The sequence below is a fragment of the Dama dama genome, chromosome 29 (genome assembly GCF_033118175.1).
Source record: "Dama dama isolate Ldn47 chromosome 29, ASM3311817v1, whole genome shotgun sequence".
NCBI lineage: Eukaryota > Metazoa > Chordata > Mammalia > Artiodactyla > Cervidae > Dama > Dama dama.
In genome coordinates, this window is record NC_083709.1 from 40,006,249 (window position 1) to 40,150,427 (window position 144,179).

Consider the following 144,179-nt stretch of genomic DNA (forward strand, 5'->3'; position numbering starts at 1 on the left):
AACTTTTCTGTGGATGTCTTTTCTGTATTTGCATGTGTAGATTCCTAATTATAGAAATTTGCTGGTTTTCTTTTTAATTTTTATTTCAGGAGAATTGATTTAAGCATTGTTGTTGAATTGGTATCTACATTTGAGAAAGGAGAGTCTGGTACTTCCTATTCTTCATCTCCCTCATGTCACGGTTTAACGGTTTAACATTATTCTTTTCAATGTCTTTGGGTTCAGAGAACACAACACTTTGAACTCATTTTGTCTGAATTTGAATCCAACTTTTCTATGTTCAGGGCTTCCCTGGTGGCTCAGAGAGCAAAGAATCTGTCTGGAGTGCAGGAGATCAAGGTTCAGTCCTTGGGTCGGAAAGATCCCCTAGAGAAGGGAATGACTACCCAATTCAATATTCTGGAGAATTCTGTGGACAGAGGAGCCTGGTGGACTACAGTCCACAGGGTTGCAAAGAGTCAGACACGGCTGAGCAGCTGACACTTTCACACTTTTGTTATGTTCAGCCTATAAGCAAGTAACCTGACTTTTCTGAGTTCTGGTGTCCTCCTTTGTAAAATGGAGATGATGTCAAGTCACTCCTGGAACTGTTGTTAGGAAAGTCCCTCGTAGAGAAGTTGTCCTTTTTTTATCCTCCTCCCTAAACAAATGTCTAGAAGGATGTAGTTCAAAACCTTAATAAATAGGTAACTCTGAAGGTAGTCAAAGTGTGTTTATTGTATATGGTTTTATGTTTCTTTCTGTATATTCTAATTTTCCTACAGTAACTATAAATTATATGTATTATTAGAAGTTTTAAAGTTTTTCTGTGTTGTTTTTTTATTCTTTGATTTGAAAAATCCTTTCTGGCCTTATCCAAACCATATACTGATTCCCCACAATTATTTTACACATATTTCTAAAATGCATAAAACTTGTTCAACCCCATTCTAATACCAGTTAAAGAGATTTTGTTTTTGTTTTTGTTTTTTTTAAAATTAAGAGATAACTCACCTTCACAGTAAAGGATTTGTGGCTCTTTGTTTTGTGTAAAAGGACTCATTTTCATCACTGATGAGGACAATAGACATATTTATTTTTAGCAGCAAGTATATTACCAAGACACATCTATGTCAGCATTTCACTGAGTGATCATATCAGAGAATGTTGAAACAGGTCACATTGAAAAGAATATTGATTTTAGCCCCAGAACTTAGAGTATATTGAAAGTGAAAACAACTGACTGCCGCAAAATAACCAATGTTATTTCCTTTTGTCTCCCTGACACTATTTACTGTGTGTATACATATTTTTTTTTAATTTATAAAACCCTTGTAAGCTGCTTGTTCCATAAAGTTAGGTTTCTGCTAGGCACAGTATTTGTCCAGGTGGTTTTAGCCATCATATGATCCTACTTTTCCCCCTGAAGTGTCTGGGTTTTTCAAGTCGTTGTAGCTTTTCTTATCCCATCGCTCCTTGCTGTGAACAACTAAGGTACTCAGGCCCCATTTTAGAAGTGAAAAAATATTATAATTTCACAATAATTCACAATGAAAAGAAGTAGGAATCAAATCTAGTTTTCTTTCATTTTCACTCATGCCAAGCCTAGTGTCCCTCTTTACTGGTGTCCTGACTGCCTCCCAGACCATTTACCATTTTACTACCACCGTGTCAATAATGATCACCCTCACCAGACCAGTGTGAATGACCAAATCACGGAGGCCAGGCCAAAATCCTACCCATTCACATACCTAGTCCTTATCCTCTCCCTTCTAGTAAAGATTCTATTGTGTCTCTTACCCAGAGATGCTGTGAGCTGGGTGGTGGCTTTGTTGTTTAGTTGCTCAGTCATGTCTGACCCTTTGTGACCCCATGGTCACACACACCGGCAGCACACCAGGCTTCCCTGTCCTTCACCATCTCCCAGAGTTTGCTCAAACTCATGTCCATTGAGTCGGTGATGCCATCTAACCTTCTCATCCTCTGCCGTCCCCTTCTTCTCCTGACTTCAATCTTGCCCAGCATCAGAGTCTTTTCTAATGAGTCAGCTCTTCATATCAGGTTGCTGAGATATTGGAACTTGAGCTTCAGCATTAGTCCTTCTAATGAGTATTCAGGATTGATTTCCTTTAGAATTGACTGGTTTGATTCCCTGCAGTCCAAGGGACTCTCAAGAGTCTTCACCAACACCACAGGTCAAAAGCATCAATCTCATTCTAACAATATCCAAGTTTGATGTAAAAACAGTCACCATACTTAACCTTATTTTACCTCATTTTCTGTCTTTGAGGTTCAAATTATACTTACTTCAACTGTCAAGGGAGCAGGCGTTATAGGGAAACATCATGACTCCTGCTGAAGCTCAACCTGTTATTACTCCGAATGTAACAGAGGTGGTGAAACTTCCAGAACTGAGAGACCCTCCAGTCTGTGAAAGATCTAGAAGTTTCTCAGATCTCTAGTCTCTATCATGCCAGAAAGGAACCTTGCAAAGAAGGATACAAAGGCTGACTTCCTAACTCTTCCTGCTCTTCCTCTTATCCATTTTGATGCCTGATGAACAGAATGCTCTGGAGTTCTGAGAATATTCCCACAATCACATTTTTGTCCATTTCACTTAATTCCAAATAAAATAGAGTGTTTGTATAATAGTTGTCTAGGGTAACTTTTGGGGGCTTCCCTGGTGGCTCGGATGATAAAGAATCTGCTTGCTATGCAGAAGACTCAGGTTCCATCCCTGGGTTGGGAATATTCCCTGAAGAAGGGATTGGCTACCCATTCCAGTGTTCTTCCATGGAGAATTCCATGAACAGAGGAGCCTAGTCCATGAGGTCACCAAGAGTCAGACATGACTGCATGACCAACATTCACTTTTTTTAACAGGGTAATTTATTTGCAAACAGTTTTATTTTCCATAATTACATTTCTTTAATTTCTACTTTATTTCTTTTGGAAACTAGAGTTATAGACTTTTTTTTAATACACTTTTTTTTAACATGAAATATATATCTGAAATGTATAATGGTATTATTATCAATATACCATTATTGCATCAGCTGACAATAACAGTTTATATTTAGTAGACACAAATTTAGCTTCCTGGCCTTTTATCTACAGATTCTAATCCACACACTACCATTTCTTATTCATGTTATTGCCCACCACTAAAAAATGAGGAAGTTTTTTTTTAAATGTATCAGATGTAAATATTCATTATGGTGAAGGACTTTTACATACAATATTGCATTTGCTTTCACAGTGTAGACCACAGTCCATTGGCTAGAAGGTAATCAATGACCCCACATAACTGTGGAGGCAGAAAATGACAATCTAGCTGTGTGCCATGCAGAAAATGAAAATTGATTTATGGATCACATGCCATTGTGACTGCCTGTGCTAAAGAAATAATTTCAATATATGAGAAGACAGAAAAAGACAGAAATATTCTCCCCTTGCAACTTATTTTTTAGAGTTAACCTACAAAATTCTAATACCAAAATAACTAATGAGAATATCATTAAGAAAAAGTTCAAATTTGCTAATGAACATAAATGCAAAATACCTAACTGAAATGTATAGATCATCTAATATAGGCTCCTCAAAGCCTTTCATGTTCTATAATTCAACATTCTTTCATACACAAAAATATTCAATAGTAAGTAACCAAAATTCTTCACTTTAATATCTGAAAAAGGCAAAGATATTTTCTATTACTATATCTATTCAATATTACATTGGAGGTCTGAGCCAGTTGTATAAAGCAAGGTAAATAAATGCTGTAAAAATCTGACCAGAAGAAACAAAGCTGTCATTTATTGCAGATAATACATAGAACATACAAAAGAATAAAAATCCCCAAAGAGTAAATTGTTAGAAATAAGAGTATGGTAAGCGTATAGATAGAAAATTAATGTACAATAATCTGTTGCACTTCAAAAATAGTAGCAAAAAGTGTCCAAATGAGTCTTTTTAAAAAGTGTATCACTTATATTAACATCAAAACCTAAAGTAACTAGAAATAAATCCAAAAACATTGGTCCAAAATCTTTATGGAATGACTTGCAGAACTCTATGGAAATACATTTTTCAAAAAGCAAATACACAGATATATTCATGGCACAGAGGGCTCAATACTGTGTCACTTTTCCCTTAATTCATCTGTAAAGCTAATGCTTTTAAATTTTTTAATTTTTTTAATGGAATTTTTCAAAGTGAATGAAAAATTTATATGAAAATGCAAAGGGCCTGAACCATCAAGATACTCTTGAAAAGCAAGCTGGGCATACTTTTCCTATCAGACATGAAGACTTAAAAAGCTCTATTGATGAGAGGACTGTCTATTGGTGCAGGGATATAAAAATTGTCAGATGAGTAGAACACTGAATACAGTAAAAATTACATGCAAAAAAGGCATCTTACTGAGGAAGACCTGGACTTTTCAGTATATGAATGTGGAACAATTGATTATACATGGAGGGAAAAATGAAATTGGATCATTACCTTATAAAAAATCCATTCCAGGTGACTCAGTTATAAATGTGAAAAGCAAAATTATAATGATTCTAAAATTAATGTGAATACTTTTATATCCTCAGACTTTCTTAAACAAAATACAAACTATAAATTGTAAGATTGAAGGCAGGAGCAGAAGGGGATGACAGAGGACGAGGTGGTTAGATGGCATCACCAACTCAATGGACATGAGTTTGAGCAAGCTCCAGGAAACGGTGAAGGACGAGGGAAGCCTGGCATACTGCAGTCCATGGTGTCACAAAGAGTCAGGCACTACTGAGCGACGGAACAACATAAGCTATAAATTATAGAAAAGACTGGTAAATTTAGTTATGTTGGAATTAACTTCTTTTCACCAAGAGATACCATATATGGAAATGAAAAATAGAAGTTGTAATTGTTATAACCACATATAACTGGCTGAGTGAATTACTACAACATATTAAAAAAAAAAAAAAAAAACTCATACAAAAGGATAAGAAACAAACAGCCTTAGGGAAAACTAAGTAAAGATGTAGTCAGAAAAACATGGACTTTATTATTATTTTTTTTTTTTTACTCATGGACTTTAAGATAACCTGACAGAAGATGCTCAATTCTATTAGTATCCAAGGAAATGCAAATTAAAACCATTATAGCGTACAACTCGTGACCATAAAGCTAGCAACATTTAAATGTATAACAACTGGATCAGATAAAGCATAGCCTTCTGGTTTAGACTAAGGATTTGAGACTTTATTTTGATAGTAAGAGGATCCTTTGAAGAGCTGAAAATAAAGATGTGATCAGATTAAAGTTCTGGAAAAATTCCTGTGCTGTATGGAGCCTGGAAAAAAATTGTTGACCGTATCAAATATTGGTGAGAGTGTGGAACAAGGGGAAATCTCATCTCCTGTGGAGCAGAGAGTCAATTGATAGAACTGATTTGGAAAATAGTTTGACATTTTCCTGCATATTTGAAGATACGCATTTATTCTCACCCTGAATTCCACTCTTGATCCATACTTTAGAGAAATTCTTTTTCATGTTTACCTGGAACTTATACAAAATAATTTAGAGCAACTTTAAATGAAAACAACACAAATGTTCATCTAATATAGATTGGATAAGTAAATCATGATATGTGCACATATGCTCCTTTTGTCCATGGAATTCTCCAAGCAAGAATACTGGAGTGGGTAGCCATTCCATCTCCTGGGGATCTTCCCAACCCAGGGATCAAACATGGGTCTCCTGCATTGCATGCAGATTCTTTACCTTCTAAGCCACCAGAGAAGCTTTTATCATATTTTGCTACAAGGAAAATGAACATACTGCAGCTGCACACAACAACATAGAAAAATTCTATCAACACAATGTTGAGTGAAAGAAATGGATATGGAATTTATAGAATGTGATTCTGTTTTAACAAAGTCCCAATTGGGCCAAGCTAAATAGTGTATTGTTTAATTCTTCATGCATAGAAGGAAGGAAAGAAATTAGTTATCACATGGATGATTATGATTACATCTGTGGGGAGGAAAGGAAATTCATTTGGGAGGGGTACACAGGAAGCTGCTAAGACATTACTAGCAGTATTCTGTTACTTAATTTGGATGATGGCTCTATGGGTGATTGCTTTATTTTTATTCTTCAAATTATATATCATTGTTTAGACTTCAATGTGCATGATATATTTCACAAGAAAAAAAAGGAAGCTTTGTAGGTCTATTTTTGATGGATTGTGTGTGTGTGAAAGCTACTCGGTCATGTTCGACTCTTTGCAACCCCATGGACCATACAATCCATGGAACTCTCTAGGCCAGAATACTGGAGTGGGTAGCCTATCCCTTCTCCAGGGGATCTTCCCAATCCAGGGATCGAACCCAGGTCTCCCGCATTGCAGGTGGATTCTTTACCAGCTAAACCACAAGGGAAGCCCTTTGAGGGATTATGGCAATGTTTTTTATCTTTCCTGTCTGAACCCCCCCCCCCCAACAAATATTATCTTATTTAGATCTAGTTTTATTCTCAGTGAAAATTTAAAAATAAGTTTCTTTTGTTGAAATTCATAATAATGTATCCCACAAAGATCTAATAGCTTAACATTTATCTGCATGTAAAAGAATTATGACATTTAAAATAATGTCTTCTATATCCTGGAAGTGATTAATTTATTTGAAACTCGTATTTGATTTAATATTTATAATTTTTTATTTGAGTATCATATAGCAAACAACAGTAAAAGCAAACCAAAAGCTTCTTCCATCTGTATAGTAAATTGTTTTGTGCAAGGTATTCTAATGATACGTAAAAACAAATATTTATAGAGGAAGTAGGTTGTCCATATATGATATTGTTTAAGACTCACAGCACAGTAGTAGGGATATACAATTAGTATCCTTATGTTTCAATGTGGAAATACAATGCTAACATTTGTGGGAAATCAAGACAAAGAAATGAAGTAACTTCCCAGGTAAGAAAAGGAAAAATACTGTATAATATAATTGACATGAAGAAACTAAAAAAGACAAACTCAGAGAAGCAGAGAGCAGAATAGTATTTACCAAGGGCTGGTGAGTTGAGAAGGAGTAGTGAGAATGAGCTGAAGCTCCAATACTTTGGCCACTTGATGCAAAGAACTGACTCACTAGAAAAGACCTGATGCTAGAAAAGATCGAAGGCAGGAAGAGAAGGGGATGACAGAGGATGGGATGGTTGGATGGCATCACTGACTCAGTGGATATGCATTTGAGCAAGCTCTGGCAGTTGGTGATGGACAGGGAAGCCTGGTATGCTGCAGTCCATGGGTTCACAAAGAGTCAGACACAACTGAATGACTGAACTGAACTGAAGTGAGAATGAGTGATGTTGGTCAAAGGGTGCAATCCAGTTATAAGATTAACAAATTTGGGTCTAATGTGTAGCAATGATAGCTAATAATAGTGTAGCTTATACTTGAAAGCCGCTAAGACAGTAGATCTTAAATGACCTCAGTACAAAAAAGAAATGGTAAATATGTGATGGGATGCAAGTGGTAGCTAAGGCTTTAATGATAATCATTTTGTACTTTGTAAGTGTTCCAAGTCAACACATTTGTGCATCTTAAATTTACATGTTATGTGCAGTAGAACTACCAGGAGCAGGGTGGAGGGTAGAAATTAAGTAAATTTCCTAAATCAGTTGACAACCAAAGTACTTGGAGGTGATCTCTAACTCTCAAACTGTCCTAAACCAGAGTCCATCCTTTCTATTACTACAGGGGCGGCAAACCATTATTTGGGGGCAAAGAGTTGTGGATTCGTTTTTTTCTGTTTCTTTTTGTCTGGCACAAGGTTAATCTTTTTTTAAGGAATGAAATGCTTTTGTGAGAATACTTGCTCATTCCCAAACCTATAGAGCCCACCCTCCTCACACCTTGGTGATCATATTTCAATGACACCCCCCCCCACCCCGCCCCAAACTCCTGTAAATGTTTCTATTTTTGACCAGTTTTCTCCCAACAGCTGAACTTTATAAGTACTCAGTGAGTTAGGTAAAGAAAGCCACATTTCACAAGTGAGGAAACCAATTCTCAGTGATTATGTGATGGACCAGACAGACAATTAAACAAGTATTTTTTGAAATTGCTTTATTTCTCAGTGTAATACATAGGAGGAGGAGTGGTGAGAAGGAGTGATGTTGGGTGTGGGGGGGGAATTAAATAAAATAAATTAAATTTCTCAGTCAGAAAATGAAATCTGACACACCCTCCAATGAGAATTAATTTGTTGGATTTCTTTCTCTGCCTCAGGAAAAAATAAGTTAACTTCACTGCTGTCACAGGCATCCTGGCGTTGCTTTCATCTTACTGGACCTTTTGCCTTCTCTGGAAAAAGAAACAACACCATTCCACAAGAAAGGATTTTTTCCTTCTTAGATTTCCTGATGTGAAACCCATTCCCCTAATGTTTTCCATTGTCTTAAGAGTATGATATATCTAAATAGCATTTGTTCTCCTGCCACTCAGAAACAAAGAAAAAGGAGTGATGAGTTTTGTCTTAGTTCATTGAAAATTATGGCTTTTATTACTATTAGCTTTTTACCTCAGATAATGAAAATAATATTCCTCTGTCTGTGGAAAACAACAGTTATTTTCTGTGTATCTTTAAGGTAGAGTGTGGGAGGAGGGATTGAGTGGGAAGGAAAGAGGATTTGGTGGAGAAAAGTAATGGAAAAGGGCAAATTACTGGCATTTCCGAGGATCAAAAAGAGCCTAACATAATTTTAGTTAAAATATCGAGTCATTCTCTGTTTCTGCAACCTGTAGGTCATGATTTCAGCTTTTAAGCTTTATGTAAGACATACAGATATCCAGCGCTGGCATAAAGCTTTGCCTAGCTGCACAAGCATAAAGTGTCTGTGTGCTTAGAACTCGAGGTAGTACAGCCCTCGGTCAGCATGATCAAAGACCTGCTCTCTATCAGCCTGAGAAAATGCAGGAAAAATTACTGATAGGTCATTTTCCCAGGGGATACATTTGAAAACACTTGGCAAACTTACAAAGAAACTGGCAATAGTGTATGAAGGCAAACGTACTATGCAGGTGCCATTGAGTATTTTAATATTAACAGCGTCTCTTAGAGAAGATAGCTGAATGACTCCAACTGATTTATCTGCAGTTGATTGCTATGAACCAGGTACTGGATTTCAGTTTGAGCCAGTGACTTAGAATTGTTAATACAGATTTACAGGCTGGTGAAACCAAATATTTCCTTTAAGGGAATGACATTCTCATGCAATTTGATTAACGCAACTACCAGAAGTTCATCACAATATGGTAACAATTTTAATAATGGCAACCTGCCAACTTTAGCAGTTGTGAAAGGATTCAGCATCACTGAATTTTCCCAAAGAAACTTTAAACAGAAATGAGCCAAGATCTTTTGAAAAGTGTGTCAAGTCACCATCATCAATAAAGAAGAAAGGAATTTATTAATCTGAGTCACTAGAGTCTTTACTAACATGAATTCATGGTGAGCTGGTTGATGAATGCAAGCTTTATAAGGCACTGTATTGGGAAAACAGATAGAGGCCCTGAGCTTTCCGTCCCCTCTCCAAAAGTGCACTACTATTCTAAAGTTGATGGATGGCCCCCTTGGTCTGATTGTGATATTTTTATTACATGAAATATAATGTATTAAATTGTAGGTTTTCAAAATACCCACGAATGTTCTCATTTTGGAATTTGACTTTTTCCTCTCATTCAAACCATATATCTATGCTAGTAAGGATATTTAATGGCTAGTTGTATACTGTTCACTGTATGATTTTTCCATGTTCTTGGAAACAAATTACTTCATGATATTTACTATTGCTGTCAGTACTATACTAAACATTCTTATACTTAACATCATCTACAAGTGTCAGCATTAATCTCTTCCTCTTGTATATGCACAACAGATACAGCCAAACTGTTCTCCAAAGGGTCTATACCAATTTTTACTTCCACCAGGATAAGAGATACCATTTCTTCATGTCGTCTCCAACACCCGGAGTTTCTAGGCTTTTTTAAAGTTTCCTAAAACAGAAGAGTAGGAAATTTTCTTTCATTATTTTGTTATTAATACTTGTGTCCCCCTTCACTACCGGTGAAGTTGAACATCCATTTCACAAATTTATTGCCCATCTTGATTTCCTCTTCCGACACATGGCTGTTCACATCCTGTGACCATTTTTCTTATCTATTGCTTGTCTACTTCAACATGATTAGTCAGAATTCTGATTGTGATTCTTTCTCTGTGTATTTAGGTAAATCTTGACCCACCCTGTTGTTTGACTTTTGACTTTGGTTACAGGTCTTTTGAAGTTTGAAATGTGATTTTATTGAGTGCATCAGTCTTTAAATTTATGATCACTGCTTTTTTGTTCTTATGGAAGAAATTTCCAAATGCCATTTTTCGTATATTATGTTTCCATTTGTATTTGTCTTTCACACTGCCCACAAGTAAAGACAAGTTTTATTTCTGTTCAACTTTTAAAACTCTTCTTTCTTTTATTTTTATGTTTTTAATTTATATTTTAAGGAGAGAGTAGGATGATTTGAGAGAATAGCATTGAAATGTATACTTTTATTTTTTAACTTTTCTATTTAAGGTCTATAAATGATAAAGTAGAAGTGAGAGTTCCTATTTTGATCCTGACTTCAGCAGGATATGGTGCATTATATTAATGGATTTTAAAAAATACTTAAAAATATCATTTTACTTATGTGGCAGTCTGTACTTATTCATGATACATTTTTGTGGTTTGTAATAACACTTATTTAAAAAGTGAATATGAAATTCAAAAGCTATGAGGACTACTTTCTAAATACCTAAATTTTATTAACCAAATGTCTTACCTCAATATCTCATTTGCTTTCATCATACGATGTATCCCAGTTTGCAGTTATTTTGCTTTGCTTGTTTGTCTTGGGTCTGTTTTGTTCTGAGGCTGTTAGCTCCCTGAGGACAGTTTAACCCTTCTAACTTACCCATCTGTGTCTGACTGCCCAGTGTCAACCCAGCGCACAATACAGAGCTCGTGCCTGTTAAACCTGCTTGAGGAGTGAGCACTCTCGTGTGTGCTGTGGGACCCACAAACACACAAATGCACGTGCACACACACACACATGACAGGCTGGCTTCTCCTTCTGTTTTACCACAGTCTCTGCAGCCTGTGTTCCTTAGCCTGCTGACTTCATTGCCCCAAAGCGAAAAGTCAGTATTCTGTCTGCATGGACTTTACACTATGCCGTAAGTCTGAATTAGGCTTTAGTTTCTGTATTTTCAGGGTACATATTTTTGTCAAGCCACAAAATCTGTACCAGGAATATTCTGAAATCAGGTGCAGTGAGGAGTGATTGCAGAGAGGAGACACATATGACTTCAGACACAACCTGGCTGGATCATTTCAAGCAATTTGCTACATGCTTCTCTCACTGAGTACTATCTTCGCTGTGCTGTGGGAATTATAATACTTACCTTATCAGATATTGCCTTCTATGTGCTGATTAAGTGATAAATTCATAGCCAATATTACTCAGTGCTTACTCTGTGCCTGGAATTATTATTAGGACTTTGTCTGTATGGACTCATTTAACCAATGAAATCATGTGAATGTGCTGCCTGCCTGGCTCAGTGTTTGGCACAAAATAAATGATAAATAAAAATGGATTTAAAAAAATCTCTCAATGGGGAAATAGGCTAGAGCGGAAACTTAATCATAGAGAGGAAACTAGTAGACAGGAAGCTAATGTGTATCAGACACATTGAAAATAGAATTACAGTAGTCTAAATATGAATGACATAGTTCTTGCTTTTCAAGAGCTCCTGGTCTATCTGTGATTATATGTAGTGGGTTTCATCAAAGAAATGATGAAAAGATTGTAATTTTTATACAGAGTCTACCAGTATTTATGACTTTTTTTTTACATGTGAGAGGCAAAAAATACTAATTTACAAAATAAATATTTTAAATTACACTATGTTCACTTAGAGACAGCAAGATTAGACGGTTAAAACAGGAAATTCTCTTTTAGGTGATTATAAAGTATAAAAGTGCAAACAATAATTTAAGTGAGGTTCCAATTTTCTTTTCCTTTTGGTTGCAAGGACTGGAGTCACTCTTTCAGAAAATTGACTCTGTGGGTGGGGCAGTCCTATAGTGGAGACAATGGAGTCACAGAAAAGAAAGGGGGAGGGAGTCCTCAGTTCCTCACCACAGTGAGTCTTTGTTAATTAAGCCTTAACATTCCTATCCAAGTCAAACAGTTCTGCAGAGTGACTTAAGAATTAGGCAATAAAAGCTCTCTGTCTTGGTCAGTGGTCAGGCTTGCTTAGACTGAAAGAAAATAAAAGAGAAGCATTTCTCCTCAAGCCTTAATTGCTCATAAGCAATGCTTGATAGTTTACTCAAAGGTCTGTGGAATTACTAGGGCTGAGCTGGTTTCTATAAAGGATGATCCATTGCTTAGAACTGCATTACATAAGTGTAGGGCAATACAGCTTTTTTTAAACAGTGGATGGACTTCCTTAATGTATGGCTTGTGAAAAAGTGCTGGTCTCTGAGGATTGGGATTCTGAATAGGAGTGGTTTAAGCTGTTTCAGACCTTGATGGTTAATAAGTGGTGCCTTTTTCCCACTATAAAGCCTATCTGATGGCTCAGATGGTAAAGAATTCACCTGCAAATCAAGAGATGCAGGTTTGACCCCTGGGTCGGGATGATCTCCTGGAGAAGGGAATGGCCACCTACTCCAGTATTCTTGCCTGGAGAATCCCATGGCAAGAAAAACCTGACAGGCTACTGTCCATGGGGTCGCAAAGAGTCAGACACGACTGAGTGACTAACATTTTTCCCACTGTATCCTGATTCTATTTCCACATCTATTTTTTATTGACTACAATCAACTTACTCTTTGAAGAGTTAATTTTTTCTTGATTCTATTGGCTTAGAGCTTTTCAAAGTTTAGTGCTATCCTAGAACATATCTTTTTTTTTTTTCTTTCATTCATTCAGCCTGTAAGTATTTATTGAGCATCTACTATGTGTCACTCACTGCCCTAGGTAGTCAGGTAAAGTTCTGGGGCTTTTAGGCCTCATATAAAGTGCTTCCCAGGTGGTGTAGCGGTGAGGAATTCACTACCAATGCAGGAGACATGAGTTTGATCCCTGGCTCAGGAATATCCCTGGAGTAGGAAATGGCAACCCACTCCAGTATTCTTGTCTGGCAAAATTCCATGGACAGAGGAGCCTGGCGGGCTATATTCGAGGAGGTCACAAATAGGCATGACTTGAGTATTATGCATGTAATTGCTACAGTAGCTCTGTACCCAAAATACTTCCATAATTCCTTCACCCCAGACCTGGCCGACTTCTACACATGCAGACCTCAATTTAAATATTACTTCTTCAAGAAGGCTCTCAAATTCCCTTTCTCATCCTAGATTAAGCCTCCAGTGTATAAATTTTTATAACTCCTTATGTTTTCTTCAAAGCACTGATTACAATGTTGATAATGAAGTTATAGAAGGAGGCTCACTAAGCTACAAGCTCTCTTAAGACAAGATTCATGCCCTTTCTGATGTACCATCAGATTTCCAGTGTCTCAAAGAGTGCCTGTGACAGACAAAATGCTATCATATAATTCTACTTGTTAGGAAACTTTCAGTGAGGTAGATTGACTTGAGGTTGGATTTTTGACCCTTAAATATATCAGCATTATATGGTATAAAGGCACTTCAATTTATCGTATGCCTGGCCCTCCTCTCTACTCTTCTAAGTCACTGATCCCAATGTCCCACAAATGCCCCAGTCTCATCCTTTGAAGGACAAACCCCTGAATACTCCCCTGCCCTCAACCTTTATACATGCATGTGTACTTGGTCAGCTTCATTGTTTACATTTATTCTTCTTAGCACATTTGTGTATTTGTTTAGCTCTTTCTCTATGCCTGCAGGTCTAGAGAAACTGAGAGGATGCCCAGATAAGCTTCTTTGAGCACTTAATGACAATCAAACAGCATCAGATATCTTGCATGACCCAGTTTTTCCCCATCCCATTCAACTCAACATCGTGCCATCTTGACCAAGTACCTGCCCTGGAAAGCCTGTTTTGCCTCTGAGTTCTTTTCTTTTATCTAGAGTAAAATAATTTCTATGTTTCTTTACTTCCATTTCAACTTTTCTTCCTTTATACCTTTGCCTCAGAGCCAGCTATATAACTTGTACAAAGTAAAAATTAAGAATTTCAAAACCCGGAAAAAAGGGCCTTCAACCACACTGGGAATCTTAATACAGGGCCTTGTGCACTTGCAAGAAGCTGGCCTAGTCCCTCTTTAATTTCACCCCCTTCTTTTCCTCAGTCTCATTCTCTCTACCCTCTATTTTCTTCTCTCTGAAGAGCACCATCACATGTCTTTTCTTTCCCTAAGAACATTTCCTCCTCCTGGATCGGCCAAATCGGAATCAATCATTGAAAGTTACAAGTGAAACATGAAGTTTTGTGGTCCTATCCTATTTTGTGGGCAAAATCAACATTAACGTCACCAAATGCTTGTTATTTTATTTTAAAACTGTATTCTTTGAAGGAATTTCCAAGTTATAATGACTTGCCTAACCCCATTTACAGGGTCTAGCGTTATTTTTTAAATAAATCACTGCAGGAATTTCTTCCAGGATGACTATTGTACATTTCTGTTCTTACTTTGAAAATTGGGCAGAGAGGGTGACAGGTACCAGGAAGTCACTTAGGGTGCACCCTCTTCTCTGGTATCTAGTTTCCTTGTCTTGCCCCCTGACCATCAACTCAAACTGTGCTTCTTCATCCTGACCCCCACGTAATACAAATGTACATTGGCTGACATGACATCTCACTGTCCTGAGTTCTGCAACCAGCACCCACCCCCCAAGAAGTCCATGCACCCAGGGATCTGGTCTGCTTGTCCTTGGCCCCAGTCCTCATTCTGCAACATCCCACAGCCCATGTTAGATCTCTGCACTTTATCCTTCTGTACTTCTACAGAGATGGTTGAGCACCATCTCTGCTTTGCAACAAACTGAGCTTGTTCGTGGATTTACAGGAAATCCATTCCCACCCAGCATTCCGGGCTCTAGAGCCATAGCTGGTAGGTAGGTCACGTCATACTCCCTGTCTTAACTAACCCTCCTTCTCATTCATTCTCTTCTTATCTCTGCTCCCTAACATCCCGTATATCCCTCCTCTTTCCTGTAATCAAGAAGAGCATTCCTTCTCTTCTCATGCCAAACAAGAATTGTTTTACTCACCTACTAGCCCCTTGTGGTTTTGTATTCTATCCTCAAGTCCTCATAAATTTGCTTAAATACAGTCCACTTCCTAAGATATATTTCTTTTACCTGTTAATATAATCATGTGTTTTATCTAGTCATACCTATATTATCTTGTTACTGGAGTTAGCTACCTCTGTATTCCATAACTTCAGAGACCAGGAAGTCTAGAATTTTTTCAAATGTCAAACATTTCCACCCAGACTTCATTAGCATTCTCTACTTACACTTTCAGATGTTGTCTAGTTTTTAACTGGAAAATATATTTCTCACGGGATACCTCTGTTAGGTATTGATGGTAGGTTTTCTATGTTGTTGTTGTTTAGTTTCTCTGTTGTGTCTGACTCTTTGGCGACCCCATGAACTGTAGCCTGCCAGGCTCCTCTGTCCATGGGATTTCCCAGGCAAGAATACTGGAGGGGATTGCCATTTTCTTTTTCAAGGTTTTCTATAACAGATATGTATCAGAAGAGATCCCAGTCCTCAAATAAGACCATGATAAACTATTCAGGACTGAAGTGCTTATCTTCCCTTGACCCTTCATTAGCTTCTGACATTTTCCTTGGCATTTGCTTGATTTTGAGTTGCATACTTGTTTCCCATGAAATATGGTTTACTTTATATCTGTCTTATACCATGACCGTGCCCTTAGACTGCTTTCTATTACAGAAACCTACTGACAGTTTTTCACATAGAACATTTTTTTCTGGGTTTGAAGATAATGTATGTTCAATGTATTAAACTTGGAGACTATAGAATATAAAATAAATAGCCATTTCCAGTCTTGCTCCCAAGAAATAGCACCTGTTAACACTGTTAATATATATTCTTAACATTTTTTCTAGATATTACTTTGTACAAAGCAAGTCACTCAGATATATAATTTTGTATTCTTTGTTCATATAACTTTATATCATAATGATTTTTGTTCGTGTGTCTTAACCTAGTTTTCAAGAAATCAGAACCTAGGGCTTTATTTTAGAGTATAAACTTGGGATCAGAACAGGGGAGGGCAAATGAAGTAGAGACAGGATGGGGAAAAGCTAGTATAAAGATATAATAGTGACTTCCCTGGTGGTCTAATGGTTAAGAATCTGCCTTCCAATGCAGGGGACACAAGTTCAATCCCTGGTCAGAGAACTAAGATCCCACATGCCGAGGGTAACTAAACCTGTGTGCTGCAACTAGAAATGCCTGCAGGCTGCAATGAAGACCCAACAGAACCAAAAAAAAGAAAAATATGATAGCAAAGTGACTGATAAATGCACCGCTTACGTGACCTTGGAGTCCATTCCCAGTTTCCTAGGGCCGCCTGGCGTGGGTCTCAGTGTGGCAGCAACCCACAGTCTGTTTTCCCATTGTGTCATCTCACCTGTGAACCAGGCTCACGTTCATTTCTTCTCCACTGACTGTAAAGGAAAATCCCCCTATGGCCCTTGATGGGAGTTGGAGCCAAGATGTCAGAACAATAGGGGCGACTGACATGGAGTCTGATTCCCTGCTACTCTGATGGAACTCCTGAGACCCACTCCCCAAAATATAATCAGATGGAACTGCTACCCTGCATTATGGCACATGTCTGATAACTCGGAGTTCAAGATGGGCTGTTCCTAAACCAATTAGTCACTTCCTAAACACAGTTACTCGGCCTCTTTGAGGGCTTGGGTACCCTGGGAACTGTTTATCAAACAGTAATTTTTGTCCATGAAGGCATAGTTTTGCTGCGTAATTCTAGGGGTTTGTGATGTGCATTTTCTGTTGAGGTTTTCTAGGGGCTCCACAGAGCACCCTATTCCACTATGGACACTTCTGACACCACGAGTGAAATAACTGGCCAGAGGGTCCAGGTGACATAGGAGCATAACCTCCGCCTGTGTGTATGTCAGATTCCTCTCTTATTCTAAGTGCCAGTCAAGGGCCTCCAAATACAGGGGCTTGAGCAAAGGTATCGTATGTGCTTGTTCCAGAATTCTGAGTGCAAGTGTTTGGCCTCTTTTTTCTTGATGTAAGGTGCAGATGGAAACACCTCCTTTGCCTTAATAGCTCCAGGCCACCAGGTTCAGACAGTGTTAGTCACTCAGTCATGTTTGACTCTTGGTGACCCCATGGCCTGTAGCCCACCAGGCTCCTCTGTCCATGGAATTCTCCAGGCAAGAATCCTTGAGTGGGTAGCCATTCCCTTCTTCAGGAGATCTTCCTGACCCAGGGATCAAACACGGGTCTCCTGCATTACAGGCAGATTCTTTACCATCTTAGCCGCCAGGGAAGCCACTTGGTCCAGAAGAACTTCACTAATGTGGCAGTAGTGAGGATTCGTGGATCTTGTTTCTACCTCTCTGACATACATGTGTCTTACTAGGGCATTTAGCAAACTTGCTGCTTCTTACTCACAGGATGATATTAGCAAGGTATCGTCAAATTACTGGACCAGTTTGTTCACTCGGATGTCAAGATGATCAAAGACTCTATAGACTATAATATAATAGGGAGAAAGAGGATAGCAGATCTCTGCAGAAAGATCTTGAAAGTATATTGCTATCCCCACCATATGAAGCCAAAATGCTGTTGCCATCTAACAACTTGATATTCCAACTCCAAAATGCTGGCCTAAAAGTCTTCTTTCTAGGACATTTTAAATGTCTTACTTGGTTTCTTCAGAATGCAGAGCTTGAGGCAAAACCTTATGTGCTTTTGCTTTATTAGAAAGTGCAGCTCCAGGGAATAGGACTAAGGAGAAAAGAAGTGAAACAGGTAGAACCAATATGAAGTTTTCATCTCAGTCCTGTGGAAACATTTTCCAAGAGAAGCTTATGAGCTACAGCATGAGTTGTCAGTCATGGGGGAGAACAGGGAAATAAATTTATCTACTAGCTACTCTTTCTTCCAGGTCCATAGTCTGTCCATAATCTGCCCCATAGCATGTGAACTCCCTCACATGAGTGTGGGTGTGAGCAGGTTTCCTGGTAAGCCACACCTCACGGTCAACAGGAAAACCTTGCAATAAAAGGCAAGAGGCCCTATATTAGACATGAACCAAATTGTGTTAACTTGAGTTAGTGGGAATCACTTAGAACTTAGGCCAAGTTGGTTGCTGCAGCAGAGTTAGAGATTTAATAAAAGGCAAGGCTAATAGGTGAATAGGATCTGAATTATGGTATGAGTAATGTGATAAATCATGCTATTGAGGATGCTTTAAAGCTAGTATTTCCATAGATATACAATATACTTCATTTCATTGTTCCACTGATGTGCCCTGATCTGTTGTAACATTCCCTAATTGTTAGATTATTTCCCTTCAATTATTAATATATTCCCAGTAATTTTCATATGAAAATAGGTATTCATTATAGAACAATTTTTTAAAATTAGTTACAGGCTTTAAACAAAAAATACATAATTCCTCACACTGACACTGACTTGGTAGCATGGAAACACTTCAGCCCAAAGTGAAGTGAATTTGTCTTTGATGAATTTATGTATAATAAATTCTCCTGACATGATTCCAAAATATATGTATGAACTGATGTGGCATGATTATAAACATGAGGTAAATTTAAACACTGGTATTACTTTACATGATTTCAATTTTAGGTCAATGACTGGAGAGTTGTAATTTTTGAAAAATCTGAGATAAAAAAAAATCGGAGATAAAATATTCTTTAAGAAGCTACTATGTACCTATGTACAATTGAAGATCAAGTGTTAAAATTCCACTCTTGATGAACACATTAAGCAAAGGATACAACCTTCATCACACATCTGTTCCAAAACAGCATGTTTCCAAAAGTATACATTCCTCTACAAAATAAACATTGCAACAGTAATAAATATAGAGAAATCAACAGAATGAGTTCCAAAATATAATCACAGTAATCAAGCTTAGTTTTGAACGCCTTATCAATAATTGATTCATATTTAACCCAAGCTTAACTCTTGGGGCTTTGGCATTAGGTACCCTTACAAGTGAGATATTTTCTGGTGATTTTGATTTGTGGCTGAAATAGAAGTACCCAAACTGAATTCAAGCTGGACTTTCTAAGTGGCGTCACTGCGTAATAGAGAAATGGAGGTGCTTCTTCTTTTTCCATTTGATGCCTTTGAAGTCAGTTTTTTTCCTTCCATATTTGTTGAGCCCTTAGTTTGTGCCAAGTGCTGAGCTAGAAGTTGGAGATACAAAAATAAATAAGACATAACCCTCTGTCACAAAGAATCCTGATCCAGTGCAGAAACAGGGTTACTATGAACGTAGTTGTCTAAGAACCATTTCTCAACATTTCCCATCTACATAATAATTTGCATGTGAATGAATATAGCATATTATTTGCAACTGAAATGCCTGGATAGTCCATAACAGGGATTCTATTAATAGTTCTAAAAAAAAAAAAAAACAGGTCAGGTAGGAAGATTATACGGCCTTTGTGGCAGAATGTTTTTCAGAGTTTGGGAACATCAGATCCAATATGATCTCCCAGCAGTAATAACACCACATGGAAAGATAAAATGTTATTGTTCAAACCTCTCATTTCACCTTCATTTCACTGAGAGTTAATTCTCTCTGCCAGGATGGAGCTGAGTGTGGTCTCTTCTCTGTGGTCCTGGAGTGAGCTTGTTGGGGTGTGGGGGAAGGAAATTAGCTTCTTCGTGGTGAGTATTTCAATATTTCAATGTTGTCCTTAATGTGAATTTGAAAATCCCGTGAGCAGAAAAATCAGAATCTTATACCTCAGTGGTTACAGTGACATAGTTTGAGGATGAAGGACGTGAGTAAATTGTAATCTGAATCAGGTAGGTATCCTAATTTGGGTCTTCACATATTAAACATACTAATTGCCAAAGCACATATTAAACGGTATTCCTTGTGTGGGTTAGCACCTTGATACTGCCTCATGCAATGTAAGTGCTGGTTATAATAAGCAAAGACACACATGAGCTCTCTTCAGTGGCTACTTTTCATAAAGTAGTCATAATCTCTATTCTAAAATCCTGACAGGGATCTCCTAGGAATTACTGGAGTCTATGTATTTAGAAAATCACACTGCTCCTTTATTGCACTTCCTTCCCTAAAGTGATTAAAACCATAAAATCTTATAAAATGGGACAGAGTAAAGGGAGAAGCAGCCAAGTTGATATTGGTTGTGGGACTTCTCAAAACAATAATGTGAGGTTCTCACTGTTTTTCCTCTCCCAATTTCTCCCTCCATTTCTTTTTCCCTTTCCCCTTATTCTCTCTCTTTAAAGTATTATAGTACTATGACCTTTTTCCCCATTAGTAAAATTTCAGTTCTTTCGGTTTTGTCCTATTGCCATCCACTCCCCATCTCTTACATGATGTTATAAGAAAGAAAATTCTCTGCTGAAAAATGTATTATAATTTTGGAATCATAGCAAAGATGACAACTTTCTTAAATTTATCCTATTGCTCATGACATAAAATGTAATCCCATCAAATATATTTGTTTTGTTAAATATGCACCAGCGTGTTTCAGCAATACTTTCAAAACTGAGCTTTTTCAGTGGGAGTACTTGGCTGTACTGACAATACCACTTCATCTTTCTGCATCTTCTGCCACTGAGCTGTAGATTTTCTAAAAGTCAGAACCAAAAGGCCAAGAGGATAATATTCCTGCTTCTCATTTTCTGTCATGTAGGTCTTATCCATCTCTCTTCTACTAAGTAAATTTGTCTCTGACTTTCTTTCTCTTTGTTTTGCCTAACTGCGCAAATACCTTCTTGTCTTTTGAACTCCAAAGATACCCTCTGACATTTCCAATCAGATCATCTGAGACTGATGGGATGTATGTTCTCTCTCTTGGTTGCTTTGTGAGAAAGTTCTGCTGAAAAAGCCTTGTGTTTCTAAAACAGTGGCACCTGTCCAGCACTCTGCCCAGTTTCTCAAGAGGGTCTGACTGAAGCCCTTCATTATTGTCTGCTGGTGAAATAATTTGCCTGAAGGGGAAATGGCTCCTTAATGAGAGGAATGAATGGGGCATTGTTTTTGCCTAATACTCACAGAGCTTCTTCCTTGTAACTTCCGTTCCTGGCCTTTGCTTTAACGTGTCTACCTGCTTAGCAAGCTTCTGTGTGAGAATTTAGGCGGTGGCCTTGAATAACACGTTGTGGATGCCAGTTACCTGAGGGAACCGAATCACAGAGTAGAGCAGAAAGCCTTTTGTGTTTTCTCTAAAAGGAACTAATTATTACAAAACACTTGTGTTTAGGTTCTTAGGCCTTTTTTCAGACCCTGAACCTCAATTCAAAGTGAGGCCAAAGGTAGTGCTAACGTTGCAGACAGATATTTCAAGAAACAAAGGCTAGTTTTGGGTAGGACAGCTTAGAATAGACATATGTAAAATATTTGACCTTGTTGACAAAACCATTTTACGTACCTGTCTAAAGGTTGGATTTCCAGTAGCTGGATTTGTTTTTGACTCCCTGTGATGAGGAATGTTTAACACCATGGTGGGATTGAGGCAACCTCTTTCCCTGTCTTGACAATTGAGAAGAGACCAACAAACAATGACTGGATCCTGTGTGTGTTGAGAAGTCTAACTTAACTCAGGAACATGGGACATTCATATTTTCCTATGTGCACTTCAAAGCAGGGAAAGCCAATTTTCATAGGGGAATGTACATAAGGGAAGTTGAGAGAATTCCACCCAGGTTCTTGATATCTTTTCTGTCCTGAGAGGACTGTCTGAATTCCTTCTATTCCCCTTGAGTATTGGCAGCTTGAGTAACTGCCAATTATTTGCAGTTAAGAGCCTTGGATAATAGTAATACATAAATAAATACAGGTAGATACTCCTTTATACTCCCAGAAATAAAAATGGACAATTTTGCTCGAAAAACAACCAGATGGAAACACTGTATTTTAATAGTATGACACAGTTGAGAGTTGACAGTTCCCTTGGATGGCACACTGGCTCATGCAACAGGCAAGGAAACAAACATAGAAACAAGACATGTCAAAAAACTCAAGTTTCTAAGCAGCACAAATCATTAGCAGTTTCAGTGGGAGTAACTTGGGAAAAGTTGGATTGACACAAATATTTAGAAGAAAACATAGTCATGCAGTGTTATTATAATCATTATTTATGAAAACATGTATCATTGCAAATCATAGTTTCTGGAGGGATAATTTATAACCAAAGTTGTTTTAGTTGCTTTGTACCACCCTCTTTTATAATTGTTTTATTAGGAAGATACTAAAACAAAATCTCTGAGAACATGGCTCTTCATTTCTTTAAATAAAAAATTATTCATTTAGCTAAACTATAAACATCCAACACTTTAAAATAGTACTCATGTTTGTTTGTTTTTACTATGGAGACTGTTCATTCTTAAGGGAAAGGAAAATGTTATGTATGTGTCATCACAACTAATGAAGGGAAAAACTTTAGACATTAGAAATTACTCTTGAATTTCTCTCACTTCTTGTCATAAAGTTACACTACCACGGTATATTTCAAAGATTATTTTTGTTAAATGTCTGGGAAAATAGGATTTAGTTTCTCCTAAAAATGAAGATAGACTTAAAAAAATTAATCTATACTTGATAATTCCAACATATATTTATTCAGTTTTTCCATCCCTTCTAGAAATAGTGATTTTAATATTTTTAGCATAAAATAGCAAAGAAATAAAGCATTACTTCTTTACATATATGACGGTTGTTTTTCACTCCTATTATTTACTGAACAATGAATATCATTTCTATTTTTAAGTTGAAAATGGAGATGCAAATCCATCATGAAACTTGTCCCCATTTCTTATAGCCAGGCTTTTGGGGAGGATCCTAAGCCCACATTATCTGCAGAGCAGCCTAGATAACAGAGACAGGCACACAGACCTTGGAAAGGCAAACTATACTCAGCACCAGATTCCAAGGGGCAGTAAAGGTGTCCTGCTAGGCCGATGGAACAGAGGCAGGGAACCTGAATTGTATAGTTGTAACCTGAAAGACTAGATCGCTTTATGGTTGTGTCTGGAACAGGAGCTAACAAAGCAACATACACGGGGACAAAAGCAGAACTTTAGTGTCAGAGACCAAAATGAATACGCACTGATGGATTTCAACTTCATGGTGTTGAAAAGTAGACACAGTAAACTGCTCTCGGTCCTGGAAAAGAAGGAAATTGCTGAAGTTTTTTCCAACCTTGCTGGGTCTACATCCCAATGATTCAGGGTGTTGGGACGATAACTGATTTTACAGATGGAGCACAGGGAAAGCAAAGGAATAATCTAGAGCTGTTAGAAAATACCAACACCTGAATCCTATCATTGTACCAATTTGCTTAGTGCTGAGGGGTTTCTTCTGCTGATAATGTTCTAACTTAATTCTCTTATTTCTCCTTCATACACTCATCAGTACAGCCAAACTTATCTATCTGATGCCCTAGTTCTTTCCTTTTGCCCACACAATTTCATATCTTTGGATATTCCTTTCATCTCATCTTTACCTGTGTCAGTTCTATCTTCAAGTCCCAACTCAGGTTTTATTTTATGCCAATCCTCCAGAGTTTGAAAAACATTAGTTGTTCACAATTCCTTTAAAATATTATTGTAAAATACATCACATCAGGTATAAAAGTACAAAACCAATTAATTTTAAAGAATCATCTGTGTAACCACTACCCAGGTGAAAAAACAAGACTCTTTTAACATCTCTAAAAGTCCTTTATATGATTCACCTCCATGGTGATGTCCTCTTTGTTCTTCTTTGGAGGTAATCTCTGTCTTGACTTTGTACTAATCATGCCCTTTTGTTTAAAAAAACTTATATTATTTTATTTGGACTTATATTGCCTATGCACAGTGCTTTAAGTACTGTTGTTTAACTTGATATAATTGCATCTTACAATGCATATTTTGTTCTTCTTTTGGTCAGCATTTATGTTTCATCTTTTATTGCTTGTGGCTAAAGTTCAATTACATTTTTTATAGGATTCCCTTGTCTAAATATTACACTATTTATTCTTTGTACTATTCATCAACATTTGGGCTGTTTCTAGTTTAGGGCTATGATGAACACTCTTATGTAAGTATCCTGGTGCATGTGTTCTTAAATCATTTAAATTGTTTAACTTTATGAGGGAATATTTATCCTATATTTTAAAATATCATAAAAAATTCCAGTTGTTATATCGTATTCTAGCTTGTGTTCTTAGCACAATGTATAGAATTGTTACTCTGTTTTAGGCTTCTTGGTATCTGTTATAGATAACATTCCAATGAATGCTCTACGAATATTGTTGTTCAGTCACTCAGTCGTGTCCAACTCTTTGTGACCCCATGAACTACACAGCACACCAGGTCCCTGTCCTTCTGGAGTTTGCTCTAACTCACGTCCTTTGAGTCGGTGATGCCATCCAACCATCTCATCCTCTGTCGCCTCCTTCCCCTCCTGCCCTCAGTCTTTCCCAGCATCAGGGTCTTTTCCAATGAATCAGGACTATAGCCCACCAGGCTCTTCTGCCCATAGAATTCTCTAGGCAAGGATACTGGACTGGGTAGTCATTCCCTTCTCTTGGGAACCTTCCTGACTCAGGGATTGAACCTGAGTCTCCTGAATTGCTGGCAGATTCTTTACCATCTGAACCATCAGGGAAGCCCACTCTAGGAATATATTTTCTCCCCATATGAGGTTACTTCTATAGCAAACATCTGCTTGTTGGAATTGTCAGGTCAAAGGGTATGAATATTTAAAGACTCTTGATTTAATAAAGACAAATGACTTGTCGTGGTTGTAACACACATTTATATTGACTGCTTGTTTTTGGTAAGGAATTGTTTTTGGAAGAGACCAAATATGCTAATTGGTTTTAGGACCAACTGATCTTCATATTGTAACCATTGAGCCATGCATTCTCTCTTATGTAAGTTAGGAAACAGGAAACCTGTTCTTCTTCTTGATTACTCGGAACTAATTCTCTATCTCTGACTGAAAATTTGGCACACTGTCCTCAATATTTTGTCACAGTCAACTTTTTGATGGAAAGTAAGACTATTAGACTGATTTGAAATAGTAGCCATCTAATAATCAACTGGGTGAGGAAGAAGTACTCTAGAATAAGATGTGATAATTGTCTGTTAAACAATTAAATATCTTTTACTTTTGTAACATCTCCAGACCATAATTTTTGCAAGAGATTGGTACACACACACAAACACACAAGATGTACATAAAGAAAGAGAACAAATGCTTGAAAATTAATATTAAGGTGGAGTCTTTTCTTGTCCATTTTACCACCTGATTACATCTTTCCCAAATCCATTTGCCAGTTGGTGCATATGTGTGCTCAGTCATGTTGTCAGACTTTTTGTGACCCCCATGGACTGTAGCCTGCCAGGCTCCTCAGTCCATAGAATTTTCTAGACAAGAATATTGAAGTGGGTTGCCATTTCCTATTCCACAGGATCTTCCCTACCCAAAGATCCAACCCGCATCTCTCAAGTCTTCTGCATTTACATCATAATACATTTGCCACTCTTCTCAGGCTGACTGTGATGGTACGTCTTGTTTACTCCCCTCAGTGATAGGAACCATGGTCAGAAACATGGGAAAATACAAGATGGTGAACTGAATTGCCTGTTCTCCAAGTGTAAACGATTGCAAGTATCAGGAGTTTGTGCCATTGTGATTTTGTGGAAAAGAGCAATGAGACAATGATTATAAAATAAGGGCCAAGTCCTCGGCCAGGAAGACAAACTAGTTGAGTTCAGAGGTTCTGCCTTTAAGTGTTCTGTAGGATCCACACAGGGAGAATCCATTTATCTTACTTTTGTGCCTCCCAATTAAACATGACGTACTTTCTGTATCAATCTGTAACTCTCTTGGTTGTTATGGCAAAGGGACAATAGATATATCAACAATGTTTAGTAATATTAGGTTCGATTCACCATGTTAAAAACTGAAAATGATCTTTTGTGTATTTTGACCGTAACAGCATGCATGTGACCTTCTTAAACTCATAAATTAATGTTAAAAACACAGGCTCCCAGTTTTAGATTTAGTCTTCTTAAAAGTAATTCTTTCTTACAAATGAGACACTCGGTGTTAATCTGCAGGTCTTCATGTCTCAGGTAAATGGCATGGTTCTTTTTTGTGAAAAATATAGCTTGCTTATTGACATAGGGGCCTTCTGGTAAAGGGTTCATAAGGCTGCAGACAGGGATTCTAAGTTGTTGTAAAATCAGGAGCTATTATCTTGACACTAATCTTTTCCTAGTAGAAGCTATCTATGAATGATTTGTTTAATTTTTTCCTCTCTTCTGCAAGAAACACCTAGATCCTTTCTGACTTTTAATAGTTTTCTTCCATAAATTAAAGCTTACCTAAGGACCAACCTGGATAGCATATTTAAAAGCAGAGACATTACTTTGCCAACAAAGGTCCGTCTAGTCAAGGCTATGGTTTTTCCAGTGGTCATGTATGGATGTGAGAGTTGGACTATAAAGAAAGCTGAGCGCAGAAGAATTGATGCTTTTGAACTGTGGTGTTGGAGAAGACTCTTGAGAGTCCCTTGGACTGCAAGGAGATCCAACCAGTCCATCCTAAAGGAACTCAGTCCTGGGTGTTCATTGGAAGGACTGATGCTGAAGCTGAAACTCCAATACTTTGGCCACCTCATGCGAAGAGTTGACTCATTGGAAAAGACCCTGATGCTGGGAGGGATTGGGGTCAGGAGGAGAAGGGGACGACAGAGGATGAGATGGCTGGATGGCATCACCAACTCAATGGACATGGGTTTGGGTGGACTCCGGGAGTTGGTGATGGACAGGGAGGCCTGGCGTGCTGCGATTCACGGGGTTGCAAAGAGTCGGACACGACTGAGTGACTGAACTGAACGGCACTGAACTGAAGGACACAAATCAGAGGAATTGCGGGTGCAGAAAGTAAGTATATTAGATAGACTTAAAGTCACTTGGTGGGTGAGAAGCCTGTGAAAGTCACATGTTAAATATGGATTACCTCTTTGATTACTCCAGTACTCTCTTTAATATGTGTGTGTGTGCTCAGTTACTCAGTTGTGTCTGACTCTGTAACCCCATGGACTATAGCCCACCAGACTCCTCTGTCCATGGGGTTCTCCAGGCAAGAATACTGGAGTGGGCTGCCATTTCCTACTCCAGGCGGGGTCTTCCTAACTCCAGGATTGAACCTGTGTCTCTTGCATCTCTTGCATTGGCAAACTGATTCTTTACCACTGTGCTACCTGGGAAGACCCACTCTTTTTAATATTGCCCCTAACCTGTTAGCAGTGGTATTTTTGGCTAAAGATTGCATGAATCCTCTGTCTTCATTACATAAGTCAATCTGAAAATTATATGGACAATAAGATTCTAAAATTGTTTTACTATTTTATTATAATTTCTCCATTTCAAATCTTTGATGCTTATGAACCCTTGCTAAGTTATAAGGCTTTTCATAATCTTGTCCCAGTCAAACTCTGTAACCTTACTTTGCATCATTTGTACCTCATTATGAGACCTAAACATATTGAATGCCTCTCATTTCACTAAAATTGACATAATCCTGCTTAATGTCATTCTTACAAGCCCTGTCACCCATTCCTAATCAGACAAGAGTTAATTGCCTTATTCCCCATTTATAATCATGTGACAATCATGTCAGGGGTAGCTTCCTGCCTAGATGGTATCCCTAATATCCTTAACTATATTATGTTATCATACAGTTCTTGTGTTTGCTGTTCATATAGCTGTTGATATGGTATTATTGTCACAATACACTTGCCTTCTATCCTTTTCTGCTGTTACTCAAATATTATGTTAATTTTAAGAGTGTCTGGCATTTCAGAGCAGGTATTGAAAATTATTAAATAAGTGAGAAAGTAAATAAAGTGAGCAACCACAATATAATAAAAAGTGCATCTCTAACCTCATAATTCAAGGTATAGCTTCAGACAGTTTGAAAGTAAAGAACCAACACATTTGTTTTCCTGTTGTTAATTAAGTAAATGCTAAAATCCAATAGCTAAATAATATTGATTTGATCTACCTATATAGCTTTGCTGTAAACATGGGCTGATTCTTTCAAATGTTAAAATGAAAAGGAATAGTCTTGTTTAGGGAGAGTAAAATGAATCATATGTATAATCTTTGAGAGAAACACTAAATCCACTCCTTCCATTCTGGTGAATCAGATTAAGCATAATGTATTCAAGGCCAGAAGTCAGCCAATGAGCTTAAATTTCATTACCATTATGTCATAATGTGCATAAAGGAGGTTTTCACATCTTTTTATGAAGGAACACAGGAGGAGACTGGAGTGCAGAATCCAAATTCTGTGATTATTTCCATACCTACACTTAAAACAGATATGAATACAAACATAGATGTTCTGGCATTCATATTATCAAAATACAGAAATATTGCTGTCTTGGAGGCAATTATACTCCTTTTCTTTGATTTAAACTTTCAGTGAAATTTGTTAATTGAAAGTGTTTTGGCAGCGGGATCAAGATGGTGCAGTCAAAAGACCCTGATCCCACCACCTCCCATGGGTACAGTCAAGGACAGTTATCTATGAGAAAGACCTGAAAACTAACAGGAAATATTTTCTGCAGCTGAAGCTGTAAAGAAGGAACCACAGGGCGATGTATAGGAGGGATGGAGACGTCACACAGTTAGGATCCATACCTCCCATTTAGTGACTCACAAACAGTGAGACTATCACAACCATAGAAGTCCTCCCTGAGAAGTGAGGGATCTGAAGCCCACAAGGAGCTCTCAGGCATAGGGTTCTGCACCAGGAAGACAACCTTCAGAGAGTGTGTTTGTGAAAATCAGAAGAGCTTACATTCAGGAGACCCAGAGGGCTGTCAGAGACTACTGAACTCTGTCTGAAAGGATGCATGAAATCTCATATTCCCTGAGTCCTGCAACCATAGATGTAGTAGTGGGAAAATGCCTGAGTCAGAACCACATGCTGTTCTTGGAGAGTTCCTCAGAGAAGCAGAAGGCTGCTAGAACTCACCTGGGAAATGGAGTTACTGGCAGCAGTTATTTTTGAGATCTTGTTCTTTCACACTGGCACCAGTGCTGGGAAGCACCATTTCAGAATCCTTTGTCTAGCCTGTTGATTCCAGGGGCTTGCTTCACCCTCCAGCAGGCTTGCAATTGACATAAAGGGCTGAGCCACACAGCCAGCCACATGGGTAAAATGCTCCATCTACCAACACGTCTGCAGCTGTCATAAACCACTAGGCTGCAGAGCTAGCCTCTCGGGTAGACTGCCCTGCCTACCAGTGGATCTACTCCAGGTGTGGACTGTCTGGAGTTAAAACCAGCAAAGCCAGATTTCCTGCTCCACCTACCAGCAAACCCATAACAACCACACAAGGTAGGTCCTCACAGGCTGCTGAGCCAGGGGCCTGCTCGCCTATAAATACCTAGTTATTGGCTTTGCCACAATAGAAGGGCGTGTGCAGCTCACTCTGGAGGTACCTCTGGAACGTCTAGCTCTGATGGCCAGAGGGGAGCATGCTGATGGATCCTGGATCTAGTAGGATATCCCTTAAGGCCACTTTTTCAAGATCAAAGCACATAGTGGACTTGCCCAGTGCATATAAATAAACACGGGAAATTAGGCAAATTTAGAATACAGAGAGATATGTTCCAAACAAAGGAATAAGACAAAATACCGGAAAAAGAACTAAATGAAATAGAGATAAGTAGTCTGCCCTGTAAAAAGTTTGAGATAAGGATGTTCACTGAACTTAGGAGAAGCTGGATGAACACAATAAGAATTTTAACAAAGAGAAAATATAATCAATCAGAGCTGAAGGTTATAATAACTAGAAATGAAAATATACAGTAGAATATATCAACAGAATATGTAGATGTAGAAGAATGAATTAGTAATCTGGAAGACAGAGTAATGGAATCACCCAAGATAACAGAAAAAAACTGAGGGTAGGTTGAGAGCTCTGGGACAATGTCAAGTGTACTAACATTGACTTTATAGGGGTCAAGAAAGAAAAATTGGCAGAAAACTTTTTTGAAGAAATAATAGCTTAATAATTTCCTAACCTGGGGAGGAAATAGACATCTAGAGCAAGGAAACAGACATCCAGATCTAGGAAGCACAGAGAGTCCCCAATAAGGTGAACCCAAAGAAGTCTACATCAAAACATCTACATTACACTGAGAAAGTAAAAAAATAAAAAATAAATAATCAATATTAAGAAATAATCTCTTAAACAGCAAGAGAAAAGCAACTAGTTAACATACAGAAGAATTTCCATAAGGCTATCAGCTGACTTTTCAGTGGAAATGTTTCATATGAGAGAGAGTGGCACAATATATTCAGAGTGCTAAGAAGACTTATCTTCCATGAAGCCCCGCAGTGGAAACTCTGCAATTAGGGTGCTAGATTGGTAAATGTAAAAAGCTAGCTTATACTGTGAGGGCAGGTTCAGTTCCGTTCAGTTCAGTCGCTCAGTCGTGTCCGACTCTTTGCGACCCCATGAATTGCAGGTTAGACATACAGTAAACCTTCCTTTAAGACACATATTGTTGAGAATTGGCTTCATCTCTAAAGATAGCTAGCTTTAAGAAAGGCTATAACCCCAAATTTCTAATTTGCAAAACAGACAAATTCAGGGGTAGTACTTCTGTTTTTCAGAATACTGACATTGCAGAATACACTTCTTCTGCGTATAGTTACTTAAAAATCCATCTCTCTTTAACGTCTGAACTATGAATCAGTTTTATCTGCCTTGATGCCGTAACCCACTAATGGGGGAGGTGAATCATATAAAATTCATAATATATGAATAATCATGCAGCTAGTAGGATGGATAATTGAAGAGGATATGCTGCTGCTTTGGATGACAATAATGAACTTGATACACAGATGCTGGATCTGTGTCAGTGAGGAAGACTTCCAGCTAGCAGTGCAGGCAATGTTAGAATAGTATTATATCTTGGATGGCAGCATAGTGTTATTGTAATGGACAGAGAAGGCTTTCATGCTAGAGTGAACAGATCCCCCTTTCTAGCTCTGTTCCTGTTGCTCTACTGGCCATATGACCTTGATTATACATCGATAGAGTTTCCCTTGCCCCGTAATTTCCTCATCTGTAAAATGAGACAATGTCATTTAAGTTGTAAACACATGCCACAAAATAAATAAATATACCTCATGTGGTTTCTAATATGAAATTAGTGTATACTAACGGTAGCATTTTAAAATTATTATTCTTATTTTTTTTATATATGATGGGAGTATAAAACAGATGCATGTCATATAGAGAAAGTGTAGAAACATGGGATAACAATAATGTATGTTGTAATGAGTCTGTAGTTACTGACTATATGTCAAGTAAATGTCCTCCGAATTTTATGTGTGTGTGATAGATGTATTTCATTCTGTGTATCTACAACCTATTTTTTTTAAAGCTGTGCTTCTTTTCAGAGATAAACCACTTTTAATTATTCATTCACTTATTTTTAATATTAATGCCAAATCTTATTTTAAGGAAAAGTTAGTGAGAAAAAAGAACAACATTCATTTAATTTTTTAAAATCCTTAGCCATTTGTGGAATGGCTGTTTTGTGGGAGAATGTTTGCTGCCCACTTTTGCTATAGTAAATCCAAAGCTAGCTTGAGAAAGCCATACTTGTACTATCTCAGTAGCATTTAGTTTTCTTTTTTAAAAAGAGCAAAATTTCTTTCTAATAAATGGCACTTTATCTTCAAATTCATTATTGACAGGTTCATTGTGTTAGGGGTACATTTTTTTCTCTGTGCTGGCTTAAAAATATAAACATGCATCATGAAGAAGTAACCCTTTTTTACAAAAATTTGCACATTTATTTGAATATAAATTTCACTCTATTTTATTGAGGTATAATTGACGTGCAACATTATATTAGTTTTAGCTATACAATATAATGGATCACAGCTTTGAGGTTAAGATGCAATAGCCGTGTAATCAGGCCTTGCTTACAAATGATACCCCTTAGAAGGAGTGGAGAGAAAGACAAATACTTGTATTTTTATTATTGTGATTTCTGCCATGTTCTTATAGCACTTACTATACTTTGTCATTGTTCTTATGTTGAAATATTCAACATCAAATTAAGCCTTTCCCTTTTTAGCTTAACCTCCAGCATAGCACCCACCTCAGTTAGAGCAGTTTGTTGAGTGAATGATCCCTTGAAAGATTATATCTGTTTTCATAAATCTGTTTCTCATCTTCCCAGTTCTCTTGCTTTTCTTCCAAAAGTATGAGTGTTGACCTGGAATAGATTAGTTGTATGTTTTATATTTTGTTAGAAATCTTAAAATAGGGTAATATTTTCTTTCATAAAACCACACAGAGATCAGCTTCCTACTGTTTCCTTTATTTGTAGGTAAACATATTTTTTCTCTTTACAAATTTAAGAAACTCTAGTAAACTCTTGGGATTAAAAGGAGGTTCTCAGTTCTCTTGTGAGAATTTGACTTCGACTAAAATGGCGGTTAATTTGTAAGTTTCGGAGAAGAAAGAAAGTTAGCTTACACAGCTGGAAATAGACACTCAGTGAGGTTTCAATGAAAGCCGCTTTAACTCTGAGTTTAATTCTGAAATCAAGCAGAGCCACATGTGAATACGTACAAATCAAAATGGTAACTGTGCCAGTCTAAGAAGTAAACAGCATTATTATTGCAAAATTATATTACACCAATTCAAATTATAAACTTGTTTTTAAGCTAACCAAATAACAACAAAAGGCTTTCTGGAAAATTCCTTGTAAGCGGTATAATTTTATGTTATAATTCATGTAATATGTACTTACTCTCTGCTATGTGTTTGGCACTAAGTTAAATAATTCAATCATTCTTTGGAAAGAAAAACAATTCTTAGTGATACTAGCTTTTGACTACTGTTGTAAAAGTTTTTTCGTGGCTAGAGATCAGATATTCTTTTGTGACCATTTCACAGCATGAAATCAAAATATATAAACCTTAGATTTCAATAATAGCTTGGTTCTTCAGTTCAGTTCAGTTCTGTCTCTCGGTCGTGTCCGACTCTTTGCTACCCCATGAATTGCAGCAAGCCAGGCCTCCCTGTCCATCACAAACTCCCGGAGTTTACTCAAATTCATGTCCATTGAGTCAGTGATGCCATCCAGCCATCTCATCCTCTGTTGTCCCCTTCTCCTCCTGCCCCCAATCCCTCCCAGCATCAGGGTCTTTTCCAATGAGTCAGTTCTTCGCATGAGGTGGCCAAAGTATTGGAGTTTCAGCTTCAGCATCAGTCCTTCCAATGAACACCCAGGACTGATCTCCTTTAGGATGGACTGGTTGGATCTCTGTGCAGTCCAAGGGACTCTCGAGTCTTCTCCAACACCACAGTTCAAAAGCATCAATTCTTTGGCACTCTACTTTCTTTATAGTCTAACTTTCACATCCATACATGACCACTGGAAAAACCGTAGCCTTGACTAGACAGACCTTTGTTGGCAAAGTAATGTCTCTGCTTTTTAATATGCCGTCTAGGATGGTCATAACTTTCCTTCCAAGGAGTAAGCGTCTTTTAATTTCATGGCTGCAGTCACCATCTGCAGTGATTTTTGGAGCCCCCCAAAATAAAGTCAGCCACTGTTTCCACTGTTTCCCCATCTATTTCCCATGAAGTGATGGGACCAGATGCCGTGATCTTAGTTTTCTGGATGTTGAGCTTTAAGTAAACTTTTTCACTCTCCTCTTTCACTTTTAGAACTATGGAATTATCAATGAATCTTGTTTTATAGACATTTCACTTGAAATAATTTCAAATGAATCATAAATGAACATCACAAGCACCAAACAATAGTAAATTATTGATAAAAGCTTTCCAGCCAAGCTACTTTCTGTAATTACATTCTTTTTACTCTATTTGCTGCAATTGTTTTTTTCTGAATCTGTTTATCTTTTTTCTAAATTTCAGAGCTGTAACTTTTAAATACACATTTTTTTATCATATTAATTCCTGATTTTTATCCCAATGTTTGAAATTTAAAATGTTTTCTTCTTTAACTCTCTTATGGTAATTTTTAAAACTAACAGTATAATGTACATGGGATTAATTTGATTTATGTTGTAAGTTGTAGCTCTTAAAACAAATTATTGTCTTCAAATTTCTAACATTTTATCTGTGTTACTGATTAAATAAGCTGTTTTCCCATTATTTTCAGATGCTTCTTTTGTAAATATTAAATCTTTTTGTACAATTTTATCTATTTCCTTCTGGAAGGTTTTTTCCTTTTTTGGTACTATAATTATTATAGGTCCAAAAAAGTTGATTATCTGGTAGGAAATTTCTTCCTTGCTGAATATATTCTCTCATGTTTTTACCCATTCTTCCCTACTTGATTTAGAGCTTATTCTTTTTTTTTTTCACTTCTGCAGCAGTGTGTATCACCTGCTTATATATATACTTCCATAAACACAAATAAACTGGAAAAAAAATGCACATTTATAATATCTTTCCATCCTTTCAACTTTTATATTATCTTTCTGGAAAGTTCACCATTTTTTCAGTAGGGCAAATAATTTCTCATTAAAATTACTGTTAATTATTTTATATATTCTTATTGTCAATTAAATCTTCTGGTACATCTCTCAAATGACTCCGGTATATAGCAAAATGATATATTTTTTAAATTATTGGCTTATTGATTTAATTTAGTTACTAATTAAAATTTTTATTTGGTAGTTTTGGCTTTGCTAATCACAATATTATATAACTTCCTCATTGTTTCTTTCTTTGGTAACTTTTATATCTGTTTTCACATTTCTTCCCAGTTTTATTGAAATATACCTGACATAAAGCACTGTATAAGTTTAACATGTATAGTCTGACATATCAATGTCATGAAATGATTATCACAGTAAGTTTAGTGCATATATATTATCTCATATAGATACAAAGTTAAAGAAATAAAAACTTTTTTTTCATATAGTGAGAACTTGTAGGGTTTACCATCTGTTTTAATAGCCTTCTGGAGTAGTTAATGGCAACCCACTCCAGTATTCTTGCCTGGATAATCCCATGGACAGAGGAGCCTAGCGGGCTACTACAGTCCATGGGGTTGGAAAGAGTCAGACATGACTGAGCAGCCAACACGTAACAGCCTTCATATATAACATACAGCAGTTTTAATTATATTTATCATGTTGTATATTACATCCCTGGTACTTATTAATCATATAACTGAAAGTTTGTGCCTTTTGACTTCCCTCATCTGATTCCCCCTCACCCCCACCGCTGGCCCTGGTACCACAAATCTGACCGACCTCTTTTTCTGTGAGTTTGATTTTGAAATATAATTGACCTACAACACTATGTCAGTTCCTATTACAAAACACTGTAAATTTTTATTTCTATACATTTCAAAATGATCACTATGATGTTTACTTACTGTATGCCACCACACAAAGATATGATATAATTACTGACTATATTCTCCACACTGTACATTTCATAGACATGACTCATTTATTTTGCAACTTGAAAGTTTGTACCTTTTAATTTCCTACACCTATTTTTCCCCTCCCTCTGCTCCCTTCTCCTCTGGCAATTACCTATTTGATCTCTGTCTAAAATGCTGTTTCTGTTTTGTTGTGTTTGTTCATTTGTTTGTTTGTTTGTTTTAGATTCCATGTATAAGTAAAATCACACAGTATTTGTCTTTTTCTCACTTATCTCACTTATTCCATAATGCCCTCTAGGTCTATCCATGTTGTCAGAAATGGTTAAGATTTCATTTTTTTTTATGGCTATTTTTCCATGGTATAAATATGTGGCATCTTCTTTATCCATTCATTTATTGATTGATGAATAGCACTTGGGTTGCTTCCTTATCTTGGCTATTATAAACAATGCTGCAATGAACATAGGATGCATATGTCTTTTCTAATTAACTTTTTGTTTTCTTTGATTAAATACCCAGAATTTAAAATTGCTCACCATATGATAGTTCTGTTTTTATTTGAGGAATCTCCATATTATTTTCTGTAGTGACTGCACAAATTTACCTTTCCAAAAATAGTGCAGGAGGGTGCCGTTTTCTCCACATCTGTGTCAACAATTGTAATTTGTCATTTTTTTGATAATAGTCATTCTGACAAATATGGCATGATATCTCAATTGTGGTTTCAGTTTGCATTTCCCTGATGCTTAGTAATGTTGAGTGTTTTTTTGTATGCCTACTGGCCATCTGCATGTCTCCTTTGGGAAAATTTCTCTTTGGATCCGCTTCCATTTTTAAATAGTGTTATTTTTTTTATGTTGAGTTGTATGCATTTTTTGTGTATTTTGGATATTAACCCTTTATGAGATATATAGTTTGCAAATACTTATCTCATCAAGTGGTGACTGCTTGATTTTACTAATAGTTTTCTTTGCTGTGTAAAAGCTTTTTAGTTTGATATAGTCCTATTTGTTTATTTTTGCTTTTGTTTCCCTTGCCTGGTGAAATATAGCCAAAATTTTTTTAGTAAGACAGAGGTTAAAGAACTTACTTCCTATGTTTTCTTCAAGAAGTTTTATGGTTTCAGGCCTTAAATTTAAGCCTTTAATACTTTTTGAATTTTGAATGTATTTTAAATTTAGTATTTATAAAATTTCCCATTGTTTCTTTGATGTCTTTTGTTTCTCTTCTCATATTTTTAAGCCATCTATTAAAGATAATGCCATCTATTAAAGACATTCAGAAAACTAAGATCATGGCATCTGGTCCCATCACTTCATGACAAATAGATGGGGAAACAGAGGAAATGGTGACAGACTTTATTTTTTTGGGCTCCAAAATCACTGCAGATGGTGACTGCAGCCATGAAATTAAAGGATGCTTACTGCTTGGAAGAAAAGTTATGACCACCTAAACAGCATATTAAAAAGCAGAGACATTACTTTGCCAACAAAGGTCCATCTAGTCAAAGCTATGGTTTTTCCAGTAGTCATGTATAGATGTGAGAGTTGGACTATAAGGAAAGCTGAGCATAGAAGAATTCAGGCTTTTGCTCTGTGGTGTTGGAGAACACTCTTGAGAATCCCTTGGATTGCAAGGAGATCCAACCAGTCCATCCTAAAGGAAATCAGTCTTGAATATTCATTGGAAGGACTGACGGTGAAGCTGAAACTCCAATCCTTTGGTCACCTGATGCAAAGAACTGACTCATTGGAAAAGAACCTGATGCTGGGAAAGATTGAAGGCAGGAGAAAAAGGGGACAACAGAGGATGAGACGGTTGGATGGCATCACTAACTCAATGGGCATGAATTTGAGTAAACTCCAGGAGTTGGTGATGGACAGGGAGGCCTGGCATGCTGTAGTCCATGGGGTCACAAAGAGTTGGACACAACTGAGCGAATTAACTGAAAGTTTAAATAATGGTTATATGTTGATGGTATGAATAATTTTTCTGCTTATTTTAATGATTGTGAAATTTTATTTGATAGTGCTTACAAATAAACTCAACTAAGTTACTTCTAGAAATATCTGTTGAATATATACTAAGAATGAATATTATGAAATATGTAACATTAAGGCAGTAAGGAGCTAAAGTTTAGGAGTCTATCATCAAATTACTTACACATATATATATATATATTCACATACACATACACTTACATCATATTATGGAAAATTCTTAAGTTCCAAAGCTCACGGTACAGTCAGCAAATACTGCAGGTTTGCAGTAAAGTTGTCTGCACCTCGAGGAGATCTTCAAAGATAAATGGGTTTGGATAGATAGAGATCAGGCAAAAAGGAATTCTTGAGCATGGGGAAGGAAGAGCGAAGACATGGATACAGTGTTCTCAAGGTATACTCATAGAATAGTCAGACCTTTTCAAGGTGAGAATAGTGGGCATGTTCTATCCATGGTTCATTTATCTAGCTTGTCTCTCTCATGAGCCACACTTTTGCTGTTCTCTAGAACTGCCCCGTGTTTTGGATAGTGGGTGAGAGTTTACTCCTTTTCCCTGTTTGAACCCTAACCTCTTTCCCTGGTGTCCTTTGTCAAGATTAAACGCTTTTAGCTTTGTATCCAGATTTACTCTCTAATGTGGTCTTTTTGTGATGATCTCCCTGGTCCTTTGACTTTGGTTGTTGAGCATGATTTGTGGCTTTGCAACTGTGTGTTATTGGCTTCAATACTGATTTTGATTATGAAGAAAATCTTCATTATTTGGTTTTTCCCTTAGATCTTTATGACAATTCTAGTCATTTTACTCCTCCCATCGGAAAGGAAGAGTACTCTTATTTTGCAGAGCTAACATGGGCAGATAAAATTGCAGGTGTGAATACTAAGGTATGGGAATTATTTAGCAACAGAAAGGTCTCAAAGGGAATATGTTACAGTATATAACTATAGAATAACTATGACTAAAGGGAAGTTATACATAAAAATGTTTTATAGTTACTTCTTCAAAAGGAATTTAAGTATAATGTGACATAGCATAGGCTTTCATTCTTAGGAACACAAGCCTCTGCAAAAATATGGAAGTATTTGCATTACTAACAGAAAGAATGTATCACAGTATTTATTTAAAAGTGAATTGTTTAACTTAAAATTAAATAATTCCCCATTACCAAATAACAGTGATCCCAGTAACTAGTAATTCAGATTTCCCTAAAGAACTCTTAAGATACAATCTTGTGGTGAAAACTGTATATTGTTTATTTTCTGTTCTTCATGCCTGAGCAAAATTTTGACATTGATATTTGAAGGCCTTCAAAGTCTGTGAGTTCATATGTATTTCTCATCAAATGTAAGGATCTCAAATTAAAAAAAAAACCAAACATTTTCTGGTGATATTTTTCCAAAAGCATTAAAAAAATCTCAATTTGTCTAATTTTGCAAATTCATCAAGAGTCTCAGGGTTTTAACATTTCCTAATTATTTATCATAGAATACACTACATGAAATTTTAACCATTTTCTTAGATCTGCCCATCTTTTAGAATTCGGGCATACTTGTATTGTGCCTCTTATTAATTCAAGAGCAAGCCTCTAATCGTCAATTTGATAACTTCTTGTCCTAACTACTGGCAGATATTTAAGCCTAGATCCATATTAAAGATCTAGATATTTAAGCTAGTGAAAATCCAGAATTTTAATGTTCCAAAGTTCTATAGGTAGTAAACATTTGAAAAAAGATACAGTTTAGATAGGGTTTCAAAAAATAAATCATTGAACTCCTACTGAATTAAATGTACTCTATGACAAGTGGTACTTGTGACTATAAATGATATCATTGGCTATCATTTTGTCACCTATTGTTTTCCCACTGATAGGACGAACCTAGTGGGAAAAGTGGGTATGATATAGTTATATGTTAAATTTTGTTCATGTTTATACTGGTTTTGTTTTTCATTCTGTAATAAATCTACTAAAATAACAGTGAGTTTTCTGTTACTGTATGTATATGGGAGCTAAAGCAAAAAAGTTAAATATAGATATTCCTTTTCCATTTTTTTTTAAACATAGCTCCACATGAAATTTGAGATAGCAGATTAACAGTGTTTCAGAAAATATTGATGTCTAAAGAATTCTCTATGTAGGTGATTGGTTTCCAAAAGCTAAATTTGAAAAAAACTAGAATCTGAATTCAGCATTTTCTTGTCATTCTAAAGACTTGACTGTTGCTCTAAAGCATGTACTGTAAAAACAAAAGCTTGTTTGGCTTAAAAAAAAGACTTATTAGCAGTATTATCATGACCCTGAGGGCAAAAGAAAAACAACTGTGTTCAGTTTGTCTAATTCAGTGCTGGCATTGAGTGTTAACAGTCCTAAAATGCAAGTTGTACTTTTAATGCCTTTTCTTGCTAGAGTTTTACAACTGCCATAGGAAATAAGAATGTGAGAAGCTCAAAACATTCTGAGTTCAGGAATGGTTTATATAAACAACTCAAAGTCAGCAAAAGGGTTTCCAGAAACTTGTCAGATTTCTGCTTACAACTTATTGGACAAAGCTTTGTCCCACGACCATGGCTAGCTCCAGGACAGCTATTTAACTTCTGTTAGGAAGGGGGAGTTTATCAACACAGAATTTAGTTGCAAATAATATTGGATCATACAGCAGTATATGTACCCAAACTATATGCCCCACAATAGGCCATCCTTAATTTCTCCCTTCTTTAATTTAAACAGATTCCTTTACTAAACTAGTTATTGTAATACTAGTAACATAATTTATCAAGCATTTCTGTGTGCTCAGTCATATTTCAAGCACTTTCCAAACAATTCTGGGGCAGGCTGTATTAAGCCCATTTTACAGATGAGAAAACTGAGGCACAAAGAAATAAAGTTAGTTATTTCAAAGTTAATATATCTAGTAATTAGCAGAAGGAAACACTCTGAAACCAGTGTCTTTGTACTTTTGTACCACCCCTTAATTGTAGGTTAATGACTATGCCATTTCATTTCTTCAATGTCTTTCTTTTCCCTTTTTGTATTATGTTATTAATATTTTAAGTAGAATTCATTACTTTTGTTTGTTTTGCCTAAAAAAAAAACCTTGAGCCTTATTCTTTGCAGCAAGACATTTTCTAAAGATCAGATCTAAGATCAGATAATTTTCTAAATCATAATTCAGAAAGACTTGTCCACATTGTCTTTCATATGTTACAAGCTGCCCAAGAATGCTTCGTTTTGCATATTTGCAAAATGATAGATTATTCTCCATGCCCTCTAACAGCCCTTCAAGATCCATCATCATATAATCTCTGATTTTTAAAAAAATCAGATCTTTGAGGGTCCAGCAAAATAAGTGACCTCAGTTCATTTTTTATGAGGGACAAAATTGTTAGATGGTTTGAGAGAGTCATCCCTAGTAAGTTTGCAAAGAATCATCAATAAAAAAAGACAAAACTAATGCTTTGAGGTGAGAGCCAAGTGACAAGGAACTGGAATGCATCAGTTATAAAGGAGTAGGAGGTCTTCTGACTTCTCACATATATCCCTTTGCATAGGAGGGAAAAAATGCAGAGTTAATAGCTAAAATGGTATTTGATTTATAGGTGGATTTGGCTGATGTAAAAATAATTATAAATCACTCTGAGAATAATCTAAAAACATCAAGAATGCAACATATCCCTATTGGTACATGATCCCTTATTAGTAAAGAATGAAATAATGCAGGCTCTGATAATTCTTTCTCCCACGTTGGACAAACAGGCAGGATATTAATGACTAGAAAGAATGCCAATGTGAGGCAATGTTTGGAATTTAACTAGTGCTCATAAATACAGGTAGATGTCATATGATCCTAGCACTGGCTCTGGTTTGGTTTGACCAGGCCTTCTGTGAAGCATGCTATGCAATAATCCAGAATAATAGGTGAGAAGCTTTGAAAGAGTGTGGTTTAACATTTATGGGAACGCTCTACTAAACATTTAAACAATGGTAACTGTGGTTACATAGAGACAGTGTGAGATGTACCAGTCAACAAAATCCAAGCAGAAACTGTATCCTGTGCAGGAATTAAAACCCTGGGCAAATCAATTCTAACTCCTCTCTACTTCCTTCATACCACTCTTATATTTTCATACCTATTCTGAGAAATCCTTCTTTGCAAAACTGGATTTAAGTCTTCCAGGCTTAAACAGATAGCATGATAATGGACTATAATAAAAATGTTAGCTGTAAATATAACTGTATGCAGACAAGTATATGTCAGGCCAAGAAAAGATATTTTGAGTTAAGCATAATATTTCTTTGCTATACTCTGCATACTTTAAGTTTTGGAGTCTGTAATGCTTAAATTAGAATCTTCGATCTGACCATTATTATTTGAATGAACTTGAGTAATTTGTTTAAAGATTTACTTGGGTTGAAAATAGCATGGGTTTGCTATTGTACCCATGGTCATTAGACAACTCCCAGCAGAAAAACATTCTCGATTCCATGAGATGCAGTTTCTGGTATTCAGTATCTGGTAGTAATCATTGAAATAGGTATTCTCATTCTCTTTTATTTTTATTCTGATTCTGTTCAATAAATCCATCCCCTTGGAACAGGTAACAGATGAATGCTATATTAGCAAGAAATCTATTGACAAACTCTAAGCCACCAATTTATTAGCATTATCTTAAGTTTTATTGAAAAATTGTCCAAGATTAAACAGAATTTAAAAGTGGAAAGATTTATGCAGAAATAGTTGGATTATGCTATGTCTCTCTCAGTAATGAGAAAACAAATAATAAATCAGGGTCCCTAAGTTATGTTTTTGGTATTTACCAAGGGTGTATTTTACAGATTTTGCATTAAATCAGCAGTACCACTTTTCATGTTAGACCATACTTCTTAGTCAGCAACTGTCATACTGTATTGTAATTGTCTTCATTCCTCCTTAGATTATAAGCTCTTATATAAGCAGGACAAATAACTAAAAATATTTTAGCAGCTTTTAAAATTTGGGGGCTGTGGTTCAGGTGGTATTTAAAATATGAAGAAATGGAGGCAATGTTATTGGCTACAAATGCATTTTATTGAAATAATAGTACTGTCATAATATCCATTTTGACAGTATAGAAAATGTGTTTGAAGCTCAACAACTCTTCAGAACAAATGGCCATCAAATGGTAAACACAAGATGAAGGGTAACTCTGAATGAGTCATAAGAATCACTGAGGAAATAAGAAAATGAAAATTATATTGTTGAAATTAAAAACCTGGTTTTAAAAGGTGGCTTATCTCTTGATTAACCAGGGTGCTAGGAGGGATACCATAGAGTACACAGCTGACTGGTTCATGTAATATGGTTCAAGTCACCCTCCTAAGTGTCCTAAGTGCTTCTTAGAAAGATATGACTTTCAGAACATTTTCCCAGAATGGAGGTTACTACTGGTATCACTTCACCTGTTAGGAGCCCAGGCATATTTATATTTGTCATGTTTATTCATGAAATTAGAAGGAATAGGAATTTTTGGTTATCTTGAAGCATGATTTGTGAAAATTGTGTGTACCTCAGTTCAGTTCAGTTCAGTCGCTCAGTCGTGTCCGACTCTTTGCGACCCCATGAATCGCAGCACGCCAGGCCTCCCTGTCCATCACCAACTACCGGAGTTTGCTCAAACTCATGTCCATTGAGTCAGTGATGCCATCCAGCCATCTCATCCTCTGTTGTCCCCTTCTCCTCCTGCCCCCAATCCCTCCCAGCATCAGGGTCTTTTCCAATGAGTCAACCTTTCGCATGAGGTGGCCAAAGTACTGGAGTTTCAGCTTCAGCATCAGTCCTTCCAATGAACACCCAGGACTGATCTCCTTTAGGATGGACTGGTTGGATCGCCTTGCAGTCCAAGGGACTCTCAAGAGTCTTCTCCAACACCACAGTACAAAAGCATCAATTTTTCAGTGCTCAGCTTTCTTCACAGTCCAATTCTCACATCCATACATGACCTAGCTTCATCCTATTGTATCCTCTCTTATAATATAGCCCAGAACTCTTTCTTGTTGAGTATCTACCATATTCTTTGGTAATAATAATTTTTAAAAAAGCACAGAACTACAACAGAGAAAGACACTTGGGTAGAGGCACTATTTTAGTAAGGTAATATTAGGCAACATAATCAGTTTTTTAAAAATTGGGAGGTAGATATCTTTGGGGGTTCATTATATTTCATAACAAGGTCTGCTGTCTGGACCTCACAATGTATATCCATCTCACATGTAAAATGCATTCACTCCATCTCAGCATTCCCAAATGTCTCAATTCAACATAGCATCTCATCACCTCAAAATCCCACATTTATTCAGCTAAATTATCTAAATCAGGTGTGTGTGTGGCTTGGGTATAACCCATTCCCAAAGCACAATTCTTCTCTATGTTCAAACCTGTGAAACTCAAAAAATAAATTATATGCTCCCAAAATACAGTGGTGGGGCATTTATAGGATAGCCATAATTTTGATATCTCTATTGCTTTCAGTCCAAGCTAACAAAAGATTTGCTGGTATAAGATTATCAAGAACGTTATGTCTCCTGTGTATGTCACAGAAATTCATTCCATTAGATAAGAAGCCCTTCCAGAGGACTTTCTTAGAAAATTCCATCTCTATTTTTGGCTTTCGCTCACATAGTTGAGGGAATCCATTAGTCAGTCACATGTCTGATCTCTTCAAAAAGATATCACTGTGCTTGAATACTCAGAACTTTGGATTTTTCTAAAGCATTAGAAAAAGGTTGTCCAGATACAATCTTGGTTTTCCCTCCAGAACATTCTTTCTCTACAGACACTCCTAACAGTAGTGTCTTTTGCAGTCTAGATGGCTAAGAACTCTCTCTTTCATCAAGTCCTGACTTCCTTTTGACTAAACTCTTTCCTCTTCCTTATCTTTTTCCTCTTGCATTTTACTCTCAGAAGCAGTAAGAAACCAAGCCATATCTTCAACATCTTCAACACTTTCCTGGGTTCAGAAAAAATATCCAAGTTCATCATTTAAAAGTTCTGCTTCCCATGTAACTGTAGGACACAATTCTGCTAAACTTTCCGCCTCCATATAACCAGAATATTTTTCTGCCAATTTCTGGTAATGTTTTTCTCATTTCCTTTTGAGCCTTTACCAACCATGCTTTTACATTCCTTTCAAGAGCCAGCTTATGATAACTAAGTATTCTCTAAGAAAATACAGCTTTTCTCTACTTTTCTTCTCACTTCCAAGTCTTTACTAGCAGAGTCATTCAAATCCATATTTTTACCAATAGTCTATTCAGAGCAATCTGGGCTTTTTCTATCATGTTCCTCAAAATTCATCCAGTATCTATCCAAAACCATTTTTAGATACTTCTTTCAGCAGCATCTCACTTTTTGTTACAAAAGTCTTAATAGTTTCCTATTGCTACTTTAACAAATTACTACAAACTTCGTGACTTTAGTGACTTAAAACAACACTAATGTATTGTTTTATAATTATGGAGGCCAGAAGACCAAAATACATCTTCCGGGGCTAAAATCAAGGTGTGAGTAGAGTTCTAGGTGGTATTTTTTCCTTTGTCTTTTGAAGCTTCTAGAAGCTTTGCCTATGTGGACAATCCAGGGACATCTTCCCATCTCAAGATTCTTACCTTAGTCACATTTGTGAAGTTTCTTTTTTCCATGTAAGGCATTCACAGGTTCCAGGCATTAGGACTTGACATCTTTGGGTGGTGGGAGTGAGTATGATTATTTCCTACCATGAAAACATTTCCTACCAGAAAAACATCTGTTTCTGCTTTATTGACTATGCCAAAGCCTTTGACTGTGTGGATCACAATAAACTGTGGAAAATTCTGAAAGAGATGGGATTACCAGACCATCTGACCTGCCTCTTGAGAAACCTGTATGCAGGTCAGGAAGCAACAGCTAGAACTGGACATGGAACAACAGACTGGTTCCAAATAGGAAAAGGAGTACATCAAGGATGTATATTGTCACCCTGCTCATTTAACTTATGTGCAGAGTACATCATGAGAAATGCTGGGCTGGAAGAAGCACAAGCTGCAATCAAGATTGCCAGGAGAAATATCAATAACCTCAGATATGCAGATGACACCACCCTTATGGCAGAAAGTGAAGAAGAATTAAAGAACCTCTTGATGAAAGTGAAAGAGGAGAGTGAAAATGTTGACTTAAAGCTCAAAATTCAGAAAACTAAGATCATGGCATCCAGTCCTATCACTTCATGGCAAATAGATGGGGTAACAGTGGAAACAGTGGCTGACTTTATTTTTTGGGGCTCCAAAATCACTGCAGATGGTGATTGCAGCCATGAAATGAAAAGACGCTTACTCCTTGGAAGGAGAGTTATGACCAACCTAGACAGCATATTAAAAAGCAGAGACATTACTTTGTCAACCAAGGTCCATCCAGTCAAGGCTATGGTTTTCCCAGCAGTCATGTGTGGATGTGAGAGTTGGACTATAAAGAAAGCTGAGCGCTGAAGAATTGATGCTTTGAACTATGGTGTTGGAGAAGACTCTTGAGAGTCCCTTGGACTGCAAGCAGATCCAACCAGTCCATCCTAAAGGAAATCAGTCCTGGGTGTTCATTGGTAGGACTGATGTTGATGCTGAAACTCCAATACTTTGGCCACCTAATGTGAAGAATTGACTCATTTGAAAAGACCCTGATGCTGGGAAAGATGAGAGTGGGAAGAGAAGGGGACAACAGAAGATGAGATGGTTGGATGGCATCACCAACTCAATGGACATGGGTTTGGGTGGACTGTGGGAGTTGGTGATGGACAGGGAGGCCTGGCGTGCTGTGGTTCATGGAGTCTCAGAGTTGGACACGACTGAGCAACTGAACTGAACCATGAAAACATACTACACAAAAATTTCTTGAGATCAGGGTTTGTACCTTCCTTTTTCCATCACAAATCCCTAGACCAGTTAGTGCCTGTTACCTAGAAGGCACTCAGCAAATTAATAATTGCTTCAGTAAAAATAAAAATGTATTTGGTATCTATTATAAGACACAGATTTTCTAACTGATGGGGGATGTAGTAGATGAAACACTGTTCTTGTTTTCCTAGAACTTATATTCTAGGGTGAGAAAGCACAAGATCTACACAAAAAATAGATATCAGATGGTAATATGAAGAAAAATAAACCAGAGTAAGAACAAAATGTTCTAAGTGTGCTTTGTAAGAAATCCCTTGCCATTTGATTGGAGATTGGAAAGAACTGGGTAATCAAGACTTATGAACATTTTGGCACATGAACATTTCAGAAAGAGGATATAAGAAGTGCAAGATTCTAAGGTAGGAACTTGTGTAGATTTTGAAATTTTTAAAGAGTTGTAAGGATGTAAATAAGGCTTACAATGAAAGAGGGTGGAGAATGGTATAAGGTGAGTTCAGACACTAGAAAAGTGAAAGACTGCATAGGATTTTGTAGTCTATGGTAAAGAGTTGACTTGTATACAGATACGAAGTATAAAAACATTATAGCATTGGAATTCAGTTCAGTCGCTCAGTCATGTCCAACTCTTTGTGACCCCATGAACTGCAGTACACCAGGCCTCCCTGTCCATCACCAACTCCTGGAGTTTACTCGAACTCGTGTCCATTGAGTCAGTAATGTCATCCAACCATCTCATCCTCTGTTGTCCCCTTGTCTTCCCACCTTCAATCTTTTCCCAGCATCAAGGTCTTTTCCAATGAGTCAGTTCTTCCCATCAGGTGGCCAAAGTATTGGAGTTTCAGCTTCAGCATCAGTCCTTCCAATGAATATTCAGGACTGATTTCCTTTAGGATGGACTGGTTGGATCTCCATGCTGTCCAAGGGACTCTTAAGAGGCTTCTCCACCACCACAGTTCAAAAGGAATAGAGGCTGGCAAAAATCCAACTTGTTTCTTAATAGATTACTCTTGTTGCTGTGTGAAAATTAACTGTGGGGAGGTAAGGGTAGAAGCAGTAAGACAAGACTGGGCTATTTAAATAATCCCAGGAATAAATGACACTGACTTGATTAGAGTCATAACAGGGGTAAGGGACACAGATGTAGAGAACAAACATATGGACACCAGGGTGGGGAAGAGGGGGTGCAATAAATTGGGAGATTCGCATTGACATTTACACTGCTGCTGCTGCTAATTCGCTTCAGTCGTGTCCGACTCTGTGTGAACCCATAGACGGTAGCCCACCAGGCTCCCCCATCCCTGGGATTCTCCAGGCAAGAACACTGGAGTGGGCTGCCATTTCCTTCTCCAATGCATGAAAGTGAAAAGTGAAAGTGAAGTTGCTCAGTTGTGTCTGACTCGTCGCGACCCCATGGACTGCAGCCTACCAGGCTCCTCCGTCCATGGGATTTTCTAGGCAAGAGAACTGGAGTGGGGTGCTATTGCCTTCTCCAGTATTTACACTACTATGTATAAAATAGATAATCAATGAGAACCTACTCTATACCACAGAGAACTCTATTCAGTGGTCTGTGATGACCTAAATGGGAAGGAAATCCATAAAAAGAAAGGGATTTGTAGTTGTTTAGACGCTAAGTCGTGTCCAACTCTTTGCAAACGCATGGACTGTAGCCTGCCAGGCTCCTCAGTTCAATATAATTTCTGAGGCAAGAATAGCGAAGTGGGTTGCCGTTTTCTTGTCCAAGGGATCTTTCTGACCCAGGGATCAAACCCATGTCTCCTGCTTGGCAGGTCTTCACCACTGAGCCACCTGGAAATTCTACCTAAAATGAAGGGGTATATAATATATAATATAATAATACAACTGCTTCACTTTGCTGTACAATGGAAATTAATTCAACATTGTAAAATAACTGTACTCGGTAAAAATTTTTAAAAATCTACAGCTCATTCTGGATATACTTCTAAGGTGGTTCTTTTATGATTTACATGACAGATTGCATGTGGTAGACGTGGTGTGAGAGAAAGAGAGCACTTTAAGAAATGACTTCAAGAATCTGGGCTGAGCATTTGGTAATTAGAGGCAGCATTTACTGAACTGGGGAAGATTACAGAACAAGAGCACAATTTCAATGTTGGTTATGTTTTGACTGAGATGCTTATCAGAGGTCAAGCAGAGATGCTGTGGGATCAGATGGATGCAGGAGACTGGAGTTCAGAAGGGAGACTGGGGCTAGAGGTAGACTTGGAGGAATCTCAGCATGTAGATGACATTTAAAGCTATAAAACTACATGAAATGCCAAGGGAAACAATTTCAGAAAATAAATATTACCAGAACTGAGCCAAAAGACAGTCTTATGTGTGGAGGTCAGGAGAATGAAGAAAATCTAGCAACAGAGTATTCCAAAAAGCAGGCAGCAGGAATGAGGGAATGCATGAGATAGGGATGTTCTAGATGTCAGATGAAGACAGTCTTTCAAGAAAGGAGTGATCAAATTTGTCAGTTATTGCTGAGATGTCAATGAGATGAGAACCTCAAAATAACTATTCATTTTGGCATCATGGAGACAATGGTGTTTTGATGGACTCAGGAATGAGAATACACATTGACAACATTGATCGTGGAGCCCCAAGTACCTTTACAATTCACTCAGCAACAAAGAATCATATTGCATTTCTTGTTGTTCAGTTGCTAAGTCATGTCTGACTCTTTAGTGACCCCATTGACTGTAGCCCACCAGGCTTCTTGGTCCATGGAATTATCTAGGCTAGAATACTGAGTGGGTTGCCATTTCCTTCTTCAGGGTATCTTCCTAACTCAGGCATCGAACCCAAGTGTCCTGCCTTGGAAAGCAGATTCTTTACCACTCAGCTATCTGGAAAGCCCACATTGCATTTCTCATGGTTGGCAAATACCTAGAACTAATCGATGCTGTGTACGCAGTTTGGGACTGACATAGTATAAATACTGGAGTTTCTTTGAAATTAAGACTTCTAAGTTGATTATCTTGAGTTTCTTTATCTGCAAAACTCCAAATATGTACCAGCTTTAAATTGCCTAAATTCCTTACCTCCAATTGTCTTCTTCCCAATATAAGACAGACAAATCCATAAAATGTAGAGGCTACTGTAACTGAGGAAAATTCCATTTTTCTGGGAGAACACAACTCAATGCAGGTGGAATAGTTTGAAGGCATTAACTTTTTACCCCATTTCCTCATGTTGCTGACGGAGATCAAGTATCAAGTGTTATAGCTCATAGATTGGCTATGGGAGTTATTTATTTGAAAATGCATATCCATTCTCTTGAGACCAATGAATATGTCAATAATTAGTGTTTAGCTGCATATTCCCATCTTCTTAGTAAAATCAACTATCAAAACATTGTTGGCTTATATGTGACTCCATATGTCTCAGTCATAGACTCTATATTTGGTATCTTCTACAAAAAATATGAATTACAGTAAAGTATATAAAACAGTATATAAATAAGTATATAAAATAGTATATAAAAAAGTATATAAAATGAAACATATAGCCAAAACATTTTCAAGTTTTCTGCCAGTGTTCATTATAGATCCCTTAAAATAAGATGCATAAATGAAAACTGTTCTACACATTTCATTCATATTGTATTCAGGATTTTTCATTTCCTTTCTATAGAGAGGAAATTTATAGAGGGCCTGGGATGGACAGATAGCAGGGGAAGATGATTGGAAAAAGGAGCATGCTAAAGAAATTGGTCAGATTGAATTTACAAGTGAAACAGTGATCCAAGGACAGAATTCACCTTTCCTGTGCCTGGCTTATTCTAGACAAATCTCAGGTTTTGAAGAAGTTAGAATTTAGCCTTGATGCCTCTTACAGTTTTGCTGTCTCCTCATTTCCCTCTTGTTGAACATGTTCTTGCAGTGCTGTAGACGTATAGTTACAAATGTCATTACTCTCCGTTTGAAATTCGTTAGTCTTAGTTTTATCTACTTGATCATAATGCGTGTTCTTGGATTTTAATCTGGTAAAAAAAAAAAATCTGTGCTAAAAATTGCTTGGTTTAATTCCACATTAAAACCAAACAAAATAGCCAACCCACTAGCCTTTACTAAGTTTAAAATGAAAGCAAGTAGAAAGGGGTGAAAAGATGGGGAATAGCTGGTGTGTGGCCAACTCCCTGGTTTACCTATAAACACAACACTGACTGTGATTTCAGGAATGGACTCAAAAACCTCAGGATTTGAGCATGTAGGTCCTACTAATTTAGAAGAAAAATGACAGGTCACTTTTTGTCACAGGTTAAGTTAGCTTTCTCATCTCCACTTTATTTGACTTCCATAGGTACCAAGTTTTATTACCAAGTTTTATTCTTAGAATAATATAGGCTCAAGTTTAAATCCCAATTTTGACACTTACAGGGAGATTTGACCCAGTTACTTACCTTCTTTGTGTTTCATTTTCTTCAAACACAGAAGGGAGACAATCCTGACATCCTGAGATTGTTGTTGATGAGGATTTTATCTACTATTTATGAAAAAAGGACCAGTGTGAAATATAGACCCTGTAGATCTTAATTGGAAATTGAATAATATATAACTTGGAATTAATAGATTTGACATGTGTAATACGTATAATAACAAAGGAAATTTGGGGGAAATATTTCTGGAGTATGGCCATTTTTCAGTTACAAGTAGAGTTTTTGGTTCACACTGTCAAGTGTTTAGTGCAGAAACATATATCATTACAGAGAACAGTTTGAAATCTCAGTTAGATTTACTCACAAGGAATCATCAAGGTAAAAGAAATGTAGAAGATTAATATCACATTGAAAGTTTCAGTACGTGAATGCTATTTTCAGACATCATTCCAGAAAACAAAGAAATTATTTATTCTTCTCAGAATGAAAGGATCTATTAGGTTTTGTAAGTAAATAGTGATTCTACTTCCCACTCCATCCATCCATCATCCATCCATTGTATGAATCTATGTTTTTATATATCCTATAATTGTAAAATGCTTATAGTAAACATCAACAAAATCTCAGAATACAATAAGTCTAGGACACCTTAACCTTTAATCACCTTCTTACTTAATTTCAGTTATTCTTTGAAATTTGGGAGAATCATATATTTAATTACACAAATTTGTCTACAGCTTGAGTTAGAATCACTGGTGACAAAATGGTCATCTACAGTATGAACACAAAGTTGAACTGAATACATTGCATAGAGTTGGGGCTTCCTACTGGTTGTCATGAGAATTGTGTGGCTAACGGTATTACTGACTTCACATTAGGAACTTGTGGCCTCAAAATAATGCCTAGCTTAGCCCCAGGCATGTTGTCCAACCTAATATAAAAACAGTAATAAACCTCAGTGTCTTCTGGAAAACAAACCTTTGAATCATTTAAGAACACAGACAACAAAATCAGCTATTATCAGACTTTGGTTTATTGTAAAATTTAGCGAAGTTTATCTTGTAATCCCTGACCCCTTGCTCTGAAAACAAAAGCAAAGATATAATTATTGCTTATTCTTTTCCCCCTACTTTATTTGTGCCACTGTGAAAGAAGGGAGAAAAATCATCGTAATAAATAGAGAGACTTAAGAGAGAGAGAGAAATCAGTCCAGATGAGAAATACTAGGAGCAACAGAAATACCATCAAGCCATTCAAAATAAGCTTCCTTTTAAAAGGTTGTCGTACTAAAAACACACACACACACACACACACACACACACACACCAAAAATATAGCAGCGGAGAAGGAGGATAAATACAAGTTAATTGCACACCAATCCCATGCAAAAAACTGGGGCATTAGCCAAAGCAGTAGTATTCGGAATCCAATTTGGGACGCTTGTACAGTGCGTGCGAGTCCCCTATGACTGAACTGTCACTGAACTGGTCCAAGTCTGAGGGGGTCTGGTGGCCTGGGACGTCATCTGCCAAAGTGTCCAGGTAGCTCCCCACAGAGATGCCATCTAGCCCGTCACTGCCGTCATGGAGGCTGTTGTAGCTGCCATGTAAGGAGGTGCTCTGGCTCTCCAGTAAGCTGCACAGGCTGCCACTCAGGCTGCTGCCTCGGCTGGTGATGGTGGCTTTCTCTTCAATCATCCACTTGATGGACTCGATGCTCTCATTGATGAGGAGCAACTGGCGCATGAGCTTCCCGTCTGTGGCTCTGAGGTTAACCTGTGGAGGGCAGGGAGAGGGGAGAGACCTGCCAGTTATTCTGTGTTCTTGAAAGACCCCAGAGTCATTTAAATTCTGTCTCCTGCAGTCCATCATTTTACATTCAGAGAATAAAATACAAATTTAATTGAGCCAGGATCTTTTTGAAAACTGGTGACAAAGGGTAGGAGTCATAATCAAAGAACTCACTTCCTGCCAGCCCTCACAGGCTCTGAAAGGGACTATAAACTCTCACTGCATCTCTGACCCTCACCAAGCTGCCTGGAAATATCCTATTGAATGACGGATTCTGTCAAGAGACTTGTTCTCTCTATGGCCAGATTGTTTGTTGTTGTTGTTGTTGTTTTAGTTGCTTAGTTGTGTCTGACTCTTTTGTGACCCCATGGACTGTAGTCCTCTATCCATGTGATTTCCCAGGCAAGAATACTGGAGTGGGTTGCCATTTCCTTCTCCAGGGGATCTGCCTGACCCAGGGATTGAACCTGTGTCCCCTGCATTGGCAGGCAGAATTCTTTACCACTGAGCCACCAGGGAAGCTCAGATTTAATAGTTTATCCTTGTTAATTGACAGTATGTGTGTGGATATTGAAAGAAGCGGGGGATGGCAAGCTGTAGAAATTAAGGAATCATCATCATCATTGTAGCAGCTCCTATTTTTTGAATGATTATATGACAAACACCATTTATAAAAGCTCAACACACATTATATTGGGTTGGCCAAAAAGTTCATTCAGATTTTTCGATGTTACAGAAAAACCCAAGCAAACATTTGGTCAACTCAATAATAGCCCTGTGCCTTAAGTATTATTATTTTTATCCCTCTTTTATAGATGAAGAAGCTGAAATCTGCAAATAAAAAAGAGTACAGAAAAGGTCTCCACCTTTTATGACTATACTGACAAATACATAGTGCTGAGTTTAACAAGAACTTTCATGTTTAACAAGAACCAAGTTGTTTCAATATTCCCTGAATCCGAAAGGCTAATAAATCAGACTGATCCACTTTACACAATCAAATGTACAAGTATTTTCTGTAGATTTAATTATTTCCTTCAGATGTGTCAAGAGCAGCTCCAATCAAAACTGGGATATGAGACTCTGGGAAGGTTCCCTTAAATGACTTTTAGGTATATAGTCTTTCTCATGGTTTTAAATTACTTCAGAGAAATCTGTCTCCCTAGTTACAAAGCAGAATTTCTCTGTAGGCCCTACAGTTTAACAGGAATAGCTGTTAACATCAAGGGTATTTCTGAAGGAAGTAGGGGGAGAGACGCTGCAAGACAGCCCTTGTTCTGGATGGAATTGAAGAGATAGGGCTCCTACAGAGATTCCAGTGGACTGGACTGTGAGGCAAGGACAGATTTAGCCACCAGAGGTCCTAGTCACATTCATCAGGGTTTAAATGAAATTCCAGTTTTTTTTCACCTGAGGTCTTTTAACCCAGGAGACTGGGCCTTGCTTATGCTCTCTTGAATACCCAGGACTAATTCAGATTTGCAGGTTTCTAGAATTACCCAAGGCACTCAGTTGTGAGTGACTCAAGTCAGAAGAGAGAAAGAAGCTTATATATGCATTCATATTGTAAACGTATTTCTAGGAATCAATCCATCTCTGAGGGGTAACTTTGGGTTGAGTGAATGTGACACACAGCTATTAGGAGAAATGAAATTTCTAGGATAAATTCAGAGATTTAAGATCGCAGGTAAACTCCATGTGTATATGTACAAAAATGCTTACGTTTGTATGTATAAAGTATGAAGTATAATTTAAAAACTGTTAACCTGCCTAGGATATTAAATAAAGTGACTTAGGAGACTACCTTATCTTCTCTGAGAAATGTACCAAAAATTCTTAGGGAGTCAGCAAGGAAAATCAATTTTCTCTGAGATATTCATGAACAGAACTTAGTAAGTCTTAAGATGGTTTTCTACTTGTGGTGATGTCTCAGTGACCCTGCTTTAAGGTTGTGTGGGGGAAGGAGCTTTTGTGGCAATTTTTTATATTTGAATTTACCCCCACACCCCATGAGTCATCAAGATACTGTTCAAATTACAAGTAATACACCAAACATTTACAAATCATCAACAATTTGCTTATGTCCACAGAGGAGCCAGGAAAATCAATAGGAGTCAAAGTCTTCCAAAATTGTTCAGTTAAGCATCTGTAGCCAATAAAACACGCTGTGCCCATTGGAGGCACAGTGCAACGTAAGTGTGACCATTTCCCAACAGCTCCCCAAATGAACCACAGCTGCATTTGTTCACATCCCCACCCTGTCCTGGCAGAATGCTCCTGCGCATGCCCAGATCTGGACGTATTCCCCGCTACTCCCTTCACTTGAAATACTTGACTGTTTGTTTTCCCCTCCAAACCCTCCCCATTCTTGAAGTCCTAATTCTTCCATGAAGTGTCTCTTCTGCTGGCTTGTTTACCCTCTACTGAGTAGTTTGTATCTGACAGTCTACCTTAATTTTGTACACTTATGTTGCTACCTATTATTGTGTCTTTTAGCTGTTTCTTCAGCTAAGCCTTCAGTTCCTTAAAAAAGCCATGCCTTTAAGTTTCGTGCATCTCTTGTGGTCTGTTTCAAGGATGGATTGATTTTGCAGAGGGGAAATAGTCGTAATTTTAGGATCTGAGAAAGTCCAGCTCTTCAGACAATAATAATGCCCATTCCCAGCGATTGTGTCACTGGAGGGTTAAAACATACTTATACTTTTTTCCAGCAGTTTTTGTCTGAGCTACACAGTGGCTGCATCACATAGGAAGTGTTCAGTTTTGTTGAGCAATATGAATGAGAGGGGAGTAGACTCTGAAAGGAACAAAAGCTTCCTTTGACCATGAAATGATTTATTTAAATAAAAAAATTCTTTTCTTCTGAAAGCAAACATTCACAGGCCATTGAACCACTGTAGGGGAAAATATGACGAAAGCAAGTCACTAAGAACATGTTGGTCAGGCTGATAATGATTACACATGTAACTACATCTAACCCTGTGTCCTCCGGGGAAGAGAGTAAACAGCTTCCCACCGTGGGAGCCCTGGGCCGTTCGGTTCACACGGCTGCCTGCCTGTTACCTGGCACCCCACCTACCAGTGCTTTCTCCTGAAGTTAAGGTGCAGTTACGCCACTCCTGGTGAACCTTCAAAGTAGGAAGGATCCACCGCCAGGACTAAATCACCATGTGGCTTCTGTCTCCAGCAGCTGCCCTGCCCTCCCTCACTGGTATGCACATCAGTCCTCAGGAAGTCTGCCCATTCATTCAGAAGAGTCTTGCCCAGTGGGCAGGAACCTGTGTGGTTTTCTCACTTGAGATCTTACAAGATCCCAGGACGTTTCTCTGAGGACAGTGGTTGTTGGGAGGACTTCCTCATGGTCTGAGTTTAAGTGATCCCTCCGTGGAGAGCCCCTTCCTGATCAATCATAGTATCTAATTCCTATGCTTAGTTGTACCCAGCATGTCTATGTTTTTATATTCCCTTCATAATACTTATGACTAATGGAAATCATCCTACTTATTACCTGTTTACTTTTTATTTCCCATCTCCCATATGAGCATGTGAGCCATCACAGAGGGCAGGGGATTTGGTCTATCCTGTTCGCCACTGTGCCCAAGACCTCCAAGACTGCTTAACGCACAGTGGATGTACAAGTCTTATTTGTCCAAGGCCTGAATGATTGCTGTAAGTTGAAGCATCTGTCAAGAATGCCCCTTCCTTGAGTTTTGCTGTAAGTTAGTAATACAGTAGGGCTGCCCTAGTGGCTTAGATGATTAAGAATCTGCCTGCAATGTGGGAGACCCAGGTTCAATCCCTGGGTGGGGAAGATCCCCTGGAGAAGGGAAGGGCAACCCACTCCAGTGTTCTTGCCTGAAGAATCCCATGGGAAGAGGAGTCCATGGGGTCACCAAGAGTCGGACACAAATGACCGACTAACACTTGCTAGCGATACAGTGCTTGAAGGTAAAGAACAAGGTAGCAAGAAAGAGCTCTTCAGTATTGAAGAATTCCAAGCATGAAATCCCACTCCCACTGATTCACAGAGTTAAAACACTGAGTAACTAGGGCAAGGTTATTCCCAGTTTAAATGTACAGGTTACAAGATAGTATCTCTGAAAGGAAGTGGACTTCACCATGTAAATCACACTCTCAGCATTATTCTGTTTGTTCTGAGGTGATAACTCGTACTAATATAGCACCATTGTTCTGTAAACACTTGGTGAAAGAAATCAAACAAAGGGAACAAACAAATAGGATGTTACCCAAAAAAAAAGATTTTTTTTAAGGTTTGCATTCATTGATCCAAAGAGATGTCAATGTCCTTTCCTCTTTTCCTCTTCACTTGTCACTCTGGCCCTTACAATTATTGCCATGCAGCCCATTTTCATACTTAATAAGCTTCTCATGCTTCAATATTGCTGCATAATAGGTCTCTCAACTCTAGACAGAATGAAGACTGCAATTTCATGTCAATTATGATCAATGAACTGGTCTATAGAAGAACTTAATGGTGGTGTCTTGAAAAAGCAAATATTCTTAATAATAAACTTTTCCAGATCTATGTTTTTGTCCAATCTATTATTTTTTAATACTACAAAAATACAAACGTTATGAATTGTCTCACTGGAATCCAAGAAAGAGAGAATATGGTCATGCTTTCACTTCATCACAAAGCTGCCAAATAAATTGACTTCTTTGGTGGTGGTGTGTAAGGAACACAGACAGAGCACTGGCCTGTCACTATCACAGTCTACCTTTGGGCAAGGTGGCTTCGCATATACAATCTTTTTATACAAGAATAATCCTGGGGATTAATTTTCAGCTCCGGTGAGCCCCTGGACTCAATAGACATAGTAAAGCAGTCTGTGAACAAAGTCTAATTTCTGCCCAATATTGAAAATTTAATTCAGTAGAGAAATCCATGTATCACTTTTCTCTGCTCTTTGTATTGAGATTTCATTGAAAATGTTATAAGAAGATTCTGTAGATCAGATAGTCTCAGGATTTCCCTTCATTCTAACACAGTTTCTGATTGTCATTCCTGTGGCCGCTTGATTACTAAATTGTTTCTGCTATGAGAGAATCATTCAAGCTATACAGGAGACAGAGCAATTAATTTACTGCTCCATCTCTGGCAAATTACTTAGCTAGTAAAAGCTCATGGCTAGAGTTTGAGCTCTATGTGAATTTTAATCACCTTATCAGATATTCTGTGGCGATAGTAATTTTAGCTCTTGCCATTTGGGTTTCACTAAAAGTAATATTTGTGTTCTGTGCCAAGATAAACATACATACCATGTTTAATGGGTCTATATATTAACTGAAATGTGCACATGATCTGCTGAATATATCTGCCAGATAGGGACATTGCTCACTCCATCTTGTCATCCTGCAGGCTGACATAGCACCAGTGTTCATATCTCTCACAAAGCTCTCCTGTACCATTCTTATCTTTTTATTTATGGGAATTGACTAATCAGACAAAAGCAGGCCATCTCCCAGTTATGCAACCTACTGTAAAATCCACAGTAACCATGACCCAAATCTCAAATGTCCAGCAAGCTGTTATAGGAAGAAGACTACTTTGCAAGCAAGTTTGTGATCATGAACATGAAGGAAGGAGAATAAATTAGATTTGCCTTTTAATGTGATGCCCTAATCCTAGTGTCTAAGGTGAAGAACCCAATCAGCATTTTTTTTTCAAATTTGTAATTGGTAGAAGGCCTTTTTTCTAGCCATATTTATTTCTAAATATCTAAAAAAAAAAAAAAATCAAAAGCATCTAATGTACTAAATTAAAGCGCTGTTGTAAAAATACTTAGAATATTGTTTCTCCAATAGTTTATCCCAGTTTATCTGCATGTTCCCTGTGTATAACCTCCTCTTGTCTAAATGTACTCCCTCCTCAAATTCACCACATCCTCAATTTGAAGAATATAGATTTCCTGTCTACTAATCCTTAAAATTTCCAGCAGTTTTACTAATAGCTGTCTTTCTAAAACACTCCTGTTTTGTCCAGAGGACCCATAAGGATAGCACCATCTTACTGCAGTCTGAGAAGACACAGTACAATACTTGCATCCTATGCTTTGGGTTTAGAATGCTTCAGAAGAGCATGCAGCATTTGCAAGTCAGAGCTACTTTGTAAAAGTTTTGCTCTGCTTTCTTAGCCAGTTCAAAATTTACAACAGAATTTGTTTTGAATTGGGCAACAGAGGATTCCATTTTTATATCAGTCAACTTTGTCTTCCTCCATTTGAATTGTTTTTATGTGGAACTGAACAGTAACTAAAACAGTTCACTGTTTTCCCAAAACCTCATGGAGGAGTAATTTCCCCAAAGACTAAATTACATACATAAAAACACTATCATCAGCACAGCTGACCAATTGATATTGTTTTGATAAATTAGATAGCTGCATCTGGTTTATTTGAAAGGGGCACATGTGACTCTCCTGAACCTTGAACATAAATTCCTGCCATCAGGCCTGCTCATGAGATCTGTGTAGTGTCTGCTGATGAGTCCTCTGATTACCAAAGTAAGACAGAGAACTCTACCGCCTTATTCGGTCAGGTTTTAGCTCCAGTTGATACTTAGATGCCTCTGATGAAAACTCCTTTACCATAACCTAATACAGTGAAAATTTTTTTCTTGAGAGATTTCAATATGTATAAGCAAAGTATAATTCTGGCTAATGTATGAGACTATAAATCAACTGAGCTGAAATTCATTTCGAATGATGTCACTGAGACACGGACTCCCCATATTTGTAATAGAAGAGCTCCCACACAGAACACAGACCAAGAAGAGTTTCTGCTAACTCATAATAAATGTTCTTTCTGCATGTTCATTTTTCTCATTTAGAATTTAGAGTGGGATGTTTACATGGAAGGCTCGGATTTGGTAACGTGCCCCTCTGTGATTTGTAGTGCCTGTGTCTCCAATGGGAGGGAAACAGGAGGCAGGGTGGTGTGCTGGGAAATGCTGAACGGTTGGCTCCCTGGAAAACTACACACACACAAACACGCATACATGCACGTAATAGAAACTGTGCCGATACAAATAATACTAAAATATTTATATAAAATAATATATATAATTTATATAAAATGTTTCATAAGTATACAGTACCTTTTATTGTAAATTTCATTACTGTAAACTGATTCTCAGAGACTCCTTTTGTTTATTTTTGTTGAATTATTGTACGTACAGCAACTTCTAGTTTCAGTCCAACAATAATTGAACAAATAGAATTGATCCCAGTCCTCTCTTTTCTAAATAATTTTTCTTCCTTAAGTCTGATATGTGATCTGTTGTTTAACCATTTTCCACCCTAGTGCAAATTATATTCATTAAACTGAAACCTGTTTCAGCCTCAGCATGAGTTACATCTGAGCTTTATGGATTTGTCAGTGATGGGAGCAATTTGGCTGAGTTGGATGAGTTTTTGACTGCATAGACAGTTATTTCCCAGTAATTTTTTTGTGTTATGGATAATGTAATAGCTAAGAACATGACACAGTTTTAAGTTGAATCTGTAGTATCAGCATTTTCCCCATTAGATCATTTTCCCCTTAAGATCATTGTCTTAATCAACAAAGTTAAGTCAAGTTCTGATTTATGAAGTTTTACAGTTTCTATGCTGTAAATACTCCTACAATGGCCAGTGTCAAGCTGCCAACATGATGTCACTAAACATACAGTTGGTATGGAATGGAGTTTTATCTTTTCCCCTAAGTAGAATTTGAGGGAGATGTAAAATATTTATACCAAAGTTATTAGTGGTCTTTTATGGAAAGAGTTCAAATACTGCATATAGATTATTCTTTAAGCATCATTGAGATATAAAATCTATTTGGAAAAGGAATAATCAAGATACTTAGAACCCACTTAGTATTTAAACTTTTATGTTATAATTTTTCATGGATTTATTTCTAAAATATGCTGTGTACTTCTCCATCTCTGTAAATATAACAAAGTAGTAGAACCAAACAGAATCAAGTAGTAGTAAGAGGCCACCACCATGAACAGAGTATTTCTAATTCAGAGTTATTCAACAATGCACTTAGGGGTTATTGAGGTAATAGCTTGTTAGTCCTTTTTTCATATGGTCCCTTCTTATAAAAGTGCTCAATTTCCTCTTTCGGTAACTACTAGATATTGATATTAGATCTCTTTGCCACAGTTCTTATGCCCCCTTTTCTTCCTCAGTCCCTCATTTCTTTCTAATCTGCTATCTGCAGCTGAGCAGTACTTCAGTAATACTACAGTATTTGTTGAGTATGAGAGAATTGAGTTGCAAGGAAAATTAACCTTTGCAATTCTTAGAAAGTGACTTTAAGCAGTGAGTAAAATTAGGTGAAGAAGCAGCCTTTGCAAAGAGTAAAGCACGTGGGCCTTGCTCCCTGGAGCAGTACTTCTTGACATACACATTATCTTGGAGTCTTGTTAAAATTCAGATTCTCTTCACTAATTCTGTGATCCTGCATTTCTAACAAATTCTCAGCAGATGCCAGTACAGGTAGGCAGCCTCTAAGAAGTCTCCCAATAAAACCCCCTCTTTCCTGGTATCTACATCCTTGTGTAATTCCCTGCCTGAGTGTAGACTGGACCTTTTGGCTGCCTTCTTAGGAATACAATATGGCAAAAATGATGGGATGTCAGTTCTGAGGACAGATTACAAAAAGACTGTTTACTGTCTTGGGTACATTCTTCTACTTGCTGAGAGGAGAGGCATCTGCCAGGCTGTGAGGTGTACTATTGTGAGATCTCCATGATAAGGAACTGATATCTCTGGACAATAGTTAGCAAGGGGGGAGGCCTGCCCACTACTACCGCCTATGTGAGTGAGCATGAAGCAGTGAGGGGGCTGTGAAATGACTGCAGCTCCATCTGATGTGCTAATTGCAGACTTCGAAGAGACTCAAGCCAGAGACACTCAGTTTACCTGTGCCAGATTCTGACTCACAGAAACTGAGATAACATATTTGTTGTTTGCCTTGCTAAACTTTGGAGTATTTGTTACACAGCATGGATAAACATACATCAATGCCATTGGTATATGGGCTACACTTTGAGTAGCAAGGACCTAATATATCTTTTCTATTTGTGGGTAATTTGGGGTGATAGATGCTGGACCACCATGTCTGTGGAATGCTAGTCTATTGGCATATTGTTTTATAGCTTGAAAAAAGTAAAAAATTGAGTAAATAATGAAATATACATTGATGGAGACAAGAAATGTTAGAGGGAAGTCACGGTCTTCTTTGAAGGGCCATCTGCATCACCCACAGGACAAATGCATGGTTTATTATCCTAAAAGAGAAATAACAAATGATATCTCTGATATTTAGTGACACAGGTGATGCTTTAAATAGAGATCACTTATAAATAATACTCCTATAATTTAAGGGCCATAAAAAGTAGGATATACAATGATAAGATAATAAGCTTAGATGTTAACATTCAGATAGCTTAAGAACTTAGAATACACTAAGACTAGTGACATCTTTGAATTTTCAATACTGACAAATTGACTACATTTTAATCCTGCTTTTCTGGATTCACTTAATTTGAAGAATTCACTTTAATGTGTCCCCACTAGGGGAAAGAAAGGAGATAAGGAAAGCGACACATGTGTTTATTGTCTCCCACGAACCAGACTTTGTGTTTCACATATTAACCCATTTTTTTAGAAAGGGCCTCTGTAGAATGGTCCTTGTGCATAGGGAATATAACTTAAGACACAAACTTTTTTTTAGAACCATTCATTTTTTAGCTAATGTTAATAATTCTATAATATTTGGAATGCTTCCTTTTATGATGAAGATTAGTTTTATTTTTCATGTGATGCCTAAACACCAACTAAATATTGGCATTTGGGAAAATTTGGGTGGGGCTCTCCAGATGACGTGAGTTGCCGTGCAGCAGTGATCTCACTCTGAAGTGTGGCCAGTGAGAAACTGCCATATTCCATCACTCACTGATAACACCCCGACTTTCTTATTTAGTGATTTTGTCTGATTAAAAAAATCTTTAAGGATATCAATAAACATATCTTCCATTTATTAGTTGCTTCCTGTATATCATGTCTTAAATATTAACTTATCTAATACATTTAATGTCATTATCATAATAAGTCTATAAAGCTGATTATGATTCTCATTGTGGTTCCAGTCTGACATATAAAGAGGTTGAAAGTTATCATTCGTGTTTCCCCAACTAGAAAAAAATGGAATAAACTGAAGATCAACAACTCTTCTTACATCCACCCAGAGACTTAAGGTCACAGGGTAAACTGCTGCCCCCAAGGAGACAAAGAACTGGATACAGAGAATCTTTGTTTACCAAGAACAGATGCCCAAAAGCAGAAGGCTCCTGCTGGAGTTAGTAGGAAGACTTAAAACTATAATTGAAGAATCGTTGGAGATTTATTGTAGACTAGCTTGAGAGTTAAAAACTCCACGTTAAAAACCTCAGGGGAAGTCCCACACTTTCATGAGTTTTACCTCCAGCAGCCCCACCAGGTCCCAGCTTTCCTTGTCTCTGATAGGGACAGGAGCAAAGAAACCATTCTAAAAATGCCCAAAGCTCTCTGTTCTCCTTCTTAGGGCCTGCTGTCAAGGAAAACTGTTTACCAGAGCCTCACTGACTGGGGTTTTACTGAAGCCTAACCAACCTTTTTTGTTGTTGTTTAGTCGCTGAGTCATATCCAATTCTTTTGTGACTTCAGGGACTGTTGCCTGCCAGGCTTCTCTGTCCATGGGATTTCCCAGGCAAGAACACTGGAGTGGGTTGCCATTTCCTTCTCCAGGGGCTCTTCCTGACCCAGGGGTCAAACCCTCATCTCCTGCATCTCGTGCATTGGCAGGTGGATTCTTTACTGAACCACCAGAGAACCAACTAGGGGTGAAGAGAAATGCCCATCTCAGGCTCACAAAAAGACTGAGACCTAACCATGGACTCTAGACCGCCTCTCCGCCCTACACCACATCAATAGGGCTCCTGAGGATACCAGGGACTGCAGCTGAAAGTCCCACAGGCCTCAGACTCTATTTAAGGAGTCTCTAGGAAAACCCAAAGGCAAAAAAAATAGACCAAAAAAGAAAAAGATACTAGAGGAAATATTAGTCTCTGACACCTACAGCTAACAGTAAACACAATTTAACTCCTATTCAGATGAATATAAAACCTCACATCTCAGGTCTCTCTCAGTTCCTTTTATATCATACACAGCTTACAACAAAAAATTACAAGACATTCTGAAAAAGCAAAAAGTCTGAAAAAAAAAAAAAAAGGCAAAAAGTCTGAAGAGACAAGTCATGCATCAGAACCAGACTCAGATATGGTACAGAGTTTTATATTATTAGACTGGGAATTTTAAGTAAATATGATTAATTTGATAAGGAATCTAATGTAGAAAGTAAACAGCATGCAAGAATAGGTGTGTCATGTGAGCAGAGAGATAACATTTGCACAAACAATCAAAAGGAAATGCTGTTAAGTCAGAAACACTGCAATATAAATGATGAATGCTTTTGATGAATGTATCAGTAGACTGGACACAGCTAAGGAAAGGATCCATGAGCTCAAAGAGTTAAAAAACCTCTTCAGCAATGTGTTGAAGCATAGCCTAAGAGGCTTACCAAAGCATAATTTAATTACAAATGGAGAGATAGGTTTGTATGACCTGTAATTTACTACTAATTTGGCTCAGACTTCTGAAGTTGTAAGTTGACGTGTAGATGTATGTTTTGAAGACCTGAAAATGATTTTGGCCCAGTGGAAAGAAAAACATCTCAAAGTTATGGTTTTATTGTCCTGTTTGATGTTAAGCAGCTTTGTCTCTAAACAGATTATTTCATATGTCTTTCCTGAGAAATTACATAAACTCTAATTCTCTTTTGGGCCAGCTGTATCATCTTGCTGCTTCTTTCATTAAATAAGCTAAATAAATCTTCAGCAAATGCTTCCTCTATGTTTGTATAAGAACCATGTTTTCAACTACTTAAAAATTACACTTTGATAGGGTTGGAGGTTGCCGTCAAGATACATAGTATGCTTGCCTGCTGGAACTAGTGAAACAGTTCCAGAGAAGTGGCCTCTGCAGTGAAATCCTGACTGTTGATTTTCTTCTGATTTGGTGCCTTTTATTCTGGTTTGCTTGCTTCGTTATTATTGTTTTGGATCCTTGGCTAATAGTTACCAGTTTTGGTTAACTCATTGTGTAGGTAATGTCCATTTTCTCAACTAGGTACTGAACCCTCCTGTATTAAAAAAAAAAAAAAAAGTATGCAAAACCAGCCAATTTCAGGAACTTGTGCACTGAATCAACAGACCAGTCAAGGTCCCATAATCTATAAGTTATTTCCTGTTTGGGGTAGCTCTAATTGGCAATCTGGTTTCATGATGTATTCACTTGGGATCTCTGTAGGATGATGGGAATCTACTCTCTGTTGGGCAAGAGATGACAGAGTATGGTCAGTTGGTCTATATTGTTTGTCTTTTGTTGTGCTCAAATCCACATAGAAAATATTATTTCCACTGACCAAGAGAAGAACACTTTTGAGAATGTGTGTTTTGTGTTTTCTAGCATCCTGTGCCTTGGGTGGTAGAACTGAAGTTTTAAGTCCTGTTGGTGGCTGTGTATTTGAGAAAAACCTTTTACTGCTCATAGATAAGAAAATGAAATATTTCCCTACTTCTAGAATAAATTAAGTTATAGTATCTTGGAAAAAAGAGAATTTTCTCACTAGAGATAATAATAAATACTTGGAAATTTTAATATACTCAGAATTTCAAGAATGTAAATTGAACTTTAATATTTTGAATGTACTGACAGTTTTAAGGGAAAAAAAAAATCCTTCACAATGTTAGCTTAAAAACATCAAAGTAAATCTTTAGACATGAATTGGTTTGGTAAATTTAGGTTATAAATAACTAAATGTCTTTTCCTTGCTTTTTTCAATATGGAGACTAGACATATCATTTAATTTTCCTTGTTTAAGATTTGGATTTATTTTCTCATGAAGAGACCATTTATTGCTAACTTCCTGAATTCCTTTAACTGGTTTACTGTTGAAATAAGCTAAGGTTCCTTCCATACATTGAGATTAAAAAAATATACAATTATGTATTCAACTATATTTTCTTGGGCTCCAAAATCAATGAGGATGGTGACTGCAGCCATGAAATTAAAAGGCGTTTGCTCCTTGGAAGAATAGCTGTGACAAACCTAGATAGTATATTAAAAAACAGAGACATCACTTTGCCGACAAAGTTCCAAATAGTCAAAACTATGGGTTTTCCGGTAGTCATGTAGGGATGTGAGGGTTGGGCCATAAAGAAGGCTGAGTGCCGAAGGATTGAGACTTTGGAACTGTGGTGCTGGAGAAGTCTCTTTGAGAGTTGCTTGGACAGCAAGGTATCAAATCAGTCAATCCTAAAGGAAATCAATCCTGAATATTCATTGGAAGGGCTGATTCTAAAGCTGAAGCTCCAACACTTTGTCCCCTGATGCGAAGAGCTGACTCATTGGAAAAGACCCAGATGCTGGGAAAAACTGAGGGCAAGAGGAGGAGAAGGGGACAACAGTGGATGGTTGGATGGCATCACCGACTCAATGGACATGAGTTTGAGCAAACTAAGGGAGATAGTGCTGGACAGAGAAGCCTGGTGTGCTACAATCCATGTGGTTGCAGAGAGTCAGAAATGACCTAGCAACTGAAGAAAAACAATATTGAGTTATAATTCTTAATCTTTTTTATTCAACTGTAATTGTGTTCTGTCAGTTCAAACATAATTTGGAAATTGTATATAAATTATACATAAATTGTAGAACTTAAACTAATATAAATCAAGTTAATAAAAATTTATGGCTATGTATAATTTCTAAGGAAAATAGAATATTGAGATGTGTCACCAGTCGTTATGTATATCATTGCTTTTTATTTAAGTAGTAACAGAGTGGCTGAATCTTTGGGTCATTTTAATAAACATATTTTTGTCTCCACAAAAGTGTTAAAGCTGTGCACTTGACTGTGAAGATCTTATAATGTAGTTGTGTAAGCTTTGCTGGTCTCCTTAATGCTTGTATATGATAGTGGTTACTCTCCAGTTTTTCTCTGAAAGGTTAGTAAGTTTGATTAAAAATTATGACTTATAGATGGGTTCAGACTATACTAGAAATAATCATGGCAAAGAACTATAACTAAAATATGTTTTTGCTTGTCAAAAAAGAAGAGTATTTTTGTTTTCAGTAAAAGTAGTTAATTCCAGAATGTGAAAGGAGATAGTAAAGCACAGAGCTTGAACTGAAATTGAAAACTGACTAAATATACCAAAAAACCCAAAATTATTTGCCTTTAAATATCATATCTACAAAGGCTTCCCTGGTGGTTCGGATAGTAAAGAATCTGCCTGCAATGCAGGAGACCCAGGTTCAGTCTCTGAGTCAGGAAGATCCCCTGGAGAAGGAAATGGCTAGCACTCCAGTATTCTTGCCTGGAGAATTCCAGGGACAGAGGAGCCTGGCAGGCATATATAGTCTATGAGGTTACAAAGAGTCAGAAATGACTGAGTGAATAACACACAAAGAATTATATGGGGAAAAAAGCAATGTAATGTGTAAAAATGTTGGTAAAATTTGCTCAGTTTTGACGGCTTTATTTAGGAGATAAAATTTTTAAATCTAAATCTTTATTAAAAGAAAAATAGGTTTAAAATAATGAATAACAAATTTCATTAAATGTTAAACAGTTTAGTTACCAAAGACATTTAGTCAATATGTTAGGAAACAATTTTTTAAAGGTGTTTATGGATAAAATACTACATTACCAATGTAAAGCTCAAAGTTGCTTTTTTGCCCTCTTCTGTTGGAATGAAAAATTGGTGTAGAAGAATTTAGTTTGCTCTTAGTAAGAGATAGTAAAAGGTTATTCTTCTGTGTTATCTGTCCAGATAGTAGAGATGCCTTATCTAACCTGAAAGTTTTCCATTCTTTATTCCATTCTTTGATTTTGGCATGTCCTTGGAAAAAAAAAAAACAAGTTACGTAAGGAATTACTTAAAATTGTGTTGCATTCTTAACGCCAAACAACGACCATTCATTATTTCAAAGCATATAATGCTAGTGTTTTAATCAAACAGCTACAGCTATGCTAATAATACTTTGGCACTTTTGATTTTACCTGCCCAAGATAAGACCCGAAATTCAGGGGGAAATTTTTTTAAATGTCTTTTACGCCCAAGCTGTTCCTTATAGTCTTTGCAAAGGTTCCCATTTGCTAGACAACAGGCACAGCAAATGACTGAACAAGCGTGTGTTCCAATAAAAGTACTTACAAAAACATGTGAACTGGATTTAGGCAGTGGCTGCCAGGGTCCTAGTCTTACAGGTATTAAAACAAACCAAAAAAAAAAAAAAAAACAACACATCCTAATGAATTAAACTCAGTATATCTTTTATCAGGGACTTATTTGACCTCTGCACCTCTATTCTTCCTTTATCCACCTTTTCCATCCTTATAGTTTCCCCTCATTAAAGGGCTAAAGAAACCTTAGCATATGCTAGCTTTAGGTTTGTATGAGTCATTTTTTTCCCCCTTTATTTATTTATTTATTTTTTGGAATAATGTGCTTTGGTAGACTCAAACAGAGCCACAGCCAGAAATCAACTTAGAAAAGGCATAAATGCAGATGTGTCCAGGAGAGTATTTGTAACACAGATGATATATGTGAAGGAACTGAAAAATGTGACTTTGCTGTGACAAAAGTTTCTGTTAAGTATGCATCACTCAGTCTTTAACTCCTTTTTATCTTTAATCACTTTTAATCTCCAATTTATTCCCCAAAAAAGTTGCCTTTATTGTATAATAGAACATGCATACTCTGAATTTAATACTTCAAGTAAGACTCCATAAGCTTTGTTTCTTCTGGGTGGGTCAAGGTAAATTCCAGGAGGAAAGAATGGATTAGCTCTTCATTTTGGTTGGCTTCCTCTCTCTCTGATTATCTGTGATTCAGCATTTACCTAGTATTGTGATGATCCAGTGCTCTTCATTTTACTGAGTGCTTTACATTTTCCACAAATAGCTCAATGATATCTCTGTCCTCAAAGATTATCAGTAACTAAATTTATATGCTTCTATCTTTAGTGTTTTAGAAACTCAAATGTTTAAACTTCCCCTTTGCATAATATGATTTTGAAAAATTGTGTTTGCTTTATTTTAAATGAAATTTGTTAGCTCTTTAACATTGCCTCAAATGCTATATTCATTTTCCCAATTTAGTACTCTCCTAGAATTTTACTCTAATAGATGATTTCACCTGGATGTGTAAGAATTTGTTGTTCTTTGAATGTGATGTAGTTTGTCATATTTATATCTATACTGATCTATTTCTGGAAGAAATAACATACGATGCTTTTAAAACAGAGGTGATGACTGAGTTGTTACTTATTGATACTGGTGATGTCCTGTGATTCAAATAGCCATTGATGGTGGAGTTCAGTGAGGATGGCTAGAAAACCTAAAACTTTGAGTCTAGTCTTGGTTCCATTATAACTTAACTTGTAACAAGTCACCTAATCTTCCCATGCCTCCATTTCCCTATTAGATAAGAATATTGGAGATCATCTTTAAGATTCCTTTCAGCCCTAAATTGCCTTGATTCTCAAATGTAACACGTTAATAGTATATGACCAGTATACACTTTGCAAAGGAAATTGGAAGTTCCTCCATTTGTCCAATAGAACACTGTCGGGATGATCCCAGAATTTGATTCTGGTAGATGAGAACATTGGTAGAAAGAGTTTACACAGGAACGAGGGGATATTTCAAGATAGAGAATTTTTCAAGACATGGCGGCAACAAACTTAGTGGTAACAATCGAATATAGAGACAAATGACAAGGAAGTATTAAGCAGGGCCTCCTCCAGTGCAGTGGGTCTGTCCTGTCCATTCATCCTAGTTTCTTACTGGGATTATTAGTACACGCCAAATCTACAAAGGTGTGTTGAATGAAGAAATGAGTGAGAATGGAAAAAACAGGTCCATATGCATATGGTAATGTAGCAGATAATAAGTACGGATTAATTTTCTTTGGGAAAAGAGGACGTATTTCAGTTGCCTAATGAAAAACATGATGGATTTGGATAGAGAGATATGAGTACGGGTGGCCAGTATCAAGAAGGACAACATAATTTGAGCCTGTAATGAGGAAAATACACAAAGGCCTCAAAATGTATAAGTTCACTTCCTGCTCAGGCAGTGGAAAGCCGACCAGAGGACCTGAGGATCAAGAATGTGGTTGCAGGTGGGAATGTAGTTTGAAAGCATATCATGAAGGGAGTCTGGAGTGCTGAGCAAGGATAAGATGCTCTAACAGTCCATGCCATAGAAGAGTTCACCACATTCTCTTAAACAGAAGCTCTCAGAATCTCACCACACTGCTGTGCTGTGGGTTACTGAATCTAAGCTGCCCTCAAGGGAGCTTCAGAGGGCTTCATTAGTATCTCAGGCCTATTTTTAGTAGAGGCAAAATTTTACTAGTTGCAGCAACAAAAGATATTACAGAAAACAATTTGGCCATGTAGGGACATTAGCTAGGACTGGAGCTTAAACTGCCACCAGAAAGCTTTATTGTGTGCATCTTTTTCTTCTTGTTCAGTTGCTCAGTCAGTCATGTCCAATTCCTTGTGACCCCGTGGGCAGCAGCATGCCAGGCTTCCCTTGTCCTTCACCATCTCCCAGATCTTGCTCAAACTCATGTCCGTTGAGTTCGTGATACCATCCAACCATCTCATCCTCTGTCATCCCCTTCTCCTCCTGCCTTCAATGTTTCCCAGAATCAGGGTCTATGAGTTGGCTCTTCGCATCAGATGGCCAAAATATTGGAGTTTCAACTTCAGCATCAGTCCTTACAGTGAATATTCAGGACTGATTTCATTTAGGATTGACTGGTTTGATCTCCTTACAGTCCAAGGGACTCTTAAGAGTCTTCTTCAATACCACAGTTTGAAAGCATTAATTCTTCGGTGCTTACCCTTCTTTATGGTCCAACTCTCACATCTATACATGACTACTGGAAAAATCATAGCTTGGCCTATACAGACCTTTGTTGGCAAAGTAATGTCTCTGCTTTTTAATATGCTGTCTAGGTTGGTCATAGCTTTTCTTCCAAGGAGCACATGTCTTTTAATTTCATGGCTGCAGCCACCCTAACCCTAACCCTGACCCTAGTTAGGATTTTTGGAGTGATTAGTGATTAGTGATTTTGGAGCCCCCCAAAATAAAGTCTGTCACTGTTTCCATTGTTTCCCCATCTATTTGCCATGAAGTGATGGGATCAGATGCCATGATCTTAATTTTTTGAATGTTGAGCTTTAAGCCAGCTTTTTCTCTCTCTTCTTTCACCTTCATCAAGAGTTTAGTTCCTCTTTGCTTTCTGACATAAGGGTGGTGGTCATCTGCATATCTGAGGTTACTGATATTTCTCCTGACAAACTTGATTCCAGCTTGAGCTTCATCCAGCTTGGCATTTCATATGATGTACTCTGTACAGAAGCTAAATAAGAAGGGTGACAATATACAGCCTTGATGTACTCCTTTCCCGATTTTGAACCACTCCCTTGTCCCGTGTCTGGTTCTAGCTATTGCTTCTTGACCTGCATACAGGTTTCTCAGGAGCCAGGTGAGGTGGTCTGGTATTCTCATCTCTTTAAGAACTTTCCACAGTTTGTTGTGATCCACACAGTCAAAGGTTTTAGCATAGTCAATGAAGCAGAAGTAGATGTTGTTATGGAACTCTCTTGCTTTTTCGATGATCCAGCAAATGTTGACAATTTGATTCCTGGTTCCTCTGCTTGTTCTAAATCCAGCTTGAACATCTGGATGTTCACGGTTCATGTAATGTTGAAACCTAGCTTGGAGAATTTAGAGCATTACTTTGCTAGCGTGTGAGATGAGTACAATTGTACGGTAGTTTGAACAATCTTTGGCATTGACTTTCTTTGGAATTGGAATGAAAACTGACCTTTTCCAGTCCTGTCACCATTGCTGAGTTTTCCAAATTTGCTGGCCTACTGAGTACAGCACTTTCACAGCATCATCCTTTAGGATTTGAAATAGCTCAGCTGGAATTCCATCACCTCCACTAGCTTTGTTCGTAATGATGCTTCCTAAGGCCCACTTGACTTTGCACTTCAGGATATCTGGCTCTACATGAGTGATCACACCATCACGGTTATCTGGGTCATTAAGATCTTTTTGTATAGTTCTGTGTATTCTTGCCACCTCGTCTTAATATCTTCTGCTTCTGTTTGATCCATACCATTTCTGTCCTTTATTGCCCCCGTCTTTGCATGAAATGTTCCTTTGGTGTCTCTAATTTTTTCTTGAAGAGATCTCTAGTCTTTCTGATACTATTGTTTTCCTGTGTTTCTTTGTATTGTTCACTTAGGAGGGCTTTTAATGTATTCTTTGGAACTCTGCATTCAGATGGGTGCATCTTTCCTTTTCTCCTTTGCCTTTCACTTCTCTTCTTTCTCAGCTATTTATAAGGCCTCCTCAGACAACTGTTTTGCCTATTTGCATTTCATTTTCTTTTTCTGGATGGATGCAAACTCATCCAGGACTAATTTGCCAAACTAAGTAACCTACTAGTTCATGCTCCTGAATGCAAAATGATAGATTCATGTTTAGGAGGAACTGGGCTAAGCATTATAAAAATAAATAAATAAAAGTCTGTACATGTGAAGCAAGGCTGTTTTCTGTTTTTCAGTCAGAAGCAAAGATGTGGGTGAAGTGACAGAGAAAGGCCCAGAGGTCTTGACTCTAAATTCTTATTCTGATCTCCGATTTCCTCCCCATAAACCCAGTCTTACTGTTCTTAAAATTCTCATAAGAAATATGCATTTCCTCTTGAGTTTTGACTTGTTCTCCCTATTTAGGGACATATTTAAGTTTCTCTGAAGTCTATGTTTATGCTGCCTTTTTTGTGTGTGACTACAAAGGAAGTTTGTTACATGCCTTTCAAATGCAATAACATTGTTTCTAACTTAATTACTAAACAAACTATGTTTTAAATTGCTAAACAAACTTTATGTTTTAAATGAGTGCATTTAAAGTGTTCTCAAGAGAACAAGCAAGATTTCCTTTTGAAATTGCATCCTTACAGCAGTTTAATGAAGTTAATGTAGTAAATATTTCTTAAAAGGAGTGATGATTGAGAATCTCACATTTCCCTTTAGAAGAAATATCTGATACTCCATCCTATAAACAAGGATATAGATTCCTCAGATATATAGTGACACCTGGTTCATTTCATTGTGAGCCATTTCTTGACAGCTTTAGCTATCTTTTACATATTTAACCACTTTTAAAATAATATCCTGAGGCTATCTTAGAGACTCTGCTAGCTGGTAGAGTTGTTAGATATTCTTGGAAAAAAGGTGCTGTGTGGAATAGCAATGTGATTATCATAATTAAGAAATCATATTCTTAGCTTATGCAACTCACTGGGGAAATTTTTCATACCAAGGGTAAGAATCTGATCCTTATCTCTATGTATTAATAAAAGACCTAAATAGATTCAGTTGCTTTTACACCTTAATTTTATGATTAGTCCAAATTAAGAGGTACCGGTTTCTCTTTGAGCTTCTCAAGAGAGACTGCCGCTCAGAAATAATTTCTTTTTCAATGTGAAAATTACAAAGGTACCAGACATTCAAATGATCTTAACAGATTTTTGCTCTCACATTGGCAATACCATTTTACAGAAAGACTTTACCTCTTTCCTCTAAATAAACTATGAGAAATAGACATTTTTGCTTTATTTTATCTTTTCCTTTTTGACTTAGTATATTTAGGCATTTCTTTTCTTCATGAAGTTCCAGTCTCAAACAAGTAGGAAAATGGTATCCCAGGCAGTTTGGTATCCTGGAAAGAACTAGGGTTTGGATCTTGAAAGTTCAGGTATAAAATCCAGTTATTCCATTAATTAGCTCTTAGGTTTTGTCAGTGAGACATGCTATTTAATATTTTCTCTGCACCAAAATTTTAATCCATAAAGTGGTATATGTTACCCACTAGATTACTGTATTAGTATGGTTGGAAGAACTGCATGAAATAATATATGAAATAATATATACACATAACATAGAGCCTGGCCCAATGGTGCTCAACAAAGTGTAATTAACTCCTGAAGTTTGCAGCAGTAAATGCCTACTTGAAAAAAGAAAAAAAAGTCTCAAATCAACAACCTGATGTTATATACCTCAAGGAACTATAGAAAGAACAAACAACTGAAAACTAGCAAAATGAAGGAAATTAAAAAAAATTAGAACAGAAATAAATAGAAAGAACAGTAAAATGATAAAAAAAAAAAAAAAGAAAGAAATGAAGCTAAGAGTTGTTCTTTTAAAAGATTAAAAAACATGACAAAACCTTAGCTAGACTAAAGAAAAAAGAGAGAAAAATAAGAAAAATTAGAAATAAAACAGGAGACATGAAAACTGAAGCCACGGAAACAAAAGATTTTAAGAAACTACTATAAACAATTATACTCCAACAAATTGGATACCTAGTTGAAATGGCTACATTTCTAGAAAACCTACCAAGACTGAATCATAAATAAAGAAGACAACCTAAACAGACCTATTCATGACAGGCTACCTCTAAGAAAAGGCACCTTGGTATATTGAACATTTCAAGCTGAAGGAATTTGAGAAGATAGCAGAAGCAGGAAGGTCACTCTGACCACGTTCCCACATTCTTCTCCTGATACACATGCTAAAACTCTCAGGTAAGAAGTACCTTCCCTTTCTTCAGAGGAAAGACACATCCTTTTATTTAAAGACCAAGGGTATGCTAAAAAGAATCTGAACAAATCAGTTCAGTTCAGTCACTCAGTCATGTCCAATTCTTTGCGACTTCATGAATTGTAGCATGCCAGACCTCCCTGTCCATCACCAGCTCCTGGAGTTTACTCAAACTCATGTCCATCGAGTCGGTGATGCCATCCAGCCATCTCATCCTCTGTCATCCCCTTCTCCTCCTTCCCCAATCCCTCCCAGCATCAGAGTCTTTTCCAACGAGTCAACTCTTCGCATGAGGAGGCCAAAATATTGGAGTTTCAGCTTCAGCATCAGTCCTTCCAATGAACACCCAGGACTGATCTCCTTTAGGATGGACTGGTTGGATCTCCTTGCAGTCCAAGGGACTCTCAAGAGTCTTCTCCAACACCATGGTTCAAAAACATCAATTTTTCGGCGCTCAGCTTTCTTCACAGTCCAACTCCCACATCCATACATGACCACTGGGAAAACCATAGCCTTGACTAGATGGACTTTTGTTGGCAATGTAATGTCTCTGCTTTTTAATATGCTGTCTGGTTGGTCATAACTTTCCTTCCAAGGAGTAAGCGTCTTTTCATTTCATGGCTGCAATCACCATCTCCAGTGATTTTGGAGCCCCAAAAAATAAAGTCTGACACTGTTTCCACTGTCTCCCCATCTATTTCCCATGAACTGATGGGACCAGATGCCATGATCTTAGTTTTCTGAATGTTAAGCTTTAAGCCAACTTTTTCACTCTCCTCTTTCACTTTCATCAAGAGACGTTTTAGTTCCTCTTCACTTTCTGCCATAAGGGTGGTGTCATCTGCATATCTGAGGTTATTGATATTTCTCCTGGCAATCTTGATTCCAGCTTGTGCTTCTTCCAGCCCAGCGTTTCTCATGATGTACTCTGCATATAAGTTTAATAAGCAGGGTGACAATATACAGCCTTGATGTACTCCTTTTCCTATTTGGAACCAGTCTGTTGTTCCATGTCCAGTTCTAGCTGTTGCTTCCTGACCTGCATACAGATTTCTCAAGAGGCAGTCAGGTGGTCTGGTATTCCCATCTCTTTCAGAATTTTCCACAGTGTATTGTGATCCACACAGTCGAAGGCTTTGGCATAGTCAATAAAGCAGAGATAGATTTTTTTCTGGAACTCTCTTGCTTTTTCAATGATCCAGCAGATATTGGCAATTTGATCTCTGATTCCTCTGCCTTTTCTAAATCCAGCTTGAACATCTGGAAGTTCTCGGTTCACGTATTGCTGAAGCCTTGCTTGGAGAATTTTGAGCATTACTTTACTAGCGTGTGAGATGAGTGCAATTGTGCAGTAGTTTGAGCATTCTTTGGGATTGCCTTTCTTAGGGATTGGAATGAAAACTGACATTTTCTAGTCCTGTGGCCACTGCTGAGTTTTCCAAATTTGCTGGCATATAGGCCTTGTTAAATTTCCTCCAGTTCACTATACTGAGCTCATACTCTTCAGCCTATGCTATTTCTCCATGAGTGTCCACTCTTCAGCAAACCTAACATAAACTATTCAGTTTTAATCTTTTCTTCAGATATTTGTTTCCTTATGCAGACTCCTGTGTTATATAAACTTTACATTAAATAAATTTTCATGCTTTCCTCATGTTCATTTGTCTTTGCATGTTTAATTTTCACACCCAGTTAGGGCACCTAAGAGGGTCAGGAAATTTTTTCTCTCTTACAAATTAGTAAGAAAGTTGGATTATCAGTCAAAAGCCTCTTTACAAAGAAAAGACCAGAACCAGACAGCTTCACTGGAGAATTCTACCAAACATTTAAAGAATTAAGTACAACCCTTCTCAAACTCTTCCAAAAAACTTGTTAAGGAGGAAGTACTTCCTTAGTCATTTTATGCGGCAGCATTACCCTGATACCAAAATCAAAGACACTATATAAAATGTAAAATATAGCCCTAATAGCCCTGATTAACACTGATGCAAAAATCTGCAACAAAATGCTAGCAAATAGAATTAAAATATAAATTAAAAGGGCCTATGACCAAGTAGGATTTATTCCTGGAATGCAAAGATGATTCAACATAGGAAAATCAATTAAATATGCCACAGTAGCAGACTGAAGGACAAAAGCCACATGATCATCTCAATTGATGCAGAGAAAGCATTTGACAAATCTGACATCCTGAATTGTTTCTAAAAAGGGCTGAAATTCAAGGTAATTTAGCAGGTCAATGAAACTGACTTAATTTGTTTCCAATAAAAACCTGGTTGTTCCCTTGCTCAAAAAGATTATACTGTGGTTTCAGGATAGAAAACCTGCATGATATACATGAGTTAAGTCATTTTTATTTTCATTTTTAAAGTCATTGCTATTTCAATCAAAATATCTAATATCATTGATACCTATTATACTTCAGAATTACATGTACACAATGAAAAGTTAGATGAATTGATGAATGCATGCATGATTAATTTCATGCAACCAAGAAGTATATACCTTGAAGACAGGAATAAGAATCTCAGATTGCTAGTGGTAAAAGAAACCACAGTTAATAATTAAATCAGGCTACCATATTCTGTGAGACCTGTATGTCTACATAAGATTGATGACTTGCCCCATACTGTATCACCACTTACTGGCAGAAATAGTACTGACACCTCTAGCTTCTAGTTTCAATTCATTGATATTTCCACAACACTAAAAAGTTGAGATATGTTAAATTATGGTCTGGTCTGTAGCATTAGCCCTTAATAGACCATCCACACCTTTTGATGATAGTTTAGGATTGGATAAAAAATGAATCTTTTTTTTTTTTTTTTTTAAGAAATCTACTACTTGGATTAAACAGGCACTGATTTGAATAAGGATTCATGAACTATTTGATCTTATTATATTTGATGTTATATTTCTTTGATCTAAATTTAACATGTATCTTAGAATCAAGAATCCTCTCTCACATTTTGCTGTGAAAAAGTGGAGCCATAGAGGTATTATAATTACCTAAAACTTACACACCTATTCAAAACGGTAACTGAGAATCAAAATATATTGTTGATTTCTATTTTTATCCTTGCATATTCTGTTCCACCTGAAAAATCACTGAGGCCAGCTTAAATGGTTTGCAAATAACTGTTCTCTTACAGTAGAAAAATTAGCATAAATTCAATGTTAATTTATCACTTCTAGCTTTGAAAGATCACAAATGAGGGTGATAAAAACAGATGCCTGGCATATGGCAACAGATGGGTCACCACATTTAAAAAGAGCTACTGGGAACGGGATGGTTCACTTTACTTAATTCTTATCACATAAGGTGAAAAGGATGGGAAAGAAAACAGTCAAGGCAATGCAGGCTTAATTGGGTCCAATTTTCCTATAGTTTTAAAGTGTGTTTTTAAAATACAGGACTTGTAGTTTGCCCCTATGTTTTACATCATAGTATTGTCCATGTAGTATAACCATGTAGAAAAATCAATAATAGAAAGAGTTACACAAATATGGATAGAAACCTACAATACCTATTGGCAAAAAATAAGGCTGCTGGTGGCAAGAATTATTGGAACAGATGGCACATGATGAATTCATCAGGACATGTCTAGACACCCAGATTCATAATAATATGAAGTGTTACTATTTTTACTCAGATGATGCCTGATCCTAATATTACACTGAAAATTTCATCTATGAAGCACTTATAGTTTTATAATTTTATATGCCCTTTTTTTTATAAATTTGGAATAAGAATGATGCCTGTGATAAAACTTACTTAATAACCATAAACCACTAGAGAGATACCCTAAGATGCGATGCTTGCCTAATGCACTAGCCTCTAAACTACTGTTCATTTTTAAGAAATAGTCAATGATCTATTTGGATTTGGTTCTACAAATACAACCATAAACTCAGGTGATAAAAAAGAAACAAAATATTTGCATTCACACGTGTTATATTGGCTTCCCTGGTAGCTCAGACAGTAGTCTGCCAGCAATGCGGAAGACCCAGGTTTGATCCCTGGGTCGGGAAGATCCGCCGGAGAAGGAAATGGCAACCCATTCCAGTATTCTTGCCTGGGAAATTTCATGGATGGAGGAGCCTGGTAGGCTACAGTCCATGGAGTTGCAAAGAGTCGGACATGACTGAGTGACTGCACTTTCACTTTTCATGTTATACTACATAATAGCTGGATTTTATATAAGTGTGTGCCACATAATTAGCAAAGATGATGCCAAATCATTTCTTTTCCTTTGAGTGTGAATCTTCTTAATAAAGCTCTTTATTAATGTCTATCGATATCTATTAAAGAAAATACATAATTCCAACTGAAAAAAAGTCCTTGAAGAATTTTCTGAAGTTAAAAGTCAAAAGCTTATCCTATTATTGTTGTTGTCATTGTTTAGTTGCTAAGTCTATTTGACTCTTTTGCAACCCCGTGAACTGTGTGTAGTTCACCAAGCTCCTCTCTCCATGTGATTTCCCAAGCAAGAACATGGGACTGGGTTGCCATTTCCTTCTTCCTGACCCAGGGATAGAACCTGAGTCTCCTGCATTGGCAAGTGAATTCTTTACCACTGAGCCATCAGGAAAGCCCCATTTTATATTGTTGTTGTTGAGTCGCTAAGTCGTGTCTAACTCTTTGTGACCCATGAACCACAGCACACCAGGCTTCCCTGTCCTTCAGAACAATCAGGGAAGCCCCATCCCATATTGTGCTGGTGGTGGCTTAATCGCTAAGTCATATTGATTCTTGAGACCCCATGAACTATATAGCCCGCCAGGCTCCTCTGTCCATGTGATTCTCCAGGCAATAATACTGGAGTTGGTTGCCATTTCCTTCTCCAGGGGATCTTCCTGACCCAAGGATTGAACCTGGGTCTCCTGCATTGCAGGTAGATTCTTTACCGACTGAGCTATGAGGGAAGTCCCTAGCCCTTATTTTAATACAGAATAAAAGCAAAACTACTATAATGAAAGTTCAAACTTACATTCAAATATCACTAGAATTTATAGTTATTGTCTAGAAGTTAAAATTTTGTTGGATGCAATTTAAAACATAACCAGTGTTGTGCCTAGGTTCCTCCAAAACTAGGGAATTTTATTTTCTTTTCCCATTGTCTATCTTCTGATTCGGAGATGTAATTCTTGTAATCAGCTAAAACTTGACATTAGTCCCACCTAAGAGTCTGTATATGTGGCTTCTCTAAACTTATCAGAGTGATTCCCATTACAATTCTGCAATAACAGCATCTTTCTGGGCTGGTTATACAATGTCAGAATTCACTGCTGAGATAAATAGCAGCTGGAGCTTATGTGTTGAATTCTGGGAAATAAGCATAGGTACCATAAGTAAAGCCCTGTGACCGATGTCAGAAACAGGAGGAATCCTGGTAGCAATCCTTTTTAAAGGTAGTGGAGGTTTATTTTGACGAAGTATTCACAGTTTTAATTTTTGTTGTATTGCTTATGTAATCCTACTTAGAAAATTTTAATGTTTTAATAAGTTTAATAAGTGTTACTAAGTTCAGAACTTCCAAAGTGACAACGAAGAACTCCAACAATAATCATATTGCATACAAAATAAGGGCTAGTTTTTGGTAAAGCACTAGTTCATGATGTGTGTATGTGTGTATTTCACCTAATTTTCACAAAAACTTTGATGGGTATCATCATCTTCAAATTGCAACTCAAAAGAGATCTGTAACTTGCCAGCTTCACACAATTGGAAACTGATGGAGCTGGGATTCAGACTGAGATCTATAACGTATGGTCACCCAGGTGCTTACCTGCTCTTTTCCCCTCTGCAGGAGATCAGAAAACAGTATTCATGCACCCTTTAAAGAAAAACAAAGTACTCAAATATTCAGTCTGACAAAAGAAAAAGGAATGAAGAGTTGGAAAATCATGTTGCAAGAGGAATGACAATTATTCTGCCTGCCTAGGAATTATCAAGGAAATATTATATCATTACAACAAAAATATAAGAAACAAGTTAACTATCCAGTATTAGGGAAATGCACACAAAACTGTGTATTTTTCAGGCAATACAAATTAAGTTTAGAAAAATCATATAGGAAAAGGCTTATGATACAATGTCCAGCAAAAAAAAAAAAAAGAGCTCCAAAAAGTAAAATATAAGGTGTAACTTCAACAATGCAAAGGAAAAATTATAGGAGAAAAATACTTTAAGACAAAAATGTTACACCAGTGGCCTCAGAGTAATGTAATCATTTTTTGGTCCCTCCATCTTTTCTTTGTATTTTATGTACAAAGAATGTATGTATCAGGAATGTATATTACATTTTAATCAGAAAATTACTTTAATTTCAAAATAAAATTAATAATAAATATAATAAAAATAAATCAAATAGTCATAAACAGAATTATATAATTCATAGATAAATGTCATTTGGATAATTAAAACATAATTTTTTTTCTTAGAAAATATCAGCATACTAATAAAGGCAACTTAAATTTATTGAGGGTATATATTGTAATCATATAATCTGTAATTATGAAATTATACCTAGTAGGAAGAAAACAAAAGTTTTTGACATATATGTATTTTGAATAAGTAGAATCTTTTCTCTTTCCTTGTTCCAAAAATATTTTTGTCATTTTTTTATTCCTCTGCATAGTTTCATTGCTCAGTAATAAACAGCATGCTTTCTTGTTTATGAGTATTTCAAAAGGACAGCATACTTTAAGGATCCTGTAATATAAAACACATGGAAACCATTTACTTCTCAGGAAGAGAACTTAAGAGAAAAATAATATTTTAAAAAATATAACATGGCTTTTGTTACATGGTCTTTAGTGAAAAAAGTGAAAGTGTTAGTTGCTTGGTTGTGTCCAACTCTTTGTGACCCCATGGACTATATATAGTCCACAAGGCTCCTCTGCCCATGGAATTCTCTAGGCAAGAATACTGGAGTGGGTAGACACTATTGGTCCTTACTGCCAGCCAAATCCTATTCAAACTTCTTAGATTAGTATTTTCTATTCATTTAGATAATTTTACCTTTCCAATATTCTTTTCATTGACTCCAGCATAATCTTCCCATCCACCTCAATCATCCTAAATTTGCTCAAGCTATTATTTCTACTGACAGTTACTCTCCTAATTACTTTCTAGACAGCTTTATTCATTTATTCCTCCAATACTGAGCTCTTATACTCTGCTGAATTCTAGAAATGAAATAACTGAATGAGATTCTGGCTTTGAGAGAACTTATAGTCTTATGAGGGATATAAAAAAAACACAACAAAATACAGTATTATCCATGATATGACTTGAAGGATAAAAAATCAGAGTTGACAGGATGTGGGAAGGATAAGGATGGGAGAGGAAAAAGGATTCAGACAATAGGAATGGCATGTACAAATGTCGAGACAAGAGTATACACAGAGCACGTTGAAGAACTTGAGGTGGGGTGATATATTAAGATGTAAAAGATATGTGTGTATGCACAATATTAAATAGTTAGATATAATTTGTTTCCAATAAAAATTACATTTTATTATAGATCAGAACCTTTTGGCATTAGACCAGAATTTTCAATAATGTGGAGGTTAAATATTGCTATTGTTTTAGTAACAATCTCATGCCTTATCTGATTAATTTGCAAGTTACCTGAAATTCTTGTCTCAAATTTGTTTGTATTTTTCCTGGCATTTATATGGGTATGGGATAAAGATGATGTTTAGAATGTGTTTTATTTACTTGATCTCTATTCTAGAAAACATTTCTAGAAGCAGAGATGGGGAATAGTGTCCAGGGTGGACATTTACATAGTTAAATGATTTGCAATTGGGAGTTTTTAAGGGCCAACAAAGAGTGAGGATTTGGAAAGATGTATATTTACTATAGATAGTGGAACAATTAAAATTTTTGGCTGGGGAAAAGTTAATTTCATGTATAAGGTCAAGAGAGAGAAAATAGATTCACACACTTGGAAATGAGTCTAACAAGAATCAACTTGACACTCTTAGTATATACTTATTTTATTTGTTCTCAGAGGAGTTAGTGTCCTTGAGTAGCACAGAATTCTGCTTACAAAAAGGCACTGGGTTTCATGTAGATAAATTTTTCAAGTTATTTGATCCTATTGACAAAAAATCAACTCAAAGATGTAAAAAGAAACTAAAAAGGAACAGTGTATCTCTCCTTAAGGAATATTGGGTGAAATCCAAACAGAATCATTTTGTCTTAAGACTGAAAGCAAACAAACATAACAAAACACTTAGTATTAAGAAATTTCTGAGCATTCCCATAATGATATCTGGACTTTGGGAATTAACATATAAATGGAAACGCATCTCCTCTATTTATGTTGGCTGTTCCACAGCATCCGGAACAACCATTTTGGAAATTGGGAAGTCTGGCCTGTCTCAGTCTACTGTAAATCACTCTGTCTCTCTATCTCCATTTCCGACTCAGCAATGTGAGAGTTTGATAGCGCTCCTTGGAAACTTAATTAGTGGTTCGTGGTTTTAAGTAAAAGTGTTACAGACTCTTAACAGTAATCATTTTAACCCACTTGCTTGTTAATGTCAATAAGGTAAGATAGTTGTGCTGTGATTATTTAAAAGTATCCAACACAGAAAGTAGTATCCTTTTGTGAGTTTAGCCTTGTTTTTTAATTTATTGACTGCTAATGACAATATTCTGAACTCATTTTGTTTATTAATTAAATAAAAATGCTTGAGCAATTCCATTTTGTGCTGGCACCACCCTTCAAAGCCTGTTGATTTTCCTTGTCTATTGCCAAGTAAAGTTATGGCTCACTAAAAAGATTGCTTTGTATTGTGACTGGAAGGAATACTGTTTAAAGAAATTCTTTCACTGTCTTCTTATATTCCCTTTAAAGCTATAGTACATGTTAATATTGAAGAAGGAAATGGCACCCCACTCCTGTATTCTTGCCTGGAAAATCCCATGAGCAGAGGAGCTTGACGTGCTACAGTCCATGGGATCACAAAAGAGATGGACACAACCTAACGACTAAACAACAATACTACATTAATATAATACATGACAACCATTAAGATCTCTTGATCTTAAAAATTCCTCCAAAATTCCAAATATCTCATCATGCCGGCAAATGCAGGAGACCAGGGTTTGATCCTTGGGTCAGGGACATCCCCTGGAGAAAGGAGGGCTACTCACTCCAGCATTCTTGCCTGGAGAATTCTATAGACAGAAGAGTCTGGTGGGCTATAGTCCTTGGGGTCGCAAAGAGTCGAACACGCCTGAGTGACTAACACTCACTTTTTTATCATCTATGAATCCAGATGACATTTCAGCTGCAACAGAACAGAAGTAGTCAATTGCTTCACTGAATAAGTTTCCCATCTTCTGTGAAATTGGTGTTTTTTAATCCCACTTATAAATATAAGTCATAACTTGGTTGGAATGGAGGGCCATTAAAAATTACTGCCAGTGAGCATCTGAACAAGTTCAAAAAATGCTTACCAGGACCCACAGGATATTCATCAGACTCCACTCTGAAGTACAGATCAAGGCAAAGGACAATACTATGCTGATAAAAATCAACTCAAATAATAACCTAAAGAAATTATACCAATACAGACATCTAAGAAAATAGTTTCATGATGCATTAATGATACGGAAAATTCAAATTTCATTTCCCTGTGGTACCAGATTATCTTCAAGCAGGACACATGATGGTAGACATGGCAGTTTAATTTCTGTGTAATTTCATAGACTACTGAAGGGTGGTGGTTAGAGGGAGGGGAACTGGACAGAGTGGAGGAAATTTCAAAATCCATTTCTAAGTCCTTATGTAAGCTTGGTCTCCATGAAAATCTGTGGGTTCATCATCATAGGTCCAGTGTCTACCAAAATAATCCTTGTCATATTCTAGTTCATTTTTTCCCACTGACAAAAATACACATAGAAAGAAAACTATAAATCTCAACTCTTCATTATCCCGACTTTCTTCTCACTTATTTATTCTGGCTTTTCCAAACTAACTTTTAAAAACTTCCAAATAAGGAATAATTGGAACAAGTATTACTTTATAAAGGAAACAGACATTTTAAAACTGAAGTAGTAAGCTCAAAATTAACAAGCAGAATATAAAAGTTAAAATTCTCTTTCATCAAGCTTGTCAGAGCCGTAGTTCCTGGCAAACTCTGAACATAGCCAGATTAAAGGAAAAACAAGTGGGTATTTTTCAAGACTTAATTCAATATATGGATTTTACTATTAAATATAATCCCCAAAATGAGTTTGTCTGAATTTTAAATGCTAAATTTAATGTAACACGATGGTGGTCATAGCAAAGCTTGATTTATTACTTCTTTAGCCAAGTGAGTATAACATCAGGCAGAAGGCTGTTATTATTAGTCACATTTACAAGGCAGATACTATATTCTAACAAATGAATTCTATAAACATTGTAAAACAGCATATGCTGCAAATGTTACATTCATTGTCTGATTGTTGTAACCTCATAATCCCATGATTGAGAAAAAAAGATAGCATACGTGAAAATGCTTTGTAAACTATGGTGTACAGTGCAAAATAACAACTCATAGGGGAAATATTTTCTTAGACAAAAAAATGCTAAAAGATTATTTCCTTTGCCCACATAGTCTTCTCTGCTCTTCCTCACTTAACAAAACTAGCTTCCAGCATCCTTGCCCCTACACAGCTTAAACATCAGTAGTAGAAAGTGTCTAACACTCAAAATGTATTTACTGAATACCACCTAGGGTCCAAAATCTTCCAGTTACCCTTTCATTTTTTCACATGGAGCCCAAACTCTGAAAAGACGATTTTGTAAGAACACAGTTTCTGGCATTAAGTCAATAAGAAGGTGGGAAATTGAGAGCATGTTCTTCCAATTGCCCCAAATGCGCTTCAGGTAGACACACTTGTATAATTTAACTGAGTGCTGGCCTGAGGTATGCTTCTGACTGATGTAAGGTGGCCATCTGTAGTGCTCTGTTGAAAAATATTCTAAATTCAGCAGGAAAAAGTGATGTAAGTCATTAATTATGAATATACTATATATAGGAGGGAGGAAGGACAATATTTATAACTTCTTGTGCTGAAACGTTCACTGAAGTATCTAGAGGGAAACTTTTAAGTTGAAGAATGTTTAAGGAAAAGTGTGTTTTTGTATGGGTATGGGGATATGTGTGTAGGAGGGAGAGAAAGAGGAAGGGGAGAGGGAAAGAATGAAAAGGTAAAGGTAACATGGGAGAGCCTGGGAGGGTGGTATAGCATGCTTTCAGTACTGTTTTTGTACCTTTTATGTAAAATCCAAAATTATTTTAAAATACAGTTTTTAAAAAATTCCCCACATATTTGTAAATTTTCCTGTTAGTAATATAAACAAGAAGTTGGAAGATTAAAAGCAGCAAAAGACTATGCAGTGTAGCTTCTTGGAAGGGGATAAAACCAATGCTTTTTGGAAAGTGAGTAGTATTTAAAAGTTCACATAGGGACAAAAAAAAATCCTGAAGGAAACCCATGCAGTTGCTAGTTGAGTAGTGATACTAACATATCTGATAGCCATTTTTCATCTTTGAAATCTAGTTACAAATTAAAAACAGAACACTTGGTTCATTCTTTGAAACAGCCTCCAGTTCTAGAATCTTATAATAAATACTGAAGAAACCTAACTTTTCTCATTCTGTCAATCTAATTGACCCATTTGGACATTGCTAATGATGTTCACCGTGAGTTTGCAGACTGCCTTAAACACCTCAGACACAGTGTTCCCAAGTCTGCATTGAGGATGTGCCAAGGAGAGTCACAGAAGTATGCCCAAGAAATCAATGCTTTCTGAGTACCAAGGTAGACTGCAAAATAAATGATCATTTTCAACCAAAACCACACAAACTGTGTTATATATCAATATGTATTGTACATATTATAAATGATGTCTCTCTTTCTTATAGTTCCTTTTTTTTAAACTCTGGGACTTCAGAACCTCATTCCAGAATAGGAAAAGAAGATGGCAGAAACTAAAATGTGCATTTCTTTGTGCACCTAATGGAGATGGAAAACAATCTTTCATTCCTATGTGTCCAGTATCCCTGAGAGTAACAGATTCTGAAACTGACCATAAGTGAGAATAGAACAGGTCCCAAAACCAAGAAAAATTCTTCTGTATCACTTCACAGAGGAAAAAAGGTTCTTTTCTTTTCCTTCCTTCTTGTCTTCAACCTCCTTCCCCCACCCACTTCCTCTCTCTTCTCCCCACCCTCCCTCCTGTTTTTCTCTCTCTCTCTCTCTTAAGTGTCACAGTAACAGATAATAGGAAGAAAAACATCTGTCTTTCTTAACCAAGAACTTAAGTTCCAGGTGACTGGGCATGGCTGGTGGGAAGCAGTGGAAGGATTGGGGTTCTATGTTCGAGTCCCAAAAGGCAATGTTGTTAATGCCTTCCAAAGCCAAAAATTAGAACCAGGACTAAGATGTACTTTGATTTACACATTAAACAAATTCTGAGTCCCTAAATGGTTGCTTGGGCGTTAGGGAAACATAAGCAGTGTTTAATCATAGCTTCTGCCCTCAGGATTATTATAGAGAGGGAGAAAAAGACAGTCGTTTTCTTAACCAAACTGAAATATACAACCAAAAGTTGGCCCAAATAGAAAGTGACAAATGAAGTCATGTACATATAGATGGGGAAACAGTGTAAACAGTGTCAGACTCTATTTTTTGGGGCTCCAGAATCACTGCAAATGGTGATTGCAGCCATGAAATTATAAGATGCTTACTCCTTGGAAAGTTATGACCAACTTAGACAGCATATTAAAAAGCAGAGACATTACTTTGTCAACAAAGGTCCATCTAGTCAAGGCTATGGTTTTTCCAGTAGTCATGTAAGGATGTGAGAGTTGGACTATAAAGAAAGCTGAGTGCTGAAGAATTGATGATTTTGAACTGTGGTGTTGGAGAAGACTCTTGAGAGTCCCTTGGACTGCAAGGAGATCCAAGCAGTCCATCCTAAAGGAGATCAGTACTGTGTGTTCATTGGAAGGACTGATGTTGAAGCTGAAACTCTACTACTTTGGCCACCTGATGCGAAGAGCTGACTCACTGGAAAAGACCCTGATGCTGGGAAAGATTGAGGGTGGGAGGAGAAGGAGATGACAGAAGATGAGATGGTTGGATGGCATCACTGACTCAAAGGACATGAGACTGGGTAAACTTTGGGAGTTGGTGATGGACAGGGAGGCCTGGCGTGCTGTGGTTCATGGGGTCGCAAAGAGTTGGACATGACTGAGTGACTGAACTGAACTGAACATAGGATTTTATCAGAATTTCACCTTATGGAACTCTTTAGCTCCAGAGATTAATAAATATGTCTTAAATAATCATGTGCTTTTTCTGCAGAAAAACTGTGTCAATGAACAATACTTAAAATACCATTAAATCATTAAGTTTTATAGTGTGGTTACAAAATCACTGATTTAAGTGATGAAACTGTTGGCCTTCTGGCACTACTGTTTTATCATCACCTTGTAAGATGGTAGGGCTTCCCTGGTGACTCGGAGGTTAAAGTGTCTGTCTCCAATGCGGGAGACCCGGGTTCGATCCCTGGGTCAGGAAGATCCCCTGGAGAAGGAAATGGTAACCCACTTCAGTATTCTTGCCTAGAGAATCCCATTAACGGAGGAGCCTGGTGGGCTACAGTCCATGGGATCACAGAGTTGGACGCAACTGAATGATTTCACTTTCCTTTCCTTTCCTTTCTAAGATGGTAAGAGGCTAGAATATGGTTTTCAGATGCTTATCCATGAAATCCTATAAAGGGCTTTGTCTGTCTATAATCAGTTACTTTTTGTCCTTTTCTGCATTCTGCAATGACTGCTTTTCTCACCAAAATCCTATGTCAAATCTATCAGAGTCAATATTTTCTACCCACCTATTTCTGGCAGGAGGCATGGGCTCATAGGAGGAAACTGTGGAATGCTTGGTAAATGTTCTCAAAGAATAGTTGTCCAATCCATTACCTTCCTTGTGGTAGTCTTGTCCATGATTACCATCAGCCACTGCAACTAAGATCCTAAGGAGTCAGTTGATTTGTCATTCACCTTACTCAACAGAAAGGACTTGTCAGTGTTGAAATGATCATTTCATATTTGGGCAATAATCATCTCAGATGTTGCTTTTGTGAAAGTATGTTCCAGGCCTATTTAGCAACCTGGATATAGTTCATGCAAAAAGTTATTTTGTGCGTGTGCATGCTAAGTTGCTTCAGTCATGTCTGACTCTTTGAGACCTCATGGACTGTAGCCCTCCAGGCTCCTCTGTCCATGGGATTTTCCAGGCAAGAATACTGGAGTGGGTTGCCATGCCCTCCTCCAGAGGATCTTCCTGACCCAGGGATTGAACCTGTATCTCTTATGTCTCCTGCCTTGGCAGGCAGTTTCTTTACCACTCGTGCCACCTGGGAAGCCTTTTAACATCTCACTCTTCTTATTTTTTGCTTTGCAGTCTTCCAACTGTCCATAAGATGTGCCTTCAGGGAGAGGGCAAATTGGTCAGTAATATAGTTCCACTTTTATATATCACTTTCATGTAAGAATCAGTTTGAAGGATATTAGTTATTTCTTCAAATAAAGAATCCAGTGTTGTGATTATGTCTGACCTCTGTGAGTAGAACCTGTCTTGTCCTCATGAGCCTTCCAAAGTGTGAACAAATCTAAGATGGTTTTGAGCCATGACCACAGAGGGCACTTTAGTTTCAAGGATGGCCATTCTGGTTCCTCCATGTGGCATGAATCATCTTGTGCCATGTTAGCATTCTGACCCAACTTTTAAAAGTTTTGTTGATATTATTATTAAAAAAAAACTCAACATGGAGATTATGTTAAATGGCAAATGACTGATGAAAAGTACATTCCAGTTTGAAGACTTGGTTACTTTCTTCAAAGGAGTGATGAAGTGGTCTGATTAAGTCAGATTTCTATGGGTGGAATTTGATTCTAAAAGAACTACTGAATATTTGGATAATCATTTATTATTAAAAGCAGACTAATGCCTTTTTCATTTTAATGAGTGACTAGTTGAGATTCATATAAGTGAACTGATTTTATAAGATACAAATTGACTAGATAAATGTTTCTTAAACTCTTATCAGTAATCTGTTTATATTACCTAACACCCCACAGGTCTTACCTCACAAGTAGGTTAGGAGTGAGAATGAAATGGCACTATTCATGAAACCTATTTACAGTTCCAACTGGTACATTGTACTAATCCAATAAATGCCAGGTGGCATAATAAAGTATTATTGTGTAAAATAAGAAAAATGAAATCCACACATGTTAAATTCTGTAAGTGTATATATGCCTATATACGCAGGCAAAGACATAGAGAAAGACCCAAGAGGATTCACACCAGATTACCAGCACCGGTTTCCTTTGGGGTCAGGAGTAAGAGGGAAGATGTGTTGAGGGTAGGTGAAAAGGGACTTTTGTTTTCCTTTATACTATATTTCTGAAAGTTTTATAATAAGAGAGCATACATCTAAGTTCAAAAGGAAACAATAATATTTTAAAGGGATACCAAAATATCCACTGGTAGTTGTGTGACGAAATTATTGTAAAAATGTCCATTCACAATAAATGCACACTTCATGGTACTGAGATAATAGCACTGTTTGGGAGTAATTTGGATCCAGCAGATACCCAGTGGTTCTTGTTTGAATGAATGGCTGGGAAACCACTTATGGTGACCTAGTCAAATTATTAACCCCTGTGAGCCATAGTTTCCTTATCTGTAAAATTAACATAATAAATATTGAGCACAGTATTTATTGCCTTTTTAAAATTTTTTTTTTTTTTTTATTAGTTGGAGGCTAATTACTTCACAACATTTCAGTGGGTTTTGTCATACATTGATATGAATCAGCCATGGAGTTACATGTATTCCCCATCCCGATCCCCCCTCCCACCTCCCTCTCCACCCGATTCCTCTGGGTCTTCCCAGTGCACCAGGCCCGAGCACTTGTCTCATGCATCCCACCTGGGCTGGTGATCTGTTTCACCATAGATAATGCTGTTCTTTCGAAACATCCCACCCGCCTTTTTTAAAAGGAGAGTTACTTGGGTTTTATTTTAAAGACTGAGACTTTTGAAATGTATGTTTGAAAATATAATTTTTCCTTATGAAATTCTATGACAAGTTTACATTGAGCACAGTTTGGATCAAGGTGTTTTGAGCACACATCTGTAATGTCCTGGCAGGTGTAAGGATTTCTCATTTCTACTACTTTCTAGTGAGTTATCTAGGAGCCAAGCTTAATTTCAGAGAATGTCTCAGGGAACTAAAATGAGACCAGTGGTAAGTTTTTAAAATTCCAAGTCATGGACACAATTGAGCTCCAGTATTGAACTCTGAGCCTTGAACTAGTTAAGGCAGGGCATTATTCACCAGCAGCTTTTGTAAAAAAGTATTTATGGAGATGTTGGTGATGGTGGCAAAGAAAAAGGGTACAATTGCTAGATACAAGCTGATTTTAAACATGTTTGTCCAAATCTTGGTTGTTCCTAAGACAGATGTCTTTAGTTCTTGTTCCTCCCTGGAGGGTTTATGGTAAATGACCACACAGTTTAACTCATTTTGTAAATTCTAGAAGACAATCACACATGTACATTTAAACCTGAGTATCAACATGGGCAACAGGGTTCTCTAAAGGGTGAAATGTAGCAGTACAGGTTTAAAGCTCAGATTCTGACCCCAGCCTAGCTTATCCCCACTCTCTCAGTAGTTTTGAGCATTAACCGTAAGCCTCAATGCTTTGTCTATAAAAAAAAATCTGTAAATAATATATTTAGTTATGATTATATAAGAATGGGATAGTACATATAATTGTTAAACTAACACAGTGCCATCTACATAGAAAAGTCTCACGATAAATAACCAAATACTAGTCTCAATTCCTCAGATTTCTTAAACTACCAGAAATTCAGTTCCACAATTCTTTATGCTACTATATTTTGCTTGCACTAAAGCTGGGGAAAGGTTTCACAGGTTCCTTTTTTGCTTTTTATGGAAAGGCGGTCTCTATGGAAGATTTGATGCATGAGAAGTGCTATGACAGTCAGTCTGATAGAAGAGGTACCGGCACTTTCATCAGTCCCATCAAGGGCTCTCTGTGTATGATCGACAGGACAGCCGTGTAATTGACAGAACACCTATTCCTGTCATCACTCTTACTGCTTTTGGATGTATCAATGATAGCTGATTTTTTTTTTTTATATTGTTTCACTGGATTCTTACAATGTCTTATGAGAGATGCTTTAATCACTATGTTAACAGAAAGCAGAGTCCTAGAGTAGTTATATAACTTGCAGATGCCACACAGTAGTGAGTGAAAGAGCCAAGGTTAGAATGAGGGTTGCTAAGGACTGGACAGGCCCTCCCACCAGGAAAGATGGACTAAACGTCTCTGCAAGAACAGGGTTCAGGGCCTTGGCAGGCTGGTGGGCCCTGTGGTCTGTCTGCACCCTGACTTGCTCTAGGCTTGACTGGGAATCCCAACTTGTCCGATTCCAAAATTTACGAAGGTTCCACCGAACCAGAGGTTCACCACTTGAGTAGTGACTGAACAAGCTTTAAAAGACAGTCAAAAAGGAATGTTCTTCAAAGAACTCCACCCCCCCAAAAAAAAAACAAAAATAACAACTTGTCAGGGATCCCAGAGATTCCAGCCATGAATCACAGTTTCAGAAGTAGTATCTTCAAGAACTAAAGTCTTATGTGAGCAAGTGTTTTAATTATGATTCATTACCATAAAATGGAATGTAAACGGAATGTTTTTATGCTACCAAGGAAGTAAACATAATCTTTTATGAGAAGTTAAAAAATCCTCATAAAGTTTGTGGTCTCTCAAGACTAAAGCAGTATGGTTGTACAACTTGAATGGAAGGTAATTCTTTCCATTCGTTGTACATTCCTGGGGACAGGGCAGGGCTCATCGGTTCTTTGATATGTTACTTTTTTTTAAGTTATGCATAAATCCTCTGAATTCTATGTGTTTCTAGCAAAGAAAAATTACTATCTTTGCCTACACTGCTGTCAGTTTTAAGTCACTGTGTAAGGAAACACATACCAACATAATTTACTAGATTAAATATAATAACATTCCATGTGCAAAATTACAGAAGAAGCTACTGTTTAGGAATCAGATTTTCTCATCTCTTTCATGTCTTTATCACTAATATTTAGCCCTTAATTTGCGTGGTTATCAGCACTTTTAATTCCTTGTACAAGACACATTTGCCATGAGAAATCTCCTGAGCTTTATCTTTTAATCTCAGCAGTTATGTCTGATTTCCACTATGGCATGCTGACATATTGGTTTGTAATCTTTCCCTGGCAAAATTATATCCCCATTTTATCTTTTCAGCTGTCTTGTGAACTCATCAAGGAAAATGCCTTCCATGTTATGAATTCTCAAGTATAAACCCAAGAGTTTTACATAAAGTTTTGTCCAATTAAAAAAAAACACAACTACGTGATAAAACAGTAAAAATACTACTGAAACACTATTATGGAACAAATGATAGAAATCTCCTAGCCTAATTTGAAACACGTCCAAAGCAATTGTGAAATTAATTTAATGAAATTATTATCACTTTTTGAGGAAATATAAAGTAACTTTAGTTTTTATTACAAAATAGACAAACCATTTGTTATGAGAAGGGGCGTGGAAAAGATAGATAAGAGAAAGTATTGATAAAAACCAAATACAATTCTATCCTTTGCAAAAATTTTCAATTTATGTTCTAGTATCATTATGTGCCTTGTATTTATGTGTATTTATGTCTAGCCCTGGGTATTATCTAGAAAACTGTATTAAAGCAAGAGTTGAAGAATTAGGTGGGATATTTGAATGCTTTAATAGTAAGACAAATAACTAACTTGAAATTGTTTATCCCTGACTATTACACAGCTGCAAAAGTAGTTGCAAATATGTAGTTGCTTAAATATGGGATGAGGAAACAGTATTTTCAGATTAGTCATTCTTAATGGCACAACATTAACCATTCCAGCATGACACAGAATTGACTAAAATTCCAAAAATCTGGAATGTGGCATAAGTAGTATATACTTCATTCAGCATACTTTGTTGTTCTGAACAGTAGTTATCTAGGAAAGCAAACTTGAACGGGTCTATTAGATCCCTTCTAACTCCAGACTCTGATTCTTGAGTGATTACCATTATAATCTTATACATTTCAAAATTTTTCCAGAGTAAATCAACACACATAATGTTTACTCTTAAACTAGAGGTATGGTACAGATGTTATTGAGATAACACTAAAATCCATGGAACATCTTGTTAAAGAAAATTGCAGTATAAAATTTACTACTAACTGGTAAACACAGATTTTGACAGAGATTATTTACATTTATTAGAAAAATATTTCAGATATTATGTGACATTCTCAAACTTAGAACAGTATTTGATAAGCAATATTTAAAGTCTTATTCTTAAGAAACCTTTGCAAGTGGAGTCTTCATAGGTAGTAGAATGAAAAGTCCAAATATAGGACAGGGCCTCCAAAGACTGACTTTTTAAAGTAAGCATTTTGTACTAAATCCCCAATGTCTCAAGGCAGGCCTGGTACATTGTTGGCAGTTAATAAATATTTGTTGGTTATTGAATGAACCAATATCTGAAACTACCCGTGACATGACATCATGACTTCTTTTTGTTGGTCCTTTAAGTACTGTAGGGGTTGTGACTTATCACAGATTTATAAAAATTATTCTGTATTTTGAAGAGAAATTATTGGGATGCAGACTAGAATGGGGGAAAATCATAGTACATGGGGTCAGATGATACGCGTTCAAATTGTGATTCTGTTTACTAATTAGCTGTGTGACCCTGGCCTGTTTTCTCAACCACCTCTAAGCCACAATGATCTCATTCCCAAAATGTGAAGATACTTCCTTCTCAGTTATGACCTGAGGCTCAAATAATATGACCTGAGGCTCAGATAATAAAACACTGTCAATTGAAGAGCAGTGAACAAATATTACTGGGCCAATTTTGCACAAGACATCAGACATCTATTTCCAATTTTGTTATAAATTTCCTATATCTATCCCTGAATTTACTTATTGTATTGTCAAATTTCCTTATCTCTAAATTGAAAAATATTTTACCCTTTGGGAAAATGTGCTCCCTCTCAAAAATATCCTGATGGTAACTTTGAATTGGCCTACTGTATCAAATATATGGGCTTCCTTGGTGGCTCAGCAGTAAAGAATCCACCTGCCAATGCAAGAGTCATGGGTTCCATCCCTGCATCGGGAAGATCCCCTGGAGAAGGAAATGGCACCCGCTCTAGTATTCTTGCCTAGGAGATCCCATGGACAGAGGAACCTGGTGGGCTACAGTCTATGGGGCCACAGAAGAGTCAGACATGACTTAGCGACTAAAACAAAAACAGCAGCGATCAAATATATGCCTGAAAATTTTCTTTTCCAATATTTTCCTTCCCACACCCTTCCTTCCCACGTGAACATGCACTATTCATGTTGTTAACAAGAGTTTCAAGGTTAAGAAGTTTGGCTACAGAAACAGCTCCTCCCCACTTCAATCTCTTTCATCTTCCTTTCTTTACACCTGAGTCTCACAGACCTCTAAGAGCTTTGATTGTAATATTTACAGATAAGAGTTAAGGTAATGATTCACAAAACCATAAAAGGAGATGAGAGAGAGAGACAATGAGAAAACCAGGTGTGTGTAAAGAATTTCAAGTGTTGAGATTCTATCTCACAAAAGTCTATGGTGCCTTTGGTCAATGGTTAGCACACACATTTTAATAGCAAAAGAAGGAAGTCTTAATTCCTGCAAGTGTCCAGAGTCTTGTACAAGGCTAAGGTGTTTCATAGGAAGGAGTTCTGAGGGCAGGACCCAAGCCTGATAATTCCAGATCATCCAGAAGAAAAATCTGTGAATACAAAGTAATGAGCATAAAATGTGGGTCAGGCATAAGTCCAAACAGGCTGACTCAGTGCTCACAGGAGAGGGCATAAAAGAACATACAACTCACAGAGGCCTCGCCCCAACTTCTCTCCAGGAGGATGCGAGAAGGAGATAGAAAGGACTGTACAGCTACATCTGTTCCACATTTATAACAAAACTGCCAAGTCTACATAAAAACAGATATGTTGCTTTGCAATTACGCTGACGCTGGAGGTTTTAGCACCCACAAGAGTAACATAAAATGGGGGGGAAATTGTCTCATTGGCAGGGGAATATACCTGTTTTTGATTCCTTCCCTCTAAACTCCCATGGCCAGTGGCAGTGTTATCATTTGCTCAGTGGAGACCTTTATTAGAGGACAAAGTTGAAGACAAAAACATCTGCTCTGGCATAAATTCTCCCGGATCCGAAGATAACTATGCTGCGTAGAAAATATTGTTGCTGTTTCTGTTTGTTATCTTTAAATTTATTTATTTATATAACATAGTTATATAGCAAGACCTGGCTTGGGAAAACAGATTTTTATTAATTCTATGACGTTTTCATGGAGAAAAACAAGGCTAGAAAATACCTTTCATTGAAAAATAACAATTTTCTAAAAATCTTACAAAATTCTTCAGTACACTTGGCTTGATATACTGTTAATATAAATAATAAATGGTAAGTGCAAGAGATTTGAGAGCCCTAAATGGCAACCCACTCCAATGTTCTTGCCTGGAGAATCCCAGGGACGGGGAAGCCCAGTGGGCTGCCATCCATGGGGTCACCGAGTTGGACACAACTGAAGTGACTTAGCAACAGCAGCAGCAAATAGGCTCCTTGAACTTTTATGTTGTATATTTTGAGCACCTGGTTAATTACCAGATACAGTAAATGCACTTACTGAATACTTATTGAATAATATGTATAACCTGTGGTGTGTGTATATATTTAGTGAAATATAGTAATAGGAATAATGATATCTTTGCATTACATATATATACATGCATACATAGAACTATGTGTGTATGAATCTCTACATGTTTGCTTTCAACATCTGGTGCATTCCAGTTGGGAAGAAAATGGATACTTGAGGCATAAAATGTAAAGTTCTTAAGTAGACCAGTTTAAGAGATCTTAAGAGAGGTTTTTGGAGCCCTTGTGTTGATAAGTGTGGTAAAAATTCTGAACATGGGACATGATCTCTGAAGAATGGCTTTTTGTGCTAATATGTTTGCCAAGATTACTTTATGCTGTGGAATGTATTCCCTCCCAGTGTTCCAACTGCAAAAAGAGAGGAGCTAGGGTAACACTACCGGTTACTTCTTTTTCATGCAATGCCCCTATAGATAGGATCACTTATGCAGAAGTGGCTGAGGCTCCGGTTGTTACTTTCCTCCTTTCCAAGCTGGTGGGAAATGCGGTTTTGTCGTGTGGTCATCTTTAAAAGGAGTTAGGAAGGAATCATTTCCTCCAACCAGTTCACTGTAAAAATTAACCCGAGGTCCAGAGAGGTTAAGTAATTTGTCCGAGTTCACGGCAAGTAAATAAAGTGTCTCTAAGTACATCCGGAATAACAAGTATTCTGGGACCCTCGCTAGCCCCATTGTCCTATTCTTAGGCTAACGTTTGCAAACAGCACAGAAAACAATTGCAGATTGAGGACTGAGGGGGAAGGGTAGGAAGTGAGTATTAGCAAATCCCTGGGCCTGGGGATCACCTGCTCTTTTGGATTAACAGTGAAACAAGCTATTCATAAGGACATCCAGGACGACTGAGCCATTGTTTTCAGAACCAGCAGTGGGGAATCAGCTCCACGGTGGCTTGGGGGTTGCACCAAAGGGCGGGAGCAGCAGTGGTTAAGAGGAGTGAGCCAGGAACAAGGGCTGCAGGGACCCCGCGGCGCCACCTTTCGGCAAACCAAGAAGTGTTTTTGCAATAAGCGCAACGGACCGACCCACGTTTGGAAACGAAAGTGTGAACGGCAGACAGCAGGCCCCAGAGGGGTGCAGTAACTGCAGACCCTCGGGCGGGTTTACGCCTGGGAGGCTGTGGACCGGCAGCTGAATGGTCAGAGCCGGTAGCAGCGAGTAGGCTTCAGAAAGTACGCAGAGCAGGGGGGGCAGGCTTTCCCGTCTTAGCGAACTGCGACCGAGCAAAGTCGCCGGTAAACAGGCTTCCTGCAGCCACATCCATATGCGCACCCGCTGCGCGCCCCTCTCACCCGTGTTTCCCATGAACCCAGCCCTCGGCTCGGCCGCCCCTGTCGCCCTCTCTCCCCTGCCCCACCTCCCGGGTCTTGCTGCCCGGGTTCCCACTCCCACCGCCGGCGCACCACACTCACCATCTCTTGCCTGAGGAGGTGAAGCTTGGTTTCCAGCCTCTCCAGGGTGCTACTGGAGTGGCTGGGCTGTGGGGAGCCAGAGGTGGGGGAGGACGAAGAGGAGGACGACAAGGAGAGAGGGAAACTGCAGCAGCTGCTGCTGCTGCTGCAACCGCTGCCGCCGCCCCCGCTCCCCCCTCCGGGGTCTCGGTCCCTCTCCGGGGGGACCGGCTCCTCCCCACGGAGCGAGCGCAGTAGGCTCTCGGGCACTTTGCGTCCCAGCTTCAGCTCGATGTCTCTGAGGTCGGGCAGCGGGCCGTCTTCCATGACTTTTCAAGAACGATGAAAATGGTAATCAAATGCTACCGGCGAGAGTCAGCAGCGGCCTCCAAGGCTGCCTGGAGATCGGCACACCCCTCCCGAGCCCGGGTGTCTATCCTCCGCGGTTCAAATGCACCGTCCACTCCATAACCGCCTGCGCGCCGTGTAAGTCCTGAAATCCGCACAGGACGCGGCGGGTCGCAGCCGCAGTTCCCGGGGCGCTGTGACTCGCCCAGCACTTATAAGATTATAAAGCCCTCTTCATCCTCTTCCTTTTTGGCCACCCCACTGCAAAGTTGAGTTAATTGATATTGCAGAGAGGGGGAAATTCCGAGTGCTAGAGACCAAAAGACAAGAGAGGGAAATGTCTGTTTCAGCTCTATGGGGGAAAAATTCACGTTATAAAACTGTCCATTCACATCCCAGCGCCATTCACCAACTGCCCATCTGGTACCATGCGACACAAAATAATGATGTGGCCACACTCCAGGGTTGTTTCATTTCCCAGCCATATGTCTTCAAGCTTTTGGTATATCCTGGATTATCAGAAATAATTTCTGGTCCGTGAGAGAGGAGGTCTGTCGTGGGCACAGACACATTAAAAAAAAAAAAAAAAAAAAGTTTGCTTAACAGGAGTTTAACGGCTTCCTCAATGCTGCAGAAATTCCCATCTTCCCATTTAGGCTGTTAGATCCAAGTCATTGTGTTCCTGCAAGCCTCGGAAACTTTAAACTCTGCTTGGCAGGTGGACCAAACCAGGGCCAACCCTTGTACCGTAAAGCATGGGCAAGAAGAGCAACAGAAAATTTCCCACCCCTGTTGCTCCCTGTAGTTTCAACCTCCTGTCTTAGTTGAAAGCACTTATACTTTGATTAGACTTTCGGTTCAGTTTTTCAAAATTGCTGGGTAACTACAACTTCTAGAACTGGTAACAAGTATTAGAGGCAGAAAAATGTCTTTAACTGTAGTATCATTCCCCATCCCTCATCTTCCTATATGGCAAAAATTTTGCTTCAGAAGCCTTTCCTGATAATTTTGTACTAATGTAAGGTGTAATAATCCCACCAAAAGTTCATTGAGTGTGCAACCAGTTAATTGTCTTATCAAATGTTACACTATGGCAGCACAAGCAGATGTGAAAAATTAAATAGCCAGAATAATCTATATGATTACTGAGTGGTAGATTTTAAAAGGGAAAAGTTGCTGAGATACTTTTACCTTAATTATGGAGGAAGAATATTGAATATAACTAGTAAAAAGTTGTCTTTGGTAATTTATCTTATTTTTTTTTTTCAGTTATTTAAAAGAAACCCAAAGCATGCTGTCAATGGATCTGAGACACTTCTGCCAAATAAGTTATTATGAACTCTGTGGATTATAGTTTTTGATTTAACATTGAATTTGTGTTAAGAATCTTCAAGCAGAGGGTACTGTTTTCAGTCTACTAAACTAATATTTGGGATTCCATTAGGATTTTTCAAAATAGGGACCCCTTCTCTTTCTGGGACAAATAAGTACTTCTGTTCTTGGTCTTTCCCAGAGACATCACTTAGGTTTTACACTTATGAGAACATGGGCAGGTACATCTCAGAGTATGTTTTTAGCAGAGCCACGTCCAGGAAGCCTAAGGATAGAAAACAGGCCTTCTGAGTGAAATATTTCATATCGGGAGAAAGTTGCTAAAGTTCTCTTGTCAGCATGTCAGGAATTATAGGTTATTTCTTCTCTTAAACAGAAATGAAACAAACAAACAAAAAAGCTGTAAATTAAGTGACCCAATCAAAGGGGAACAAAACTAAATCTCAACTCACTGATAAAACTTCATGCTTTGTCCTAAATTTGGAAAACCATAAGCTCATTGGGTAGGAATTATAATGAAGAGGTTTTTTCTTTTTTAGTTTTTTTTTTTTGGTCATAAAGCCCTTACAAAGTTCAGCATAGGGCTGGTTAAGAAAAGTAGCATACAAACACAGTATCTAACTTGAACTTGGTCGATAAAAATAGTTTATTTTTAAATTATCATCAATGCAACTGTACAAAAGAGGAACACCTCTTTGCTGTGAGTCACAGACGGTAAAATGTGTGTTTGATACTGAAGGTAATTAAAAAATAGAAAATTTTTTTTTCTGTTTTAGATTTCTGCAGAGAAAGCATCTCCAAAAGTAAAAATGTGATCTATATGTAAATTAATACTTTGTGCCAGTGCAATATAAAACAAACATAAACTTTTTAGGAAAAGTTTAGTTATGTTATACCTTTAAAATTTCTCAACTTAATGCTTTATGACATTTTACTTTAAGATAGAGATGTTTTGAATGCCAAAATGATCGTTTTCAGAACATGTTAGAATCACAGTAGTCTTAGCAGGCTCTAATAGATTGCATGAACCTTATCACTACGGCTTTATCTGGTTTGATCTGAGGACATTCCTTACCCAAAATATTCAAAAATTAATGGTCTTTTTTACTTTTGGGTCTTGAGAATATTTTGTTTTCAAGATTTTTCTATGATGAAAAAAAATGTGTGAGAGCTTTAACTAATTGCTGTTAGCCCTATATCACACATTGATTTGGGGGATTAGTTGATAAGAACTGCAGTACTGGGTCTAAGATGTGGGCTGAGAAGTAAGTAAGGTCATCAACAAGAAGAGGGCACAGGGGGAGTAAAGAGAAAAAATAAAATAGAGAAAAACTCTTAGAAAAATTTTTTTTTCTGTATTTCGTTAAGCCCTCAGTCTTAGCAGTGTTGCCTTCCTACTTCTGCTTTTCTCATCCATCTCCAACCACCTCTTATTTCCATAATTGATTGCATCTTCCAGCAACAACCTAAATTCAGGATGTTTCCCCAAGCCTAACATATTGAAAAGTAAAATCCTAAAAGTTAAAGTTAGGGTTACTGTATTATTTTTATTTGTAATATAATTTTCTAAACCCAGATTACTTTATTATATGCATCCTTTATCTGACTGCATTATATTTGAGCTGTATTTGCCCTTTATCCGTTTAAATGCCTAAGGAATCTAGGACTTCCCTGGTGGTTCAGATGGTAAAGAATCCACCTGCAACGCAGGAGACCTGAGTTTGATCCTTCCCTGGGTAGGGAAGATCTCCTGGAGAAGGGAATGGCGAAACACTTGGTATTCTGGCCTAAAGAATTTCATGGACAGAGGAGCCTGTTAGGCTACTGTTCATGGAGTTGCAAAGAGTCAGACACGATTGAGCGACTAGCTAGGAATCTAAGAATGGTCATTAAACTATGGGGAACTTTAAGAGACTGTGTTTCTTCCCCAGTTGGTTTGTGTTCACAGAGAAAGAAAGAGAGCCTCTTATTTATTATCATTTTTAAAAATCCAGTAGCTAATGAAGTGGGAACATTGTTGGACTCAGATGACAAGTTTTAAAAGAATGCCTCAGTCACAAAAACAGAGTGATGTGATGTAAGCTTCACACATTCCACCCTTAGAACACTTCCTGGTATGAGACAGTGTTTAGAGCAAAAGTACACTCTCTAAGACTGTGTATGTTGTGAGTAATGTCACTCTTTAATCTGCTGCTGGCCTTGTGGTGAAAGGAAAAAAAAAAAACAAACAAACAGGTCTTCTACCTTCTCTGTGTCTCTGATTGGAAGTTTTCAGCTTTCCCAGCTCTGCTGGCACAGAGTTCAAGGATTAGGACAAAGTCTCTAACCTGAGATTCCACTCCCCACAGTTCAGAGGAATAACAAGCAGTTAACAGCCTCAGGTTACCTTTAATAATTTTAGGAAGTATCTTTTATATTTAATGGATATGAGGTTCTTTTAATCTTTGTTTTAAATGTGTAGAGATAGTGTTCTTTGTTGTTGTTGTTCAGTTGATGATGTGTTTAACAAGGAAGGTGTCATAGCAAAACTGAATCTTATTCATACATAGTGGAATTACATATCTGCTAAAGCTGCAAAGATTTTCCCCTGCCTGTTTATTGTCATTCAATTTGTGTATAATTTTGTAGCTGAGTTGGGTCTGTTTTACTAAGTAAAATCATCTGATTTGTTGCCAACTTGAACAACTTATACATGTGTATGCTCTATATATCCATCTATTTCTGAAATATTTACTCCTAAGAAGCACAGATCCTTTAAATAGTACTCTGATTGGAATCTAATTAATATTTATTACCAGAGCTAAACACTTTCCTGAGAGGTTCACTAGACAATACTAAAAGTAGGTCACCAGCATTTAAGTCTGTCTTATCCCCTGTTCATAATCCCTGTCAAATCTCTCTGCCTTCATTGTTTGTAATAGAGTCTTTTATTTCCTTTTACTTGATGTCCTAAACTCTGAATTTGAATGGTGTATAGCAGAGCCCAGAAAATAGATATCTTTAATAAACCTAACTTGCTCTTTTCTTCTGTAGCCATCCCAGTTTGAATGGACTTAAAGGTTGTTTCAGTGGAGTGCTGTTAAATGTTTACAATTAACTGTTTGAAAATATAGAAATTGCTGACTTGTAGCTTTTGACAGTTTTCATGGTGTAAATATTTCCACCATAGCTGATTTCAAGCTTCCAGTGTGATTTGGAAAAAAATGGGCAGTAGTACATTTTTTTCCCTACTGTTTCCACCAAACAGATAAATTGACATAAGTAGTGTCAAGAGCACAGATTGTAGTAAAATGTAGACAAATAATTAGGAAGTGATGATTTTTGATATTCATTACTGTTGTCTTAGTATAATTCACCTAATTTAAAGCTTATGCAATGCAATTTTTAAAATTATGGCTGTGTTTAGCAATTGGCTTACAAAATTCCAACTGGTTGCTATAAACTGGTATGGGCTGGCTCCAGTGTACCTGTCTCATAAAGTCTTGGGGGATGATCATTAATTATAGTTAAGAGATAAAAACTAAAACCAGAGAAAGCAGTGCAGCTTTAAACTTAAGGGCTGGGTAAAGTGGTAATGGGAAAGTGAGTCCTGAAGTTGGAGCCAGAAGTTTAGAGGACTTATAAAACTATGTTGGTTTTCTGGAGCTGCTTTAACAACACAGATGGAGTGGCTTGAAACAAAATTGTCTTACAGTTCTGAGAATAACAAGTCCAAAATCAAGGTTGAAAGAGCCATAATGCCTCTGGAGAGTTTAGGAAATGATCCTTCCTCACCTCTTCCAGCTTCTGGTAGCCCTGTACATTCCTTGGATAGCATAACTCCAATCTCTGCCTCAGTCATCATCTGGCTATCTTCCTTCTCTGTCTGTATCTCAATTTCTGCCTGCTTGTAGGAGGTCAGCAATTTGGGTTATGGACCCACCCTACTCAAGTATATCTTCACTTAGCAAATTAAAACTGTAACAACTGTATCCTCAAATAAAGTCACATTCTGAGAGATGATTGCACCAACTCCCAGAGACAGTGAAGGACAGGGGAGCCTGGTGTGCTGCAGTCCATGGGGCTGCAAAGAGTTGAACATGACTACATGACTAAACAATAGCAACGGGGGTGTGATAGGGCTAGGATTTCAACATAGCTTTTCCAGTGACACAGTTCAACCCATAACACTGTGAAATAATGTCTAGTCTTACAGATTTGCTTCAGGCATGAGGCTGTGAATCATATGAAAGAACTGGAAATTTATTTTTATTTGGTACTTTTTTATATTTAGTAGTGATGTATAGAGGTCGCCTTAAAGGCTGAAAGCCACAGAAAGGAAATAGTTAACCGACTCTTTCCCTTCTATTAATAATCACTTATGAGGTAGATAATAACAGCTATTAGCTTTTATAGACTAGGAAACTTGGATCACTGAAACATCCTGATCTTTAAATGGCATAGTCTTTGACATAATTCACACAATCCACTTTTGATATCTTTCATCCAATACCTTGACAATTTCTGAAACTGAATTTGACGTGGGCTCTAATAGTGTATGATATAACACTAAAACAAAAAGGTGGAACTAGTGGTAAAGAACCCACTTGCCAATGCAGGAGACTTAAGATACGTGGGTTCCATCCCTGGGTCAGGAAGATCTCCTGGAGAATGAATTGGCAACCCACTCCAGTATTCTTGCCTGAAGAATCCCATGGACAGAGGAGTCTGATAGGCTACAGTCCTTGGGGTTGCAAAGGGTCGGACACAACTAAGCAACTTAGCACCAGCAAAACATAAAGGGACTAAAGAAATATCATCTTTCTATGTCCTAGCTTAGAGGCAAACTTATAAATTTGATTTGAAAATGATTTGACAAATTTTATTTGAAGTATTGGTTTTCTAGAACATGGAAGCTAAGCATATGGAACTAGAACCTCAATCACAGTAGAAGAAAGCAATGCTGAATGCTCACAGAGAGGAGGCTGTCCAGGAAGTTTACAGAGGGCTATGCTTTTCCACAAAGGTTTCGACCTGTAGATGTGGCTCATGCCATGGAATTTGAACCTGGATGCACGGCTTTAGGGTCAATGCCCATTTCTGGCAATATCCTATGAATATCTCAATTCCTACCTGTGTGTTAGGCTTCTAGTTTCTCCTTATTCTTAGGGTTATAGGTACAGACGGAAAAGCAAAAATGCCTTTCAAAAGCATGGGAGGAAGAGAATGTGGAAAACAAGTTTTATGCATTTTTTAATTTCAAAAAGATCATAAAGATTCTATATAAAGACACACATAAGGTTAGTTAGTATCATTTGGGAGTGAAAACTCAAGAACTTCTCATAGTAGAGTGATAGATCTTAGTCTTAGGCCTTAAGAGCATTACTCAGCAGTTGAAATGAAAACCTTGTTGCATAGACAATCAGAGAGAGAGAGAATGTGATTTTCTTTCAGAAGTCTGTATGATTCAATGAGAATACTTATGTGACCATAATGAGACATATTGAGCATATGCATCTTATATAAAAGATAAATACTGTAATTACATCTTCAAATATTAAGGCTGAAAGTTACTGGTTATAACACGTATTTAATGAATCAAGCAAGAACCTTTTTGGAGTTTTAAAAAACACTTTTAAACCAGAGCAGCACAAATCACAGTGACCAAGTGGAGAATGTTTCTGTTCTATATGCATCTACAGTGGAAACTAACACCACATTGTAAAGCAATTACATCCCAATAAAAAAGTAATTAAAAATAATTTAAAAATAAAGAGGAAAGTCTGAAAAAGAACTGGCCTTTAGAGTAAAGAACTCCTTTAGAGTAAGTGTTATATGTTAGACATTATTTTGTGGCAGATTCTTTACATGTTTTGTATCATTTAATCCTCAAAACAACCCAGAGAAGCAAATGTTATTAACCCTGATCTCCTAAGATTCATTTGAAGCTCCAAGAGGTAAAACCACTCACCTAGTGTTCCAAGAGCATAAGTGGGAAAGCTGGGATTTGCCCTCAGCTATACTGACTCCCAGGGCTTCGCTGGTGGCTCAGCTGGTAAGGAATCCTCTTGCAGTGTGGGAGACCTGAGTTCAGTCTCTGGGTTGGCAGGATCCCCTGGAGAAGGGAATGGCCACCCAGTCCAGTATTCTGTCCTGTAGAACTCCATGGACTCTTCCATGGTGTCACAGAGGCAGACATGACTGAGCAGCTTTCACTTTCACTTTCATACTGACTCCCAAACTCCTGTTGTTTCTATGTTTTATTTTTTGAAGATATGCATTAGCCCTTTCAGAGCTGTTATGGCTTCCACTGCTACACATATATTTTTAAGAAACCAACATTGAATTAGTGCTTCCTGTGTTCTTAGAGAAACTCATATTCCAAATGAGGTAGAGTTAAAAAGTAAAATAGTTTAGAAAAAATAAAAGTGCATTCATGGGAGATTCATTTACAGTGCATCATTAGGGAGCATTTAGGATGTTCTAGAATGCTGTTCCCGTTCTCCATCTTTGATTTCAAATGAATTATCACTCCCTCCTCTAGCAGGGAGCTGGAGTTTGAGGCTGAATCTGGCACTTCATGGAGCCCAGATTTGAATAGATACGGGAGTTAATTGTTTGGCTCACAGAATGATGGCCCTATAAAAAGAGATAGACACAGGCAAGCAGAGAGGTCATAAAAAGGTGCTGTCTGGAAGCTTGTGCAATAGTCAGCACTGGGCAGAAGGGTTTACAACCTTTTGTCCAAGGAGTTTGCTCTTTTCCAGTGTGATGTGCCAACCGCCTAGGGCAATGCAAATTCACAGGGGTAAGAAAAAGCCCAAGGCCCCTAGCCATTCCAGAAGATGAAAGGCAACTGAGATGGCCTGGCTCAATCTCTTCTTTTTGCATTCATTTTATACCCAACCTCCGTGGTGTAGCTGGTTTTGCAGTAGCTGATCCTCCTTTCCATAACCTTTGGCTTATTTCCTGAGGTTATACTTTGGTACTTCAAACATGCCCAGGTTTGATTTAAGAACATTGCTCAATTATATGTAAATTTCAGTATGCTGTACCAGAAACACTTCATGTTGGAACTGAGTTTGCATCAGTGCTGGGCCTTAGGAGTCCGTGGAAATGATGTGGTCCTAAATATCTGAGGTGCTGTAGGACAAGATGTGGTCTCAGAAAGAGAGAGGGAAGGAGGGAAAGAAGGAAGGGGGGAAAAAGAAAGGATGGGCAGTAGAAATTGGGGGAGAGGAATAGTGCTTCTGACAGATGCACATCTAGCAATTCCACGCAGACAGTGAAGATCACTACCAGTTTCATCTGACAGCTGTAGAGAAATGGGGAACAGAAGCACCTTTCACTCCATTCTCATCCTCTCAGTTTTGGTTTTGTGCTACAAGTGATTTAAGGAGATAACAGGATTCTGAAAAGACACATTTTGATTAGGATTATTCCCTGATACAACCTGGAATGTCATAGTTAAAAGCAGACTACGTGTGACATAAAATAATGGGTGCTCTATATTTTTAGTAAACGATCTAGCAAAGTTATCTTCCCACAGCATTATCACTGGACTTTACTATTTTCTTTTTCACATTCCCATTCAAAATATGTTAACTAGAAAGGAATTCATCTATGAATGTTCAGGAACCCTTTAGCCTGGTTTGTTTGTACCATGTTGGGTAGCAAATAACTTGGTAGGGGTACTTGAGAGATGGAATAATATTATGGAAAGGGTCCAAAGCCATAAATGGAGTATAGGGACTTGGTTTGGAGTCCTGTGTCTGGAGGAGAGATAGATGAGTGTCTGGGTACATGTATCTGTATATACAGGAGGAAAAGAGAGTTGAGAGGAGATGGGTCATCAGATACAAGTGCTGATGCTACAGTTTTCCCCGTGGTCATTCATGAATGTACATGCCTTACGTGTTAAAGTCTCTTGGCCATCAAATCTGTAATTCTGTTTATATGAATGATTTCTCAACTCATAAGAAAACTGCATGTTTTATCTCAGTGAACTTGTATCACTCATTCATCTTCATTTCCTTAGTGTAATATGAGCATTGTAAATTGAATTATTTTTGGTTCTTGTGTGAGAACTGGATTAATCCATAATACATAGTTATACCATAGAGTTTATTCATTTCTTCAACATACCATCAACTCCAGACAGACTCCTAGGCATTTGGGTCAGAGATTCATTGAAAGAATGGCTTAGTTGGCATATAACCTGGCATTACATCATTCTGAATTGTGTATGAATAGGGATTATAAAAAAAATTTGCTAGTTGGCCAGAATGTAGACTCCCTTTTATAGAACTTAAGTTTCCTGGTGTAATGTAATACCTTCGCTTTGTATTATGTACCTTTCCTAATTATATGTGAACTTCCTTTAAAAGAGTGTATAAGGGCCAAACCATATTTGACTAAGGAGGCTTGCAGTGCACATTATTTAAACAAGCATTTTTATGTAGCTATAGAAATATGAAAAAGAACAGAAAATAATTAGATGAAATTATATTCTTCTTTTAATCAGTTCCCACTTGTACAACACTAAGGTTTTTTTCCTCCCTTATGTTTCTGCTCTCCAACGAAGCTTTCCTCTGCCATTAATTTTTTTTCCAGTTTCATTCATAATTTTATTGTGTTCTGCTTCTACTTCAATGACAAAGGAATGATATGTGGAAATGTCAACTTTGACTCCTTCTGAAATCCCAAAGAGAGGGGATATATGTATAGACGATTCACCTTACTGTGCAGTAGAAACTAACACAACATTATAAAGCAAATATACTCCAGTTAAATTAATTTGTTAAAATATGTAAATAAATAGGACTCCCTCCCTTGTCCCTTTTCCACACAGCTCTTGCCAGTTCTTTCCTGTCACTTTCTTCCCCCTTCTTCATTTTTATCTCATTTCTCCTTTCCCTATCCTGGTTGCTAGTACTTCTCTCTCTCCCTCTTGCTCTCCTTTCTTCCATTTTCTCTTTTTAATCCTTAAAGACTAAAAACAGTTAGTGGTGTCTCATGCTGATTTGGGCTGATCTAACACTGTTTCCTTTTAATAATGTTAGTTAGTGTTTATTGAGTACTTGCTTATATTTCATCTTATCTTCACAGCTCTAGGAGGTGGGTGTTCTTAGGGTCCCCATGTTACAATGTATGGCTTAGTTAACTTCAGCAGTTTTCCTGTGGCCACACAGCTAGGAGCTGTGTTTTATCTCAAGATAAACGCTCTTCTATCTGATTCCAGAGTCCATGCACTTAACTTAATCGTTATTGAATGCTTTCTTCCCTTTTCATCAAAGGCCTGTGATCAGGTCCCTTCCTTCTATTTGATGCTCTCTCCTTGTAGACTGTGTTCCCCTGTCACTCATAACTACTTTCTCCCTCTTCTACCCTCCCAATGTACCTGTCCTTGTGTTTGCTGAAATTTGTAGAACAAATCAGTTAAATGAGTTGGGGTGTCTTGTTCTTACTTTATAGTTAGGAAAATAGGGGTAGGTGCTTGGGTGACAAGAGAAAGTTCAGTCTATCCTAGGATATGGGTTTTTTGTTTTTTTTTTTTTTAGAAAATTACTCCTATGTTCACTGCAGTTTTATCTTCCATCTCTTTGAAAGTAGATATGGGTGAGTAACAACCTCTGTGAGACCCTAGAAAGAGCAGATAAACCACTTCTATGTGAATCAGGCAAAAACGTATACCTCTGCCTTAGATCTTGAATTTATAACTTACATAAGATTTGACAATAACCAAGAAATCGAACTATCACCGTCTATTTTATCCTAACAGCATTGTAATTATAACAGGAATTTATGTGCTTTTAAAAATATTTTAGGAAACATAAATACCCAGAGATGTTAAATGACCTAATGAAAATAATAATTCAACCAGTACCTTCCTCATGCTCTGCACAGAGCCCAAGTCTTTGCTTATTTTATCTTAACTATGATGTTCTTTCTACTACTTCATGCTACATAGAATCATCATGTCTCAAATTTGTCATGTTCTTCAAGCTAGCTATTTCTGTACTTCCTTATTTTAATTTGTGCTGTGATGTACTCAGTTCCTCAGTTGTGTCCAACTCCTTGTGACCCCATACAGTGTAGACCACTAGGCTTCTCTGTCCCTGGGGATTCTCTAGGCTAGAATATTAGAGTGGGTTGCCATGCTCCTCCAGGGGATCTTCCCAGCCCAGGAATCAAACCCAGGTCTCCCATATTGCAGGCAGATTCTTTACTGTCTGAGCCACTGGGGAAGCCCATTGTACCACAGTTTGTGAACTCAACCTCTTTCATCATTTACAAGTTTGAGAATATTTACTATGCCTTTATCTCTTTTACTCTTCTATTCAGTTATTCATCAAACCCTACTGATATTTTTTAATAAAAAGATTTTCTATTTTGGTGACTCTGCTATAGTTCAGGTTCATCACCCCATGATTACATTATCACAATTGGATCTAAATGGATTTTCCACCTTTAATGTTTCCTCTCATCTACTTCGCATGCTGCTGTTTCTAAGCAGTTTTCCTAAAAAGGCTTTTCATCATCTTAAGAACCTGTAATGACTCCATTACCTCTGGTCCTGGTTCTAAATTATTCATTCTAACTTTCACAGTATGAGCTCTACAGCATGAAAAACATCTTACCTGTTCAACACAATGTAACATGTCCTCACAAAGAAAATTGCCTGTTCCAGCTGGAATGCCTTCCACATAGTTTCACATACATGTACACACTCACACCCTGCCAATGTAAACCACTTTGCCTTTCCCAGTAATGTCCTTCTTGTCTAGGATTTCCTACCTTTTTTCATGAGTCCATTCTTCGGTAAACAGACTTATTCTTCTCTTCTTCCAGTTCTTCTCCCCTTCTTACTTTCCTTCCTTGTCAAACATTACCATTTCTACTATGTCAGGAATCACACTAGGATGAAAATAAAGGACATGTGTGAAAAAGACCTAATCCTTGTGCTTAAGAAACTCAAGATCAAGTGAATCCAATGTGTTTGTAACATAACCTCGTTCATATAAGTGTTGTTCCTGTGGTGGCTCCATTCTGTGAATTTATACTTCTCACTAGCAATTATCATTGTTTTCTTGGTAATCATGAAAAACAATCAGGAGTACATCCAGTGTACAAAGCAAAGTATCTGGTTTTGAAGATATAATAAAGGATCATATGTGGTTTTTGATCAAGAGACTTAAGATCTAGTGGAGAAAGCAGATTGTATATTAACAAATTCACAGATATATATAATAATTGACAAAAGTTGATTAAAATGTGGCTCAAGTAAAAAGTGATCAAGGAAGGAATCTATGAATCAGAACATTTGGGAAAGACTTCCCAGAGTAAATGGAGCTTTAGTTGTTTTGGGGGAAAAATATGACTAACAGTAGTTGCTAGGTGGGGGCAACATGTTTTATACCATTTGATTCTATTAATATATTGTCTTCTAGTGCATATTGATTCTTTTATGTCTGTGAATTCTATCTCCCTAACTACCTGGTAGGCTTCTCCAGGAGACCATGTGTTTTCATATGTTTATTTTTGTCTCCTAGAACATCTAGATCTAATGTGGACAATAAAGGATGATCTGTTGATTGTGTATAAGCATTAAATTATACTGGCCATAATATTGTGAATTTAAGTTTACCACCATTTAGTTATTCATTGTTTTACAACTCACCCAAGTTGTATAATTTTTATTTTTTTAGCTGGTAACACCTACACATAAAAGGATTAAACAATCTATCCAGTAGTAGAAAAATCCTCAATGTGACCTGGGATTAAAACATTCACATCTTCCCATTTTCCACTAAAATTCTTAGGAGTTATCTATAAGAGAAGATTATTATTTGCTTTTAAAATGCATCTATTAACTTTCAAAAATGTTCACTGAATTTTTTTTTATACTTTCTCATATGTACACACATACCTAAAGGAGACTGATGACAATAAACACTATTGTTAGTTGTACTGTTTGTCCTCATTAAATATTTCTTAGACAAAGATGTTCCCAAAACGTTATTTCCTGAGCCATGCTCATGGATACAGTAAAAGACATAGAAAAGTCCAAATTAGGAAGAATCAAATAGGGCTTCAGAGTAACTGTTTTAATTTAGGATTTTCTATTTTCAGACTGTGGGTTTGGTGCAAATTGATTTACCCCTCTAAATTCAACTTTTATAGTTCATAAAATAAACCTCATAATACTTAAAGCACAGAATTCTTTGGAGGGTTAAGTTAATTTTATCAAACAATCTTGTTTTAAAAAGATGACTCTTATTTCATATCAGAATATTTTTCTCCATGGAAGAAAAGATGATAGTGCTTAAAACTCACATGGTCTGAAATTAAGAATTATGTGGTAATTTTAAAAAGGTTGGCCAGTCCAGACTTAGCTACTGTAGTTTCTTCATAGCTTACGGGAGAATGAGAAGAACTCTGGGTTCTCTTTGAGTGTGTCTTCTGAAGTGGTTCAGACTTGAGCATGACTCACTTGTTGCGGCCTTATTTCTGTATGCTTAGAAGCACACAGAATGAGTGAAATTTCTAAGGCCTACATAGCTGTTAATATGATAGAAAGTACTGGAGCAAACACTCAAAATGAAAAACAGCCGTCCCGAATGTTCCCAGAAACCATGACATGTACTCTGTTGTCATAGCAATCCAGCCATTGTGTTTTAATTTTTCTCACAGAAAACACCATCTACTGTGCTATGGATTTCCATCTGTGTGTGTGTGTGTGTGTGTGTGTGTGTGTGTGTGTGTGACAGAGAGAGATGATAATGCCCTGAGTATTGTGTTTCTGCCACTGTTTCTGATGCGTTGCATCAGAGACATTTTTGTGCCTTTTCATTGCTACGAAGAGAAGTTGAATACAGGAGTAAACGTGAAGGTTTTCTACTTTATGTTTTAGTTACTAATTTTTTTTGTTTTAGGTCATATAGAGAGTATTTGAGAGGTGGAAGAATGATATGAAAATTAAAAAAAAAGCTTGTATTTGGGAAAAATGGGTATATGGGTGTGATTTTATTTTTCTTTCCATATTGGTCATTGCTGTAAATACCTACTCCTCATAATTTTATCTAATATTCATTTTCTTTACTAAAAAAATAGAGTGTTGAACTACATAGAAGTAAGAAGAAAGTTGTTGTCCAAGCATCTATTTAAAGAAAAAGACTAATTCCTGAAGAAATAAAACTTACGGAGAAGTATGTAAAATTAGTGTCCTATTAGTCTCTACTCAGAAAGAAAACTGGTACAGGAAGGTTGTTTGCTCCCAGAATTTGGGTCAAATAATATTGCTTTCTCTCTGTAGGACAGGAAGAGTGTCCAAATAGATGCTTATTGAATTTTAACATGGCATAAATCTGAATTAGCTTGCAGAAGGTATTGAGAAAATCAAGGCTCTCTTAGCTTTGATTGTTGTACACATGGGCACACATGTAACCTTTAAAGACTTAGATTTTAATGACTTGTCAGCCATGAGACTATTGCTTACATAATTACTACTACGTTTGGAAGACTTACTGGGTGCCGTGTATTTCCATCTTATGTCAGTTAGTCCTCAAATAACTATTACAATCCCACTTAACAAATGAGGATAGCACATCCCATAAAGTAACTTACTCAAGGTATCTGGAATCCACCCTATTCTGTTTGACTCCAAAACCATCTTAAATGTAATAGCAACATTCCCCCCCCCCCCCCAAATTCCTGTATTATGGGTAGGTCATTATGGGTTAAGGGATAAGGCTGATTATATATATTTGCTTACGTATTTTTTTCTGCTTATTTAATATAGTACCTTGTGAGCTTAGGTCACAATTACTTATTACTACTCCATAGAATGGGAATCCTTAATGGCTCAGTGGTAAATAATCTGCCTCAATGCGGGAGACATGGGTTTGATCCTTGGGGTGGGACGATCCCCTGGAAAAGGAAATGGCAACCCACTCCAGTATTCTTGCCTGGGAATCCCATGGACAGAGGAGCCTGGTGGGCTACAGTCCATAGGTTTACAGAGTTGGACCCAACTTAGTGACTAAGCCATCACCACCTCTCCACAGAGTATAAAATAAAACAAAAGCATGAAGGACTTCCCTGGTGGTCCAGTGGCTAAGAATCTGTGCTGTCACTGCAGGGGGCATGGATTTGACCCATGGTCAGGCAACTACAATCCCACATGCCATGAGGCGTTGCCTAAAAAAAAAACAAAAGCATGAAAATTGTGTCTGAAATTTGGCGCTAGTGGTTAAGAATCTGCCTGCCAATGCAGGAGACATAAGAGATGAGAATTCGATCCTTGGGTCAGGAAGATCCCCTGGAGAAGGGCATAGCAGCCCACTCCAGTGTTCTTGCCTGGAGAATCCCATGAACAGAGGAGCCTGGTGGGCTACAGTCCATAGGGTTACACAGAGTTGGACACAACTGAAGTGACTTACCATGCACGCATACATGTGTATGGAGGCAGGAAGCAGAGTAGTAGACAAAAATTGTTCCCTAAATTATCCTTTGCTAATCCTTATGTTGGAATTTTTAAAAAGTGGTGTTTCTAACCAAAGAAGCTTCGGATCGGTGTAGAGATAAATACCTAATTCAGTGGAAGGTAGTGGAATTGAAGACATTATTGAATCAGCTGTGTATCCCTCACAGGAACAGGAAAAACAATTCAACAAACTGTTCCAATAAGAATAAATTTTAATTTAATTTATGGTGGAAAGTATATACTACAGAGTTGTTCATGACTTTGGGGATTTATAAAACCTGCAGAATATATCCCTATGAAATGCCAAGAATTTACTAGAATGTTCCCCACGGTGTGCAATGCAGTACACTGGCTCATGATGTTAATGAGTGTTATGTGAAGAGAAGAGTTCGGTAGTCTAATCAGTTTAGGAAAAGTTTGGCCAAAAATGTTAGATTTCTAAAGTCTAAGTAGAAATATATAACACACATATGTTGTCAGCTATAATATAATAGCTATTTGTGAGTTGAACTAGATCTTTTCTCTGTACTTATGAGCCTATTAATATGACTGAAGAATATGAAGTATTTTACAAATCATAGCAGATCTTTATTATCACCACATATAGCTTGTGAAGTTGTTTGTTTTGCATTCAGTTTGAGTAGGAGAACCGAGAGATGAATTTTAAGGGAAGTTACTACATTTCTGTCACTCATTTCTGCATCTGATCTTATAAGTATTTTGAAATTTAGAGTATTATGGACAATGAATTGTAAAAATTATCCTTCTCATAAACTCATACAGACACCTCCCCTCTCCAGTCAAACTAAGCAAAATACTCGTCTCATTTTTAATCCTCTGTATTAGCAGAAGGATTTTTAAAAATTAGGGGCATCTCTGCCTCACACTAACCCGCCATTTTAGGTGTCAGCATGCTAGAAAATCCAGAATTAAGTGTGAGTAACCTGTCTTGACAAGCTTATTTAAAATGCACATGCTCTCTGAAGGAGTATGACTTGAGCAGTTCAGTATGATTTCATTTATCTAATAATTTCCCATCTTATACAACAGGGCAGACAAGCCTGGGAATTTTGGCCAGTTAACTAGCTAGGGCTGAGAGCTGAGAGGACAGAAAGAACTGCCAGCAGAGACAGAGTGCAGAAGGCAACTCAAGGCACATCTCCTACTGAAACATTTGCTTTAGGACTAGTTCTGGTATTCAGATGATGGGTTCTGCAGTGTTAATATGCACAAAGACCAGTATAATTCACTGCTTGTGAAAAGAAGAGAGGCTGTTCAAGTGAATGTTGATGTGCTTTTTCCTTCATGCATTTGATCTGAGAAAGTAAGATTAATGCATAGTCAGACAACAGTCACTATTGCCAGGGGATAGATGATAGATACATGATAAGTCACTAGGCCAGGGAGACTATATTCTAGGGGACATTTCCATAGAGAGAGAAAAAAATAAAAAGAAGGAAAGTTGAATAATGGAACACTGAATAAATCCTTATTACACATTTAGAGTGGATTTGAGTGAAAGACTGAAATATGGATAGAAAAGTTTGGGTGACTTTATCTCACAGTTTCAAAAACTTAACTTGAATGAAGAATATGAATGGTTACTAGTTTGTTAAAATAAATTTTTCTTTAAATGAGCAAGCTAGTTGGATGGAGACAGCCTGTGAAAATGATCCCATAAAATGCATTTGAATTCTTGGGCTCACCCCTAAGCCAGGAATGGATATGATGCTGAAGAATGTATCAAATGCTTTGAAAATTGAACTGTGGGGTAGACACAGCCCAGGTCCCAGACTGGCCACTGGGTGGGGGACTCACGGGGAACTTGTAAATGGCCCAGCAAAGACTTTGGATAATTAATTTATATTGGAACCACAGTCCATAGAATGTGAATCAAAGTATGTGGAGAGTCTAACTAGCCTTCTAAAACAACACCAGGAAAAATACAACTACAGTGGGACTTCCCTGATAGTCCAGTGGCTAAGACTCCATACTCTTATTGCAGGGGGCTGGGTTCAATCTTTAGTCAGGGAACTGAATCCCACATGCCACAAATAAGAGTTCTCATGCTGCAACTAAGACCTGGTATAGCGAATTCAGTCAGTCAGTCAGTTCAGTCACTCAGTCATGTCCGATTCCTTGAGACCCCATGGAATGCAGCATGCCAGGCCCCCTGTCCATTGATAACTTCCAGAATTTACTCAAACTCATGTCCATTGAGTCAGTGATGCCATCCAACCATCTCATCCTCTGTTGTCGCCTTCTCCTCCTGCCTTCAGTCTTTCCCAGCATCAGGATCTTTTCAAACGAGTCAGTTCTTCACATCAGGTGGCCAAAATATTGAAATTTCAGCTTCAGCATCAGTCCTTCCAAGGAACACCCAGGACTGATTTCCTTTAGGATGGACTGGTTGGATCTCCTTGCAGTCGAAGGGACTCTCAAGAGTCTTCTCCAACACCACAGTTCAAAAGCATCAATTCTTCAGTGCTCAGCTTTCTTTATAGTCCAACTCTCACATCCATTCGTGACTATTGGAAAAACCATAGCTTTGACTAGAGGGACCTTTGTTGGCAAAGTAATGTCTCTGCATTTTAATATGCTGTCTAGGTTGGTTATAACTTTTCTTCCAAGGAGCAAGCATCTTTTAATTTCATGGCTGCAGTCACCATCTGCAGTGATTTTGGAGCCCCCCCAAAATAAAGTCTGTCACCATTTCCTCTGTTTCCCCATCTATTTGCCATGAAGTGATGGGACCAGATGCCATGATCTTAGTTTTCTGAATGTTGAGTTTTAAGCCAACTTTTTCACTCTCCTCTTTCACTTTCACCAAAAGGCTCTTTAGTTCTTCTTTGCTTTCTGCCATAAGGGTGGTGTCATCTGCATATCTGAGGTTATTGATTTCTCCTGGAAATCTTGATTCCAGCTTCATCCATCCCAATGTTTCTCATGGTGTATTCTGCATATAACTTAAATAAGCAGGGTGACAATATACAGCCTTGACATACTCCTTTTCTTATTAGGAACCAGTGTGTTGTTCCATGTCCAGTTCTGTTGCTTCCTGACCTGCATACAGGTTTCTTAAGAGGCAAGTCAGGTGGTCTGGTATTTCCATCTCTTCTAGAATTTTCCATAGTTTATTATGATCCACATAGTCAAAGGCTTTGGCATAGTCAATAAAGCAGAAGTAGATATTTTTCTGGAACTCTCTTGCTTTTTCAATGATCCAGCAGATGTTGGCAATTTGATCTCTGATTCCTCTGCCTTTTCTTTTCTTTTTTTGTTTTAATGTGTCAAGTAGCCTATTTCTTTTTTTTTTTTTTTTTTCATTTATTTTTATTAGTTGGAGGCTAATTACTTTACAATATTGTAGTGGTTTTTGTCATACATTGACATGAATCAGCCATGGATTTACATGTATTCCCGATCCCAATCCCCCCTCCCACCTCCCTCTCCACCCGATCCCCCTGGGTCTTCCAGTGCACCAGGCCCGAGCACTTGTCTCATGCATCCAACCTGCGCTGGTGATCTGTTTCACTATAGATAATATACATGTCTCGATGCTGTTCTCTCAAAACATCCCACCCTCGCCTTCTCCCACAGAGTCCAAAAGTCTGTTCTGTACATCTGTGTCTCTTTTTCTGTTTTGCATATAGGGTTATCATTACCATCTTTCTAAATTCCATATATATGTGTTAGTATACTGTAATGGTCTTTATCTTTCTGGCTTACTTCACTCTGTATGATGGGCTCCAGTTTCATCCATCTCATTAGAACTGATTCAAATGAATTCTTTTTAACGGCTGAGTAATATTCCGTGGTGTATATGTACCACAGCTTCCTTATCCATTCATCTGCTGATGGGCATCTAGGTTGCTTCCATGTCCTGGCTATTATAAACAGTGCTGTGATTAACATTGGGGTGCACGTGTCTCTTTCAGATCTGATTTCCTAGGTGTGTATGCCCAGAAGTGGGATTGCTGGGTCATATGGCAGTTCTATTTCCAGTTTTTTAAGAAATCTCCACACTGTTCTCCATAGCAGCTGTACTAGTTTGCATTCCCACCAACAGTGTAAGAGGGTTCCCTTTTCTCCACACCCTCTCCAGCATTTATTGCTTATAGACTTTTGGATAGCAGCCATCCTGACTGGCGTGTAATGGTACCTCATTGTGGTTTTGATTTGCATTTCTCTAATAATGAGTGATGTTGAGCATCTTTTCATGTGTTTGTTAACCATCTGTATGTCTTCTTTGGGGAAATGTCTGTTTAGTTCTTTGGCCCATTTTTTGATTGGGTCACTTATTTTTCTGGAATTGAGCTGCAGGAGTTGCTTGTATATTTTTGAGATTAATCCTTTGTCTGTTTCTTCATTTGCTATTATTTTCTCCCAATCTGAGGGCTGTCGTTTCACCTTGCTTATAGTTTCCTTTGTTGTGCAAAAGCTTTTAAGTTTCATTAGCTCCCATTTGTTTATTTTTGCTTTTATTTCCAATATTCTGGGAGGTGCATCAAAGAGGATCTTGCTGTGATTTATGTCGGAGAGTGTTTTGCCTATGTTCTCCTGTAGGAGTTTTATAGTTTCTGGTCTTACATTTAGATCTTTAATCCATTTTGAGTTTATTTTTGTGTATGGTGTTAGAAAGTGTTCTAATTTCATTCTTTTACAAGTGGTTGACCAGTCTTCCCAGCACCACTTGTTAAAGAGGTTGTCTTTTTTCCATTGTATATTCTTTCCTCCTTTTCGAAGATAAGGTATCCATAGGTTTGTGGATTTATCTCTGAGCTTTCTATTCTGTTCCATTGATCTATATCTCTGTCTTTGTGCCAGTACCATACTGTCTTGATGACTGTGGCTTTGTAGTAGAGTCTGAAGTCAGGCAGGTTGATTCCTCCAGTTCCATTCTTCTTTCTCAAGATTACTTTAGCTATTCAAGGTTTTTTGTATTTCCATACAAATTGTGACATTATTTGTTCTAGTTCTGTGAAAAATACTGTTGGTAGCTTGATAGGGATTGCATTGAATCTACAGATTGCTTTGGGTAGTGTAGCCATTTTGACAATATTGATTCTTCCAATCCATGAACATGGTATATTTCTCCATCTGTTTGTCCTCTGCCTTTTCTAAATCCAGTTTGAACATCTGGAAGTTCATGTTCATGTACTGTTGCAGCCTGGCTTGGAGAATTTTGAGCATTACTTTACTAGCCTGTGAGATGAGTGCGATTGTGCAGTAGTTTGAGCATTCTTTGGCATTGCCTTTCTTTGGGATTGGAATGAAAACTGAGCTTTCCCAGTCCTGTGGCCACTGCTGAGTTTGCCAGGTTTGCTGGCATATTGAGTGCAGCACTTTCACAGCATCATCTTTCAGGATTTGAAATAGCTCAACTGGAATTCCGTCACCGTCACTAGCTTTGTTCTTAGTAATGCTTCCTAAGGCCCACTTGAATTCTCATTTCAGGATGTCTGTCTTTCGGTGACTGATCACACCATCATGATTACTGGGATCATGCAGATCTTTTTTGTATAGTTCTTCTGTGTACTCTTGCCATCTCTTCTTAATATCTTCTGCTTCTGTTAGGTTCATACCATTTCTGTCCTTTATTGAGCCCATCTTTTCATGAAATATTCCCTTTGTATCTCTGATTTTCTTGAAGAGATCTCTAGTCTTTCCCATTCTGTTGTTTTCCTGTATTTCTTTGCAGTGATCACTGGGGAAGGCTTTCTTATCTCTTCTTGCTATTCTTTGGAACTCTGCATTCAAATGGCTATATCTTTCCTTTTCTCTATGCCTTTGCTTCTCTTCTATTCACAGCTATTTGTAAGGCCTCCTCAGACAACCAATTTGCCTTTTTGCATTTCTTTTTCTTGCAGATGGTCTTGATCCCTGCCTCTTGTATAATGTCAGGAGTCCATCCATAGTTCTTCAGGCACTCTATCAGATTTAATCCCTTGAATCTATTTGTCACTTCCACTGTATAATTGTAAGATATTTGATTTAGGTCATATCTGAATGGTCTAGTTGTTTTCTCCACTTTCTTCAATTTCAGTCTGAATTTGGTAATAAGGAGTTCATGATCTGAGCCACAGTCAGTCCCCAGTCTTGTTTTTGCTGACTGTATTTTTTTTTTTTTAACATTTATTATTTGGTGTGGCCAAATAGTAAATATTTAAAAAAAGATAAAACAACTACAACAATTCAACATTTCCCATAGGATTTAAGTAAACTGTGTTAAACATAAAAGGATGAAGAAAGATACAATTCAAACACCAATCAAAAGATAGCTAGAAGGTAACTTTTGAAACTTGTCTCTTATATTGGTTGAAACAAGGTAACAGTAATTTATCAAGTATAAAGAACTCAACATCACTATCAGTCAGCTGGGTCTACCTGATATTCATGGGACACCCTATCCAACTACAGTAGAATATACATTCTTTTTGAGTGTCCAAGAAACATTCATCAATATATTAACAGACCAAATCTTACATCATAAAAAAATAAATAAAATAAAAAACAAATGTGAAAGAAGTGAATTCATACAAAGTACATTGTCTGAAAACAATTTAATTAAATTAGAAATCAATAACAGAAAGATAGCTGGAAAATCCTCAAATAAAAACATTATTCTTTATAATCCATGAGGTAAAGATGAAACCTTGAGGAAAATTGAAAGATATTTTTATTTTGATCTGGATGAAAATACAAGTACAATATATGAATGAAGCTTAACAGTTCTTCAAAGGAAATGAAGCTTAGCAGTTCTTCAAAGGAAATTTGTAGCATTAAATACTTGGAAAAGAAGAAAAGTCTCAAATCAACAATTTAAGTTTTCACCTTAGGAAACTGGAAAATGAAGAGGAATATTAGCCCAAAGAAATCAGGAAGAATTAAAAGGTAGGCCAGAAATACACAGAAAACAGAACAAAATAGTGAAAAACAATGAAATAGGAAATTTTATATTAGAACCAATAAAATTGGTATATCTATAACTGAAATTACCAAAAAGACAAAATTATCATTTTTAGCAATGAAAAGAATATACCTTTACAGACATTGAAATATTAATAAGCAAATACCAAGAACAGTTCTATGCACATACATTTAATAATTTAGATGAAGTGGGTCAATTCCTTGAAAGCTATGAAATATTAAAATTCAACAAAGAAGTAGGTAACATGAATACATCTATGTCTATTAGAGAAATTGAATTTGTAGTTTAAAATTTTCCAGAGATCTCCAGTTCCAGATGGTTTCAGTGGTGAATTCTGCCAGACATTTGAAGAAGGAATCAAAAAACCAATTCTACACAATATATTCCAAGAAATTAAAGAAGAAAGATTATTTCCAAACTCATTTTATGAGGGCAGGATTCCCCAGATGCCAAAACACAGTACAAGAAAAGAAAACTAGAGACCAATTTTCCTCATGAACATAGCCACAAAAATCCTCAACAGAATATTAGCAATTCAGAGTCTAGCCACATATAAAAAGAACAATATATAATAACCAAGTAAGATTTGTCCTGGGACAGAATGCTAGTTCAACATTTGAAAAACAATTTATGTAACCCATCATATTAACAGACTAAAAAGTTAAACCACATGTTTTTAGCTATTTATGCAGAAACAACATTTGACAAAACTTAACAAGTATTCATGAAAAGACCTCTGAGCAAACTAGGAAAAAAAAAATGGGAGCTTCCTTAGGGTGATAAAGAACATCTACAAAAAAATCTTTTTGCTAATGTCATACCATGACTTATACCTCACACTATATAAAATTAACCCAAGATGGTTTATAGATTTAAGTTTGAAATTTAGAACTTCAAAAATTTTAGGAGAAAATGTAGGAGAAAAAACTTAGTGACTTTGAGTTAAACAAAGATTTCTTCGACCTGACACCAAAAACATGATCCGTAAAAGAAAAATAAAACAACTTGGTAAATTGGGCATCATCAATTAAAAAAAGAAAACAGCAACTTTTTGCATAAGGCCTATAAATAGAATAAAAGGATAACTAGAGACTGGGAAAATTTATAAATCTCATATTTAACAAAAGACATATTTAGGGTATATCTTTAAAAATCTCTCAAAACTTAATAAGAAAGCAAATTTAAAAATGGGTCAACAATCTGAACAGACACTTCATAAAGAGCATAGGCAGATATCAAATAAGCTTATGAAAAGATGTTCAACCTAATTAGCCATTAGGGAAATGCGAGATAAATAAATAAGCCACCACTCATCTATTATAATATTTTTCCCTGTAACAAAACCCTTGTTTTTTAGCTAACTTATTTTAGTAAGGGGATAAGAACACTGCAGACCTTAGTGATTTACTTGACTTATAAAATACATGGAAAGTGATATTCTGCATCTGTGAGGCAACATCAGAATAAGCCCTCTTTTTGGAAAGATCTTCTGGAGAAGGGATAGGCTACCCACTCCAGTATTCTTGGGCTTCCCTGGTGGTTCAAGTAAAGAATCTGCCTGAAGTGCAGGAGACCTGGGTTGGATCCCTGGGTTGGGAAGATACCCTGGAGAATGGAATGAAATGGCTACCCACTCTAGTATTCTAACCTGGGGAATTCCACAAGAACAGCATCCCAAAAGGCCCAGAGAGAAGTGAAAGTGAGTCACTCAGTCATGTCTGACTCTTTGTGACCCCCTGGACAGTATGGTCCGTGGAATTCTCCAGGCCAGAGTATAGAGTGGATAGCCATTCCCAAGGGAGAATGAACAGAGGAGAAATGGACAGAGGAGCCTGGCAGGCTTCAGCCCCTGGGGTTGCAAAGTGTCAGACATGACTGAATGACTAACACTTTTCAATTATCTCTAGTTGTTTTAACCATGCAGCTAACACCCTGACACCACTGAGCTATTTGAGTTTATTACTTATTTGACAGATAGAGCAACCAAGGTCCTTTTTCTTTTTTCCAATGTTTTAAGCAAACATTGACTGAGCAGTAATTACATGCCAGGTATCATGCTAAGTGTTTTTTAATTAGTTAATGAATATTTAAATTTTTATTGGAGTGTAGTTGCCTTACAGTGTTATATTAGTTTCTGTTGTACAGCAAAGTGAATCAGTGATATGTACACATATCCTCCTCTTTTTTAGATTTCTCTCGCATTTCCGTCCACACAGAGTTTCCTGTGCTTTGCAGTAGGTTCTCATTAGTTATTTCTTTTATGCATAGTAGTGTATATATGGCAATCTCGATCTCCCAATTCATCCCATCCCCACTTCCCTCCTCGGTATCCATGAGTTCTCTACATCTGTGTCTCTATTTCTGCTTTGCAAATAAGTTCATCTGTTCCATTTTTCTGGACTGCACACATAAGCATTATTATATGATATTTACTTTTGTCTTTCCATGTCTCTTCAAATTGCACTGTTCTATTTCTTTTTGTGGCCGAGTAATAATTCCATTGTGTGTATGTACTACATCTTCTTTATCCATTTATCTGTTGGTGGACATTTAGGTTGCTTCCATGTCCTGGCTATTGTAGAAACATGCTAAGTATTTTTTAAAAAACCATTGTCTCCATTAATCCATATAACCCTATGAAGTAATTTATTTTATCATTGCATAGTTGTCATTTTGTATTTGAGGAAACTGAGATTCAGGTACAATATATGTTTTCTATAAAATTATTTATTTGGTAGATTGAATTACTTTCACCAAATCCTGCATTCTAAATATCCCCCCAACTGAAGATTCTGCTCTGATTAACTCAGGAGTGGCCTTTAGTAATGTGAGTGACATTCTCAGAAAGATGCTTTAAGAGTCAGGGTACAGATTGCCATGTCTGTCTCTTTTCCCTTTTTCTCAGTGATGGCAGTTTTCCTGATTTTTAGAGTGATGGCAACATGAAAAAAAGGTTGTGGCTGACCCATGATGAGTCTTACAGTGTGAGTGAGACAATTACAGTGTTCAAGATAGCTATGACTGTAGCAAAGTCCAGCTTCCCCTCACTGATATACACACATAGCTAGTCAACAGCAGACGTGGGGCTCCATCTATTTATTAGTGTATTTTCTTTACAGAATCTCAACAGTGTGTTAGAAGTTTAGTGTGTAGACTATAAACAGTAGATTTCATGTAGGACACTTTCTTGAGAAGATGTGCCTCAAAGGTCCTACTGTAATCATTCTTTCAATCTTCATATATAAGGAAGCTTAAAAATATCTACCAGGTGTCTGTTAATTTTTCCAGGAAGTTTTATTCCCCTCTATTCTGGAACATAGGAAGATGATTACGGCTTCCAAACCAAATGATCAAAGGCTGTGAGATCTAATAAATAGAAATATACTTAAGTGTAAGGTGAAAGACGTTTGAAATTTAAACTACATTGGAAAATTTAAATTCTTTCATCCAGAAAATCTACTATTGTTGTGGTTATTGTTTTGACTTACTAAGGTTCAAAGAAAGATAGGTTTATACTTTCTAGAGGTTGATATTGAGAAGGCCATATGTGAGAAGGAGAGATAAATACAGGATGAATAATCAGAAGACTGTGGATAAGTGATATAATCCATTATGACCTATGTGCATGGGTCATCCAGGAGAGAATATTTAACACTGTCGAGGAGGTTGAAGAAAGTCCCTGTGATATGAATAGAATTTCTTAAACATTAGGACAAAGGCATTATGAGCAAAGAAAATAAGACATTCAGATCCCTGGAAGTGAGAAAAACCTGGACTTTTTTGGATATAAGGATTTCAGAATTGTCAAAGGCAGGGTATTTGTTGGAGAGTGGTAGGAGATGAGCCACCCACAAACCACAGCTAGTGAGTGGCATTAAAGGAAGTGCCCCATGAATCAAAGCTAACTCATCGCTTTCCTGGATCTCTGAATCATCAGAGCTGTTCATCAGAGAATAGAGTTGTTCTATTCAGTGTAATAAACAGAATTTGTCTGCGAAAAGAAGATGACAACAAGGGCCAGATTCAACTGGTCTATTATGACTGGCTTTTGCTGGGGGAGGATGAGGAAAGTTTTGTAATATTTACACAAAGTAAGAACTGCTCACTTATTTTACATTTCTCTTTAAAGTAAATAAGAACATAAAATTGTACCCTCCTGCCCAGCCCCCTAAAATGTATTTCAAAGAAGTACAGGAATGGTGGGAAGGCAATTCCTTGTCTGGGGAAATAAGTCTTTCCAGGAAATGGTACCAAGTAACTTGATAATCATTTTTTTATAAAAAAGAAAATAAATTTTATCTTTGTCTTACTCCATACTTCAAAATAAATTCAAAACATAGACCTATGTGTGTGCTTAGTCGCTCAATCATGTCTGACTCTTTGTGACCCCATAAACTGCAGCCCACCAGGCTCCTCTGTCTGTGGGATTCTCCAGGCAAGAATACTGGAGTGAGTTGCCATTCCCTTCTCCAGGGGATCTTCCCGACCTCAGGATTGAACTTGGGTCTCCTGCAATGCAGGCAGATTCTTTATTGTCTGAGGCACCAGGGAAGCCCCCAGCTAAAGCTAAAAAGCTCTGGGAAGAAAACATGGAAGGATCTTTTTGGATTCAGTGGTAAACAAAGGATATTTGTGTCATAAAAAGAAATAACCGTAAAAGAAAAAGAACAATGACTTCACTGAAACTTAAAATGTCTGATTATTAACAGAAATCATTAGGAAAATATTAAATAGTCACAGGACAGGAAAAATACTTGCAAGAAATATACCTGAGAAAGAACTGGTGTCAAAGAAATGTAAAGAACTCTTACAACTTAATAATTAAAAACAGAGACAACCCGATTAAAAAAATAGGCAAAAGATTTGAATGATATTTCATAAAAAGAAATTATACAAATGGTAATGAACACCTAACAAAAAATTGTCAATGCCATTAGTCATCAGGGAAAATGTATACTAAAAGCACAGTGATGTGATAACTCACTGAGACATCTAGAATTTTAAAAATAAATAAACCAAATGTTGGTAAGAGTGTGGACCAACTGAAACTTTTACTGGTTGGGATATAAAATGGTACAACTATTTTGGGAAGGGTTCTGGAGGTTACTAAAAAATCTAAACATGCAGCTACATAATGACACTGTAATTCTAATCTTAGTTATTTATCCAAGAGAACAAAAGTGTATTTCTACAAAAAAAACTTGCTTAAGAATATTCATAGCAGTTTTATCCATAATAGCAAAGTTTGGAACTTTTCAAATATCCATCAAATAGTATGGTACATTGGAATACTGCTCATCAATAAAAAGGAATAAAATACTGATTTATACAACATGGAGAAACAAAATTTACACAAATAAAAATGTTACGTATGTGTGTGCATTTGTGCTTAGTTGTGTCTAACTCTGTGATCCCATGGACTGTAGCCCACCAGGCTCCTCTGTCCATTGAATTTTCCATTCAAGAATAGTGGAGTGGGTTGCCATTTCCTTCTCCAGGGAATCTTTCTGACCCAGGGATCGGACCTGCATCTCATGTGTCTCCTGTATTGGCAGGCTGACTCTTTGCTACCAGCCAAAATGTTATGCTGAGTCAATAAAACACACACACACACGCAAAGAGTATATTCAGTATGAATTCTTTTCTATTAGTTCTACTAATTTTAGAATGAAAAAGATCAGCACAGTGGTTGCCTCTGGGGAGGTGGAAGCAGAGGTTGAATTGGAAAGAGTGGAAAAATGTTCTGGAATAATGTTGATTTTCTTTATGTTGACATATAGGGATTTGGATTTCACAGATGTAAATATTTATCAAAATTCAATGAATGTACAGCTAAGAACTGTGCATTACATATATAATTTGTCATTGAAAGAAAAACACAAACATTGACTCTAAGGGTATGCATACTGGAGTAAGTAGGGTGGGAAGTGTACTGTTTTTCACAGTTTACTTTGAAATGCATTAAAAGTTAAGATAAATCAATAGAGGGATAGATAAGTGGATAAATACATTATAAAGCACCTCTGTTAAAATATTACTGATAGAATCTAGTGATAGATATATAGAGGTTCATTGTAAAATCTTAAAAATTTTCCTTGGTATTGAAAATTTTCTGAATAAAGATATGGAAACTGTTCTTTCTTGCATTTTCCAGCATCTGCTAGGCTTAAGATAATAATTTAGTCTTCTGTTTCTTAGGCAGACAACCCACCCACCCTTCCATTAATGCAGAAATGAAGTCACAGGGTGGGTGGATACTGTTATGACTAGTTAATAAGCACTCACTTACCACTCCCCATTCCAGCATGCTGCCTCCAGCCCAGGGCTGCCAGTAACCGAAACACAAGTCCCCACTGGGAACACAGGTACAAAGGGGACAAGAGTCAGATGAGTATAGACAGTGAAGTTTGACGTCCCTGAGAGATTGTACAGGTTTATTAGAATATTTTTATCTGAAAAAATTGCAGTTAATTAACACATTCTCCTTTAGCACCTAGTGTTTCCTGTTCATGCTCTTATTTACTTCCCAAATAATAATTGCATAGTTTATTAGAAAATTTTCAAGTATAATTTGTATTTGTCCCCACTCCGCTAATTTCCTCTTTCACATCTTAGAAGAATTATCAGTCACCCAGTAATACAGGGCAGAAAACTAGAAGTAACTTCTGGTTACCCAATTTTCGTTATCCCCAGTGCACAACCTATCATCAAGTCTTGTTAATTCCATGTGATCTCATATTCTTCCATTTTGTCTTTCCTGTCTTCACCTTTATTCTAGATGATCATAATTTTTTCCTTGGACTATGGCACAAGTCTCCACTGGCCTGTTCACTTGGTCTCTTTTCTCATTCCAATCCATTACCTTCATAGCAGTGGAATTTATTTTTCTCAAGATGTAGCTGCATTGTGTCACTATTTTGCTTAAAACCTTTAATTGTTATATCCTGTGCATAGCCTTTTTTCCCCCAATATTTTTTATTGATGTATAATTGATTTACAATGTTGTATTAATTTCTACTGTACAGCAAAATGATTCAGTAATACATATGTATATACACACACACATTCTTCACTTTTATAGTCTCTGCTTTTATGTTTTCCATTATGGTTTATGGATAGGATACTAAATATAACTCTCTGTGCTATACATTAGGATCTTGTTTATTTATTCTATACATAAAAGTTTACATCTGCTAACACCAACTTCCCACTCCATTCTTGTACTTATTCTAATCCACCGTCTTTGCAGTGAACCAGAAGACTTTTTTTACAACACTCATCTGTCTGTCCCCAAGTCAGGCCATCCTACTTATAGCATTGCAAGTGCAGCAAGTTCTATTTTCTGGACCTTTCACAGGCGGTACCCTGTCTCTGGCATGCACCACCCCAATGCTGTGTGCCTAGATCTTTCTGTTCTTTTAGATTTCAGCCCCAAATATCACCTCCTCAGAAAGACAGTCCTGGCCATTTTGTTTGAGTGGTTCTCTATTTTTTGATATCTTCTTGAGATGCAAAGACCTAGCTTCTGTTTAGGGATGCTCAGGTTTATCTCTCATACACTATTTAGGTAGTTCCTCACTTACTTTTGGAGTTAGTTCAAGGGATCCAAAAATCTTTATATAAACTAAGCATTGCTTTTACACTAAGTGAGTTTTATTTTATAGGTGTTATTTTTCAAGAGTATGTGGATGCTGCTCCGATTAATAAAATTTTACTTAAGTATATTTGTGAATTTCTGGAAGGATTAGATTTTGTTTTTTAATCCATCTATAAACAAAATAGACATACTTCCATGTGAGATTTATTGTATTTTCTTTAAAAAAAGAGCTTCCCATCCATAAAAATTCTGAACCACTCCTCTTTATTATTGAATATAAATAAAATTAATGAATTTCTGTGATGTATTTTACTTTTCTACTAAGTTAGAGAAAGTTTTCTACGTTTAGTACTAGAGTGTTAGAAATTAAAGGAACCCTTGAGGCACATAGTTCCTTTGTATTACAGAAAAGGACATGGTAGGTTGGAGATTTAAAGTATTTATCCAATCGCACAAATAGTAAGAGGGTAGAATGAAGACTGGTGACCTGTTGCCTTACAGTCCATTGTGCCTTCCATCCTTCAGCCTCTTTCAGCCACTGCCCTCTCAAAATGCAGTGAGAGACCAGATTTCTGAGACAAGTGTCAATTGAGTGGTCTAGTCCATTCATTCTCTTTCTCACTCCCTCTTGCCCTCGTCCTCTCATTTATCCAGGCTGTAATCTCACTGTATGAAGTGTTTATTTTTTATGGGTAGTTAAAGAAATATTTAGCCAGCTGCACATTAACATGAAAATGACCACACAAGAAAAATGGTTGCTAAGCAAAGGTAGTGTGACTCCCTCCAAATAATCAAGTAATTGTACCGAGAGCTATAAAACTTGCACAGAAGCATATGTCACCACTAAAGCATCTCTTCTACTCACGTTTTTCTCACTGCCTCCTAGAGCAGCATAAAAACCAGTTCCTGGATGCCAATGGCAACAGACTTAAAACTTGACTTGTAGTAGAGCTTGGTTCCCAGATGTTCCTATTGGTTATGAAGTTACACACCAGATTTAATGATATAGTTGAAATGCTTTCATAGATTTCTGCTGCAAAGTCAAATTGCAGTCAATTTTAAGTAGGAACATAAAAATACTAAAACCCAGATGGACTAGTATTCAATCTGTTAGATTTAAGTCAACTCTGATGACATGGGTTTCATTGAGTTAGAGTTTCTAAAGAAAGGGGAGGGAGGGGAAAAGCTTTCTCTGCATTTAAATTTATTTTCAGACCAAATTAATTTCCTAATAATAACTAGATACCACATTTAGATAACCACTGTTGTTTAGGAACTATAATATTATCATCCTACTTTCTCTCATGTTCTCAAATGAATGTGTCTAAGATTGCTTGGACAGTGTGGATTCCTGGGCACCACCCTCGGACCCTGTCATTCAGTAGATCTGGGTTGAGATCCAATATTTTGTATTTTTAACAAGCACCCCAAAAGGATTCTGAAGAGGTGTTCATGGACTCCCCTTGTAGGAAACATTGTGAGCTGGTTGTGATGGTGACTGCATAGCATACCACCTCTCCTCATCTGGACATGTGTAAGACCAGAGTGACCAGAGGCACGACAGTGGTCCCAAGCTTTCCAAGGCAGGCTTGGTTGACGGAATTCTCCTTGGTATAAAATAATTAAAGCCAGGCCTATGCCAGTTAAGGGGCTCTACTCATCACAGATTTTGTGAGAAGATGAAACACGAAGCCAACAAGAAGATAACGTGATCCCAAATTTGGTTCATGACGGATTTATTTATTTCTTATTTTTGGCCATGCTGTATCTTTGTGGCTGTGCAGGCTTCTCTATATTTGCAACGAGCAGGGCCTAGTCTCTATCTGTCATGCACAGGCTTCTCATTGAGGCAGCTTCTCTTGTTGCAGAGCATGGGCCCTAGGGCACATGGTCTTCAGTTGCTGCAGCATCCAGGCTCCAGGGTACAGGCTCAGTAATTGTGCTACATTGGCTTTGTTGCTCTGTAGCATGTAGGGTCTTCCCAGACCAGGGATCAAATCCTCGTCTCCTGCATTGGCAAGTGGCTTCTTTACCCCCGAGCCGTCAGGGAAGCCCTCATGACATAGCTTATTCAGCCCACCTAAGCATGAGGGAGAGCTACAGTCTTTTTATAATGAATTACATAGGTCAAGAGGGTTGTTAAACATTCTTTCTGAAGAGTCTTATTGAAGGCAGAGGCTACATATAAAATGATATTATTCTATTGTGAGAGATGCAGAAGTCCCATTAAGAAGATCTGAAATGAGCAGCAGATGTTACTGCTTCAGCATCTGGTTAAGATTCCTAAAGGGTCTCTGAGGGAAAGAGAGACTAGGTTCATTTAAATGTGAACTCATCAACAGTAATGGGGAGTAATGAACTTCACAGCATTATTAGTAATAATAATAATAATAGAAGCAAAAGGCAAGGGAGAAAGGGAAAGTTATCCCAACTGAATGCAGAATTCCAGAGAATAGCAATGAGAGATTAGAAGGCCTTCTTAAATGAACAATACAAAGGAATAGAGGAAAACAATAGAATGGGAAAGACTAGAGATCTCTTTAAGAGAATTGGAGCTATCAAGGGAACATTTCATGCAAGGTTGGACAGGGTAAAGGACAGAAATGTTAAGGACCTAAGAGAAGCAGAAGAGATTAAGAAGAGGTGGCAAGAACACACAGAACTATACAAATATGGTCTTAATGACCCAGATAACCACAAAGGTGAATCCTAAAAAATTGATGCTGTTAAAGTGCTGCATTCAATATACCAACAAATTTGCAGAACTCAGCAGTAGCCACAGGACTGGAAAAGATAAGTTTTCATTCCAATCCCAAGGAAGGGCAGTGCAAAAGAATATTCAAACTACCACACAATTGCACTCATATCACATGCTAGCAAGGTTATGCTCAAAATACTTCAAGCTAAGTTTCAGCAGTACATAAACCAAGAACTTCCAAATGTACAAGCTGGATCAAATTGCCAATATTCACTGGATCATGGAGAAAGCAAAGATGTTCCAGGAAAACATCTACTTTGTTTCATTGACTATGCTAAAGCCTTTGACTGTGTGGATCACAACAAATTGTGGGAAATTCTTAAAGAGATGGGAGTACCAGACCACTTTCCCTGACTCCTGAGAAAACTGTATGCAGGTCAAGGAACAACAGTTAGAATCAGATATGGAACAACTGACTTTTTCCATATTGGGAAAGGAATGTGACAAGACTATATATTGTCACTCTGCTTGTTTAACTTATATACAGAGTTATTGTTGCCTATTTATTAAGTTGTGTCCAACTCTTTTATGACCCCATGGACTATAGCTGTGCCCCACCCCCCCACGCCCACCCCAGCCTCCTCTTCCCATGGGATTTTCCAGGCAAGAATCCTGGAATGGGTTGCCATTTCCTTCTCCAGGTCACCTTCCCAACCCAGAGGTCACACGATGCTCTTGCCACATCTCCTGCATTGCATGCGGATTCTGTACAACTGAGCCACTGGGAAAGCCTATATACAGAGTACGTCATGTGAAATGCCGGGCTGGATGGATCACAAGTGGAATCAAGATTGCTGGGATAAATATCAACAACCTCAGATATGCAGATGACACCACTCTAATGACAGAAAGTGAAGAGAAGCTAAAAAGCCTCTTGATGAAGGTGAAAGAAGAGAGTGAAAAAACTAGCTTGAAACCTAACATTAAAAAAAAATCAAGGTTATGGCATCTGGTATCTTGTCCCATCACTTCATGGCAAATAGGAGGGGAAAAAGTGGAAATAGTGACAGGTTTTCTTTTCTTGGGCTCCAAAATCACTGCCGATGGTGACTGTAGCCATGAAATTAAAAGCTTGCTCATTGGAAGGAAAACTATAACAAACCTAGATGGTGTATTAAATTTAAAGCAGGGACATCACTTTGCCAACAAAGGTCTGTCTAGTCAAAGGTTTTTCCATTAGTCTTGTAGGGATGTGAGAGTTGGACCATAAAGAAGGCTGAGTGCCAAAGAACTGATGCTTTCAAACTGTGGTGCTAGAGAAGACTCTTGGGAGTCCTTTGGACTGCAGGGAGATCAAACCAGTCAATTCTAAAGGAAATCAACCCTGGGTTTTCACTGGAAGGACTGATGCTAAAGCTCCAGTACTTTGGCTACTTGATGCAAAGAGTTGACTATTGGAAAAGACCCTGATACTGGGAAAGATTGAGGGCAAGAAGAGAAGGGGATGGGATGAGATGGTTGGATGGCATCATTGACTCAGTGGACATGAGTTTGAGCAAACTCTGAAAGACAGTGGAGGACGGGAAGCCTGGAGTGCTGCAGTGCCTGGGTTTGCAGAGTTGGATACGACTTAACAACTGAACAACAATGAGTAATGGGGAGTAATGGGCTTCATCCCATTAAAAATAATAATAAATGAATTCCAAGGATACATTATCAAGATCATCAAACTGATTCACCCTGGACCCAAATTTGCCTCAAAATCCAGTCAAATTCTGTCACTCAAAATGAGTTCAACTGAAGAGGCTTTGTGCCTTTAGACTTAAAAGTTCCAATAGCCTACATTTCCACACATTTTCTTTCTTGGTGCCATTGTTTAATGGCTGTAAATAGAGTGCTAGAATCTCATTTTACTAATGCTAGGCAGAACTCTATTGGTTTTGGTGGACTTTTGTCCTAACTGAGATGAAGAAAAATGTTTTGTAAGAGAGCTCATATCCCTGAAGTCAGTGTCCTTGAAGACACAGAACCACTCTCTCTTCTGTAATACTCAGTTAATATCCCAAGTGCTATCCATTTTGTCCACGTTATACTATGGGCAACATTATACGTATGTTACTCTCTCTTTGTTGGATTGTAGTCATTCACAATCCATGCTCCTGTGCAATGCTTGTCTTCCACAATGAAATGAAATTCCGCAGCATGACTTTTATAGTACTCAGCAAAGTAATATTGTAATTAAAGATTTTTCTAACTTCGACTTTTTCTCCCTTAATATTTTTTGAAACATTTGATGTCTGCTACTGACCCAGAGATCAAATTGCCAATATCTGGTGGATCATTGAAAAAGCAAGAGCATTCCAGAAAAACATCTATTTCTGCTTTATTTACTACACCAAAGCCTTCGACTGTGTGGATCACAATACACTGTGGAAAATTCTGAAAGAGATGGGCATACCAGACCACCTGACTGCCTCTTGAGAAACTTGTATGCAGGTCAGGAAGCAACAGTTAGAACTGGACATGGAACAACAGACTGGTTCCAAATAGGAAAAGGAGTACGTCAAGGCTGTATATTGTCACCCTGCTTGTTTAACTTATATGCAGAGTACATCATGAGAAACGCTGGGCTGGAAGAAGCACAAGTTGGAATCAAGATTGCCGGGAGAAATATCAATAACCTCAGATATGCAGATGACACCACCCTTTTGGCAGAAAGTGAAGAGAAACTAAAAAGCCTCTTGATGAAAGTGAAAGAGGAGAGTGAAAAAGTTGGCTTAACGCTCAACATTTAGAAAACTAAGATCATGGCATCTGGTCCCATCACCTCATGGGAAATCGATGGGGAGACAGTGGAAACAGTGTCAGACTTTATTTTTTTGGGCTCCAAAATCACTGCAGATGGTGACTGCAGCCATGAAATTAAAAAATGCTTACTCCTTGGAAGGAAAGTTATGACCAACCTAGACAGCATATTAAAAAGCAGAGACATTACTTTGCCAACAAAGGTCTGTCTAGTCAAGGCTATGGTTTTTCCAGTGGTCATGTATGGATGCGAGAGTTGGACTGTGAAGAAAGCTGAGCGCCAAAAAATCAATGCTTTTGAACTGTGGTGTTGGAGAAGACTCTTTTTTTTTTTTTTTTTTTAATCAACTTTTTTTTTTTTTTTTATTGGTTGGAGGCTAATTACTTCACAACATTTCAGTGGGTTTTGTCATACATTGATATGAATCAGCCATAGATGAGAGTCCCTTGGACTGCAAGGAGATCCAACCAGTCCATCCTAAAGGAACTCAGTCCTGGGTGTTTCTTGGAAGGACTGATGCTGAAGCTGAAACTCCAATACTTTGGCCACCTCAAGCGAAGAGTTGATTCATTGGAAAAGACCCTGATGCTTGGAGGGATTGGGGTCAGGAGGAGAAGAGGATGACAGAGGATGAGATGGCTGGATGGCATCACCGACTCGATGGGCATGAGTTTGAGTCAACTCCGGTAGTTTGTGATGGACAGGGAGGCCTGGCGTGCTGCGATTCATGGGGTCGCAAAGAGTCGGACACGACTGAGTGACTGAACTGACTGACTGACTGACTATTCATCTGGTATTGGTTTGCAATTCACTTAGACTAAAACATGGTATTTGCTTCTTTAAGCAAATACTCTGTGGAATATTACTAAAATATCCATCACTTCCTTGTTCCCTGTCACCTGCTTGAGGAAAACCACAGATGTGTTGATTTAAGATGTAATTACAAGGATGTACCTGAATTATAGGTGACTCAGATGGTAAAGTCTGAGTCTGCCTGCATTGTCTGCCTGCCAATGCAGGAGACATGGGGTTGGATCCCTGAATCAGGAAGAGCCCCTGGAAAAGGAAATGGCAACTCACTCCATTATTTTGCCTGGGAAATTCGATAGATAAAGGAGCCTGGTGGGTTACAGTCCATGGGGGTCACAAAGAGTCAGATACAACTTAGGGACTAAACACCACCAACAACTTGAATCACAATGCAGTGCTTCTACATGAACATGCTGAGGGCTCACCTTCAAACTGAGGTCATTGCTGGGCCCATAATGTGATAAGAATAGTTTATTCAGATGGAAAAACAGAAGTGAGATGGAAAGTTCTGGTGGGAGTTCTAGGGGAATCTCCAAGTCTTGGAGGTGCCAACATGTTTGGAAGGGATCTCCTTGGGTGTTGTGTGTATAAGTTGATTCCCATAATGAGGATACTGGAGGTCAGACCAGCTGCTGTGATTCTAAAGCTCCAGGGCTGCACAGAGCTTGTCTCTATACTTGGAGCTATAGATGTGCTTACATCAGACCAAATGTCAACTTTGTAATCAGACTAGCTACTTAAAGTTAACACAGATCCAGAGTAAACTCAGACCTACATTAGAAAAAACAGCGCTTTGAATTATCTCATTTTAGTTTAGCAGAATAAAAGTTTTCTAAAAATAGTTTACTATTTCATCAAAATAACCTGATCATTTTATGTAATTTCTGATCATTCAATCTTATACTAATTGACTATAAGTCTAAATTGTCATAGTGCATTTTTTGAAACACAGTCTATTAAGTAAAAATTTAAATAACAATAAATGAAATGGCACAGGGAAAATATGATTAAATACTTTTAAAAAATGGTGGTTAGATGTACAAGTTTGGAAATATGACTAAAATATTAGGGCAGGTAAACGACAAATATTCTTAAATTTTTTATTGCTGTTTCATTGTCCTTGATGCCTACAGGTATCATGTTTAAAGCATTTTGAATTACCTTTTGAGTGCAAGCAGATGGAACTGGGAAGGTGAACAATGGTCTTTGTCCTGTTGCCTGTATTTAGAGCTATTGAATGTGCGTGTGCTTTTGTGTATAGCTTTATATCCCGTTGCTGCTGTCTTCCTATGCCAAATGCTGCTTTAAAATTATTAGTGGATCTCAGTAACCACCTTCAGGAAATCCCCCAAAAGTATTTCTGAAGCTTCCTGCATCCCAAGTGCAATTTTACTTAGACTATCTTGAAAAAAGAAGCACGCTTAGTTCCTCTTACTGTCCTAACTCAGATAGGTTTGCTACTTGTTCAGTCTAGTTAAATGACCTCATAAAAGCACAGCAATGTAAAGCTGTGATCTAATGTATTGCTAGTAATGGTTATTCGGCATTCCATTTTCATAATAACTTTGAGCCTCTCCTGTATGTACACTTAGATCGACTTGCAAACTGACAGACATATTCTCTTACTTTTTAAGGACGCACAAATATGTTCAAAATAGATTAGTCAAAGCACTGTTATTTTTCTGTCAAAACTACTCCAGTGATAAACATGTAAAATCTAACCCAAGGGTCCAGGAAAATGAACCCTGTTATGATAGCATGAGACTACAAAATTTCCATTTGGTTTTAGGCATTATAAGGGAAAGGTCATGTGAAAGCTCTGTGTCCATAATGGGTGAATTAGTCTCCCACTAGCCTGTTTATAACTTTCTGAACATAAGAAGCATGACAGGCTGTTTGTCACAGAGGGTCACACCTACAGCCATATTTAGGGGAAATTGCATATTTATGGGATCCCTGCCGAAGGACCAGCCATAGGCAGCCATTTGGTGCCGTGAGACATGAGCTGTAGCTGATAGGACTGTAGTTGTAACCCCAAAGAAACAAATCTAAAGTAACGTATGATTTGCTAGGTCAGTTATTTTCACTCTTTTAGGACTTAGAACTGGAAAGGAGTGAAATGACTTGGCAGGTGGAGATAGGAATTAACACATAAAGGATGAGAAGAATGATTGTATCAATTGTAGGTGGAATGAATTGCAAGCTAAAACTATGAGGTAACACAAGCTAAGAGCTGGTGGAAACTATGAGGTAGAGAGCTATAGGTAACAGAGGAGAAAAACTCCATTGAGAAAAAGAAGAATAGGACAGATTAAAAAGCTGGGCATTCTGTATAGGAGAAATACAGGGAAATGGACAATGTCTGAAGTTACCCAGGTCACTGACAGCTTATCTGCTTTAGTTCCATTCCTGGTTAGTTTCCTGTGGCTGCTGTAAGAAATCACCATGAATTTGGTAGCTTAAAACAAGAGAAGTTTATTTTCTTAAAATCACAGAGACGAGAAGTCAAAAATGGAAAGTGTCAACAGGGCCATGTTCACTCTGCAGAATCTGGGGGAGAATCGAGTCCACGCCTCTTTTACCCTCTGGTGACTCATATGTCCCTTGGCTTGTGGCCACATCACTCTAACTTCTGCCTCCGTTTCTGTATTGCCTCCTCTTCTCTGTGTATCTGATCTCCTTCTGCCTGTCTCTTATAAGAACACTTGCTGTGGCATTTAGAGCCTGCCAAAATAATCCAGAAGAGTCTCCTTACTTTAATATCACTGAGTTCATACGTTTGCAAAAAACCATTTTTCCAAATAAGATAACATTCACATATTCCTGAACTATAAGTATATGGACATATCTCTGGGAGCATATTATTTTCAGTTTACCATGACAAGCTCATTTTTCTGACAGAGGCCTGACTATATCAGACTGGTTCTTCATTAATAAAAATAAAGAAAATTATGTGTCACTTAGGGTAAGTATACGCCACAGAAGGCACCACCCTCTAACTCTCAGGTTTGAAGATCAAGGTTAAATTGGGGATATAATATGGGTGAGGAAAGAAAGAGGACCATGCCTTCTCTTGACAAAAACCCATGAAATAGCTCAGAACTTATCTGTGACAATGGTAATATTTTAGAATATTTATGTTCACAGATATGGCCTCCAGAAAAGAAGGGGTCAGGATTGTCTTGCACTAAATTAATAAAATGACAGATACTTTGCTATCAATAATTTTTATATCATTTCCATGGATTTCCAGCTTCCCTGCAAGGCCCCAGGTTGCAAATTTAGAAAACCAGGTCCTTTCCTAAAGTAGTTCACAGGCTGGTGGGTAAGAAATACATACAAATGATAGCAATGCAGTCTGATTTCTGCTTTGTACACCAGTGAACGCACAGGAAGGAGGAAGGCATGAAGGCTTGGTGGTGTTATGGAAGGCCTTGTAGTTTGAGCAGGAGGGAAGCAGGAGCATTTAAGGAACACTGGGAAAGATTCCTGCCTAGGAAAATACCTTTGGCAGTCATCACCTTATACTTAAATTTCAGTTGTAGTTTTTCAAAGTTTTTTCAGTTTTTAAAAGTTTTTCTTTTTTGGCTTGCAGTCTAGATTATCTGGTGAATACCTCAAGGAACACTCCATCAGTTACCAGTTATTTACACTTTTATAAGAATCACTTTGTCGGGTCTTTATATAAGAGCAGGCTTTTAAAAAGAGCTGGGTAGAGAGTAAATAAGGTTGATAGAGTCAACATGTGTGTGTTTGTGTGTGTGTGTGTGTTTGTATGTTTTGAAGGATCATTGGAAAAGGAGAAAAATCTATTATATATTGAATTCATTCCTGGCACTTTGCTTAATATTTTATATTATCTCAATTAATTAGCTCAATATTCTTATGAAATATATATTTTTATTTTATTGCTTCAATTTTATGGGTGAAGAAAATGAAATCAAAAATGGGAATTAGCTTGCCCAAGGTAACACAGCCAGTTAGTGGCAGATCTATTATCTTAAACTTACTCTGTCAGGATAAGGTCTATGTTAGTTTTCAAGAATAGATTGAGTAGGGTATAGAGGCATGAAAGAACATGGTGTTATTTAAAGACTGCTAAATAATGCAATAAGTCTGAGTAAATGTATAAATGAGAAATTACAGCATATGAGGAAGTAAAGGTACACAAAAGTTAGCTCTAAGTGACTTTTCACCAGCTGAGAATGATGGAATTAGATCCAGTTTTCCTCAAATTCCGTGAATATTCAGTAGGAGATTGATCCCCACACATCCACCATTGGCAATCCAATGGCAAATGTCACTGTTCTTCTGCTTTCAATGTGTAGCCTATTGTAGCCTACTGACACCCTCCTAATTTATTATGTTAAGACTTTGTGTCTGGACGATTACAGCAGCTTTCTACCTGTGTTTTTCCACCAGCTTTGGTGACTTTCAGTTCTTCCTTACCAACACTGCAGGTTTAATCTTCTAAAGCATGTACTACTATCTTATGCAAAAAAAAAAAAAAAAAGCCACATGTATACACCCACACACACATACATGCACACACTTTATTCTTAGACCAGTTTTAAGTTCATGGCAAACTGAGCAGAAAGTACAGAGATTTTCCATGTAATTCCTGTCACCACACATGCACAACCTTCTCCATTATCAACCTGCTAGAAGAAAGGCAGTCCCAAAGAATGCTCAAACTACTGCACAATTGCACTCATCTCACACGCTAGTAAAGTAATGCTCAAAATTCTCCAAGCCAGGCTTCAGCAATATGTGAATCGAGAACTTCCAGATGTTCAAGCTGGATTTAGAAAAGGCAGAGGAACCTGAGATCAAATTGCCAATATCCGGTGGATCATCGAAAAAGCAAGAGAGTTCCAGAAAAACATCTATTTCTGCTTTATTGACTATGCAAAAGCCTTCGACTGTGTGGATCACAATAAATTGTGGAAAATTCTGAAAGAGATGGGCATACCAGACCACCTGACTGCCTCTTGAGAAATCTGTATGCAGGTCAGGAAGCAACAGTTAGAACTGGACATGGAACAACAGACTGGTTCCAAATAGGAAAAGGAGTACATCAAGGCTGTATATTGTCACCCTGCTTATTTAACTTATATGCAGAGTACATCATGAGAAACGCTAGGCTGGAGGGAGCACAAGTTGGAATCAAGATTGCCGGGAGAAATATCAATAACCTCAGATATGCAGATGACACCACCCTTATGGCAGAAAGTGAAGAGAAACTAAAAAGCCTCTTGATGAAAGTGAAAGAGGAGAGTGAAAAAGTTGGCTTAAAGCTCAACATTTAGAAAACTAAGATCATGGCATCTGGTCCCATCACCTCATGGGAAATCGATGGGGAGACAGTGGAAACAGTGTCAGACTTTATTTTTTTGGGCTCCAAAATCACTGCAGATGGTGACTGCAGCCATGAAATTAAAAGATGCTTACTCCTTGGAAGGAAAGTTATGACCAACCTAGACAGCATATTAAAAAGCAGAGACATTACTTTGCCAACAGAGGTCAGTCTGGTCAAGGCTATGGTTTTTCCAGTGGTCATGTATGGATGCGAGAGTTGGACTGTGAAGAAAGCTGAGCACCGAAAAATTGATGCTTTTGAACTATGGTGTTGGAGAAGACTCTTGAGAGTCCCTTGGACTGAGAGGAGATCCAACCAGTCCATCCTAAAGGAGATCAGTCCTGGGTGTTCTTTGGAAGGACTGATGCTGAAGCTGAAACTCCAATACTTTGGCCACCTCATGTGAAGAGTTGTCTCATTGGAAAAGACCCTGATGCTTGGAGGGATTGGAGTCAGGAGGAGAAGCAGACGACAGAGGATGAGATGGCTGAGATGGCTGGATGGCATCACCGACTCGATGGACATGAGTTTGAGTAAACTCTAGGAGTTGGTGATGGACAGGGAGGCCTGGTGTGCTGAGATTCATGCGGTCTCAAAGAGTCAGACATGACTGAGCAACTGAACTGAACTGAACAGGTATGTAGTGGTAACGTGTTTTTTTTTTTTTTTAATTCTCTAGCAACACATGGCATTGAACATATTTTCATATACTTGCCATTTATATATCTTCTTTTGTGAGGTCTGTTAAGGTCTCTCGCCCATTTTTTAGTAGGGTTGCTTGTTTTCTTATTGTTGTTTAAGAGATCTTTTTATATATTGTATGTGTGCTGGGCATGCTCAGTTGCTTAGTCGTGTCCAACTTTTTGCAACCTCACAGTCTATACCCCACCAGGCTCCTCTGTCCATGAGATTTTCTCAGCAACACTACCATTCCCTCCTCCAGTGGATGTTCCTGACCCAGGGATTGAACCTGAGTCTCCCTCATTGCAGGCAGATTCTTTACCGTCTGAGCCAGCAAGGAAGCCCCATGTTAGATAGTGGTCATTTATTGACATATCTTTTGCAACTATTTTCTTCCAGTGTGGCTTGTCTTCTCATGCTCCCACATCTATATTTAATTAATATTATTATATATTTAAACCTTTCAAAACCCTTTTTAGAAAAAAAAATAGCATGTCAAATCTTTTAAAAGAGTTAAAAATATTTGCTTAGTAAAGTTCAGATTCCTCATTCTGGCATTTAAGATATCCATAGTTCAGTCCAGCCTATGTGTCTAGTCTTATCAGTCATCAGTCACATATACTTTTTTGCCAGCCTAATAGATACTTCACTTCCTGAAACTCAGACACTGCTGGAAGAAGTATCAGTTGATATAGCAAATCTAATTGGAAATTCAGCATTATATTAAAACAAACCCAAAACAAACATTAAAAACAATCTCCTTTACTCTAGAAATTCCTCTTCTTGGAATAACTCCTAAGGAAATAATTGTGTATTCAGTTCACTTCACTTCAGTTGCTCAGTCATGTCTGACTCTTTGTGACCCCATGAATTGCAGCACGCCAGGCCTCCCTATCCATCACCAACTCCCAGAGTTTACTCAAACTCGTGCCCATCGAGTCAGTGATGCCATCCAACCATCTCATCCTCTGTCGTCCCCTTCTCCTCCTGCCTCCAATCCCTCCAAGCATCAGGGTCTTTTCCAATGAATCAACTCTTCGCATGAGGTGGCCAAAGTACTGGAGTTTTTGGTGCAAACGTAATTGCAGTTTCAGATGGTGAATTTTAAATCCTTATAACGAGGCTGAAACACATCTTTATTAATCAAAATAGGAACCATTACAATCAACACATTTTTGCCAATGAGAAATAAGTTTGTTTATTCCTGTGGTGTAAAAATCCATGCTTTGGGATTTGATGAACTCTTAGAAAGCACTTTCTGTCTCCTGTTGATTGTGGAAGGATTTTCCTGGCAATAAGTTGTTGAGATGCTTGATGAAGTGGCAGTCAGTTGGTGAGAGGTCAGGTGAATATGGCAGATGAGGCAAAGCTTTGTAGCCCAATTCATTCAACTTTTGAAGTGCTGGTTGTACGACGTGTGGTGGGGTGTTGTTGTGGGAAGAATTGGGCCCTTTCTGTTGACGAAAGCCGGCTGTAGACATAGCAGTTTTTGGTGCGTCTCTTCAATTTGCTGAGCATACTTCTCAGATGTAATGGTTTCTCCAGGATTAAGAGAGCTGTAGTGGATCAGATGGGCAGCAGACCACCAAACAATGACCATGACCTTTTTATGGTGCACATTTGGCTTTGGGAAGTGCTTGGGCACTTCTGTGTCCAGCCACTGAGCTGGTCATTACCAGTTGTCATATATAATCCACTTTCTTTGCACATCATGATCCAGTTGAAAAATGGTTCCTTGTTGCATAGAATAAGAGAAGATGACACTTCAGAATGACAATTTTATTGATTTTCATCAGCTCTTGAGGCACCCAGTTACCAAGCTTTTTTCACCTTTCCAATTTGCTTCAAATGCCAAACAACCATAAGATAGCTGATATTGAGTTTTTGGGCAACTTCTTGTGTAGTTGTAAGAGGATCAGCTTTGATGATAGCTCTCAGTTGGTTATTGTCAGTTTGTGATGGGTGGCCATTGTGCTCCTCATCTTTAAGGCACTCTTCTCTTTTGCAAACCTTTTTGAATCACCACTGCACTGTAAGTTCATTAGCAGTTCCTCAGCTAAACACATTGCGGATGATGCGAGTTGTCTCTGCTGCTTTAAGACCCATTCTGAATTCAAATAAGAAAATTGCTCGAATTTGCTTTTTGTCTAATATCATTTCCATGGTCTAAACTAAATATAAAATTAACAGTAATAAGTCATTAGCAGAAAACATAAAGCAAGAAATACACATTAAAATGATGTATAACATAGCTGCATTTTTAATAATGTTTAATAATGTATGTTTAACAATGTATTCCAATACAAAATGCAAATTTCACCAATGCAAAACCACAGTTACTTTTGCACTAACCTAATACAGTCACATGGACCTCAACCTTTCCTTTCCTAGGGTGTTTGCTGCATTATTTATTGTAGTGAACATCACTGGTTGCTTATCTAATCTATTTTCCCCTTCTCAAGTATTTTTAACTTGCATTCAATTATCCATCTCACCCCTCTTGTTTCAGGGCTGACATTTTTTCTATTCCAGTCCTGCAGAGCCTCATAGGTCTTATGGTAAATCCACTTTCTGTTTCCAATGATTATTGAAAACCACTGGGCTTTGCCAACCTATTGATGGGTTTCTGCCCATCTCAGGAAATGGTTCACAAGTGGGTATATGAGACATAAGAGACCTTTTGTTGGGAGCCCTGAAAGAGGTGATTGCTGTTCTGGATATTGCTGTGTTTGTGTATGAAACCCAGAAACGTTGCTCTCATTTCTTCACCAGCCAAAGGACTAAGCAGACCCTTTGACAAAAGCAGACCCAAAAGGATCTCAGAGACAAGAACTCTTAGCTCTGATTGAACCACAGCTGACCTGTGCCCTACATCTGGGATTTTAACCAGTTATATTATAATATATTATATATATATATAATATAATATATATAATATATTATAATATAATAAATATTATATTATATTTATATTAGCCTTAATAAGTTTTAGCAGCTTGAATCAGATCATTTCATTTGGTTGAATTAATAAAATTTGATATTTCATAGAAGGAAAATCTGCAGACATCCTAAATATCTATCAATAGAGAACTGACAATAAAAAATCACAAATATATGGAATAGTAAGTAGGAATTAGAAGGTAACACTGTGGAAGAATTAGATGTCGCTGTTGAAGAAATTATTTTTCCTGTGACTAGGTTCATAGAATGGTATTAAT

The 144,179-nt window shown here is 37.5% G+C and overlaps 1 protein-coding gene across 1 annotated transcript; it reads right to left on the reverse strand.

Annotated features, from left to right (window-relative positions):
- Window positions 1-52,060: 52,060 nt before the first annotated feature.
- Window positions 52,061-98,964, reverse strand: LURAP1L (leucine rich adaptor protein 1 like). The gene is made up of 2 exons (XM_061132442.1): window positions 97,957-98,964; window positions 52,061-52,820 (listed from the first exon to the last, which is right to left on the reverse strand). Exons 1-2 carry the CDS (start codon window positions 98,260-98,262, stop codon window positions 52,446-52,448), a joined length of 681 nt encoding a protein of 226 aa, XP_060988425.1. The 5' UTR covers window positions 98,263-98,964; the 3' UTR covers window positions 52,061-52,445.
- Window positions 98,965-144,179: the final 45,215 nt, after the last annotated feature.

What these genes read in the sequence shown, in the direction of transcription:
- LURAP1L (XM_061132442.1), bottom strand. Translation starts at nt 98,262, where the DNA reads ATGGAAGACGGCCCGCTGCCCGACCTCAGAGACATCGAGCTGAAGCTG. An exon ending in ACCTCCTCAGGCAAGAGATG is followed by an intron (nt 52,821 to 97,956) that starts GTGAGTGTGGTG and finishes TGCCCTCCACAG; the next exon opens with GTTAACCTCAGAGCCACAGA.